At 40.7% G+C, this 143,203-nt stretch overlaps 1 protein-coding gene and 1 long non-coding RNA gene across 5 annotated transcripts in view; one reads left to right on the top strand and one right to left on the bottom strand.

The window, feature by feature from the left end:
- Nucleotides 1-53,058: 53,058 nt before the first annotated feature.
- Nucleotides 53,059-111,418, bottom strand: LOC120096602 (uncharacterized). The gene is made up of 5 exons (XR_005493253.2): nucleotides 109,495-111,418; nucleotides 66,067-66,150; nucleotides 61,995-62,050; nucleotides 58,887-61,653; nucleotides 53,059-57,285 (listed from the first exon to the last, which is right to left on the bottom strand). It is a non-coding gene; the product is annotated as an uncharacterized LOC120096602 (long non-coding RNA).
- Nucleotides 111,419-138,300: 26,882 nt separating this feature from the next.
- The window catches only part of Atp8a1 (ATPase phospholipid transporting 8A1), a 242,534-nt gene continuing 237,631 nt past the window's right edge, over nucleotides 138,301-143,203 (top strand). Inside the window, exon 1 of one of the 4 annotated variants that reach the window (XM_039092730.2) lies at nucleotides 138,301-138,591. In XM_039092730.2, coding sequence (XP_038948658.1) covers nucleotides 138,543-138,591 — 49 coding nt within the window. In that variant the 5' untranslated portion in view covers nucleotides 138,301-138,542. 4 annotated transcript variants of the gene reach the window in all.

Genomic DNA, 143,203 nt, shown 5'->3' on the forward strand with positions numbered 1-143,203 from the left:
TGCATCCCAGGATAGCTGGGAATGAAGCCCAACAATGTCATGTTTTGATGCCAAAACGTTTGGTACCCTCATTGTGCATCCACATGCACACTTACTGAGGCTTTTTAACCTGCCTGAAATGTGGAAATACTCGTTTACCAAAAAGCCTATTATAATTGATAACCCATTAAAGCCTTTTTTTATTTTTCAAAAGACAATTTCTTTATTGAATATTTTCTTTATTTATATTTCAAATGTTATCCCCTTTCCCGGTTTCCCCCTGGAAACCCCCCACTCCATTCCCACAACCCCTGCCTCCATGAGGGGCTCCCCCACCCACCCACTCACTCACTCCCACCTCTCCACCCTGACATTCCCCTCTTCTGGGGCATCGAACCTTCACAAGACCAAGGGTCTCTCCTCCTATTGATGCCTGACAAGTCCATCCTCTGCTACATATGCAACTGGAGCCATGGGTCACTCCATGTGTACTCTCTGGTGGTTTAGTCCCTGGAAGCTCTGGGGTGTCTGGTTGGCTGATTTTGCTGTTCTTCCTAAGGGGTTGCAAACCTTCTCAGTTACATCAGTCCTTTCTGTAACTACTCCATTGAGGACCTCATTCTCAGTTCGATGGTTGGCTGCAACCATCTGCCTCTTATTTGTCAGGCTCTGGCAGAGCATTTCAAGAGACAGCTATATCAGGCTCCTGTCGGCATGCACTTTTTGGCATCAACAATAGTGACTGGGTTTGGTCATTGCATGTGGATGGATCCCCATGTATGGTAGTCTCCGGATGGCCTTTTATTCAGTCTCTGCTGAACTCTTTGTCTCCATGTTTCCCCTATATTTTGTTCCCCCTTCTAATAAGTACTGAAGCATCCACACTTGGTGAACAAAGCTGCCTTCCATTAGAGCCTTTAAAAAGAAATGTCGGTTGAACGCAATTCAGACCTGTGAGTCTGGAAGCTTGTTAGCAACTCATTCAATGATGCCTCCAAGATACAAAAGAATTATTGGACAAGTAAACTTCATCCAAGCTCTTATATCAGAAGCAACGTAACTGTGTTTTGATGCCATGCTGACCAACAGTGCACTGGTTTCTCTTAAATCATTGAAAACCTGTTACCATCAGTCACTTAACAGAGCCCAGTGATAAACTTGGCTCTGTCTCCTGTTACTGGCCCTAACATGTGCTCTGTGGATAAGTCAGGAGCTTACCATGGGAGGACCATGCCTGCTGCATGGGCAGAGTGCTTATTTCATTACTCCTAGCATCAGAAACCATTTTTGCAAGTCAGGGATGAATGCTTGAGACATCTTTATAAGTATCCACCATCTCCTTTTCTAAGGCATCAGGGTTAAATGCACACATGAGAAACATTTTCTCCTGGGGTGCCAACTCATCACACCCTTGTCATCAGCGTGCTAGTGTGTTGAGCTGCTGCCATGTTCCTGAGCTGCTGTGACAGTGGACAAGGGGACAAGATAAGCCTCTTATCTGGGCTGTAAAATAGAAAAGCAGAGCACACTGTTCTGGTCATTTCATAAAAATATAGCTGTGGTGTCCAAGAGGTAGGTGTGTCTGTGTATATAGTATGTTGTGTTATGCATATATGTTTATGCTTGGAAGCCAGCAAGTACGAGTCATCTCGTCAGTTCACCCACCAGACAGGCTTCAAACATACTTCTCATTTTACCAGAATTTTCATCTCCTAGAGTTGCCTTCAAGGAACTCAAGACAAATAACATGATTACAGTTTTCCCATTTATGGTATTGGAGCTACTGAAAGGCTAGGTTTTTTTGAAAGAATTAATTTAAAAGGATGTTAGTGGTTCACACACTGTTGTGTGCCGAGCAATCAGGCCACACATTTTGATGTCCGCTCTAGTGAAGACACACTTCTTATTCCTTCTGTCTCTCCTTTTTTCTCAGTTGTGTCGTTACTTTACTGTCTGTCTTTTCTTCTTCCTCTTGTTCTGTTAGCATAAGAAGAAAACATCTCTGTGTGGAGATGAAGTGAAAAACACAGCTCTGATTCTCTGCACTCACTCTGAGCTCCTCCCTGACCCCTTCTCACTCACTATGACAAGAAAACTTATTCTTGCCAAAGGGGGCAGCCAAGGGAGATGGAAGGAAAATCTAAGTGTGTGTGATCACTCCGAAAACTAAAGAAAGGAATCAAATTATTTCAGGTACACTGTGAGGTGAAAAAACAGTACAATAAATCTACCTAACAAGACCAAACAAAACTTCCAATATTCATTTATTTCTCCCTTACTTTCTCATCAGAAAATGCTCAGTGTCACCTCCCACCTATTCAGACACAGCTGTCAGGCGTTCATAGATACAACAGCCCTGCCGTATCTAAGAGACATAACATTTTGCAGCACCCCTCCATGTCCTTTGGCTCTTACAATCTTCTCATCCTCTCTTCCAGGACATTCCTCTTTGAGAGAGAAACAGAGGTAGAGGGAGAGTGCTAACAAAATGATTAAAAGTAGAACAAACATCTCAATGGATCAGGTTATGTTCACTGCGATGGTCAGAAATTGCCTGCTGGGTCAAACAGAACCATCAAAATCTTTGTTTGTTTGTTTGTTTGTTTGTTTGTTTTCTTTCCTCTGCCAACCAACAGACTTTCTCAGGACTCCACCTTCAGCTCCTGGAAACTCTAACAATAGCTGGTTGGGAAAGCAGGACCATAGCTGGCATCAGATAATGCATTTCCTTTGGATCCAGAAAACAGCACTCAAGAAGGGAATCCAGTTAAAATGTGGGTATCTGTAGTAGCTCAATCCAATGCAGAGGCCAGCCAACCCCAGTGATAATCAGACCAACTGCCTATCCATAATATTTCTCCAAAATTATAAACAAAAATCAATAAAAGAATGAAAGATAAAGGGAAAGCAGTCATCATTTCAGGATAGGCAAGTACATGGGACCATGGAATGTTCCACTGCCTGAGGCCATGTCCACTCCAACCAAGCCAAACCTGGGCCTTTAACACAACAGCCAGGAATTCTGGGTTTTAACAGTTCTTTGAGGTCCTCATCTAACAATTCCCTTTCCTATTTATGTACTCCATTTTGGAGCTGTGTAAAGTTGCTCAGTGGGAACTCTGATCTGAGACTTGTTGCTCAAAGCTCTCCCATTTGAATTTGTCCAGTCCTCTTTTCTCTTATCTCAACTGGGAATAATGAGAGGAGATTAATTAGAGGTTGGACTATTATTCAAGTGCAGCGAGAGAATCAATGAAAGGTGTTGTGGTGATGGATGGTTGGGACCTAGTGGGGAAGTTAAATGGGAGAAGCAATCTGAGAGGCTTGGCACACATCAACTTCAACAAATGCCAGCTGCCATCACTGCCATCACCAATAACATTAGTCTCTGTTGCAGAAAGGAAAATATCTTTCTCCCAAGTAAAAGCCAAAGTGCTACACACAGTGGAGATCTTAGATGAATGTATTATTCCATCCTCTTTATCTTCAAACCTCTTCATTCAGTGTTTCATTTTCTAGCAGCATTTAATAATACCTTCCTATGTGCCTTCTCTTACAATAGTCCCTCTGATTTCAAATCTTCTAGTTAATTGCCTTTCCCCTCCTTAGTTGATTAAAAAATTCTTCCCATAATTTTCTACATGGCTGATCTTCCAATTTCCATTCCCATTTTAATCCACACCAGGATGACTTTAGACCCTGCTGCTCCTACTGAAAGTTCTCTGCCTCCAGCCAAGCATGAGTTTCTTCAGTCACTGAAGCTACTGAATGCTTTTCTGTGTTCTCTCTTGTATAGCAGAAACTCTAGGCATATTTAATTTTACTTGGAACTCTCTTCTTGAAACATGCCATGCCCACCCCACCCCTCCCTACTTCTAACCACATGTTCCCCTTGCTTTGAAAAGATTAAACTTCGCTGTGCACCATCCCAGGCCTCCTCCATTCTCATTACCATTCTTTAAACCCATGATCAAATCCAAACATTGGACTGATTCTTTCATTTATTTCTTCAAATTGGAAAATGGCTAACATCCCCTGCCCTGTCCCAGCAACCACAACTGTCGTGAGTTCATGGATACACCAACCCTGAAAGGTCCAGAGGACGTTATTTTATAGCATGTCTTCCTATCCTCCAGCTCTTATAATCTTTCCTTCCTCTTTTCGAGGATGATTTTCTTGGGAAGACAGACAGAGACAGAGAGAACAAAATGATTACCTGTCTTTCTCTTAGATCAGTGCCAGCCTGGTTCTGGTATTCTCGTGCTTTAAAACAGAATACTGACAAAAACTTGTCTCCTAAACTTACATTCCTTTTACAAAAGCCAGCTCCGAGGATGTCTATATGGAACTAGTGTCTCTTTCTCAATGTGCATCTTTTCCTCTACTCCCTTCTGTCAAGGTCGACATTGTTTTTCATCTTACCCAAAGACAGGAGACATTTTTGGGTCTTCTTTTATACAACCCAGAAGCATTTGCACAGCCAGCTACTGACTTCTTAAAATGCCTTCCACCTTTAGTTCCAAGTCAGCATTTCTCTGATGTGTCTCCTTTCCTGAGTTTTCTTTCTGTTTCTTCTCTTTGCATTCTTTTAGATCCCTCACCTCCATCCTCCCACTTCTTAGGGTTCCAACTTACTAGATTTCTATAATTTCTCTGCTGTAACCCCTTAGATTATGTAATTTATTCACATTGATTTAAATTGTGAGTATGTGTGTGTGTTCAACTTAATGAGTCTATATTTATGTACCAATAACTTGCCTGACACCCTCATTTAGATATTTATTATACATCACCTATCAAACTGAAGTTTCTTCACTTGCTCCGTCTTTCTTGCCTCAATCTGGTTCCATCATTCTTCTATTCATTCTACAACCTACAAGCCACTATCCCTTCTATCCACTGCAGTAGCAGTTGTAGGGTCTACCTGCTCAGAATGCACCCCAATTGTGTCCCTTTGTTAGCACCATGACTGCCAACACAGCCCCACTCATGTGCTACTTTGGCCATAACATGATCTCCTACATGAGACCTCAATGTCTCCACTTACCTGTCTATAATCTAGTCTATACACAGCTGTCTATGTGGGGTTTTTTTTTTTTTGATCTTGTCATTTTCCTGGTTCAAGAAATGCTAGGAATGCAGGGCCATCAGAAAGAAACAATGATTTTTTTGATATGGGTCTTCTGGGAGTGAAAGTGTTGCTGTTACTGTGGGGACCATAAAGGTGTCAGGAAACTTTGAAAGGGTAGATGATAAGACTGCTACCTGGATGGATATGTTTCTTGGAGCCCTTTTGCCAACCTCCTTGTCTGTGTCCACAGTGCTGAAAGAGCGGGCTCCTGCTACTTCCTGTATCATCGTGCATGCTGTCTTCCTTCCCATCATCTTGTTCAGTACACAATGGCCATATTTCTCTTCTCAAAGATGAGAACTTTAGACTCTTTCTTCCATCTGCCTGGAATACTCTGCTTTTAGCTGGTATTCTGGTATCACCTTAAATGTCACTCTAACACCATGGAATCTCTTAATAATTTAAGGCACAGTCCCTCCCAGTCACTTCTCCACCACTCCACCCTATTTTATTATCCCATTATCCTTCAAGTTTTATTACAACTTCACATTTTACTCATTTGAGCCTATACTTTAATAATGAGATAACTTTATCTTCTTTATTATAGTACCCCCTTAAGTCTATAAAAGTGCCCAACACACGTCAAATTCTCTATAAGCCTTGGTGCATTATTAAAAGAGTACAATTAAGAGAATATTTTAATGTCGCCTCTGTTAGAGAGACATATGAGCTATTCTTTCATCATCTGCTGAGGGTTTTTACTGATGACCATAGCCAGGCTACCCATTGTTATACACATTTGTCATTGAGACTTTGCAAAAACCACTCTGAACCGCCTCAGTTTCATAAGTGTGTGAATGGACACACCCTCTTACAACCGTAAGCCCTCTAAACATGGAGTGAAGTTTGCAACCTTTGAAGGTTGGTAGTGGCATGAAAGGGAAGACTCCAATATTTGCAACAGAGAGTGATTAGGTCAGGTGAAGCAAACAGATTGCATACATCATTTAACCCTTTTATACACACCTCAATATCTACTATCCTCTAAAACAACACACTGAATTTATTTGTCAACAGCTAGTGGTCATTCTGGCCACTATTTTATACTCTTCATGCCTAAATGAAACAAAACAGAATAGGCAAGCTTCAGACAGATATCTTCACATAATTTAATGGCTGATTACTGTGACATCCACTTACTGATATTATAATGTATGGTAGTTTACTGGATATATTTGAGTAAGGCCAAAGAATTAATGGGTTCACCTCCTAAAATTTGCAAAGACATTGAAGTGTCAGCTTTTATTTCATCAAAATGTTCTAAGTGCCGTGAACAACACAACACATTGTACCCTCTCTCAAGTAAAAGGAAAAACATACCACTTCCTAATGCAGTAGGAAAATATTGTTTTCCTTTAAGATTTTATTTGACATGAGTGCACTACAAATTCCATCAGAACTGTGATTATAGTTGGGAATGTGTCAAATGAGGAAGCCCTTGCCTGAGTTTAACAGTCCCAGAGCATAGCCAAGTCATCATATTCCAAAACAGAAAGCACAGTCATGGTCTCTCAACTCCAGAACAGATGGCAAAATAGGACAGGCTTCAGCATTCCTTGACCGAATCTTAGAAGAATACAGAATCAAGAGTATGAAGGTATGGACTACAAGACTAAACACACAACCACAGAATCATGAAAAACCATTTGGTCTATAACTGGGCTTGGAGGTGGGTGACTGATTACTGCCAGAGAGTAGGCAAATCTAAGTGACTCTTCTTGCCTTGTTTTAAGATAATCATAGCCTGATCAAACACTCTTGAAATTTGCACATCTAGTCAAATCTCCCTGAAAATATATGTGCCATTTTTCCAAACTGGAAAACCGATTCCAATTTCTTTCCTTGCTGTCTCCAAACTGGTGGTTTACAATATTGCTTTCTTGATATCTCTTTCTCTCTACTACCTTAAAGTGTAACTCTGGGTTGCCTGGTGCCAGGAAGGCAAATAAACAATAGCAGTAACTGGAGATGAGATCTTGCCTTCTCATTAGTCACCAAGATGGTCATGAATTTAGCCAGTCTTTGGTCCCTGCATTATACTACATACAGAACAATGTCATTCAAAAAATCTTTCCAAAAATTTAAATGTATCTTGGGAAGAGCAGGTATTTGGTGACTAACCAAATAAATGCAGAGATAATGAATATAGGCTACCATCACCAGAAAAGTGGCCTCAGAAAAATCCATCACAGCTGGCCAAGTCATAAACCTACAAACGCCTTTCCCACTCTGTTACTACCATAATGAAATAGAACCATCAAACTGGAAAAAGTTCCCTTGCCTAGGAGGATGCATTTCTACATGCCCCTTCCTTCAAGCAGAGACAAAGTCAAGCCTGTGCCATAAAGGGACATCTTGGATGTGTCGTCACATCCTTATTCTTTGTGGGCTAGAATGGAAAAGGCTATCAAGACCAATGGGAGAGTCCAGCATGGCCTACGAGAAGCTATATATGGGAATTTGTTCTCTCCTTAGGGCTCACTGCATTTTAAAATACAGAACAAATGAAACAAAGGCTAATGAATGGTAATTTTCTTTTGGCCACCCCTCCCATCATCCCACCTGAAACTATCACTGAGTCCTTTAACAGGAGTTAAGGTTTAAGGATACAGCTCAGGAATAGAGAAGCCAACAAGTGTCTCTAAGGCTCAGAGTTTATTCTCCTGTTAAAAAAAAAAAGCAAAAGCAAAGAAGCAAAAAAGGTATTTTTAGAGGCTACGACAGGAGAATTGGAAGTTGTAGTCAAGTTTGTCCCATGTCCCATATAGTGAATTCCAGGCCATCCAAGGCTACCTAGTGAGTTCTTAGCCCAAACGAAAGCAAGGGCTAGAGCGCTTGCTAAGCGTAAGTAAATCCTCGGGTTCAATCTTTACATACGTATGTATGTATGCATGTATGTATGTATGTGAGTGTGTGTATGTATGTATGTGAGTGTGTGTGCATGTATGTATGTATGTACGTATGTATGTATGTATGTATGTATGTATAATCACATATGGTATAATCACAGCAGTTATAGAAAAAGAAAGGGAAACCTTTTAATTAGACAGTATATGCATCTGCCTCCGGTCACACCTGGTTCACAGATGTCTCTAAAGGTCTATGGGGAAGAAGAGAACAACCAGTAACATTGTAAGTCCCGGAATATCTGCTACTTGGTGATCTGGGAATGAGACTATGATTGCACTCCAGAGCATGACATTAAAACCAATGGTTTAAAGATTAACAGAGAGAGAAAGAGAGAAACAGAGACAGAGAGAGACTGAGACACACACACACACACACACACACACACACACACACACACACACACATCAAGAAAATGAATTGAAACCCACAAGGAAAAAAAACCATAAAATGTTCATTTCTTTCACCTGCTTCTGTGGGCTCAAAGATTAAATCAGTTATGACCAAAGGTCATATTTCTAAAGTAATATTATTTCTTATTTCTAAAGAATTACCTTAATTGTTTGTGAAACCCATAAGTTACTACATCCAACTTTCAAAAAAAAAGTATCATGCCTGAACTTCCACAAAACGGAGTATAATTTCAGTTCTAACATGCTCTTTATTTTTAGACACCCACTCATGAGCTAATTGCAATTGTTTGGTCTATTACCCTTCTGATCCTGCTTCTGATGTTCATGTTTTCACTGCCCTTTGGAGTTAGTGATTAATGTAGTTATTATTACTAAGAATAATCAAAATTCAAAAACTTTTAAATATTAACAACATTATAAAGTAAGACAAAAATATACAAAGATATAAACAAAGTAAGGAAGCAAAAGAGATGCGTTCCTGACATGAACAGATCATTAGCCCCTGACACTGTTGCTCCTTCATGAACAATTAAGACAGATGATGTAACAAAAAATACCCATTATTTTACCCCTTTGCTTTCCTTAGGGAAAATTCAGTCATAGCCAAAACTCCTTAAAAGAAAGGCAGAATATGAAACTCTGCTTCACTCCTTAGCTTCATTCAGTCAGTTTCCATTTTATTTATTACTTTGATTCACAATTTTATATTGGGAAAAAAAAGGACATTGAAGAAATTAGTAAGTTTAAAGCAAAAGTTATCTCATACTTAATGTTTTTAATATCTAAGTATAAATAAAAATGTCTGTCAAAGCATCCTTCCAGATTTTGCTAAGACTATAATTACACACGTATTTTTAAACCCCATTAGGCAGAATGCACTTTAGAAAGCATTGAAGACTTAGATCATTGTGATTAGCATAATAATTAGGTCATTTGTCAAGAAGTATTATGAATAATTCGTTCTAATTAAGTAACTGATAGAAGAGTGAATCAATCATCAGTGCCAGAACTCAGCAAGTTATAGGCTGCAATCAATTCTGGAAAATTTCACCTCCGGTAATAACAGGATAAATCAAAATGTGACCAAATGCTTGTCTCGGGACTAGACACTCTAGACCCGTCCTGTGTTGATGATCCACCCTGCTGCTGCGTCGCTGGAGGAATAAGAGAAGAGAGTTGACAAATTAGAGACATGAGAAGGAAATGTGTACCTCCTTGACAGACTATCTACACATCTGATACTTCTCTGAGTTAGTTGAGTAACCTTGGCGAATATGTGTTGGATATTATGCATTATATATTGGAGCATATTATTGGGGAAAAACAGATACAGAAACAAAGGCCCCAAATTCTGATTATGCCAGAGAAAATTACTATCACAGTGAAATATCTTGTCCCACAGCTCCCTGTCCATGTGTCTTATGGGGAAGCAGAGAGCCTCTTTGTAAGGCTTATTGGAATGCTGGGCTTCAGAACAGCCCGTTATTAACTACCCTGCTGCTGTTTCTGGCTTAGCCTAAAAGAAAACAGCTCAAAGGCTATATTTATTTCCCCAGAGAGTGATAAAAGATTATTCTAAGATTTTAATAAAAGACTGATGCTAAGAGAGAGGAGACTAGCACACCAAGTCCTACTAAGCTGAGAAAATGATTTATTTGAATCAAATGGATTCTCTTGTTATTCTCGGTAAGTGGGCTCTAGACTTTGGAAAGACCAAATGAAACCTTGTTTCAATGGGAGAGTAACTAACGTCAAAATATGAAAAGCTGTGAATAATTTAACTGAGCCTAGGACATGATTCTTGCACGAACAGGAAGATATAAGAGATCAATAAACATTTGTTTCCAGGGCAGCCTGCCCACTCCCCGGTTAATGCTCTCAGCAAAGGCCTAGATCCATAGTGCTTCTGTTCAGATACTCAGTACTGTTTGGGGTACCGCTGGTCTCTGACTCTTACACCTACCCACGAAGCATTGAAGTAGGAAGTCTACACGACCCTGCTCCATTCCAGCCAAGCCGCATGGATGATTTAACTCCTTCCCCTCACCTTTCCATCCTGTCCTCCAAAAAAATCAGTGGGTATAATCTGCAAGCATCTTCCATGTGCTCCCCGTCATGGTCCTCACCATCTCTAGCTTGTTTTGGCGTAACATTGACCTTTGGCACTGTTGCCCTCTGACATGTTTCACTTCAGCACAAATCTGATCAAAGTTACCTATACACAAAATATTTCAATGCTTCCTAATCGCTTTGTTTACAATAGAGGTCCTATTACCTTCCCCATCTTCTGTTTAATCCAATAGCATGGTTGGATTTGGTGGGGGGGGAGTCTCAGAACATGTTAAACTCTCAAATCTTCTACTCTTTGCACATTTTCTTAGTTCAGGCAAATGAGATATTCAAAGTCTACAAGAGTCATTTCATCACACACAATTAGCTTACACATTTATACTTAACTAGAAAGTCAAGATATTACCTTACCAGGTCATCTGGCAATGTTACCACCCTCTTTCCTTATTTCATTGGGAAAAAAATTTCATTATCTATAAACTATATATGTTCAGTTTAGAGCAATGAATATGCAAGTAAACAAAATGAGATGCACTTACAACCTACAACCCTGGAAATTTGATGTATATTTTCTCTTAGTTATAATTTGGCTATCAACATTACTGAATTTTGTTCCTGGGCCTAATAGGAAAAGAGCCTCATTCTCCCAAGCCAGATCAGAGCTGCAACCTGAGAATAAAGACATCCTTAACACTGAGAGTAGAGCATAGATAGACCGCATGGAGTTGGTAGTTCTCATGGACTAAATGAAGATGCTCTGAGACTCCATGTTTCTTTATTTACTAATAAAAATTAAGCACCATGGTAATTTCTGTTCCTTGCACTTTGAGCCTTCTTGGAGCACTGGAGACAGATTTATCATTTATCCACTAATAAATACCCATATAAGAAGGAAGTGACCCCATAATCAAGAAGGAAGAGAAGGGGGATGAGGAGGATTCAGAAGAAGAGAAAGAGGAGACAGTGATGGGAAAAAAGACATAGAAGTTAGAGAATATGGAGAACACAGAGAAAAATACAGAAAGAGGAGAGGAAGATGTAGAGGAGGAGGACAATAAAGAGGAAGAGGAGGAGGACTACAAGGATGAGGAAAAGGACAAGGACACAGAGGACAAGGATGAGGAAAGACTTTGAGTCAAAGTCCTTAGAAACTAAAGCTTAATTCTCTCAACCTTAGCACGAGCTAAGTTATCCCAGGCCATCTAGTGCCCAGAGGAACCCAGCATACTACAGCAGTCACTTCAAAAACTCGTTAATTTACATCTGTGGGATAAAGACCCACATATGTGATTATAAGTCATTCTCTCAGTATTGAATATATCATTAATGTATCTACAAATACAAGTTATGGGAGTTGGCCTAGAAACATCCATGCAGGTGGAACTGAACAGACTCAGCAGGTCTCATTTATATGTCAATTTGCTTACATGTCTATCTGTGTAATAATGACTGAAGAGGAGGAGGTGGTACATCGAGGGGAGGGGCTGAAGATGGGAACAATTGAAGGGGAGAAATTATTTAATTATATTTTAATTAAATTTATAAGACATGACGCTAGAGAAAGGGCTCATCCGTTTCGAGTACTCACTGCTCCTGCAGAAGGTCTGGGGCTCCTCTAACACTATGGCTCACATCTGCCTGAAATGCCAGGTCACAGGGCCCTACATGCTTTCCAATCTCTGCAGGCTCCTACACATACATCGTGCACATAAATATTCTCAGAATCAAGCGCATGCACATAAATTTGAAAATAAAATCGTCATATTCAGGAGTAGTTATCTAATACATCATCAGACTCCACATTCTGGTGTGTGCGTGTGTGTGTGTGTGTGTGTGTGTGTGTGTGTGTGTGTGTATGTGTGTGTGTGTGTGTGTGTGTCTGTAAGTACATGCCTTTTGTTTTTTGTTTTGTTTTGTGTTTTTTTTCTTTTTCTTTTTTTCGGAGCTGGGGACCGAACCCAGGGCCTTGCACTTGCTAGGCAAGCGCTCCTACCACTGAGCTAAATCCCCAACCCCTTTTGTTTTGTTTTTAAGGGAGAGAAAGAACATGAAATTGAGGAAGGGAAGATCAGCTGTAGAAGAAATATATTTTAAAATGCAAAAACTTTATGAAGTTTTAAAATATTTTTAAAGATCTTTTTAAAAATTATCTATGCCTATAACTTACTTTGATAAAATAGAGAGGTGGTGAGCAAGTGAAGAGAGACTGGCCACACACTGATTCTCTGAAGCTCGGTACAGGAATGTTTGTTAAACTATTCTTTCCACTTCTTTTGTTTCTTTCCTTCTATTATTTGAAAAAGAAAAACTTTAAAACAGAAGGAATATTTCCATTCTATGAATACCATTTCATCCCACAAAAGGGGAAACTACTGAAAGTTATACCCAGGGTGTTTGAGACTTCCTATGGAAGACTTTTCTGGGAGCTTCCATTAGCATGCATTGAGCTTAGACTTAAGATCAATTCCCCCCTCACCTGACATTCTCCTGATACACAAGTCCTGTGACATCTCCAAGGGTTGCTTGGTTTATTCAAACCCCTTCTTGGAAATGCCTATCCTAGTGTCTTCTTCCTACTCCAGGAAGGCCAGTGTCTCTATTAAGCACTTCCATAGAATTCCACACTTACCCTGGCCATGATTATCTCTCCGTCTCTTCCATTAAAATCTATAATAAAATCGAAAACATTTCAAGTAGAATAGATATCTCATTTGTGCTGAGAAAACACCATAGAACATTGCTTTGCATTTTCCTTTAAACCACGCTGTCTGTCTCTACTTTGGATTTGATTTCTGTTCTATAACTTTTGTAATTTCCATGGCCTTCTGTCAGGTAAAGTCGCTTGGAATAAAAAGCCTTCTATGAAATATCATCCTGAGTGAGGTAACCCAATCACAGAAAAACACACATGGTATGCACTCATTGATAAGTGGCTATTAGCCCAAATGTTTGAATTACCCTAGATGCACAGAACACATGAAACTCAAGAAGGATAACCAAAATGCGAATGCTTCACTCCTTCTTTAAAAGGGGAACAAGAATACCCTTGGGAGGGAATAGGGAGGCAAAGTTTAGAACAGAGGCAGAAGGAACACCCATTCAGAGCCTGCCCCACATGTGGCCCATACATATACAGCCACCCAATTAGACAAGATGGATGAAGCAAAGAAGTGCAGGCAGACAGGAGCCGGATGTAGATCTCTCCTGAGAGACACAGCCAGAATACAGCAAACACAGAGGCGAATGCCAGCAGCAAACCACTGAACTGAGAACTGGACCCCCGTTGAAGGAATCTTAGAAAGGACTGAAAGAGCTTGAAGGGGCTTGAGACCCCACATGAACAACAATGCCAACCAACCAGAGCTTCCAGGGACTAAGCCACTACCTAAAGACTATACATGGACTGACCCTGGGCTCCAACCTCATAGGTAGCAATGAGTAGCCTAGTAAGGGCACCAGTGGCAGGGGAAGCCCTTGGTCCTGCCAAGACTGAACCCCCAGTGAACTAGATTGTTGGGGGGAGGGTTAGTAATGGGAGGAGGATGGGGAGGGGAACACCCATATAGAAGGGGAGGGGCTAAGAGGATGATGGCCTGGAAACCGGGAAGGGGAATAACAATCGAAATGTAAATAAGAAATACTCAAGTTAATAAAGATGAAGAAAAAAAAAACCTTCTATGGAATCCAGAAAAGTCTTAATCCTGTGTGTTTCTTCTAAATTATGCTCAAAACTAGAAGTGTCTCTTTTCATCCACTTGTTTTTTGATGCGAGGCAATAAGCCGAAGATTGCATGCATCTTCTATTGTCCATATTGCAATAAGAAACAATGCTGCTAAAGTATCTTTTAAGATGTAGTAAGAATATTTTCCCCTGGGGACTTGAAGTGCCGGGGTGGGGAGATGCCTACGGGGTCTCCGCCCACTCAGAGGAGAAGGGGAGAGGGATGAGGGAAGGATTGTGGGAGGGGCTGACCGGGAGGAGGGCAGTGATTGGTATGTAAAGTGAATAAGTAAAAACACAAAAGGATTGAAAAATAATCTTTTCTTCCAGTGTCCAGTCACTTTTTCCTTAATCTCCCTTACTCCTTCACAATATCCTACTTTAGACTCTTCACTTCTGCTAACCTGATCTTCAAGAACTTTTAAATTTATATTAAATGGGGGCTAGAGACATGACCCAGTGGGTAGGAACTCTTTGCTGCACAAGCATATTACCTGAGTTCAAACACTAGCACCTACATAAAAAGTTAAGCAGGGCTTCATTATGCCAGTAACCCCAGCAGTGTGGGGATGAAAGACAGGAGGGTGGTTGGGCTTGTGGCTGCAAGCTTGTTCCAGGTTCACTGATTTATGTCTCAATGGAATAAGGCAGAGAGCTATGCTCATCTCCTCTGGCCTCTGAGAGCATGTGTGCATAGGTGTGTGTATACATATATGTGCACACATGCCAACAGCACTCAAACGTTAATTCACTAATTGAATGATTAGCTAAGCTTCCATTAGTAGTCTCCTCAGGTCTCCATATCATCTGGTCCTGGGTTGTATAGCTTTTATATGATAGCAGTTCAAGTCTACAGACCAAATTATATGTTTCTCCTTCTCTGTTACTTCATAGCAATGTATTCTAAAGCCAGTTTCTCAAAGTGCAATAACTGAGTGCTAATACTGGTGCTGGATGAGGTACTGTGGGCAAACAATATAAAAAGTACACACTCCCAGAATACACACTAATACCGTGAAGTTATGACACTGCCCTTCCTAGAGTGGAAGAACCTAATGTAATCAGTCAGATATCATCTCTTTGGCCCCTGTGCTGGCTAGTCTTATGTCAACTTGACATACAAACTGGTGTTATCTGAAAGGAGGGAACCTCAGCTTAGAAAATGTCTCCATAAGTCTTGTCCATAAGCCATTTTCTTAATTAGTGATTGATGAGTCAGGGCCCAGCCCATTGTGGGAAGTGGGCAGGTTGAGCTAAGGCATGGGAAGCAAGCCAGTAAGCAGCTGGCTTCTGCATCAGCTCCTGCCTCCAGGTTTCTGTCCTGTTTAAGTTCCTGCCCATGTACTTCAATGATCTAAAGCAATCTAGAAGTGTAGGCCAAATAAACTCTTTCCTCCCCAACTTGCTCTTTGGCTATGGTGTTTCATCATAGTGATAGAAACCATAAGAGAGCCACCTCGAATGAACCCGTACCTAGAGGCTCAACAATAATGACAGTTTGAACTCTGATCAAAAAATGAGGTCTGTGCAGCTTGACTCATGCTCATACCCTATGTCTACGGCTATAGCTGCCTGTCTCATATCTCCATTGTTCAGGCCCAAGAAGAGTTAAGGACAGCGGCCAGTTAACATCTGCTTGCCAAACTGTCTGTCCCTTTGGTGACTCAGAGGCTCTCCTGCAGCTAATGCTCTCTGGTGACCATTAGCACTGAACATGAAGATCCTCTCTCATTTAGAGCTCATTAACATGGGGTTATTCCTGTGTCTCTACCCATACTCCCTTGTTCCTTCCCTTTAATGACTCTCTTTTCATTGATGTATAAAAACAACTATTTGCCAACTTATTTGCATCCCCCTCGCTCTCTCAGTGACTTCTGCTCTAAATGAGGTCACCATGGCACCTGGAGTTTCTAGGTTTCAACACCATCCATCATAGACCCTTTACCAAACAGTTGCCAGATGTAACATCTAAATTGGTCCCTAAAAGATGTGTTATTCTTCCTTCTCCGATTCACCAGGGACCTAGTTCAACAATGGTAACTCTTGCTAAGAAAAAACTGGAGGAATTATTGGCATATATACCTGCTATGATATTGGAAATCTTTTCCTAGCAATAATTTTGTTTCTTCTCCATCCATTGATAATTATAGATATGCAAATGAACACAAACTAGGTCCAGGCTTATCAACTCTTGATAAGAAATGTGTCTGGCTAAAAGTCAAAACTGCTTCAGGCAAAGATAACAGAACCATAATGGAGATTTGTTTATTAATCCTTTCATAGTGTTCTTAGGTTCTTGAAGTAATATGTAAGTTGGTTTTCAGCAAATAGTGACATATATTTGTATTTAGTCTTTACTTCATGTTTATATAAGTATTCTGTTTCACATTGCTTCCTTTCATCCTGTTTTTATTTCTTCTCCCTCTCCCTCCCTCTCCCCCTCCCTCTCCCTCCCTCCATCCCCCCCCTCTCTCTCTCACACACACACACACACACATACACTGTTCTGTGAGTCTCTCTGTCTCTCTGTCTCTCTCTCTCTCTCTCTCTCTCACACACACACACACACACACACACTGTTCTGTGAGTATTGTCTCTGCTTTGAAATTGAGTCCTATTCCATTTAATCCCTGTCCCTCCTAATGATGGATAAGCAGTTTGCCTTGCTTCCTCATTATCTGAAACAATAGTGCAATTAATATTTTTTAGATGGGAGAATTTCAGTGGACTGTGTACTCAATAGCATTTTTCTTGGACAACATAGAAGAAATCTCTTTAGTTTTATTAAATACTGTCATCTCCAAAATCAATACACTCCAGCTACACCCCACCAGAGCCTGAGAATCTTTAATCCCCCACATTCCTATCAACTATCACCATTATCCTGAGCCTAGAGTAACAATTGCAACAGAGAAGCCTCATTTCTCTTTGAGCCTCTAATTATCAGTTGTTTGAGTATTCTGACATATGACTAGGTATGTTTTAGAAATCTTGGCTCTTTAAATTATACCTTTTAAACCTTATTTTAAAAAGCTTTTAAAATGTTTTCCCAAATTTTAGTAAAAATGGCATATCCCCAATACAACTTTCCCTTAGTTGGATTCTGAATTTGTTCACGGTTACTCCACTATCAGAAGAAAAGCAGCCATAGGGGGAGTCAGAATCATCAGAGCTAATAGTCTTAGCTGACTGTATCAAATATAGCAAAATATACTCAGCCTGGGAGAGACATTCACAAAACAGCTGAAGAGCCCGAGTTCCCTTTACTCCACGGTAAATTCACTGCTGGTTCGCATGCACATGAATCTAGGCTCGCTGTTTCGTTCATCCGGCCTATTGCTTTGCTCTTGTACATCAGTAGAGCCATCTCAGGTTTGCTACCATGCTATGATGCTGGAACTTAGCAATGAGCTTGTATTCACCTATTTTTATGTAATTTCCAAAACACCACTGAGAATCATTTTTGAATCTTCAATAACATTTTTTATTCTATTTTCAATTTAGATGTTAAGCACTGTCCCTTTGACTTTCCTACCAGAGAATGAGTTCTCCTAACCAATTAAAGGTTGCCCACCAACGCTGGTTGACTAAGACCCTACAATCCATAAATACTGAACAAAACCCACCACAACTGAAAAGATTTCTTGAACACTAACATTGAGTTTAAACAATCATAAATACAGCAGAATGAACTCTGTAGTTAATGACAGAGCCTGCTGACCAAGAAGAAGAGAAAGGTACTCTCACAAATTCCTACTCTGAAAGTAAGTCCTATCCTTTAATTAAAAATTGGAAATTGGTTAAGTCTGATGACCAGAGTTTGATATCTGGAATACACATAGAGGAAGAAGAAAGCTGACTCCTTCAGATTGTCTTCTGACTTCCACATTCACACTATAGAATGTGGTGCACTGTGTGTGTGTGTGTGTGTGTGTGTGTGTGTGTGTGTGTGCGTGTGCGTGCGTGCGCACGAGTTCCTGCAGTTTGAGAGTTTCTGTTCCAATTCCCATGAGTACTAGGATGTGATTAAGAGTGAATGAAGTAGATGATGTGGCGATGGTGAGGTGTGAGGACCTGACTTTGTGCCTTATTAATTATAATGCTCATCGCGATAATCATAAAGAACCTAGACTCAATGTGTAGTGACCCACTTCTTCCTCATTAGCAATCACTTACTTCAGTTTTCTGAGCTGAACAAGTAGATACTGAAACTGTCAACTTTATACATCTCTACTGGTAGACAGCCTCCACAGTTTAAGAGTCACAGATTGTGAGGGGACAAACAGGAAGAAGGGACAGTGAAGAATGTTCCCTAAATGGTAATTACATATCTCACATTAATTTTTTATGCTATATTGCCTCCACTACTATTTAACTATACCATATACAAAAGAGTATAGCATCACATTACACATTAGACATTACCCAGCATTACACATGCATACATCATGCCTAGTGAGATGGAGTATGTTTTAAAACACATAGACCATCCATTCATTGAGTTGTGTAGAGTAGATCCTGAGTCCATTCTGTTCCATTCCCGGAAGACTCCTTGCTGATGTCAGTGTGTTGGTCAAATAATTCACTCTGAGAAACACTAAAGGATACAAACAAAGAAAATCCAATTCCCAGCATCCCTCTAGTTCACAGTCTCAAAGGACACACAGTCTTAGATGCTAAAACTTCATATTCAAGGCAACAAAAGGTGAACACAGAAGAGGTTGAATATATAGGCAGGCCTACGGTCTCACCAGATGATTGACAATGGGACCCATTGTCAACATCTCACTTCAGATACTTAAAGAAGGAACATAAAAATTAGAAGGCTGGGCAAGACACCAGTCAACAGGTCCCCAAACAATTCAATGTGTACTCTCAACTGTCTGGCTCTTTTCTTGCCTGCTTTGGGCACACAGTTGGAGAATGATACTTGCAACAATCAGACATCTGCTTCCTGGTATCAGGGAGAGCAGTAAAGAACCATGTGCTTCATCGATAAGCAGTGAGACAATGCTAGCTTCCTTCTGGTTTCTGCAAACATAGTTTTATACTAGGTGGCTGTTCGGCATGGCTGGGGTGTATCCTTGCAAAACTTAGTAAAGTTATCAAAGCTGAAAATCTTGCTTCGTATGAAGAAGCACGGCTCACCCTTATCTGTGGGTGTCTGGGTGTCAGACAAATGCAGACCTGCCCACACACTCAATAGCAAATTGCTTTGGAAAATTCTAAAGAGTGTGCCAGGTTACCTTCCTGTACTCTCCACAGGTTAGCAATGCCAATGACATGCTTTCAAAATGTCAGAAATTTGGAAATCATCACAATAAAACATGAGGTCACAGAACTGGATTGCAAGGCCAGTAGCATCCTGCATGTACTTCAGGACACAGGACATTCGCAGTTACAAATGTTTCCAACGTTGTTGATGAAGTTTTCTTTGAATTTTACTTAGACCTATCTTCTGATTGGAAAGAAGATTCTGTCCCATCTCTTGTCAGCTTCTCAAAACCATCACACTGACAGACTTCTCTACAGAGAGAACAGAAGTGGGAGAATCGAAAGGATCTGTGTATAAAAGACCTTTGGAAACTGCGAAATGCTGATGATTATCAATACTGATTAGATAATCTTACATGCCTGGAGTTTTCCAGTGCCCTTATTCAGCACTTAAAATAAGCCAACAAAATAAGATTATCAAATTATAATTAAAAAAAAAACCTGAGCTAGGGAGGTTGAATACCTTGCCATTGGTTGATTACCATACTAGTATTAACAAGCCAAGCTAAACTAATAAAACGTATCTATTTTTGTGTGTGGGGTGTGTGTATGTGTGTCCGTGCTGGTGTGTACATGCCATGGCATGTGTGTTAAGTCAGAGGACACCTATTTGGAACGTTGGGTCTTTCCTGCCATCTTGGGGGATCCAGAAGTCACTCAGGCATATCTGTTAGTTTATCTTCTGAGCCATCTCTACAGCCAATTGTTAATTTTTGCGCTTCAATAACCACTATCAATTTCTTCTTTAAAAGTGTGTCTTGGGGTTGGGGATTTAGCTCAGTGGTAGAGCGCTTGCCTAGCAAGCGCAAGGCCCTGGGTTCGGTCCTCAGCTCCGAAAAAAAAAAGTGTGTCTTTATTACAGAGTGATTGTGATATAAAAAATAACTGCATGGTATTGGTACAGACACAGGCAGGTAGATCAGTGGAATAGAATTGAAGACCCAGAATTGAACCCACACACCTATGGTCACTTGATCTTTGACAAAGAAGCTAAAACTATCCAGTGGAAAAAAAGACAGCATTTTCAATTAATGGTGCTGGTTGAACTGTTGGTCAGCATGTAGAAGAATGCAAATTGACCCATTCTTATCTCCTTGTACAAAGCTCAAGTCCAAGTGGATCGAAGACCTCCACATAAAACTAGATACAATGCAACTAGTAGAGCCTCCAACCCATAGGCACAGGGGAAAAGTTCCTGAACAGAACACCAATGGCTTATGCTCTAAGATCAAGAATTGATAAATGGGGCCTCATAAAATTACAAACTTTCTGTAATGCAAAGGACACTGTTAATAGGACAAAACGGCAACCAACAGATTGGGAAAAGGTCTTTACCAATCCTACATCCCATAGAGGATTAATATCTAATATATATAAAGAACTCAAGAAGTTAGACTCCAGAGAATCAAATAATCCTATTAAAAATGGGCTACAGAGTTAAAGAACTCTCAACAGAGGAATACCAAATGGCTGAGAAGCACCTAAAAAAATGTTCAACATCCTTAGTCATCAGGGAAATGCAAATCCAAACAACCCTGAGATACCATCTCATACCAGTCAGAATCGCTAAGATCGAAAACTCATGTGACAGTAGATGCTGTCAAGGATGTGGAGAAAGAGGAGCACTCCTCCACTGTTGGTGGGATTCAAGCTGGTTGTACAGTCAATGGTTCCTCAAAAAATTGGAAATAGTCCTACCTGAACACCTAGCTATACCACTCTTGGGCATATGCCCAAAAGATGCTCCAACATACAACAAAGACACGTGTTCTACTATGTTCATAGCAGCCTTATTTATAATAGCCAGAAGCTGGAAAGAACCCAGATGTCCTTCAATAGAGGAATGGATACAGAATATGTGGTATATTTACACAATGGAGTACAACTCAGATATTAAAAACAATGACTACATGAAATTTTAGATGAAACTAGAAAATATCATCCTAAGTGAGATAACACATTCACAAAAGAACACAAATGGTATGCACTCACTGATAAGTGCATATTAGCCCAAAAACTTAGAATAACTAAGAAAAAATTCACAGATCATATGAAGCCCAAAAATAAAGGAAGACCAAAATGTGGAGTCTTCATTCCTTCTTAGAAGGGAGAACAAAATATTCATGGAAGGAAATATAGGCACAAGAAGTGAAGCAGGGACTGAAGGAAAAGTCATCCAGAGTCTACCCCACCTGGGGATCTATCCCATATGCTCCACCAAACTCAGTCACTATTGCTGATGCTAAGAAATGCTTGCTTAAGGGGTTGGGGATTTGGCTCAGTGGTAGAGCACTTGCCTAGGAAGCGCAAGGTCCTGGGTTCGATCCCCAGCCCCGAAAAGAAAAAAAAAAGAAAAAAAGAAATGCTTGCTTACAGGAGTCAGATATGGGTGTACCCTAAGAGGCCAGAACCCTACTAATACAGGTGACCATTGTACTGAACAAGGGGACTCCAATGGAAGAGTTAGAGAAAAGACTGAAGGAGCTGAAGGGGTTTGCAACACCATAGGAAGAACAACAATATCAACAACCAGACCCCACCAAAGCTCCCAGGGATTAAACCACCAGCCAATGAGTGCACACGGAGAGACCCACAACTCCAGCCACATATGTAGCACAGGATGGCATTGCCCAGCATCAATAGGAAGAAAATACATTGGTCCTGTGAAGGTTCGTTTCCCCAATGTAGGTTAATGCCAGGGTGTTGGAGTGGGTGGGTGGGAATGGGAGCTTCCTCATAGAAGCAGGGAAGGGTGGATGGGGTATGGGAGAGGGGGGAAAGGGGATAGATAAGATTTGAAATGTAAATACATAAAATATCCAAGAGAAATAAAATTTAAAAAATAAAAGTCTGTCTTTAAAATGAAATTCATTTTAACTGATAGATAAAAAATTTAAAACTGTACGTTTTAGTGGTACATCTTATGATTATAGGCTAGAGTTAAGGTTAAAGTTTCACTTAGTACATTTATATGATACTTTTACACAATTATATATCTAGGTTACACATACTTGTCTCCTAAATTACTTATCACTTTTATATAGAATAATCACTCTCATTCCTTTCTTTCAGCTCTCTAAAACATAAATAATGCAATCAGTATCTGTAGAGACTCTATTGAAAGCACTCTAGAACTTTTGACTCTAACGACAACTTAAGATCTATTCCTGTGTGCCCCACCACCACCAAGTCTTCCCAGGCTCTAGTAATCATTCTCCTATTCTCAGTTTCTAGTAATAAACCTCCCTAGCAGCCACATGTGAGTAAGAGTTGATACTGTGCTCATCCTTCTGTGTCTGACTTATATCATTTAGTATAATGATCTCCAGTATCATCCTTGCTGTCACAGAAGGCAGGGTTTCCTTCTTTGTATCTGATATATATATATATATATATATATATATATATATATATATATATATATAAAACACATATATATATAATCGCATTTTCTTTAACAATTTATCAAGTGATGGACATTTAAATATTTAAATGGTTTCCATTTCTTTACACACACACACACATACACACACACACACATATTCTTTTTTTCCCTTTTGCCAACTGACCATTATTCATACAAAACAATATATATTCTTTATCTTACATCCCAACCATAGTTTCTCCTCCCTCCTCTCCTCCAAGCCCCTCCCCCTTCTTCCCCTCTGCTCTACTCCCATCCACTCCTCTGTTTCTCTTCAGAAAAGGACAGGCCTCCCATGGGTATCAACCTAACATGACTTATAAAGTTACAGTAAGGCTAGGCACCTCCCCTTGTATTGCGGCTAGATGAGGCAACCCAAAATCAGGCAACAGAGTCAGAGACAGCCCCTGCTCCCACTGTTGAAGAGTCCCCCAAGAAGACCAAGCTACATAACTATAACATGTGCAGAGAGCCTAGGCCAGTCCCATGCAGGCTTCCTGGTTATAGGTTCAGTCTCTATGATCCCATGTGACTCCAGGTTGATTGATTCTGTGGGTTTTCTTGTGGTGTTCTTGACCTCTCTGGCTTTCTGAAGCTTCCCTCCCCTCTTCCACAGAATTCCCTGAACTCCACCTATTGTTTAGCTTTGGATTTCTTCATCCGTTTCCTTCAGTTGCTGGTCTTTACCCAGCAACTGACAATTGGGCTAAGTACTAATCTATGAGTACAGCAGAATATCATTAGGAATTATTTTCTATCCTACTTCTCTGGGCTTTCCAGCCTCTGGTTCCTGGCTCTGTAGGCAGTGTTAGGGGTGGGCTCCCTATCATGTCATGGGTCTCAAGTTGAAGCAATCACTGGTTGGCCACTCCTACACCTTTACCCTAGTACATCTTGTAGGCAGAACAAATTGTAGGTCAAAGGTTTTGTCAGTGGGTTGATGTCCCAATTACTCCACTGGAAGTCTTATAGGACATGGCAGGTCCAGACTATCCCCCATTGTTAGGGGCAAGGATTCCTGGGAAATTCCATTGCACTAGGTTCTAGCTCATCCCAGAGATGCTCCAGCTGTCTCTCCCACTACTCTCTGCAGTGGGTTGGCCTAATGCTGCTTGTATTCTACTGCTATTTTGGGGCCCCCAAGACTGGTTTCCCCAGAGAGGAGAGAGTAAGAGACTGAGTTACCCCGCCCCCAAGTTATTTCTGATGAGTAAATAAAGATGCCAACAGCCAATAGCTGGGCAGGAGAGACATTGGTGGACTTTAGGTTTTCTGGACTTGGGGTCAGAGGAAATAAAAAAGAAGAACGTGCAGGAGAGAGAAGGAAAAGCAGCCATTGGCTAGCTGAGCCATAAAAGCCCTGCGGGATAGCCAATTGGAGTGAAGAGCAGCCCAGATGAAACACAGTAAACAGTAAGTAATAACTCAGGGTTATGGATAGGAAAGTAGATTCTAACAGCATGGAGGGTAGGCAGCTGCCCAGCTCTTGTGCTGCTTAAGGCTTATTGTAAATATAAAGGCTGTGAGTGTGTTTTTCAATCCAGGAACTCAATGATCTAAAGCAGCGTAGAAGCCCCAGGCTGGAATTTAAATACTTTTGACAACAACTCTCTCCCTCCATTCTCCCTACACCTGATCCCTCCTGTCTCCAGACCCACCTCCACAGAACACCCCCCAGCCACCCACCATGTTTAATCTACTTCCCCTTGACAGAGATAATCATGTGCCTGCCCCTTCCAGCAGCCCTCCTTGTTACTTAGTTTCCTTAGGAGTATGAGTTATAGCACGGTTATCCTTCAGTTCACAGCTGATATCCACATATGACTGAGTATATTCTATGTGCGTCTTTCTGGGTCTGGGTTACCTTACCCAGGAGGATTTTTTCTAGTTCCATTTTTTGTTGACAGTGCCACACTGAACACGTTCATAGAGACATCGCTCAGCGGTCCTATTTCATTTCCTCCTGGTTCTACTTCCTCAAGAGTGGGCTGTCGTATGATGGCTCCATTTTTTAAGGAAATCCCACAATGTTTTCTATAATCACAATGTTAAAGGGTTTCTGTGTCTCCATGTCCTTTTCTGGGTTTGTCTCCTTCATGTTTGGTGCACTTTTGTACTTTCAGTAAAGTGCGGTGAGGTTGTATTGTGGTTTTGATTTACTTTTCTCAAATTAGTGGCACTGATAATTATTTTCCTATCTCCCTAGACCACCTGAGTGTCTTTTTTGAGAAATACATACTCTGAAATGTCCCTCATTGTTCAATGTATCTGTATGTATTCATTGTTTATTCTATAGTTATGTTTGGAGTTCAATATCACTTCATATTCGAACCATTAGCCTCTTGCTAGATCTATAATTTGAAAATATTTCCCTCATTCTTTCAGTTCCTCTTCACTTTGTCAATTTTTTCCTTTCTGCAAAGAAACTTTCTTGTTTAATGTAATCTTTTAGTCCATTTTGCCCATTCTAAGGTATGGAGCATTTGCTCTGCATTTTCTTCTAATAGGTTTATAATTCCAGGTCTTACCTGAATCCTTTTCTAATTGAACTGGTGAGAAGTAATGATCTACCTCCAATATCTTCGTGTGGACACTCAGTTTTGCAACATCATACATTGAAAAGGCAATCCCTAAAGCCTCACAATTTCCTCTTGAGGAGTCACATCTCATTTTGAATAGTCATATTAAAGTGGCAAATGGACTATGTGTATAATCCAATGATAAATAGTTGCAGATCATGGCCAAGGCCCTGCATTGAAAAATAAATGGATTAATAGATGATAGATAGATAGATAGATAGATAGATAGATAGATAGATAGATGATAGATAGATGGATGGATAGATAGACAGACAGACAGACAGACAGATAGGACACAGAGCATTTAGAAGAGTTCAAAGACTGATTTTTTTCATTCCACTAGGTTAACTTTGGAAGGGAGAGGATCATAATCACTAGAATTGGGAAAAGGACTGTAGTTCTTTAAGGAGAAGCTCCTCCCCATTCATCTGATGATTCTTACCTTGAGATATTGATTTTTTCCTTGTCTCATGTGTCTCTTCCTATTTCAAGATGTGGTTTCTAACCTTCAAATTTGTTAAATCTTCACAAGTTGCTGATAAATTTATTTTCTGCTTGTTATCATAAATATATCTCTGTGATTAAAGAAACACTCCTAGTGAGTTTTGGCTCATGCACTAAACCAGTAAACCACACTGGCGCCATATATATTAAGATGCACATCGCTTCTCTTCACCAACCGCAATTATATTAATCCATGTTGCCTATAAATTGAATTCCTATGACTTCTGCCTTCTGAAAATAAATATGAAAATTATTTCTGAAGTGACAATTTAAAATCTACACAAAACCACTTAAAATATTCACTCGGGAAATTAAATTGCAGAACTTTTTGGCATCTACAAGTCACTCTCATCTAACCCAAAGTCACAAAGAAGAATGTCATAAATATTTAAAGAAATTTTCATCTACAAGACTTAAACACTCTTTTTCTGGCTAAGGGTTTTACTGTTATTCTATTGATGTTTCTTTTTTTTTAAATAGTTGTATATTTGCATACAGCTTTAGGAAACTAAAATAGAGAAGTGCTGGCTACTTTCACCTAATACTTTTGCCTTTGTTAGGGTTTACTGCTGTGAGCAGACAACGTGACCAAGGCAACTCTTATAAATGACAACATTGAATTGGGGCTGGTACAGGTTCAGAGGTTCAGTCCAATTATCATCAAGGTGAGAACATTGCAGCATCCAGACAGGCATGGTGCAGGAGAAGCTGAGAGTTCTACGTCTTCATCTGCGGGACACTAGAAGAAGACTGATTTCCAGGCAGCAAGGATGAGGCTTTTAAAGCCCATGCCCACAGTGGCATACTTTCTCTAATAAGGCAACACCTATTGCAGCAAAGCCAAACCTCCATATATTGCTGCTCCCTGGGCAAAACACTCAGACCACCACAACCTCTTTCTCCACTCCAATGATGGTAGCATCTTGCATAATTGTAGTGTGGGGTTTTTCTTGGGTTGGTTCTTTGTTTATTTTACTTATTCACATTGCATATGCTTACTGACCCTCTCCTGGTCACTCCCTACCTCAATCCTCCCCTTCTCCTTTGAACAGGTGAGGGCCTCCCTGGGTATCCCCCAGTTCTTGCTACATCAAGTCTCTTCAAAGCTGTGTGTATCCTCTCCTACTGAGACTAGACGAGGCAGCCCAGCTAGAAAAACATATCCCACACACAGGCAACAGCAGAACCCACCTACAGGACTTTCGGCTCCAAATTTATCCTGACTAAAAGAAATGCAGGCACAGAGGATGGAGCAGAGACTGGGGGAATGGTCAACCAATAACCAGTCCAACTTGCCACCCATCCCATTGGCTAGCACCAATCCCTGACACTATTAATGCTACTCTATTATACTTGCAGAGAGCTAGCATAGCTATCCTCTGAGAGGCTCTACCCAGCAACTGAGCCAGATATATTCAGAGACCGACAGCCAGTGGATGGGGCTTGAGAACTCTTATGGAAGAATAGGAGGAAGGATTGCAGACGCTGAAGGGGATAGGAACTCCACAGGAAGCTCCAACAAAATCAACTAACCTGGATCTCTGGGACTCTCAGAGACTAAACCACCAACCAAAGAACATACAGGGCTGGAACTAAACTTCCCCACATGTATGTAACAGAAGTGCAACTTGGTCTTGATGTGGATCCTAAACAACTGGAGCAGGGGCTATCCCAAAAGCTGTTGACATAAACGTTCTTCTTCCTTTGATATGTGAAAGAACGCTACAAAGATACAGAATACAATGGTTAATTCCCACCAACTGCAAACTGCAAGTAAGACACCGGAACTCTGCTTGCTTCAAACCCATACATTCTCTGCTAGGGAGGCATGGTGGTCCAGGAGCTCATGAACTTGTCCGTTCTCGTCATGGACTTCAAGGAGGGAGAAGCACTCCAGAAGAAAATGGCTCCAGAACAGTTTTCCTTCCTTCTCATTTCCAAAAGGGAATATATACTCATCTGCTGCCTGAGAACGTGACTTTCTCACCCTCCTGACACCTTTCTGTTTATGCAAATGAAAAGGAGAAGGAACAAACTGCTCTGAGTAGTGATCACGCTTTCAGAAAAAGAGGTTGCAAAAATAAGCCCATAATACATATGGGAGGATGGGAGGGAAGCCGGAGTGGGCTAGGCTTTTGTTAAAACTGCTGTCATTCACCCTAGGCATGGCAAGACAAAAGAGACAAGATATAATACAATACATCACACAGGGGAAAATTACTTAGGGCTAATGACATTTTTTAAATTCTCTGTCATTAGCATATAAATAAAAATTATCCAGAGAGGTAGCTCAGCCCTCAAGCTCTTAGTCTCAGCTCCAAGACCAAATGTATAACGGGCACTTGTTAGGGTTGAAGTCTCTCATTCCACAGGTTTAAAGTTTGGGGTTTGGAGTATTGTGGGTTAATTGGTTTTATTTCAGGGGTTTTTTACTTGGTTGTTTGATTGCTTGGTTTTGCTTTGTTTTGTTTTGTTTGTATTTGTTTTTTTGTCTGAGGGTTTATTGTTGCTGTTGTTAATTTATTACTCTGTCTTTTTAAACATTTTGGCAGAGTCCATTAAGCACATACTGAGTTTAAATCTGTATCTTGCGCTAAAGTTCCAAGCTGGAAGACCACCTTATGAAACACACAGCATCCTTTGAGTAGTATTAGTAACTAACCTTGTCGAACATGCTCAAACGAAACCATAAAATTTTATTAAAATTTATTTTACCAAATTTTAATCCCAGATAAGATACTATCACAAGGTGCTCCTTATATGCCAAATCCTGTTAAGTACATAAAGACAATTGGTCAAATAATTTGAGGATTAATTGATGAACTACACATTTTCATCTAATTAGAAGTTTTAAACCATCACATTCTAAACTTGGAGAATGAAAGAGAAGGCATGAAATGCCCTCTGTACTCTCCGTTCTTGGAAGTATTCAGAGATATGTCTAAAGACTGTATATTTGCCACAGTGAAGTGCTTCTGAAGTGCGTGTGTGTGTGTGTGTGTGTGTGTGTGTGTGTGTGTGTGTGTGTGTGAGAGAGAGAGACAGACAGACAGACAGACACAGAGACAGAGAGACAGACACAGACACAGACACAGAGAGACTGAGACAGAGAGGCAGAGAGAATATGAAACTTAGGCGCCCTAATTCCACTTGAGAAGTTAGTCTGAGTTCACTGTAATTTATGAGAGTAAAAAATAAGTGCATTTTCTAATGGCTTCTTCTAGGCTCTGCTGTTCTAATCAAATGCAATTTTGACTTTATTTCTGATGCTCAGATTGTCGTAGCTGGGCCAGAGGGAGCTCTTTTTAAGTTGGATCCTGAGTCCTGTCAACACCACATCAGAACGTTTCAAACTGTACTTGTTATTTGGCAGCAAAAGTTTCTATCCAGATCGTGAGGTATCTTTTCCCCAAGACAGAGAATCAACTCCTCCTAACAGCCCTGGCATTTTAAGTTGGATTTTCCTGTTTCCTTATGATCTTCCTACTGGAAGTTATAGTCTTTCACAAAATGATAATTAGACCTCTTTATTTATATGCTCATTTGATTTCATACATTAAAATGAGTATGAAAGAGGATATTCTGAGTGATTTGTTATATTTTTACTCTGTTTAATTTTATGCACATTTTCCCAACCCTAAGATCCTATTTTAGATCAAGGTTTCTAACTATTCCCCAAGAAACCTCAGAACTAGCCTAGTTTTAGAAATCTGTATTCCTAGGAGTTGTTCTTATCTTTCAGTTTTATAATTACTTTTTATTTAAAGTAAAATAAAAAATGTTTACAGACAGCTACTTGGCAAATTCTAGGAAATATGCTCTAACCCCCCCCCCATGTGTCTAGACATGTCAGTCTTCTGTAGTTCATTTTAAAAATAATTAATAATTAAATCTGTAAATAATAAAAAACAATTAAAACTGTAAGGCAGCTAGATGAGGTGGTGTGTACCCATATAATGCTAGAACTCAAAAGGTTGAAGCAGGAAACCCATGTGTTTGAAGCTATCCTGGACTACATAATGGGACTGTCCAAAAATAGGTGGTAAATAGGTGAGAAAATACATCTGAAGTATTTTAAGTCTTCTGTTCCGATAAACCAAGACTTGGATGTATGCAGAAAGCCCCATCATTTAAGCTTACAAAAGAAGCATTGCTTGATCTCTTTAACAATATGGCCAATGGGACCCAGTGGAGCTAGATCAATGGAATGACTATTCTCAAAAAAGAGAAAGGACCCCTAAGATGCAGTAGTAATACTCAAATTAGCAGTACCTGAGTGTTAGAGAAAATGATACTGACTATCTTGCCAAAGAACCCCAAGTTATAAAGGGGTTCTCTACCATTATGACTGTATTATGTGATTTTTCAGAACTCAATACCCAAGCATTGACATGGGACTTTTCAAGAGTAATTGAGGAGTCAGTTTCTTTCTCTGACTGGGGCCCATTGAAGAGATTTGTGAGCAATCAGTAGAAGCACAGACACATGAATGGTTATAGCCTGTATTTAGTTTTGCCAAAACCAAGCTCCACTTAGAATTTAAAAAAACTTCTTCACCATTCCATTTAGTTTTCTATAGTTGAAAATCCAAAATAATTTTTACTAAACCGAAAATAGTCATGTGTCCCAACTATTGCTTCTGGGCCCTCTGTTCATGTTCCTGGGAAAAACACTGAAGAAATGAGATGGACATTAAAAAGTAGTCAGAATCTAATCCAGAGCAATAAGACAAGAGAAGGAGATAAAGTGGAAATGAATAAGATAGGAAGGGGTAAATTCATTCTGATTTGCAACATGTGAGTCTACACTTTAAAAATCCTAAAGACTTCACCAGAAAAAAAAATTATGGCTAATAAACACTTTCAAAAATGATTATATAAAAATTAGCATGCAATAAAACTCAGTAGCCTTCTTACATACGAACACTAGACTGAGAGCCAAACCAGAGATAGATATAATCACATTCACTATAACTTCAAAAATTATATCTTGGCGTAAACCTAAACTTAAGCAGGGAGGTGAAAGAACTGTAAAATCCTTAAAATTCTGAAGAAAGAAATTAAGGAATATATCAGTAGAAAAAAAGACCTCCTAGGTTCATGGATTGGTAGAATTAATGTTGTAAAAATGACCATTCTACCAATAGCAGTCTATATATTTAGTGAATCCCCATCACAATTCCAACATAATTCTTCACAAAATTGTTTACTTTTATTTAGTGAAAAAATGATATAAATTGTATTTTTAACTTTCTTTTGCTATATAAGCATTTTCACTAATGTTCATCAATCTGGGCAATTATTTTGGCATCACTGAGAAAAATGACAATCTGCCAGGAGATGGAAATATTTTTGGTAATCCATACATAAATATTAAATGCCTCACCTATTGAAATATATTATAATCATTTTGTGTTCTCTATCACAGAGGGCAACTATTCTTTTCTCATTTTATCTTAATATATCTTTTATTTTTACTTGTGGTTTTGTGTGTTTATCTGCTGCGTGTATCTATCTGCGTGTGTGGCACATATACAGAGATATCTGAGGAACAGAAGAGGACACTAGATCGTCTGGAGATGGAGCTGTAACAGATTGTGAGCCCCCTGACCTGAATACAGGAACAGCCAGGTTTAACTGCTGAGCCGTCTCTCCAGGCCCTGAAGAGACGGATTTACATACTGAAATCCACCTTGAACTTGAAGGACAAAGTCACTATCTTTGAAATTTTGGAACCTAGACTTAGAAGAGCGTCTAGAACGACTACCCAACTGTGTGGAAAGAATGACCTCAGGAGCACAACCACTTACTACATTGCTTCTCTTCAAACCTTCTCCTGAAAGACCCGGATATGGCATCTGTAATCTGAGCGAGCAGACACAGACCTACACAATGAAACCTCTGTCTCAAAGAAGCTTGCTCCTTGATTCTCTTCCTCAAGACTCCGGGGGCTACGTATGCCTCCAGATCCATCTTTTCTACCATCAAATATTTTTTAAACGTAGTCTCCTGTGACCCTAATCAACTCAGCTTTGTCTCAAACTGGGACCACGTCTTACAGGCATGAACTGTAAAGACAAGACACTAGGAGAAGCTTAACAAAGGGGAAGGATCTTGTACTTTTAGGAAAACCTTAGACAAGCTGACATCTGCGTACCACCGAGAAGAACATGGCTAACAGCCCCTCAGCTCTTACTCTGTTCTTTGGTTTTGGTGAGACCACACTTCACCTGGCAACAGAAGACACATTTAGTTTTTAGGGTTGGTGATTCGAGTAAGATAAGCTTTGTCTGTACTGTTTGTCTGCATATTTCTTTGGAGGTAATAATGGAACACGTAGTGAAGTTTCTGAATGAATGAAGTAATGGCAAGTCCAAGTCCACGAAATCACTGAGTTCAGGAAGAAGTGTCCACTACATTCCACAAATACACTCCTGTGTCTATTCATCTGTTTTTAATTATATTGCACTCATATAAATATCTTACTCAACCTTTTAAACTATACTAGAAAACTATATACGTATCCACATGAGTGCGTATGTGAATATTAATGTGTGTGTATGAATGTGTGAGTGTGGGTATGAGTGTGTATGAGAGTATGTGGTGTAGTGTGTGAATATGGATGTGTGAGTGTGTGAATGAATGTGAGTGTGTGAATGAATGTGAGTGTGAATATGTGTATGTATGAGATTATGTGTCAATGTGTGTTAAGTGTGGGGGTATGAATGTGTGTATATAAGTATGCGTGTGAGTGTATATGAGAGTGTATGTTAGTATGAGTATGAGTTTGTTTGTGAGTGTGTATGTAAGAATGTGTGAATGTGAATGTGAGTGTGTGTAAATTTGTGTGTGTGTTCATGTGTGTATGAGTATGTGAGAGTCTGCATGTGTGAGTGTATATGTATGACTGTGTGTGATTTGTGTGTGTGTGTCTAAGTGTGTATGAGTGTGAATGCATTCAGTGTCTGTAGTAAACGTAGTCTTTTTTACCAGGTCAGAAACATGAAGAAATACTTTGGTTATGAGAGGAAAGAAGCATCAAAGACTGTTGATAGAAGAGAGGAGAAAAACGCACACCAAGCAGTTCAAGGAGAACAGAGTTCCTACTAAAAGTTTTTTTTTTAAGATTTATTTATTTATTTTATGTACAGCATTCTGCCTGCATATGTGACTGCAGGCCAGAAGATGACACCAGATCCCATTACAGATGGTTGTGAGCCACCATGTGGTTGCTGGGAATTGAACTCATGACCTCTGGAAGAGCAGTCAGTGCTCTTAACCACTGAGCCATCTCTCCAGCCTGGTATTTTAAGTATCCATTGCTTCAGACACTCAGTCTTGTTTTTCTGATATTGTCCTAAGAGATTAACATGAAAGTTTGTGTGACACTAAGTTAAATTGATATTTTTTGTTGGAAAATCAGAGGGACGTTGGAAAGTTGTAAGCTAAACGCTTCCCATACGTTAAAGGCTTCACTGTATGCATTTCAGAAGAGCACTGCATAATCCTTACTCTGCCATTTATGGATTTAGGTATAAGTAAGAAAATATGATTAATGAATATGACTGATTTCTTTGTATTAGGAAGTTTTTTTCAGCTCCAGTGTCCCCTCCATGTAGATCTTCATTTCTGCACCCCTGTCATGTCATGATTCCTAGATACCTTCTCAATTTGCAGTGCACAATGGATGGAACTTAAGGAAGGAGAGGTACATGTGAAGGGACATCCAGCCAGACCTGTCTTTCCATATCAGGAAATCTAGGGATTTCTGGGAAGTCATAATCAGCAATCTCATACTTATATCCTATTGGCCAACACCACCAATACGTAGCAAAAAAGGGACCATCCATGACATTGAGTGGGAAAGCTGTGAGGGGATGGGATAAAGCAGTGATGGAGTAAGAAAATGGAGAAGAAAAAAGGGAAGCATAAGAGAGAAATCAGTATGAAGGATGCAGGAAAAAGTCATATTGAAACCCACCACTTTGTAAACCAGGAGTTAGGCGTGTAATAGCTGAGTGGCTGAATATTGCCAGTGTCAGGTGTAGGATGATTTGGTATAAGCAGACTAATTAGAGAGGTCCAAAGACCTAAGTCCCTAAGAAACAGAGCATCTGGTGTTTCCTCTTAGATATCCACAAGAACTAGTCTTTTGAAGTTCTTGACTTCACCAGAAATCATGCTTTCATGAGGAAGACGAAATTGTTTTTCCCTTGGCAATCATATTCTTATATGGTTAATGAGCAAAAGAGAAATCTTCCTATAAAAACAAACTTAGAACTGTCCTCCTTCATTCAAGGTTACGTTCTAATTTATGTGAGGTGCACATCATAAAACTTGAGAATCCCAAACGTAAGTGCAGTACATGGAGAATGGCCCACTTTTAAAATTGGTTTGAAATTTAAGAAACCAAATTGCTAGCACTAAGCAATCTCGATTCCTCGTGAATCCGTTATTTGAGTCTCACAACAGAGATACAACAGAAGGGTTTTCCTGGGTGTGTATTCAGCGGCTGGGAGTGAACATGAAGATTCCTTTGATATTATGAAGACGCAGAGAAACACAGATGATTTGTTAAGCAAATTATGGATTCTCGTCCCAGAATCTTTCAACAATAAAGTGTGAGTCAATTTAGGATTCTTGGTAATTAGTTTTATTTATAATATCTATAAATTGTCATAGAGAAGGGCATATAGGAGACAAAGTACTAATGAGGCTATATACATATGTTATATGTGTTTACAGAATACTTGTCTAAAGGGATATGTACCTTAATATAAATGATTTCTAGATAGTAAAATAATAATATGTAAGTGTAGCTGGTCTGGCCAGTTACATACACTGGATATTTTGGTTAGATTCTAATTTTCTCAAAATCATCACATTTTATTGCAAATGTTTTCTTGTGTCTCTGGCATCAACAGTATGTCATAAAAGAGTTCAAGTGTCTTGGTTTTAACTTCTGTACCCCAAGATAGACTAGTGCTTGGAAATAACTGGGTACATATAACTGGTTACATGTTGTTGGCAAAATGGATTAGTGAAAAAATACGATTGGGCTTCATCACTCTGATCAGTACCCAGCTATTCCTTCAGATACTCTAACCATGCAGTGACAGTCTATTTATGCTTCCATATCTGTAGATATGTAGCAAATGTGATAGTGTATTTGTGAATAAATAAAATGAATAAATTACTCAGTAAGCCTTGGAGACACGTGGTTGTAGAATGACTTTGCATCTCTCACATCCCCTAATGAAGATTTATGAAGAAGAAAATGTCAACACTGGATGCTGACTTATCCCTGTTGTGGAATTCCACCAAAGTGAACTTCAAAGTAATGCTTCCAGACACCATTATTTTAATTTCCTGTCCAGGAGAAAGTGGTATTTTATCAACATTTCTTACAGTTATTTGGAAGCATAAAAAGTACTTTAGAAACAGAACACTGTAAGGTCTTCATTTAAGTTACAAGCTAATAAATTCCCCTGTTGTCTGCCCCTGGAAGTGAGTCAAAGAAAAAACTCCTGAGCCAGAAACAATAGGTTTATGACTCAAGGAACAGGAAGCTTCAAGAAGCAGCAGAAAATTTAGAGCAGATCCTCTGTAGGGGAGACATGGATGGGTTCAGATAGGTGCTACATGAGTTGAAGATTTCCATCCCAGCACAGGCACACACAGAGAGGACAATCTTCTTTTATATAGAAGAGAAAGAAAACTTGTTATTTATTTTCTAGGCTAAGAAGAGATATTCCAACATCTTTCAAGGACATCAATTGCATAAACAATCCTGAAAGTTGGTCCCAAGGACTGGGGAGATGACTTAGTCAATAACGTGCTCTGTGTGTCCACTTAAGGACCTAAGCTCTATCTCCAGTGTGCATAGTGCCAGGACTCAGGGAGCAGACACAGGCTCACTAGCAAGCCAATTTAGCCTAGTCAATCAGCCCCAAGTCATGGTGTAAAACTGCCCAACAAAACAAAGAAATGTCATGGGAAGTCATCCTTTGCCATCTACACCCATACTCGCATTCTCATATACATATATGTGCACACACTTAAGCACACATAAACAAAGTGACCCAGTCAGTGAAAAGCAGTCAAATTCTTGCATTCTTGAAGTGGCCAGCAAGACATGCAGGCCACTAAGTAGCCTGCAAAGGACCCTCTCACCCCATAAAAATTACTACCATATAAGTTCAAATTATGTCATTTTAAATAGTTTTTACCTCTTCTTCCTGTTCGGTGGATAGTCTTGCACTAAGCAGGGAACGTGTTGCAAGTCTATTTCTATGACTAACAGAGTTTGGATCTAACATCCTTTCTATCCTCACTTTCTGTCACAGCAGTAAATACTGAATTAATTAGCAAGAAATGCAGCTAGAGCTGAAGGCAAGGTTGGTAGATAAAGAGATTTCATCTATAATGCTATGGATTCTGGACTTGTACAAAGAAACTCAGAGGGACTAATAAGTTTAAGTGAAGATAACGACTTTTCATTTGAGGAAAGTGGGTGGGTCAGATAAAGTAAAGGCAAGGGGGCTAAGGAGGAGGCAACTTGACTGTGGTACAACTCAAAAAGTAGGAGTTAGGATACAGACCAGAATTGGTGTGAGGAAGATTTCAATTAGAATTGCCAAAGTTATAGTTCAAACCAATTAAGAGGTGAGGCACAATGCAAGAAAAACAGGCTCTGGCTTGAGCTACTGAGTAACAGTGATGCTCACTAACCTGGAAAGAGAAGAAAATTCACAGTGTTAAAGAGCCTGGTTCTTCCATGGCTACCTGGGGTCCAAAATGTGGAAGAGCATCAAAGACATTCAACAGTGGTTGGTTATACATCTCCGGTGCTTTGGAGGTTGGACTGGGTTTGTTCCACAGAACTAAGCAGTAACTGAAGTCACACAAGAGAACACAATCATACACAGAGTATGTGAGGAATAACAAAGGGGAAGGACTCAGAAGAGAATCATGTTCAGCCTAGCATTTTTTCTTTTTGTTTTTCTTTTTATTGTATTTTTTAAATTTACATTTTAAATGTTATTCCCTTTCCAGGTTTCCCCTCCAGAAATCTGCTATCGCAACCCCCTCCCCTTCCTTCAATGAGGGTGGTCCCTCACCCAACCGCCCACTCCCTCCCACCTCCCTGCCCTGACATTCCCCTACACTGGAGCATCAAACCTTGACAGAACCAAGGGCCTCTCCTTCCACTGATGCTGACAAAGCCATCCTTTGCTACATATGCGGATGGAGCCATAGGTCCATCCCTGTGTTCTCTTGGGATGGTGGTTTAGTCCAACATTTTAAAAACAGCCAAGAAATGTATACTCACGGAAGAAAGCCAAGAATATAGTGAAAATGTACAGTCACGGGAAGAACATCAAGAATTCAGGATACCATGAAAACTAAAAGATAAAGAGCACTGTGTGTCATGGGAGCTCACAGAGATCAGGGAGCCTATAGAGGTCTGATCTAGGTCCTCTACGTGTGTGTGTGTGTGTGTGTGTGTGTGTGTGTGTGTGTGTGTGTGTGTAGCTTGGTGGTCTTGTGGGAATCCCGACGGTGGGAGCAGGGCCTGTCCCTCATTCCTTTGTTTGCTCGTGGGTCTCTTTTCTTCTTACTGGGCTGCCCTGTCCAGCCTTGATATGAGAATATGCCTAGTCTTATTCTAGCTTGTTATGCTGTGTTCGGTTGAGGTCCCTGCTTTTTTCTGCAGGGAGGGGGAGGGGTGGGGAGACACTTGAGAAAGGGGAGGGAGAAAACTGCAATCTGAATGCAATATATGAGAGAAGAATTGAAAGAAAAAATGAAAAGAATCAGCAGAGGCAAATGCTGAGGCTAAGCAAAATGGTTTCAGGACTTAAGGTTTTTATTAAACTGAATATGGGAGACCTTATTCATTTGACATAAGGAGGAAAGAAAGATGTCAGTAGGAAAAGTACACAGTGTGTCTACACATAGGCTACTCTTCCTGAATGTTCAAAGTATAAATAAAAACAAAAGTTTTATTGCAGTTTGTTTTTTAATGATATGAGATATTTATGCCCAACTATGAAAAGATACCAGTAGATAATGAGGCATCAAAGCCATGTCAATGGATCCAGGAAGCTAATCTTTTAAAATGTTAAGCAGAATTTTCAAAGTGGCAAAATCGTAGTTCTCAGGCAAATATTAAGTGGACATACATCCAAAGGTATTATTTAATTAATTAATGAGACAGAAAAGGGAATTTTCACAATAGTTGATTTTATTACAGTAAATTAATAAGTGAATATGAAAATTGATGTTAATATATAATTAATAGCTGCAAAGCAAAAATCAAACTTCTGGATTTATTTTTCTGTGGAAAAATTCTTGACAGAAACTTTTTATCACTGAAGTGCAAAAAAAAATGCTTACATTACCACACAACTTCACTAAGCCTTGGACTTCAATAATTAACTGTGGACTGAGCAAAGTACATTTTCTCTCACAGCCCTTGTGTAAGCAAGTAATACAATAGCCCATATAACAATGAACATTTCATTTACTTTCTGGCCTTCTTTCCAAGTTCTGAACATTTTTTGACAGAGTAGTTGCAAAAAGTAAATTTGAAAAAAAAATGAATCAGCACGGTCTGTTGAAATATGAGCATAACTGATATTAGACAATGAACAATCTGTTTACAAAATTATGGGCAAAGTTAAGGAAAAGAAAATGGATATTATGACTCACATGTGTGACCTCAGCCCTCAGGAGGAAACTGGTCATGAGTCTGAAGTCAGTTCAGGCTATATGATAAAATACTCTCAGGAATCAAAAATAAAATAGCTAAGAAAACAAGACCAAACATGAGAAAATTCTCTTGAGATCAGCAACCAGTGGTCTGCTGAGGAAGGAAATAGCTACCAGGACTCAACTTCTCAATGTAACTTTTATGTCCTTTCATGCAGGAACATGGCTTCTCGCTATGTGACTGAGAAACAAGGATGATGGAGGAATAAATACCAGGGTCTCCTTCTTCCCCTGTTCTCTAACCCAAGCATGGTGATGGTCATTGCCTAGATACAACCTGATTTCAGAAATGGAAGACCCATTCAAGCATAGCAGAATAATGGATAATATAAGTGGATACCAGGAGGAGAGGTGACAGTCACATAGAAGATACAGAGAACAGAGGACACAGAGGAGAGACTTGCTATTGTAACTGAAGGAGACAGAGTGGGTGAGTTGGTTACAGGATCGTTTATATGTTAGAAAACTTCCGGAACTCCCTAGTAAATAGATTAACTTTTCTCTATTGTCTTTCAAGTACTCATTGAATGAGATTTGGTAGAAATGACGAGTGGGTAAAAAATTAAGTTGATAAAATTTAAATTTGGTTAGGAGTCAACATGAGAGGTTTGGGTGGTAGGAATGAATGAAACTGAAGTGAAAAGTCCACAGCTCTACAGGGAAGTCATCATCATGGTTGTTTAGACTCATTCCCAGCATCTCTCGATAAACAATGCATGTTGCTTCCTTGTCATATCCATGTCACTTCCTGTGAGCGATTGTATACTTAACTGGACTATTTATATAAGTCAGGAAATCACAAGTCATTCTGGAGGGGAAGTGACTTCCTGAACCATGACCTCCAAATTCCTCTTGTGTGCTGTATAAAACATCCCAGTAACAAAAACATACAACCAACGTACAACAGCATGCCAAATTAGGCTTCTCCAGCAGCCCCATGTCCTCAGCCTGTTTCTCTGACAGGGATCTCATCCTCCTTCTCTTAGCTGAGCCTGAGTTTCATCAAGGCTCTGCCATCATCTTACTTCTTTTGCTCCTCCTTAATTGCTCCGGGACCAGTGGCAAGCATCAACAGCAGTTAATTGATGCTATTCAAAACAGATAATTTTATCGGAGTTCAGTTTACATGGACATGGTGTCCCAAGGTATTCCGGTGCAATGAATACAAGGCAATCAGTGCTTCTTAAGAAAGCTTTGATTGGAATAGACTCAGGTCTACAGGCTGTGAGGTCCAAGATGCTTCATTCAATCTGTGATTAAGATATTTCCTCTTTGATGATACTGTATCTATGTTATTATTCACAAAATTTTTAAAACTACCACAACTTTGGCACTCTGCTCAGTTGACTCTTAGAAAAAGCCCACATTCCATGACAGGAACTGTCTGGGAAAGCTTAAAATATCTGGATTGTAACCCCTAATAAACTCGAAATGGATGTGTGTGTGGGGGGGGGTGACATTTTACCATTTTAAATGTTGCACCCTTTGCAATTCTTGTTTAGCTGAACTCCAGAACATTTTGGAAGGAAGATGGGAAAGGAAAGATAAAATCTCGAAGGAGCTGGTGACACACATAGTACATTGAAGCACACTGGACAGCTCCTTAAGAAGTTTGTGCTGTGCTGAGTGTGATCCCATAGCCCACCAGAACCCACAAGTGACAAGTCTGAAGCTTCTGTAACTAGCTACTGCCAACACTCTGGATCTTCTAAACAATTTTTATATACTGTCTTATAGTTTTACTGCTGTGAACAGACACTATGACCAAGGCAACTCTTACAAAGAATAATGTTTAATTGCAGCTGGCTTACAGGCTCAAAGGTTCAGTCCGGTATCATCAAAGCAGGAACGCGTCAGCATCCAGGTAGGCATGGTGCAGGAGGAGCTGAGAGTTCTACATCTTCATCTGAAGGCTGCTAGTAGAAGACTGATTTCCAGGAAGTTAGGATAGGGTCTTAAAGCCCACACTTGCAGTGACATAGCTACTCCAACAAGGCCACACCATGGCATGGTAGTGGTACTACAATCCAGATAAAATATCCATACACACTACAACATGTAAAAGCCTAAAAAACAATTGTAGTAGGTGAAAAAAGCAACAATTAAAAAAATATTTAAAGAACAGATTCATCTATAAAGAACTGTACAGAATAGATAAATGTCTAGAAAGTTTGTTCCTATTTCAGTGGCTGAAGAAATTGGGAATGGGATTCCTGTTAGAGGGGTGAGACACATAAAATTATATGGTGGTAGTTTTTATACTGTTCATTTAATATGCCACAGTTGTAATTATATTGTAAATATTTTAATGTTGTGAGGAGTGAATGATGTTACAAGCTATTTTTAACGGTAAAGTGACTTTTTTTTCTACATTACTCAAGTAGTTGGCGAAGCCAGAACTGGGCTCCATAATTTCCCAGCTGGCACAGTCACTATCTTGTGTGTTGCTGTTGGCTTATCAATCCCTCTATTTTATGATCATGTCTGATCCTGCTTTTGCACTTCAGCATCTGTGTTTGGTTCTCTTTTCTTCTTCTATCATTTCCCAGCCTCCTCTAGAGCCCACAGGGTCCATGTCCAGCTGTTAAATGGCCTACATTGTCATGGTCACAACTCAGCTGTTTCACATTTCACTGTGCCGCAGTGACTGATATTGACCTACCCTGTCCATCAAATGGTCATAAGACACTACAGGAAGCGTGGTCAGCAAGACCTTGGGGCAAAGACTTTAGCAGTGTGTGAGCAGTGGGTGGGAAACTATGAAACAATAGCTAGATTTTATCACAGACCTCTTCTTAAAGTCACAGAAACAAGAACTCAGCAAGGGCTGCTGAGTCCGATACTCACACCTGAGAGGTTGACTTACAGCCAGGGTGTGAGAGAGGCTGTTCCAGATGATTTCCTCTCCTGTTACAGAGTCTGGCTCTGGCTCCCTGCAAAGTGTTGGAGCTTCTCCATCTTCACTGTTTGAGACATTCGTCTTTCCCCTCTGATAGATTTTCCCACCTCTCTCTCTCTCTCTCTCTCTCTCTCTCTCTCTCTCTCTCTCTCTCTCTCTCTCCCCCCTATTGTAAAAAGACAAATCTCTTGGAGCTCTATGCTTTTGAAAAATTATGTGTAGACATTGAGATGTTTCCAACTGAAATAGATGGCATAAGGTGAGTGGCAGTTGCTATTATTAAAGGAAGTCTGAAGGCAACACACGTTCTCTCTTAACACAGTCTGATCATGCTATCTTGCTCCTATTTTTTCTAAATAGGAACGTGAGGGTTCCCTTGAGGTCAGCCTCTAAGAACAGGATGAAATGTTACATGGAGGTGGATCTTCCTTTTTTCTGGATGGAGGTGGAGTGTTCTTTGCATCACTTGAATTTATAAATTGGAGATACTTTTACAACACAATTAAAAATCATGTTCCTGTGACTTTAAATAGATTTACTTACTTACTAGCTAGAGATATTAATTTTCCACAAACTCCAAGTTACTTGGGCAAACTGTGAAGCTTTTGTAAGACAACTTTAAATATTGCTAAGTTCTTGTCATTAGCCTGACATGAAGTGGCAGCTATTTTCGTGGCGGCAGAGCCTCCCCAGATCCACTGGGTGGTGATGGAGAGATGGCATAAGGTTAATTGTGAAGAGCAAAGAAGAAAGGGGATTGCAGGAGGGTCCCCAGGGCACAGACACCATAGGTGGAGCACCATTTGATTTCACACACGAGTTAAGAGGGAAGGAACTCCTGTAGTACACATTAGAACCAGTCCCTCCCCCTTTATTTGCCTTCATTCTTGTTAACAAAAGGACATTTTTATTTTTGTACCCAATCCCAATGCCTCACCAGTCACAATTTAGTTTTGCCTTTTTTACATTTCTTTGAATTTTTAAGATTATAATATTCCCTACTAACACATTTCTCAAAATATATCCTTGCTCTTATGCAATGTGTGCCTGCACATGTAATTTTTTATTATTATTATTATTATTATTATTATTATTATTATGCATAAAAGACATTCTTATGTTGATATCCATGGGAGGTCTCCCCTTCTCTGAGGAAAAAAGGAAAGTACTTAGGGGAAGAGAGGAGAGAGAGGGGGGGGGAGAGAGAGAGAGAGAGAGAGAGAGAGAGAGAGAGAGATTCATTCTTATGTTCCTAAAAGGATTGGGCATCTTTCACATTTCAAAGACAAATCCTACTCAAAGGATCTGTAGCCACATTAAATAGCAGAAATCTTATTCTCTCCACCCAGCCTTTCCTCTACGTTTTTCTTCGGTGAAAATAAGTACTATAAGGTGTTCCAGGACACAAAATACTATTTTCATACTTATTTGAATTTCCTACATAAACAGAATTTTTATGCAATTTCTATGGCCTATCATTTATTATTAGCTATTTGATATGCTTTGTAATTTGGAACAGAAGTGGAAGCTAAAAGATTGTCTAACATAATAATATTAAGCTAATAATCATTTAGGCAGGTAGAATCTAACTGTATCAGGGATTGTATTAAGAACTGAATATGGAGGTGGAGGAGGAAATCTAGCTAGATACATAGGAAATTGCCTCACAGAAAAATCGAGTGTCACAACAATGGCATGGGGGACAAAGTACTTCCAAAACTCAAGCAAGTCTGCTTAGGTTTTGGAAGGAGAAAGAGTTTTTATTTTATATAAAACCCATAAGTTTATTTCTTTTTTAGGAATTAATTCAATTCATCATCATCATCATCATCATCATCATCATCATCATCATTTGCTTATTCACTTTACATCCTGCTCACTGCCCCCTCCTGGTCAACTCCTCCCTCAATCCCTCTCTTATGCCTCATACCGTTCTACTCTGAGCTGGTGGTGGTTCCCTGATGTCCTTCCACTCTGGCACATCAAGTCTCCATGAAGTTGGGTGCATCCTCTTCCCACTAAGTCCAGATAAGGCACCCCAGCTAGAAGAACATATTCCATGTCCAGGCAACAGCTTTTGAAATAGACCCTGCTCCAGTTGTGTAGGACCCACATAAAGACCAAGCTGCACATCTGCTACATATATACAGGGAGGCCTGGGTTCAGCCCATGTATGTTCTTTGATTGGTGGTTCAGAGCCTGAGAGCCCCAAGGGTCCAGGTTAGTTGATTCTGTTGTTCTTCCTGTGGAGCTCCTATCCCCTGAGGGGATGCGATCCTTCCTCCTATTCTTCCATGAGAGTCCCAAAGCTCCACCTACTGTTTGGCTATGGTTGTCTGTACCTGTCTCAGTCAGCTGCTGGGCGGAGCCTCTCAGAGGACAGTCATGCTAGACTCCTGTCTGCAAGCATAACAGAGTATCACTAATAGTGTCAGAGATTAGTGCTTGCCCATGGGATGGGTCTCAATTTGGGCTGGTTATTGGTTGGCCATTCCCTCAGTCTCCGCTCCATGCCCAGTCCCTGCATTTCTTGTAGACAGGATAAGTTTGGAGTGGAAAGTTTTGTGGGTGAGTTGGTGTCCCTGAGGAATTAATCAGGCTTTTGTAAATGAAGAGCATAGAACGTCTGCACAGCAGACGATGGTACTGGTGCAGAGTCTACGATGTAGAGATGCAGATAATTGATTATGGTGAGTGGGAGGGACCCAGGTGAGGAAAGGCATCATATGGGAGGGGAGGGACATGGGGGCTGCGTTGAGAAGTTTGACATCCAAAAGAAGCAGGAAAGATAATAAAAGCAAAGAAATAGAAGATTCTTGGAGCAGTTTGTAATTAAGCCAGCTGAGGGGGTGAGATCTTGACAATAAACAAAAATTGTCTCCAATTAAATTACACACACAAATACACATATATACATCATATACATACTATTTACATGGATAAAAATACATATATATCATATGCATAACAGTCACACACATATAAATACATATACATGCATTGTATATATAATACGGACAGACAGACAGATAGATTTTACACTGGCAATAATAGAAATACAAAGGGTAGCACTGGCAAAGTGTAGTCATCTGTTGAACACGAAGCCAGTGGTGCCCAGGGAGCCTTGAACATGACTCAGCTGTGATGGACAGTTACATCTTCTTAGGATAGAGTGGAAAGCAGTCAAGTTTTGTGTGTACTGGAGAAGCAGACGCTTTTCCCAGTATCCAGTGCAGGTGCTCATGGTTTACTCAAGCAAAGCTGCCCAAATTATCCAAGATTCCCAACCTACCAGGCTCCACATGTCAACGAAATTTCCAGTCAAATTCAAGGAATCAATACTGAAAACTTTTCATTTGGCTAAGTCAGTTTATGTATTTATAATCCATCTATTACTAAAAACATGTATTTTCACATGAAGGTATTTCAACACCAAAACTTAAAGGATGCTCTTAATATAAAAGGTGACTTGTTACGTTGGTTAGTTTTGGCTTTTTCTTTTGACTTAGAAGCAAGTGGTTCAATCTCCTTCATTGCCTCTGTCGCCCGAGCATTAATTGCTTCACAGAATGAAAACAGAAAAACTACAAATTGGCAGTTTTGGAAAGTGCTGAAATGAACTTTGTCTCTTGTAGAGATGTGGAGGGAACTGGAAAGGATTTGCTGAGTACACAGACTTGTAGTCAGATATTTGAAGGTGAGAAAATGAAAGGCCATAGGTAGTGTGCACTTAGAACATTCCACTATGATAAAGATTTGTATAATATTTCATCTCGACATCTGAGTCATCCAGGGCATTTAGAAGGACACCACATTTTATTCTACAAGTGTAAGAAATACATTGTTATGGTCCATTGTTAAAATGAGATGAGCTGAAGGTTTTAGGAATTACAAATAAGCTGGGGGTGATGGGAAATTCTTTGTCCCTGTTTGTCTCAGAACTCTGAGAGTTAGAAAGTTATAGGGCTGCCATGTGATTAAGCCCAGGATATGAAATGGGCAAAAGAGAACAGGGATTTCTCAAGATGAGGTGATTAAAAAAAAACAAAAACAAAAAACAGTGCCTTGCACCAAGTCAGTAAGTCGGCCAGTTTTGCCTTTTCTCTAGGCTGGCTTCCCATTGTGCAGAATTATGCCTGTAAAACTGCTTTGTTCCCATTAGTCTTTTGACTTCGTTCTATCTTTATCTTTAATACAGATAAGACTATCTAAACTAAAGACATTAAAGTGCCCCGCACCATCAAGAAGAACTGAAAGAATATTCCGTATTTCATGCACTTGGAGTTCTGTGCTTTTTTGGTACCTGATTATCCTGCCATCCTGAAAGAATATATTAAATGAGAAAAAGAGGCACAAATGGAACTCTGAGGAATACTGACACTTAAGAAGGGGCTCTAAGAGAAAAGAGTCCAGAAGGAGAAAATGAACAAGGTTATACAAGACAAAGAAGAAAACAACATCAGAAAGATTGTCTTGGCGGCTGAGGCAAGAGGATTTTCAGTTCAAGACCAGGTTGAAACAATAGTAAGTTCCTGCCTCAGAGGGAATGGAGGGAAGGGAAATATGTTGGGTAGAGTTTGTTTTGCTTTTCAGTTTAAGATGGGCACGGTCTACAATGACGGTAGAGCACATCAGTCAGACCCTGAGTGGCTGGTCACGAAACGTCTGTAGTCAGGATGCAGAGAGAAGCATGCTGGGACTTCTCCAGCTTTCCTGCCCAGGTCTCTCCATCTCTCTGTATGGTTACCAGGCCATGTTTATGGTGGGCCTTCTTTCCATCCATCTGCTTAAAACTCTCTGAAAATCATCTCCTGGAAACAACTAGAAGTGTGTCTCCTAGGTAATCTCAATCCAGGGAAGTGGAAAATAAAGGTTAACCATCACAATAATGTTGTGTTTGGATGTTTTGCCAACACGTATGTCTGTACCCCATGAATGCAGTGCCCACAGAGGCCAGAAGAGTGCATCCAAACCCCTACAATTGGAGTTGCAATTGTGAGTCACCCTAGAGGTACTAGGAACCAAGCCCAAGTCCTCAGGAGCAGGCAGGGCTCTAAACCACTGAACCATTTGAGTGGTCGCACAGTTGATATCTTAAACTATCTTTACTAATTACTTTTTTTCTTCCTCCTGATTTGGCCCAGACTAATAAACTGTATTTACATTTGCCTTCATCAAAACAATTAAACAAATAAGTCAATTTTAAATAACAGGGGCTGTCTACAAAATACAAAGACAAGCATTACAACTTTAAAAGACATAAACAATACCACCCGGTCTCCAGGGCTACCTTTCCTGAGCTCCTATCCCATGGTAGGTAGTATGCGTCTCCTTTTAGCTCAGTTCTCAAAAGAACCACAGAGAAAAATGTCATCGTTCCAAATGTATCAGTGGAACATCTGAATCTTGGATAGGTTAATAACTCATCAAAGCTCACATCCCTGGTAGCTGGTAAAAAGACAGGGTTCAAAGCCGGGTGGCCTGAAGTCACACTCTGTGTACTTCCCACAGCCTGCTTCCCAGTGTGGCTCTCAATTGATGTTTTTGTCCTCTTGGCTCTCAGCTGCTTCTTTTCTCAGCTTGCCTGGGAGGATGAAGAAAGCAAGAAACAGCTACCTAGTACTCAACTCCCACTGAGAATGCACAAAGGAAAAGCTTTCATGTGTATTTCTCCTCTACCAAAAGAAATGTTTTCTGTCATAAAAGGAGTAAAATTGAACCTTGTCTTTTTTTCCCTTTGCAAACTAAACTGATTTGTTAGGCTACAATCATGCAATTAATCTTCAGTCCTGGGAAGTTGATTTTTCTTAGTATATTCAGGACTGTATTCAGATTTATGTTATATGAAATTTCCTAAATTGCCCAACTGATAAATGAAAAAAGAAAAACAAAGCAAACACTGTCAATCTAAAATTCCATGTGTGGCAAAAATATCTTTCAATTGTGAAGTTTAATAAAGATATCTGCAATGCCTAAAAGAGGTAGGTCTATTATTGTAAGTCTATAATTGCAGGGAAGCAGGTCAACTGAGGCAGAAGGACCATGAGTGATAGGCCAGAATAGACAACGTGGTGAAACGATATCATCAATTAAAAACTTTAGAAGATATTTCAGTGGTAGATGACTCACCTAGCACACAGAAGGCTCTAGTTTCAAGGCCTACTACTACAAGCACAGTAAAACAAGAGCCTAGAGGAAAGTTCCTAAGGAAAAACAAATGAAGGAAAGAAGCGATCCAGTCAATAAAAAGAGAACTTTGTAGTCTATCCTCCTCACAGGTGATAGCTGATAAGCCTAAATTGTAATACCACCTCAATGTGTGTAGAGGAATAAATCTCTAAAGGTGGAGAGAATTGGGGGACCTAATTTTCAAGGTATGATTTCAACAGTTATGAGAAGCATCACTAATTATAGTCATTCCCAGTGCTCAGTAATCGTGCTTGTATGCGTTCACTTTAATGCCTAAGAAATCACCAAGAGAATGAGACATCTAAAAGCTATTCAAGTTCTGGCCTTTGTGTCACATATCTCTACCACGGGGAGACTTTACTTCCAAACGATGGGACATTCAACATCCACATGAATAGTATGACTCAGTCACCTAACCTCTGTTACCAGTATCTCTGGTGCTCAGAGAAGAGCTGTGAATGAATGACAGGGTTTTGGTGGTAGAACAGATTGTAAGTGTGGGTCCATCTGAGCAGGCTTTGTGTCACCAATGCAAGCTATTGCCACTGCCAAGCATCTAGCCAGCAATAAAGACTAACACTGTCACAAATGCATTCTAGCCTTTAGGGGTGTGGGGTCCACAGACTGCTTTGGGAAAGAACACAGTCCATCTGACTGGACAGACTCTAGGGACAATTTCAGCATTACTATCCCTACACTCCCCAGCCAGCACTATAGCCAAGAGATGACAGAGTATCATCAACCTCACATAAAATCACCATGAGGCCAGCTATCCTTAGACAGAGCAAAGAAGCAGCAGCAGTGGCCATGTGACCACACCACCCACTGCTCCTACCACACACTGTGCCATCAAAGCTCCTGGCCCACAGAACACTCAAATGACTCTTGAACAAAACCTACCTCTTAGCATGTGGTATCGAGCCCATTCCAGCGCACTAGTCCTGAGTCCATAACAGAGAGAGTAAACAAGGCACCAGACAGAGGAGAAGGGTAAAAGTCAGACCTGTCTCCATCTCACCTAAAGATAAAATGGAGAAGCTAGACTGCCCCCCCCCAATAATTTTAGGTAATGCTGCTGCCTATTTACTTTGGGATCCTTACACATGTAGGTGTCACTCAAACAAAAGGGCTACGAGAGATAATGAGGTACAATTCTTATGAGAAACTATGATGCTGGGATAGACAGGGTGAGCATTCAGGCGCCAGTCTATCCAGAAATAAAGCAATCTGGCCCTGATGACAACTCAGAAGTGCTGGCCTGGTAGAAGTGCTACCCAATGGGGACAGGAAGTTAGAACAGACAGTGAGACAGGGAATGATGAGTATAGATACGGTCCTGGGATAACTAAAATGAAATCATCCCAGTAACCCTGTTGTGCTCACTCAGAATCCTGGACAAGCTGGACTAAGATCTATGTGTGTCTAAGCTCAAAGGGTACACCATGGAGAACGCTGCTGCTGCCCCACCCACATTGTGTAAACATTGCAGGGAGGAAACCCTTTTCCTTCTACTGTATCAGCTGATAACGACTCCTGGATACTTCTGTCTCTGGAGAACCATGCTCATAAAAGCAGCAAACAGAAGCAATGTCACCTGGGAGGCTGTGACCACTGTTACAAAACCTTCCTGGGAGAAGACACTGCTGATGACTCATTCATTCTTTTACTCCTTGGACTGGGAGGCTTGCTGTCAAGCTGTTCGCCACAGCTTCCCCCTGAGCTCAAACTGGGGCAAAGCCTCTTTTATTTTTCCATTTTTATTAAATTGGATATTTCTTATTTACATTTCAAATGCTATTCCCTTTCCCGGTTTCCTGTCCATCAGCCCCCCAACCCCTCTCTCTCCCCTTCTATGTGGGTATTCCCTCCCCATCCTCCCCCATTACCATCCCCCCTTCAACAATCCCCTGCACTGGAGGTCCAACCTTGTCAGGACCAAGGGCTTTCCCTTTCCACTAGTGCCCCAACAAGGCTATTCACTGCTACCTATGCAGTTGGAGCCCAGGGTCCATCCATGTATAGTCTTTGGGTAGTGGCTTAGTCCCTGGAAGCTCTGGTTGGTTGGCATTGTTTTTCTTATGGGGTCATGAGCCCCTTCAGCTCTTTCAATCCTTCCTCTAATCCCTCCAACAGGGATCCCGTTCTCAGTTCAGTATTGGCTGTTTCCTTGTTTAAATACTCTGTCTCTGTCTCTGTCTCTGTTGCTCTCCCCGCCCCCATCTCTGTACATCTGTATGACTCTCTCTTTCCATCCCTCCCTCCTTCTCTCCATCTCCCTTTCCCTTCATTTTTCTCCCTTCTTCTCTCCCATGCCCCTTCCATGCCTTCCAAATCTTCCCTTACATCCTCTTCCATTTTTCTTCCTTTCTTTCTCCTTTCTCCTTTCTCCTTCTCCTGTTTTCCTTTCTTTTTTTCTTTTCATTCACTCTCTGTTTCTTTCTCTGTCACACACACACACACACACACACACACACACACACACACCCCTTCACATCTTCCCCTTCCATTTTTCCCTCTCTGTCTCCCCCTCCTCTCCTTCCCCCTCTTCCTCTCTCCTCTTCTCCCTCTCTCACCCCTCCTCTTTCACTGCTCTATTTTCTTCAGTTCCTTTCCCCTGAAGTGCATGGCTAACCAATTAAATTAAGAACTTCAATCACACCCTTTCAGGAACTTGATCAAAGACATGTGACCTTCAAATGATACGTATCTCCACATGACAAGAGGGTAGGAACTTAAAAATGCTAAACCAAGATTAACAAGAAAGAAGCCATTTTGCAGAGGCTAAGCAAGAGCCAGTGAAGAGAGCAAACACTAAACAAAACCCAGGAAATACTAACAGGAAGGAAACTAAAAAGAGGGCTTGGCAGAGTGCATTTTTGGGGTCCTTCCTCCACCCAGTAGCCCACATCTATTCTTGGCAGAGCCTTTTCATTTCCTTCCCAGATAATCTCTTTCTGTGCTATGCCTGCCTTAGAAGTCATGACTTTGTCTCCATCTCTCCTGGTGGCTGCTGGGTTTTTCCCCCAATCTGTACTACATTTTTCCTTAAATGTTAATAAAAATGTCCATGAGCTTCCTTTTGAATCCATTTCTAAATTATTTTATTAATGAGACTAAGATTCCCAAAGGGGTACTTTAATTTCCCTGGCAACATGCGTGACTTGTAAAACTCGATGGATTTCTAGCAAATCTCAAATCTAAAGAGATGAGTGGATTCTATCCCACTCCATTGTGTACATATATGGGACTGTCGTCAAAAATCACTTATTGTGGACTGCTAAGATATGCTGATACAACTTTAAAATCTAAGGCTTGAAGGAAAATTGTCAAATGCAAGTTTACAATCAGTGCAAATTGTGTGTCTATTTCCATTTAGTGCGACTCAAGTTCCTGGTGTCACAGGGCACTGCTTGTCATGTGAGGTCATCAGCTCTCTGTTACATTGTCATGTCTTTACTAAGTCATTACTCCAATGGCAGGACCATAGGAGCAATCATATAGAAAACTTACCCAAGCACATAGAAACCCTTCAGATTAGTTGTTTTATATGCCTCCCCCAACCCCACCCCTGTGTTACAACAGGACCCACCTGCAAATGAAAGAACTGACTTTGGAAATAATTTTTCCTGTGCTATGAAATTTATTCTGATTCTTACTAATCATTGTTCAGGCAGTTCTTTTCACACACCTAACCCACTGCAAAACAGATCACAGCCCAGCACTGTACTAGATAAAATTTTCCTAGAAATGATATATAATGTCATAGATTTTAATACCCTAAAATGTGGGGAGGGACTTCAAGGATACTTTACATCTTAATTTATAATCAGTGATAGGAAGGAAACTGAGGGCCTCAAAACTTCCAGGCAGATCATAGAACACATGTATTTTCCTTCAATTCTGATTCCCTGAGGCTATGAGACTAGAAGTTTATCTATGTGACCCAAACAAGGGGGAGGGTGTGGCTTGGGGATGTGTCACTTGAGTGGTAGAATACTTGTTTAGGACACACAGAAGTTTGAGTCTAGTCCCCCCCCCAAAAAAAAACATAAAAACATAAAGTAAACGTCTAAAAACCATGAGAAAATGCAATAATAATTAAAAAGATAATGTCATTAAAATGAGCTAGTCATCCTCCACAGATCTAACAGTTTCAAAAGTCATCATTTTCCATCAAAGGGAGTTTCAAATAGTTTGACAAATCATCATAATTAGGCACAAGATTAGCTCTGGATTTTATCAGAGGGTTTTGAAACAGAACATCCAAGTGCAGAACTGTTCAAATTGGTTAGGCTGTTCTCCCAGGCCCTTCCAGCTTTGGCCTTAGCCTACTTTCCTGGTTTTCATGTATAATTTTTTAATATTCTTTAAGAACTACATATACATATAAAATTAAATATAACAGCATTCATCCCACTCCTCTCCCAACACATCCCTGGGTCCCCTAAACACTCCCCTCCCAACTTCATGTCCTCTGTTTTGTTTTTATGTAACCCACTAAGTCCAATTGCTTTCGTCTGATCAAACCTTTCTAAGCTCCTCATAACCCATTGAACTAGACAGCATGTGCTTCCCTGTCTGTTTGCTTCTTCATTCCAACTGAGTAATTTAAACACCACTCTCTGAAAGAAACCGCTTGCCTTCAACACTGCTTTGTACAAAACCTCAGACATCCATACCAATTTGTCATTTTTTACATAAGTGTTTCATTGTCTATCTTTAAGTCTAATCTTACTTTCTTCTGACACAGACATATTCATTCACAAATGCAGAATATTAACAATGAGTATTGAAGGTTATTACACAGTGAGGTTCAAATGACAGTGGTTATCTAAATGTCACTTGGCATGTTTAATTTGATTCCAAACAAGAATTACACCATGTGTTTGATTTTGTTTCTAGGGTCCTAAATGTTTCCTATAACTAAAATCTTCCTTTGCAGTTTGCTTAAAAGCATTCAGATGGTTTGTCCAGCAGAGCACGGTCTTTAAATGACTGCTTCCTATTCGCCTTTAATATGTTCTTCTACTCTCTGCATTTCCTGTATGCTAGTAACGGAATCTAGGACCAGAGCTGATTCAAGATTAAACTATGGGAAAGAACACTTTAAAAGTATACAGATGGACATGATGTCCAGAGCTTTTCTTTTATCATGGTAATAAATAAATTCGTGATTTCTTAATTATATCATTAAGGGAGAATAAAGTGATGATATCCACATTTCATTATCCCTACCTTGTTTATAATCTGTAATGTTTTCATGTAGAGAAATTTCTTAATGAAAATTAAGTACTCTATGATCTTTATATATGACTCAAGCAGGAAAAGGGGACTTATTGTGTTCTTGTTTCTCTCAATGGGAATAAAAGTTTGCATAATTCTGCTAATGAGTGTTCAGTAACTGTGGAAAACTAGTTGGGGTCCATGACATTCTTTGGAGAACTAAACATGTGAACCTAGGAAGTGAAAGATTTCTGGAGACTAAAATTGGACTCTTTGCTGACAATATCAAGAACTAGAGAAAGGGTGGCCAGCTGTCAATGAGAAAGTCAAAGGGTTTTGTCAGGCCAGAGTATATGTTAGGGGTTCAAGTGAGTCATGCATGAAACAGAGATGAGAGGGTTACATCATGCCCTATCCAATAGACCACTAGGATAAGCGATAGGATCTGCATATATGGCAAACTACATTTCTAGTACCTGAGGGAAGGACTCATAAAACTAAAGGAGGCTGTATCTCTTATATCAAGAGACCCACGAATAAAGAGACCCTCAATACTATACTTGCAGTGGTGGGACTGGGACACCAACCCAGTCACAAAATCTTTGACCCACACCTGTCCTGCCTACAAGATGTCCTGGGGCAATGGTGGCTCAGAGCTTATGGGAGTGGCTGACGAATGACTGCTCTAACATGTCCTTGCCAAGAGAGACCCACGTCTGACACTGCCTGGATGGCCAGGAGCCAAAAGCTGTATGACTCAGAGACCTAAGGTAGAAACCAAATACGACTGACCAAAAGTCAATGAAATAATTCTTAGAGATATCCTGCTGTACTTGCTATACTCACAGATTAGTGCCTGCCCCACTCGTCATTAGAGAGGCTTCCTCCCGCAGCTATGAGGAGCAAATGCAGAGACCCACACACAGAGACATCAGGCAGAACTTGGAGAACCCTGTGAGTGTGGAGGAAGGATTATAGGAGCTAGCAAGGACACCAGGAGAACAGCCCACAGACTCAACTAAGCAGAGTTCATAAGAGCTCATAGGGGCTCACAGAGACTGAAGTGGTGAGCTTGGAGCCTTCATGGGTCTGTGTTAGGTCCTCTACACACATGCTGTGGGGGGTTGGAACTCTTAGCAGTGGGAGTTGGGTGTCTCTAACTCACCTGTTTGGGGATTTTTCCTCGGCCTGGGTTGTCTCACCCAGCCCTAATACGAGGCTCTGTGCCTAGTGTTACTGTTTCTTGTTATTCCATGTTTGCTTGACATCCCTGGGAGCCCGCTCTTTTCTCAAAGGTAACAGAGGAGCGGTGGATTTGGGTAAGAGAGAGGATGGGAGAAGAACTGAAGGAGTGTGGAGAGGGAAAACTGCAGTTGGACTGTATTATATGAGAGAAGAATCAAAAAGAAAAGAAGAAAGAGCCCCTTAATATGGAATGGTGTGTCTGAAAACTCCATTTGAGAAGATATGGCTTTAATCATCTGCTGGACCTGAGAGTACAAAGCCCTATTAAGTCACTTTAAAAGTTTCCCTTATCAAATATTTAAGAACAAAAGGTGTTTATTGGAATATTTAATGTTCAGTACATTTCAAAGAAACATTGAGAAACTAGTAGCAATAGATGAATACAGCTGGTCTTTAATTGTGAATGGAGTGTGTGTGTGTGTGTGTGTGTGTGTGTGTGTGTGTGTGTGTATGTAACAGTTTCTCTAAACAAGGGATAATGCTAATCCCAGAAACTACAGGTTGCCAAATAAAAAGCCTAATCCCAGGCATAGAATAACTCCTTCTGAGTTGTTGGTATTCCAAGGACTGGAAAAAAGTACATGTCATAGTTATTGCTCCTGGTTGCCTATCAGAATTTGATGGTGAAACTCTATTGCTGAAGACACACACTGATCATAGGACACGAGTAAGTCAAGTCAGTACTGCCTAGGAAACTTCTTGACTGCTAGCTAGCTTTCACAGTACTGGAAGCGCTCTCCAGGGGAGCAGGAGAGAGTCATCGTGTTCTTACTCAGTCTGTGAACCGCAATAAAGACTGGTGTGTCAAGATATACACTGGTGTGTCACTAATGTGACACCGGCGTATCAATAGTGGCATGAATGTTATGAGAGTTACCAAGTTTCTGCCTGGATCTTAGGCCTGTTCCACAGTAGGAAACACATGTTTTGTAGTATAAATCCAGCTGAATTCCCATGGTTGAGGACCTCATGGGTCCTAGGGATGAAGCTCGTTTTATAATTTTGATAAATTGACAGGGTAACAAACTGTCCTGCAATACATGTCTCTATGCTCATAGATTGGTGCACCTTTTAGTCTTTATCAGAGTAGCTTTTTGTGCAGCCAACAACTGTTAGTCAGCAACTCACAATTGATCACAGTGCAGAGAATAGTTGTCAGCAGAGTGCTTAGCCACAAAGAGGACATCTGTACTCTACCCCTCTCCAACCCAGCTCAGGGACAGCTCAGGGACCAATGCAGAAGACAAGGAAGAAATACATAAGAGCCAGAGGTCAGAGAGAGACCAGAGCTGGACATGACAGAGCTACCGTACCCATGAGCTACAGCAGCTGTGCGATTGCCTATACACGACATGAACAAAATCAAGCCAGTAACATTTTAATGTGGCGTGGGGAAGACTTCTCAAGTCTTCTATCCTATTTTGAAAAGCTATTGACAGTTGATGGTGCTGGAGAGGAAGAATCAGTTTTCATTCATTATGTGGCTTATGGACACGCTGCAGTGGCCCCATATCTATTTATATTGACAGCACTAATTAGAATTGATCAGTTATTAAATATTTTAAAAGAGGACAAGTTGGAGGGTTTGGGAGGTTGGGTGGGTCTGGATGAGTAAACAGGTAAGCTGTGATGATTATCATCAAAATACTTTATTTGAAATTCTCAAACAATATATCATTTAATTGTCAAAATTCAGTTGGTTAAGAAGTGAAATTTCAGACAACTAAAAGTCAAGGGCTTAGCCTACAAACGCCTTAATATTGATCTCTGTGGGTCTCATCCCACTGTGCCTTAGGCTGTAATCCATCTTCTCCTTGGCCATTTCCTGCCCAGTCATTTGATATTTCAGCAGAATTCTGTCTTATTTAATGTATTTCTCCTTAATGGATGGAAAAATAACTTTAATTTAAAAATATAGTGAATTAAATGAAGAGACAAAAACCATTAAAAGAATTCTAAGCTTGTCTTAGGCGCCTTCGAATGTACAACATTAGCAAGGTTTGAACATACACATTAGAACTTGTTCATTCATCGATGGACTCTGTTTAAATTTATTGATTATTTATATTGAATGTATCAATAGAAAATATGTTTTTCTATTAATAAAGTGAGCTCTATTGATAAACTTTCTTACATTAAAACTTTACTGCACTCATGCAGAAATTTAACCTAAAATGAGATATTCTTTAGTAACCAAGTGTTTAATTAGCTAGTACCTCACTTAATATTAGCACGTGTGTTTGCAATTAAATTTGTGTAAGTTTCTTTCATTGCCTTTATCGAACATTATGATCAATATTTCATTCAACTCATCAAATAAAGTTGTAAGTATTCTCCTTTTCTGAGAAATAAAATTATGTTTATTTTTCCTGGAAAATGTAGCAGAAAATTTCTATGAAAGACTAGATGCTGCAAAAGTCTGATGGCAAATGAGGTCTACGTGGAAATGAAAAATAAGTTCTTCAGTTTGAGAACTTATGTATTTCTAAACACTTCATGGCTTCATAAAGGTTCACAAATGTACGCATGTGTATGCCTACATGCACATGCATATATGTGTATATATAGGCTAGTATGCATATGTTTATGTTTACGCATATACATGAGTAGATAGATAGATACATGTGCAGACAGAAGGATACATAGATAGATACATAGATGGTAGCTTATTTACAATCTACTCTTCCACAGTTTTCTTTTTCACACTGTGATATTTCTCATCCAACTTTTTCTCTTTTGCTTGTCATAGTTTGTTAGAAACATATAGTTTCTTGTTTTCACTTCCATATTCTATTGATTTCTCTTTCATTATTATTAATGTCTTCGTTCTCATGGGACTTATGTTTGCTTGGTGCATCTTCGGCATCTTGAACTGAATGTGTATTTTTTTTCAAATTCCATTTCCATCCAAAGCCTTTTTCAGCTCTAAAATGCCATGTGAAGATTTGTAAATCCTAAAATTCAACAATTCCCATATTAATCACATATTTGAACGTAGACTATTTGCATAAAATCCAACTGTTAGAATATCATAAGCTATACTTTTCCTTTTAAAAATGTCTAGTGTGGGGGTTGGGGATTTAGCTCAGTGGTAGAGTGCTTGCCTAGGAAGCGCAAGGCCCTGGGTTCGGTCCCCAGCTCCGAAACAAAGAACCAAAAAAAAATGTCTAGTGTGGATGGATTATAGTCACAGAACACAATTCATGTGTCATTAGTTCCTTGGGATTTATTGGGGTTTCCTTTATGGTCTAAATAAATTTCCAACATGAGACAATAAACAAGGTATGTGAGGATGTGAAAACACTGTTGTTTTGGTACTGTGTTTACGAGCATATCTCTGTTGCTGTATGTTTGTGAAAATCTTTTAGGGAATGCAATATAACCACACATACATGAGGAAAGGGACTGCATAGGTATGAGTAATTTAGGGATCACAACATGGGGATGGTATCTTATATCATCCAAGGTCCCAATGATATTACCAGGGTCTTATTAGAGGAAGGATTATGTCAGAATGGAGAGATCATAGACCACTGGCTTTGAAGGGAGAAATGAGTGACATGTAAGTATCTGTCTGTAGTCACCAGATACTAGCAAAGTCAAGGAGACTTCTCTCGAGAGTCCTGAAGAAATTTGCTACCAATGCATTGATTTTTGTGACCAGAATGTTCACAGCTTACTTCTGGATTCCAACATTATAAGAAGATAAGTACCTACAATAGCAGTCAGAAACACATAGAATCCTTATCGACCACTTCAGGGATCTCTGTAATGCTTCTTTTAAATCCTTGACCCATGTGTTTCCACAGTTCAAACTGCGATGTATACAGTTCACTACTGCCTATTTTGTATGAATTCTTTCTCAGTCTAATTGGTTTGGCTTGTGAGTTTGTGTTTCCCTGAGGCTGTTAACTAACATGTCAAGCAATATACACTGAAGCATAAAGGAAGCATAGTCCCACATCTGTGTAACACCAGGTTGGGTTTTTTAAAAGGCAAGAGCTCTCACTTACAGCTGAAGAGTCAGGACCACAGACATACTACAGAGCTCTCCCTCAGGAATTTCTCCTGGGCTGCAATACTGGTAAGAGAGTCTTATGACTGTGATCTGAGACTTTATGTCCCATGTATTAAAAAGAAGAATGCAGGGAAGTAAAAGCACAAGGCCCACTGGGTTACATGTGCTTAAATCAATTCTCCTAGAGTTTGCTGATGGAAAACAGTCATTCCAGGAGGTCCAAGTTGCTACTACAAAGATCTGTGTCAAATAATGCTGTCCAAAGGTCATTCCTCCACATACTGTTCCTACTGTCTGATTCCCAACAGCCAAGTTCTTGGTATTTCCTTAGAAATTTCATTAGACAAAACTTCCCTTTTTCTTCTTTTGATTTTTTGTAAGTTGTTTTAATGAAAATAATACTTGCTCATACAATATATTCTAAACATGGTTTTCCTTCCATCATCTACTCCTGAACTCTCCCCATCTTGCCAATCATCTAACTACATGCCCTTTTTCTCTTCCTCTTTAAGAAACAACAGGCAAATAAAAACCTACCTGCATGATGTGCTGGTGCAATGGTGGTACAAGCATTGTGGAAGTAACCAACCACGAGCTTCTATAGATTCTTCAAAAGAAAATAGATAGAAGGACTCAATAATCCTTGTGAGGTATCCATGGCGTCAACTTTCTTTTCTACTGTTTTCCATAAACCTAGTCTGAAATCTAAAGCTATTTGGAAACATGAGGGTGGTGGCCAATGTGGTTGTACAGGGCACTGGAAAAAAACAGGGTTGTGTGTCAAAGGGCAAACAGTGGCATGGCTGGAGACTTAGATATGATCAAATGGCCAGAGCCAGTGAGCTTAAAATTAGTTGCATTTAAAATAAGTTCTTTGAGATCATTTGGTTTTCAGTAAGTTAATGCCTTTAAGCTGTCACTGAGCTGATGCTTTTGGTTATTATAACTTTAGTTCATATGAGTAGAAATATTTTGGACCAACTTCTTCTAAAGCAGGTTCTCAAACTTCCTAATGTTGTGACCCTTTAATACACTTACTATATTGTAGTGGCCCCAACCAAAAGAATTACTTCGCTTCTACTTCATAAGTGTAATTTTACTACTATTATTATGCATAATATAAATATCTGATATGCAGGATATCTCATATGCAACCCCCAAAGGAGCCATGACTACAGGTTAAGAACTACTGTTCTGAGGTATAAACAAACACACCAGGATACTTGTTGCTACACAGATGAGTATTATTTGTTCTTTCAGCTCTCTTGTCTTTAGTCTGTGAATAATACTATATTCAAGCCACTTATAAACTGTCAGACTACCCATAATTTTAGTTGCTAAATTTACTAGTACAAAAACCCGGGGGGGGCAATAAAAAAGAGTTCAATCTCGAGAGACAATTCAACATTACTCATTAAAAAGGAGTTCTGAAAAGGAAATGAATTGCTAATTACAAAGGTTTTCTCTAAACAGTGTGCCCTACTGAAAAAGATCTATACAGTGAAAAGAAATACTAGAAATTTTTGCCTTATAAATTATGCATTCTTTAATGGTACATTATCCCAATAAAGTTAATTTTCATAGCTGCACATACTTGCAAAGGACAAAAATCATGAGACTCCAAGAGCTAATAAAGGGTGCTGAACAAAGCAATACAAGGCCTCTAGCTCTCTTTAGCACTTTTCAGTGAAAGAACGCTCATGTTAAATTATACCACAAAGAAGCATTTAGAAAAGTGAAAAAAAAAGCTCAGGAAACCCTACAAGACAGATGGCATGGTTTCCTCAACAAATGCATTGCAAACAGAAAAGGAGGTACAGAAAACCTGTCTATTAGAAGAAACAAGCACCATGTCAAAAACCATGGTCTAGAAAAAACTTGCTTATAAAATCAATTCAAATGAGTCAATCAAATGAATCAATCCAATGCAGAAACTAAGGCACATGATGAATATTAATTGGTATCAATGAACTTCTGGCAGGTTTTAAAGTTTTTTTATAGTGAGGATAAGGGCTGCATGCTCAAGAAATTTGTTATCATTTAGATACACAAGCTGAATTAGTTGCAGATGAAATTCTCCAATGTCTAGGATTTCATTCAAAATAATCAGGAGGTTGTGTAAGGCACGTCCATGTATCGGTACATAGGAACAACCATGAATTCAAACAAGAACGATGGTGGATTAGAATGTTAAGTAATAGGCAAGGTGGAGAATGGCAGGGCTGAGGTTGTGGGTTACCCTTCCCTCCATTTGTTTATATTTGAAAATTACTATATTAAAAATGTTAAGTGATAAATACTCATTTAAATGACTATAACCACATAACATTATTATTTTTCCTGTTGATAAGGTCTCACTTTGCAAAGTGTTTTCCCCTAACACAAACAAAAAAAAAACAAACTGTGGGTATGTGTGTGTGCACAGGTGTGCCCACATGTACAAGCACACATGTGTGTATTGCATTCTCACATACCTTCACAGCTATATTTCCGACCTGTGCTGTTTACTTCACTAGGGTGAAGAGGATTGGGCTATGGAGCTGACAGCATCATCCAGGTAGCAGTAACCATATTGACAACACAGGCAGATAATGAGATGGCTCAGGAAGTAAAGGTCCTGCTGCCAACCTAAAGGACTTGAGTTCAATCCTCAGACCCACATGATACACTGAGAGAACCGACTCCTACAAATTGTCCTCTGATCCCCGCATATGACCCAAGGTAGGTGTGCTCCCATATGAGAACACAAATACAAATAAATTAATAATGATAATGATAATATTAATATTACAGAGACAAAAGAAGAGGGGTGTTGTAATGCATTCATGTGTTAAAAATAAGAATTGTCTCAGCAACTTAAATGTTTTCAGTCATAATAATCTTATTACACTAGGATTTACTTTGATATATAGTGTATAGCCAAATCAATTATCCATACACCGTTAGTTTAATACATGAGCAAACTCCAAAAGCAAGGAGGGTCCTTTAAAAATCATGCCATAGTACAAAAAATAGTCCATGGTCTTACAATGAGTAAATTCATAGTAAAAGCAGTCCTTTACCAAGAAAAGGCAAGGAAAACTTCACGTATGTTAAACGTTGTTACATGTGTTTGTAGGCTCTTTCTTCTCTAGGCATTTGACACAGTCACACTGTACAACTCTCCACTTAAAGCAGGCTTTCTGGAGATGGCAATGTCCTTATCCAGAAGACAGGTGCCATGCTTTAACCCAAAACAGTGCTTTAAAAGCTACTAACTGATCTTCAATCCTCTTTCTGGTTTCATGAAATATTTCGGGTTCACCTGTTGACAAATGCATTTAAGGAATTGTGTTAGACAAGCAGTTACCCCCAGTTAACAACCCAAAGAGAAAACCCAAAAGGCAAACACAATTTAAGAAATGGCCATGGGGTGTATACAGTTCCCAACCCTGATGACCCCCAGATGTCCTTCCCGCTCACCGCTGAATGGCTTAGTGAGACACAGCTGTTTAGAAAACTGATCAAGTTAGTGCCGTCACCATCTAATCACAATCGCAACCAAGCCTTTGACACACAGCGGAGGGCAGCTCAAATTCAAATCACAACTTGGATCTTTCTGTATATGCCCATTTGAGATTCCCAGTAAATTCTCTGAGAACCTACCACATCCTCTATTGTGTTCTGCGTCTCCCTAGCACATCTTACGATGAAGGTTGCACCTTGAAGAGAAGCAAATATTCAATGAATGTATATACTTAAATCGCAGGATGATGGGGGAATAGCAAGGTGACAGGCAAAGACAACCACTTTCAAATCCTGATTAAATATGTAAATACCCAGCATCTCAAAATGTTAAGGCATTTATATGCAGCATTAAATGTTCTCTCTTCTCGGCTGTTAAAAGCAATGACTTCATGAAATTCGCTAGCAAATGGATGGAACTAGAAAATATCACCCTGAGTGACGTAACCCAGTCACAAAAGAACATACATGTCATGTACTCACTAATAAGTGGATATTAGCCCCAAAGCTCAGAATACCCATGATACAACTCAGAGACCTTATGAAGTTTAACGAGAAGGAAGATCAAAGTGTAGATGTTTCCGTTCTACTTAGAAGGGACAACAAAATAATCATGGGAGTAGAGGGAGGGAGGGACCTAGGGGGGAAAGAGGAAGGGGAGGGAAGAACGGGGAGGAGCAGGATCCGGTATAGGAAGAGACAGGAGAGAAGTACTGAGAGTAAGGAAAATGAATAGAAATATGTAGCAGAACTGGGGTAACAACTAGAAGGTCCCAGACCCCAGGGAAGCAAGAGGTTCCCAGGACCCAACAGGGATGACATTAGCTGAAATACCCAACAAAAGGGAGAGAGAACCTGTAGAGACCTCCTCCAGAAGATAGGCAGCCCCTAGTTGAGGGATGGGGCCACCCACCCACCCATCTCAAAATGTTTAACCCAGAATTGTTCCTGTCTAAAGGAAATGCAGGGACCAAAAAAATGGAGCAGAGACTGAAGAAAAGGCCATCCAGAGACTGCCCTACCTAGAGATCGATCCTATCTGCAGACACCAAACCCAGACACTATTGCTGATGCCAAGAAGTGCTTGTTGATAGGAGTCTGATCTAGCTGTCTCCTGAGAGGATCTGCCAGCACCTGACTAATACAGATGAAATTACTCACAGCCAATCATCAGACTGAGCCAGGGGACTCCAGTGGAACAGTTAAGGGAAGGACTGAAAGAGCTAAAGGGATTTACAACCCTATTGGAAGAACAATATCAACTAACCGGACTCCTCAGAGCTCCCAGGGACTAAACCACCAACTAAAGAGTACATGTGGAGGGACCCATGGCTCCAACTACATATGTAGCAGAAGATGGCTTTATCTGGCATCAATGTGAGAGGAGGCCCTTGGTCCTGTGGAGGCTCAAAGTCCCAACATAGAGAGATGGTGAAGGGGTGAGGCAGAAGTGGGTGTGTGGGTGGAGGAGCACCCTCATAGAGGCAAAGGGAGGAGGGATAGGATGGGGGGTTTTCAGGGGGAAAACTGGGAAGAGGGACAACATTTGAAATGTAAATTAATAAAATAACCAATCTTTTAAAAAAGTTCTCTCATGGTAAATGTATCCAGATGATAAAGACTTAAAAATTATATATATATATATGTGTGTGTGTGTGTGTGTGTGTGTGTGTGTGTGTGTGTGTGTGTGTGTGTGAGAGAGAGAGAGAACACCTGCTATTTGTAAAATCTTAAGTGTTTTGTTCTCCTTGTTAGGTCAACTAGCATATGTATAATTAATACTATCATAGACTCTAACAAGAACTCAGCACTGAAAACTCACAAATGGAAATGTTTTTTTAATTTTAGTATTGGTCTCTGAGATTTTAAACATGCATCAGTCATAAAGTATGATCTATTTTCATTGCAGACAAAACATTGTCAGAAATATCAGTCTTCTAATTTGCATAGTTTTCCATATATTTTACAAAGTATAACTGGAAAGATGAACTTTATCTTTTCCACAATTAAAATCTTAGCAACTCTTGAGAGCTTTGTGTAATAGCCACAACCCCTTAGAAACCAAGTGTTTTCAGAACACTTTTAAAAGAGTGGTTTGTGGTATTTTGTTTGATCTTCAAGCACCAGAGACCTGTGACCATGCATACCACAAATATATCTCAAGTATACTCTTAAACTTTGGAGTCTACAGAAACATTCATGCAAATAAAAAAGAAAAGAAAGAAAAACGAATTGGAAGACTAAATTTCCAGGAAGAAAGGTAAGCACGTGTTACCAGCCAACACTTCTTTCCCAGAATAAATAATCATAAAGAAAATACTAGACTTTCAAAGAACTAGACTTTATACACATTTTCTAAGGGGGAAAAAGTAATCCTAGATTTTTTTATTTTATTTTACATAGAATTCAAAATGGATCTTTAAACACTTAACCTTAAGAGTGGTTAGTACATAGCACCCATTTCTTCTTGGGATATAGGGTATATTTTGATTTTAATCTCCTAAAACGCCCAGCAGTTTGAAAAGGGCTCTTTAATCAAATGTCCCAGATGAAGCAAAGATAAACTATGGAGACCTGTATTTTGTTTTATTCTTCTCTCATATAATAAATCCCAACTGAAGTTTCCTCCCTCTCCATTCCTCCCAGTTCCCCCACCCACCACTCCTCTCCCCCAGATCCATTCGTCCTCCATTTTCCTTCAGAAAAGGCCAGCCCTCCCAGGAGAACAAACACAGCATAACAAGTTACAATAAGGCTGGACACAAACTCTCATATCAGGGCTGGACGAGACAACCCAGTAGAAGGAAAAGGGTCCCAGAAGCAGGTGAACAAGTCAAAAATACCTTCACTCTCACTGTTAGGAGTGGAAGGACCAAAAGCTAACAACCATAACATATTTGCAGGGGACCTAGCATAGACCCATGCTACTTCAGTCTCTGTGAACCCCTATTAGCCCTGCTTAGTTGATTTTGTGGTCTATGTTTGTCTGGTGTCTTTCATTCCCTCCGGCTCCTCTGGCTGTGGTGGTGCTTGCAAGGAAGATTTACTAAAAGAGGCAGAAGCAGTTTGAGACCAATCTACACATTTGGGAGCTGGAGAGATGACTCAGAGGTTTCGAACCAAGCTATCCTGTCTCCCTTGAATTAAGTAATAGTAATTGTATTAGCTAGATAAGCTGTCATAGCACTGTCCTTAAGTCAAGTGAATAAACAACAGCAATATTACCTCAAGGTTCTCAAAACTGGGGACCTGAAGGTACAAGGGGGCTGGTGCTCTGACCTCTGGTGGTTTGCAGGTTATATGCAGCCCTCGTTGGCAATTGGTGTTTTCTTTGTTCATGTGATTCTTTCTAAATTTTCAGTTATGTAAGAATACTACTCATACTGAATTAGAGACCCACCAATTCCAACATGACCTCATCTTAATTACATCCACAATGGTTCCACCTCCAGATAAGGTCGTATCTCACTATACCATAGGTTAGGGCTTCCAAGTAGCAATTTTGGAGATAAATAACAAAATGTATAATAGGAATTAAAAGAATTGGCTCCAGTAATGTGTATAACAAATCATCTATAAATACACAGACAAGCAAACAACTATGAAATGTAAAAAAGGAATTTTACATATTGAAGTTTATAGATCTCTGTAATCTCAATAATGCATTTACACAAGCATCTTAGATACATAATAATAATACCAACACTGTAAAGACACAGCCAGCGATCCAAGAGTGCATTAAATCACAATTTATTCACATCTTATGGGGAAAGATTAAGGGACACTAAGAGGACCCTTTGAAAATGTTGTGTGGTAGTCCAGTTTAGTCAAAGGTAGACAACAAGAATAGTATCATTTTTCTAATGGTACAAGGAATTATTTATTAAATTACGACTTAGTAAATACTGTCTGAGATTTAATCACCTTATTAAGTTGCTTCCTAGGAATCTCCTCGACTTAATCTAAACCACCTTTGAATGTTAATAAGGAAAATGACCTCATGTGTCATGGGATCTAAATAGTGGACTAAGTCAATGGCTCACTTTCAGTATTTTAACCCATACCATGGGGCATGTCAGGACCTCCCAGAATTAGGCATATAGAGTTACTTTGGTACAGCAAAGAACCCTAGCAGGCTAGTCTGGAAGAGGGCAAGAGGGCCTGTAGGACTATCAGGAGTCTCTCCTAACACTCAATGAAGTGAGCACCTTACCTGCTGTTGGTATCCAAGAGGAATTCAGACCACAGGCAATCTTCAAACTCTGAGAGGAATCAAAGATAGTTTTCCCCACAAGACCTGTTGGAGAAGGAAAATGGTCAATCTGGTTTATAAAAATAAACATGGCATTTCTCATGACAGAAGATAATGAAGCATATCCAGCAACCTTGCCTTAATCAATGTCTTGTTTTTTAAAAAGTTATACTACTGCCTTGAGTATAAAATGGTCCCCACTGCTGTCATATGGTCTGTGATATGTGGGCGATAATGGTATGGCCATAAACCCAAGCTAAGGCAACACCATTGGGTGCTATATTATGCTGAAAATGCTTTGTTCCACTGAAAGCAAGGAAGGTTAGTGGCAGGAATGAAGTTGATACAAACGTGTAATTCCTTACTGTATCCGCTCATCACATATATCGCATGTATATGTGCATGCATATGCATGCACATGTGCATATATACTCCAGTTGTCGAATGTTTTCCCCTTCCAAATATCACATAAAATTTCATTTGTCATGGTAACAGTATTGTACTGTAAGAGTGAGAATTTCACAAGTCATGAGGGATCCTTTGGGAATTGACTAATGTCCCTCTTGTGGAGTGGATTCTTCATGAAAAGATCAGTTCTATCCCATTTCCATCTCCTTGTCCCTCTGTCATCTCTCTGCTCTTCCCCCATGAGATGACACAGCAGAAAGTCTACACTAAAAGATAAAACTTTGATCTTGGATTTTTCCATCCTATAAAGCTGGGAAAGAAAGACTTCTATTTTCCATAAATTACCCAGTCTCAGCTAACCTGTTAAGCAGTGCAGAGTGAATAAAGACATCTTTCTGATTTGTTTCTTGGCTCTCCTGAACCAGTTTTACTGGATGCCAATTGTCAGTTCTTTGACATGAGATTTGAACAGGCAGTGGTATACAGGAGGCACAGGCTACTGTAAAGTTGCAAGAGGGCTATAAAGATCCCAAATGGTCACATGTTTTCTGTAGACCCGTGGATACTGCCATTGTCTGCTCCCTGGCACACTGACCAGGCCTTTTGTGGAAGCTTCCCTCTGTACCGAATATAATGACCTTCTGAAAGCAAATTATGCCAGGATTGCAGCTGGCTGAGGTGGCAGAATCCTTCATAGATTGGAGTGATACAAAATGACTACTGATCTAGAATCTTGCCCCTGCTAGACATTGGTTGCATGGCTGGTTTAGTATAAAAGTAGTGGGGCTGAAGCAAATATATAACCAGCGAAGTATGTGGAAGGTCACTTATTCACCAAGAAAAAGAAACAAAAAATTTGAAAATATTCTGAAGATCTCATTAGTGTCCTTTCTATAATGACAATCAAAACTCTGAGTAACTGTACCAGTTGTTACTAATTCTTCTTTGGACACTTCAGAATGATGAAACTTGTCCTACAGTCCAGATTAGAGTTTATTTATCATGCACACAGATATCACCTTGCCCTGAAGTATTCTTTAAGCAAATAGTAAACAAAATATTATGGTACCAGTGGCTCTGTGTGCTATCAGTTACTTTTAACTCATATGGAACAGGTACTGTTAATGCTTGAATGAATAATTAGACGCCCACCTTAAAGGTAAGAAAATCAAAGTGCAAAGATGGGTGTGTGACTTGGCCATTCAGCCATTGATCTTTCATGGTCACTGTGATAAACACCCATGACAGTAGATCTAATATCCTTTGCTCAGTGCCAGGCATTCAATCAATATGAATTCAATCAATTATAATTCTAACATTTAAATAAAATATAGATGAATTAAACACTTTTAAGGCTTTAATTTAATATCTGATAACACTGCCTCTAAGTTGTGATCTTCTTTCTTCAAGATACTGAGTCTTCAATGCAATGAAGACAGCAGTGACAGGTCCAAAACCGAGGTGCCTTCCCACTCATAGTCGGCAACTCAATTTACAGAGAATCTATGGAGTAATCACAATAAATACCAGTGTGAATTTCAGAGTTTGCTGAGTCACTTCTGGTTTTTCCACAATTCCTGGCATCCCAATGCATTAAAAGATTAAATCATCAATGACTTTTATTATTTTCCATTTCTAAAACTCAACATCTAAACACTTTCCTCTTAAAATTGTTGAATGTGACTTGGTGTTTGGAGCTCTAATTCAGCATCTCGAATAACATCTACATGTATAGTAATCCTTTAGGTGGCCAGGTACGTTGCTCATAACCAGTTAGTCCTTAGATGCATTCAACTGAATGTACCTTTGGCTCACAATGCCCAGGTGCTGCCAGAAAGACAATCCTAAAACCACAGTGTCCGAACCTGTGGAAGTTGGAGATTAATTAGCAATCATGCCTATACAACAACTCTTTACCATTTCCCATAATTCAGTTAGTATCTTCCTGTGTGGCTGAACTGGACAGCTTCTAGAATGATGTATGTGCATGTCTCACACATGCTCTAATGCCATGAGATGATCCTCCACTATGTGAGCTTGGGCCTCTCCCACACGCTTGTCTCAGGTTCCAGAAAGCAGCATTTTTCATGCTTCTGATGGATGTGTTTTCTGGTGTCCCTGAAACAAGCATGTAGTTTTCTGAGTAAGCTGTCGACCCCTAATACCAAATGCTCTTCCGGAACCCTCAGAATATGACCTCATTTCAAAACAGGGTTTATCTATACGGAATTAAGTTAAAGTGAGATCATGCTGGAATTCCAACCTTACTAGTATCCTCACTGAAGTGAGACACACAGGAATACACAGGGAAGAGGCCCTGTGACTATAAGGCAGTGGTTGGAAGGAGGCATCTCTAAGCCAAGGATTACGAGGGATTGATGGCAATCCCAGAAGCTATGGGAAAGGCATAGAACAAAGTCTCTATCAGTGGCTTCAAAGACAGTATGGCCTTTCTGACGCTTTGACTTCGGAATTCTAGCTATGTGACTATACAGGAATAGGTGTGCCCTGTGATAAGCTACTTAACTTGTGCTAAGTCATTAATGTGCACAGCCAAATGATGATCCAAGGGATGTGTCAGCACTAAATAGGAGGAAGTAAAATGCCACATTGAACAGTAAAGTGTAAATAGGGGTGAGGATTGTGGCCAGGCTTCCAATTATTAGAGAGATTTTCTATATTATTATGGCAATTACCCTTTATCATACTGTCCAAGAGAACTCCTGGTTTCTGTACACAAGGTGGTTTGTTTGTTTGTTTGTTTGTTTGATCGATCGATTGATTGATTGTTGCATTTTGGGTACGTTGTAATGTCAGTAATTCAGCTTTGTGTTAAGTTGGCTGCATTTGGCTTCAACTAATAGAAACATAGGTATCAAGGCAGAAGGTTGAGACATTTAATGTTTCTGTCAACATGAAACTTGTTGGATTTGATTTGACAACTGTATAGAAGTGTGGTATTAAAACCTCTAAGATTCTCTTAGCCTTTTCTGCATGGTTACAAGATATCTATCCCAGCTCTGCAGATTGTGTCTGCATGACGCAATCACAGTGAGGAAAGGGAACATAGAAAAGTTGAGACATTTTTATAACTTGTCTTGGTCTTATCATCAGAAAGGAGCTAGTCTTTGGGGGAATCTTCCCATCTCTGGACAGAAGTGAGCCCAAGTGTGATTCCTAAATGTGTGGAAGCTTGAAAGTAAGTTTCTTTTTAGCAGTCTTATGGTCACCAACAAGGGAGAAAATGAACAGAGAGATTTGGAGCATGACTCACAGACAGGCAGTCAAGAGTGTCAGATGTACACACCTCCAAACAAGATGTTTTAAAGCACAATTTAAAGCAATGTTTCTCAACCTGGGAGTCTTGAACCCTTTGGTGATCTAATGACCATTTCACAGGGGTCACCTAAGACCATCTGCATATCACATCTTTACAATTCATAACAGTAGCAAAAGCACAGTTATATGAAGTAGCAACAAAAATAATTTTATTGGTGGGGGTCACCACAACATGAGGAACTGTATTAAAGGGTCACAGCATTGGGAAAATTGAGAACCACTGCTTTAAAGGGACTTTTAGAGATGGCAAAGCAATTATAAACATCTCTGTAAGCTCATATGTTCTGTTGGGGTGAACATGGAGTGGTTGAACATGAACTCCAATGTCAGCCTGGGTTCAGATTCCACCACCATTTAGATGTGTGACTGTGGGTAAATCACTTCATTTATAGATCTTGGACAGTGTCTTACAAGGAAAGATAATATTGTTAAAAATAAATGAATACCGCATAGTACATGACTACATGGATAATATTTCACAGATATGTATTAGTCCACTTTTGTTACTACAATGAAACAACTGAAGCTGCAGAACTTATAAAGTAAGGAATGAGTTGTCAGGTCTGTTCCAAAGTCAAGGAACCAAATGTAAATGACAACGTTTCTTTTTGTCATCAGTGCCCCAAGCCGGTGTAGGGCATCACATGGTAAGAGTCAGAGAGGACATATGGATGAATCTCTTGTGCCCTCTCTTCTTCCTCTTACGTAGGCCCAAGTACTCAGTCATGGAAGCTGCACGCTGATGTGAGTCTTATATAATTCTGATCAGTACCCAAAAAGTTTCACTTCTAAACATGCACTGAGTTTCCACCCAGTTATGATGTCACAATAAGGATTATGAACATGTGACCCCTCGAGCACTCACACACTGAAACCCTAGCTACGATTATAGTGAATATCTGCCTTACCACTCTCCCTGTGCACACCACTGCCGTAGTGTCCTGATTTCATTTCTATTGCTGAGATAACGTCCTGACCAAAAGCAGCTTGTGAGAAGGGAGTTTATTTGGCTTGCATGTCCTGACTATACTCCTTCACTGAGGGAAGCCAAGGAATCTGGAAGCAGAAACTGAGACCCCATTGTGTGAAACTGTGAAAGTGAAGCCTGGATTGCTCTGGGGACCCCAGAATGTTGGAGGTGCCAGAGGCAGGGGTTATCTGCCAGGGAGAGCTACATGCAGGAGTGGAACCAACCCAAGGTGGAGATGTGAATTGCAGACAGCCAATTGGGAAGGACGGAGCCACTAAGCACTCCAACGTCAGGCAAAGAATACAAGATTTGAAACTTGCCCTGCTGGCTTCCAGTCTTGCTTGGTCCAGTATTTCCTCACTATGTCCTTAGTCCTCTCTTTTAAAATGGAAATACATATTCTGTGCCATTATACAAGTATGCAGTTTGCCTTTTTATTTTTCATAGGGTTACAATTAAGAGATCGTCTTTCGTCTCAGAAAAGACTTTGGACTTTAAAACTGTGTTGAGACTATAAAAGATTATAGAGACATTTGAAGCTAGAGTATGTGATATGGACACAGGCTATGAGGGCCAAGGAGTGGAAAGTGGTGGTTTGAATAATATGGGTCCTGAATAATATTTGAGTGTGTGGTCCCCAGTTAGCAGGACTATTTGGGAAGGATTAGGAGTCATGCCTTGTAGAAGGTGGGTTGCTGGAGGCAGGCTTTGAGGTTTCAAAAAGCTCATGCCATTCCATAGTTAGTCCTCTCTGATGCTTGGTTGTGAATCAAGATGTAAGCTCTCAGCTACTGTTTCAGCACCATGCCTGTCTTCCTGCTGACTTGTTCTCTACCACAATCAACAGTCATGGACTCCAGCCTTCTAGAGCTATAATTTCCATAGGAAAGCCTAAATTCCCTTGGTCACAGTGCTCTGTCACTACATCCTAAAAGTAACTAAGACAGCAACCAAGCAACCTGCAGAGTGCAGAAGGCGAGCTTGTCCCCCACACTCTTGATGTTGATTTTTTCCCCATGTTATTCTCACCTACTACTCTACAGAGAGCAATCCATTCCATCCTCACCTAATATTAAGCAGAAATGCACTCTTTACGAGAAGTAAGAACAACGCCAAGCGGAAGGCATATGTAAGAAAGTGTTGGGCCAATACAACTGTCGTCTGAACAGCAGAAATGTTGTGAGACACTGGACAGAAATCCATTTCTAACGTGATGTATCTAGTTTTCCTGAGAACAGAAAATTGCCTGTTACAAATGCATTGTACTGCTAGCAGTTGGGGAAAGAATGATATATATTGCAGAGTGTTCTTTTTGTATATTTGAAACTTGGACTAAGAAGGAAAAATCTTCCTATGCTGTACCTTGACATTTTTAAATAAAAATAAAAGCAGTTGAGTCTTTAAAGAGCTCTAAGGTAAGTAATCTTATCAAGAAAGTGTCTAACAAGCTTTCTCTGGAATGGCCTATTTCCCTGATTACAAAGGGAATGTTACTTCAATATAACAAAAAAGTTACAAAATATGAAAAATTAAGGGAAAAAATAATATTTATGTTAAAAGAAAGCTATTGCAAAGGTCTCATTTATTTGATTCCACATTATAGGCCTCTTACATAGTAAAGCTAGAATAATAGGTAGCATGCCAATTATTATCTGGATTCTGTTAGTGTTAAAACTGAATTTCACGCAAATGTAAAATTATACAGGCATAATTTATGTTGTCTACTTTTTCTGATTTGCATCTATTGTATGCATGTACAAAAATATATTCACACTTTTCCCAGTGTTAAATAATTCACTGGCTTCAACCTATTCATTATTTATAAACAAGTCTGCAGCAAGCAGCTTTACACATAATGAGTTTTCTACATTAAGGATTATTTATTTGGAATCAATGCTTACAAGTGGACTGCTTGTGTTAAAATTAGTAAAAATTTTTAAGAAACTCATTATACATGGTCATACGTCTTCCTAATCCTGTGACTCTGCTCAAGCAATACTTGGGGTTTTCCACAGCCGTCCCTCTCTGCCCGTAGAGGATTGATTCCAAGAATCACAATGATAGACTTTGCTAGCATTCAACTCTCATGAAATGGCCCATCATCCTCGACACCTCACACATCTTGCCCTTCTCCCAGTCATCTCTAGAGTAATTACAATACTGAATGCAATGTAAAAATCTATGCTAAAAGGTCTTGTGTATGGGTGTTATTTAGGCAGCAGTGGTAACGAGAACTCTGTGCATATCCAATAAGGATACAAATGTTTTCAAATCCTACCTGACTGAATCTGCATAGGCGGAACTGAGGACGGCGGAAAGATAAATGTTAACAGTATTAACAGTCCCTGGAAACACTGTTATTTCAAAATCATGATAACCAGAAAGTAATAGTTACCAACTTTACAGAATCTTGAATCACCTACAAGACAACTCCCTGGTCATATCAGAGGACCTTTCTAGATGAGGTTAACTGAGATGGGAAGACACCTCTTATCTATGGCTGGTACCATCCCATAAACTGATTCCTCGACTGAATGGGAAGGTGAGAAAGAGTTGCATGTCGATGTTCCTCTCTGTCTCTGTCTCTATCTCTCTCTCTCTATCTCTCTCTGTCTCTCTCTGCTTCTCTCTCCCTTCCTCTCTCTCTCTCTCTCTCTCTCTCTCTCTCTCTCTCTCTCTCTCTCTCTCTCTCTCTCCTTCCCAATGAAGACCCACTGGGCCCAGCTGCCCCATGCTTCTGCTGTCATGACCTCCTTGTCACGATGGAATGTACACTCAATGTACATGCTGAAATAAGTTCTAATTTTCTTAAGTCATTTTTCCCAAGTGTTTTGTCACAGCAGTGAGGAAAATAATAAAATTAGCAAGCATTGAATGCCCAAAAAAGTAGATTAAGCAATAAGAATATTGTCTTCTCAGTTTAAAAAAAAAAGGGTAGGTAGGTTCTTTCATGATAATGGGCCTAGTAGATGAGTTTGTCTGGATTCCTTTTGCAACTCTGTGACTTCTAGAGCTGGTCTGTCTGTCTTTGTCTATAGTGCTGAATGACATCCCACCACTTTGCACATGCTGGGCAAGTGTTCAACCACTAAACTGCTTCCCCATCGCATAATTTAATTGACCCATTATCTTATAATGTAGCTTAGGGTGGTTTCCAAACTACCTTTCTTGGGTGCTGAAATTACATTTTGAAATTACAATAGCAATCTAGAAGTGGATTTTCAGGTAGCTTCCATAGCTCCAAATTTCACATCTTTTATTATTGATATGTATATGTTTTACCTGTGTGTGTGTGTGTGTGTGTGTGTGTGTGTGTGTGTGTGTGCGTGTGTACTGAATGCATGCAGTGCCCAAGGGAGTCCAGGCAGGGTGTCAGATCCCCAGAACTGGAATTACAAATAGTTGTGAGTCACCATGAGGGTGTTGGGAATTGAACCAGGCTCCCCTGTGAGAGCAGCCATTGCTCTTAGACACTGAGTTGTACGGGCTTGTTGTCTTGGGCCTTTGGGAGCACAATGCCTCATAGGAGAAGCACATGGAGGAGGAGGTCTAGTCACCTTGTGGCACCCAGAAAACAAAAGCAGAGGGGGAAAAAAAAGAACAGGAACGAACATGGTCCTAGCATTCCTTTCAAAAGATACATCCAGTAACCAAACTTCCCTCTGCTATGCTTCACCTCCAACGTTTTCCACCAGGAATTTGGGCATGCAGGATTTGGGGGACAGCTATCAAAAAATAAAAACAAAACAAAAACAAAAAACCCTTCACTATGAATATAAGAGAAACACACGTGTTCTGTTGGACGAGAAAGAGCAGAGGGTCTTTGCTGTCACCAACTCTCAGAAACAGTTGTGTCTGCCCCATGACACTGTCTACTTATTATTCTCCAGAATCATGCAGAGTGCTCTTTACACAGTCGACACAAGGCAAATATGCATAGGCTAGTTATTAAACAAAAGGAAATATTTGGAATGCTTTTGTGAGATGCCAGAATATCCCTTCTGCAAAGATTATCAAGAATGATGAAATTCTAACTTATTTTGTCAAATAAAAGCAATTCGGCAAAATAAGCATTAAATGGTTTCCTTGACTATACAGCTATAGTATATACGGGTATACTGAATTTGACAGTATCTGAATTCTTTGAAATTAAAAGCAAATGATTAAGTGGGTTTCACTGGCTTGGAAATTGGGATGAATTTGGAGGAAGCATTTCTCAGAAAAATATTCAGAATTTTATTATATAATATAATGCAATTATTTTGATAAGATACTTGACAATTATATTGATAATACATTTATTAATCCCCTTTAAAGTGACATAAGGATTGATTGATGAGATTTTCTTTTAAATCTGGAATAACTGAACAACAAAATAGTAACTAATTAACAAGGAGCAGGATGTTCAAGTTTACTGCCTGTGAGCTTGACACCTCTCTCTACATCCGTGTAAGACCAACGGAATTCTGGGATGAGCTGTTTATTCTGTGAGGCTGATCTTCTTCCATTTTTTCTGAGAGCAAAGAAAGGTCATAGTTCAAGGAGTTTGACCCTCCAGATGTGGGAAGAGATGCTGTCCTGAAAAACTGAGGTTTTCCTCTAAGCTTGTTCTGCATGTCACGATATTGATGCCCCAGTCAGTAAGGGACAAACCCATACACCATACACCATTCACCATACAGCAGCAGTACGCTCTTGTAGCTGCATCTTGAATCCACCTAACAGGTGTTTTTTAGCCCTTGAAAAAATAGATTCAGGGACCTCAGCATCAGCCAGGCCAGTGGTCCTTCCCCAGATCTTTACTCGCTCTGCATACTGCAATGAACTGCATGGCCTAAGCAACAGAGACTGACTGAAAACTGAGTCCTCCAAGATCACTCTAGTGGATTTAATGTCTGGTTCAGAAACACATCTGGCTCATGGGCAGTAATCCTATCACACATGGGAAGGAGTGAGGGAGCTTGCTCTAGTCTACTTTACAAAGACTCTGTCTGAACCTACATATTAGATATCAGCTTTTAACATAGGAACTGGAGGCAAGGGACAAGTATCCAGTCTGCAACAGGTGCCCTCCTCTAAACAGATTCTAGAACCACCTAAGCAGACCCCTTCCTCAGAAGTCCAGACCTGCAGGTGAACTTTCCAAAACATAAAGTTTTAGTAAGTCCAGCCCCTTCCTTCTTTCTGCCAGACCTAGCTGTTTTCTGTAATTGTTAAATCCAAGATACCTTAGAACTCGCTCTCTCTGGGCCCTTTCTATTACCTAGTTAACAAAGCCATAACAATTTTTATATTAAAGCCTTTCTGTACAAATGACTTGTTCCCTTATTGTACAGTATATGATTTCCCCCATCTTTGTACTAATCCGTGACACTAAAGTTTATGTGCCAAATGATCTATAAGTTATTGGTACCCCATATAATCCAAATATTATTTTATGCTATGGGGGAAGGAAACACTGGATTTTGGAAGTGTTTATAGGAGAGATAGAAAGACCAATGGTGGTTCTTGCTCTTTCTACCATTGGCCCAACATGGTCTAAATTTGCATCAGTAAAGCAAAATCCCTGTGGTTCCCTACATCTTTTCCAGAGATAATTTAACATTACCACAACATTACTTAGACATGTTCTCCTGGAACATCTCAGCTCCCTAGCACAAGTGAGTTGTGAAAACTCCCTCCATTGAAATCTAGTGCTCCCCTAAAGAAACACACCAATCACATCTTCCCCTCTTGGTATGGCCCAATGAGTTTCCACTGTTGAACAGACATCAGCTCCCAGGAAGCTGTAACATTAACATTACTTTGAATCATGATCTCATGTCAGGCCACGAAGATTTTAGTCTCCCTGCTATAAGACAAATTCTCACGCCAGACCTTGAAAGCAAATGGTGCCCATCTGTTGGCCTTGCAATTTTCTAGAGAGCAAACATAACCAAAGTTTCTATTTCCTTAATATTTTCCTCAAAATATCCAGAAATGGCTTGTGAGCCCTGAATAACCCTGAAAGTGAAACATGCTGGAGAAAATCTTTTTGAGCAAAAACGTGGTGACTGATTTTCACGTAAGTTCATTTGATGTGACTTTAAACTAAACTTAAGGCACTATATTGGTATTTAAGGGCAATGAAATCATTGGACGGAATAAGTAATAGCACAAAGTAGTAACAGAAAGAAGATAGTTGTGACGGATTGAGTGACAGAACCCTCGAGGGGAGCCAGAGGTGGAACCTGTCCAGGAGAGTCAGTGCTGATCACCTTGTACTAAATTGAGCTCTGAGTCTACATGTTATCTCGATCTGTCTCTCAAAGGACATCAGAACATAGGGAACAGAGGCAAGAATATGGCGCAGTTGGGGAGCAGTCTAAACATGTATTTCCCAGAAGGATTACAGAAGGTGCTGCCTGAATATTCAGTATGGGCCAAGATGCATAGAGATGCAAATTGATTTTCAAATCTCTTCCACTTGCTTCCACAGGGATTGTATCTCAGCAATGCTCAGAATAGGCCACGTGGAAAGGTGTATAGATCTACATAGTTCAAATGACCTAGAAGCAAAATAGCAAAGAAAGGGTGTGTATGTGTGTATGCGCACGCGTGTGTGTGTGTGTGTGTGTGTGTGTGTGTGTGTCCTTGTTTGCTTACAAATCTATTTGTCCTTTGTCCACTCTGCTTTACATAGCAGTAGGGCTAACTCCTAAAACCCCTCTCCCAGATTTCCCTGTAACCACCTGCCTGCGGCAATCAGACCCTGTTGGGCTGTTTCTGTTCTCTGCCCTGACCAGTGTGTCTGTAGCTGTAGTTCTTGTTGGGCAGATGTCAGGGACTCAGCATTTGCTGAGTGGCCACAGGCACCAAAGGTGACCTAACACCTTTTGACTCTTCGCTGAGGGCAGTCTTCCACTGGTATCACACTTCCACAGACCTCATCATCTTTGACTGAATTCAGCAACTTAGTGTCCTGAGCAAGCAAATTAAATGCTTTGTCATAAAATTGCTTCACCACTTCCTTCTTTGACTTCTTGGGAGGAGAAAATAGAATAGATTGTATGGGTGGACTGGGGGTGAATGGGGACAAGTGGGGAATCGGGTGGTGGGGGACATGGGGTTAAGAGACAGAGTAGAGTGTGAGGGAGAGACAGCTGAAATTGGGGGTCACTTGGGGGTGGTACAATGTAAACTTCCTAGAATCTATGAAGGTGATCCTAATGAGGACTCCTAGTAATGAGGGGTACAAAGTCTCAACTGGCCAATCTTGTTGCCAGGTGAGGCTTCAGTGTCAGAACTTGGCTGTATTCAGTTGAGTTGTTCACCATGGAGGTTCCATGGAAGTCTCCAAAGAACCCAGGCTGTTGCTAAGACAAAGGGTTGCTTTCCACAAGCTGACAGTGGGGATCCCACAACTTATTGAACATAGAGACATCAACTGGTGCCTACCTGGAGCCATCACTCATATGTTCTAGGCTGTTTGGTACAGGAAGGAAAGAGAAACATGGACACCAATCCAGCCACAAAACCTTTGACCTACAATCTATCCTGTCTGCAAAATATGCTAGGGCAATGGTGGCACACAACTTGTGAGTAGCCAACTAGTGCCTAGTGCCTAGGACCATTCCATGAGAAGGAGGCCATGTCATACACTGTTTGGATGACTCAGAATCAGAGACCAGATAGACCAGAGACCTTGGGTAAAACCAAGCACTACTAGTCAGCAAAAGTATCAAGAAATGACTCATAATGATACTGTAATATTCGGGTATACTTATAGATCCGTGCCATATCCAGTCATCATCAAAGAGGTTTCCTTAGGTAGCAGACAGGAACAGATGCAGAGACCCTCAGCCAGACATTACATGGAAAGAAAGTCTAAATGGGAGATTCCCATCAAATCCCTCATCTCAGAGCTCAGGGCATCCCTTGGAAGAGGAGGCAGAAAGATTTTAAGAGCCAAAGTGGATGGAGGACACCAGGAGTATGAGGCTCTATGAGTCAATGAAGCAGGAGCATAGGAGCTCACAGCGATTGAAGAAACAAGGACAGGGCCTACTCAGGTCTGCATCGTGTGTGTGTGTGTGTGTGTGTGTGTGTGTGTGTGTGTATGCGTGCGCATGTGTTTGTTCATATATATACATGAATTTCAACACAGTAAGTTTTACTTTACTATATTTTATTTTGTCATGTTGGTTGCTATTTCTTAAAAGCCTGTTCTTTCTAATGAGGGATAGAAAGGGAGTATATACAGAGGGGTTGAGGGTTGGGGGTGGAGAGGAACTCTGAGGTACATGAAGGGACCAACCTATAATCAGGATTTGTTGTATGACAAAAGAATCTGTTTTCAATAAAAGGGGGGAAATGGGACACAAACAAAGCCTTGCCTTTTGTTTACTGTTTTCTACCTCAGAGAAGGAGTTGCTTTGAAAGGAACTCTGGATTCTCTGTCCTGGCATACCCACTTACAAACAATAAATGGGTTTTATTGGCAAATAAAAGGAGAAATGTAGTTGAGGAGTCCCTGCCTTTTCCTTTCCACTGGCTCTTGAGGTCAACCCTCATTCAACTGGCAGGGTTTAGACCTAAAGAGACTGTGTCAGGTTTCCAGGGATACCTACAGAAGAATGGGTCTATCTAACCTGAAGTTTCTGGACTAGGCCAATTGTCCAGAGTTGAACACAATGTGTGGTGCTTCATTTGTTGCCCCTTCGGGCAATACTCAGCTTTCTCCATCTGTTTCATTGTTCTTTCTTATTTATCAGTTGGTCTAGAGCTCAGAAAAGAAAATGGTCCTTCACCAGGAGAACACCACCCACAGAATCAACTAAGCAGGGTGCATAGGAGCTCACAAAGACTGGTGTGGCAGTCACAGAGCCTGCATGATCTGTGCTGTATCCCCTGCAAACATGTTATAGTTGTTCAACTTGGGAGTTTTGCTGGGGCCCTAACAGAGGGATTGGGGTATCTCTGACTCTTTTGTCTGCTCTTGGACTCCTTATCCTCCTATTGGGTTGCCTTGCCCAACCTTAATATTGGAGTTTATGCTTAGCCTTATTTCATTTTGGTTGATATCACTGGGAGGCATACTCTTTTCTAAAGGGAAATGGAGGAGCAGTAGATCTGGGGGAGAGGGGAGGTTGGGGGAACTGGGAGGAGGGAACAGAGGAAAGGCTTTATTATATAAAAGTAGACTACATCCTGTGGTCAGGATGTACTGTATGAGAGAAAAAAAAAGAAGATAGTCCTTATGGGAGACATTTGAACATTGGGCATATATATTACTCATATGTTCTATATTCTAATAAATTGTATTCTTAGGTAATTAGATTGCTTAAAAATGACAGTAACTTTAGAGTTTATGGTCTTCCAGTAGTCATTCTAAATGTTTTACCTAAATAGATTTAATCTTCAGAACAATGTAATATGTATATCAATCATCTGGGCTTCTGATAGAGATTCATGTGATAAATCCATCTTAAGTTGAAAATATAATGTCAAAAATGCATATAATATGCTGGCTAAGGTTTGGATATCATTTGTTCCCCCAAAATTCATTTGTTGGAAGCACAGTCCCCATTGTAATAACATGATAGGCAAAGGAATCTTTAAGAGGCAAGGTCTGCTGAGAAATAACTAGGTCACTAGAAGAGCTGACCTTGGGAGGGATTAATGCTGGTGCCAGGGAGTGAGTTACTTCTACAAGAGGAGGTTGTTATAAAAAGAAATAAATCAAGCCTAGTCCCTAAATGTCTTTCTGGCTTCTAGCTTACCATGTAGTCTCTTCTGAATGTGCTTCTTCCAACTTTTTATGTTATCTACCATGAGGCCCTCTCTGGAGCCAGGCAGAAGACAGTGCCAGCTCTTTAACCTCTAGAATAATAAACAAATGGGTTGTTTTTTTGTTTACAAATTACCCAGCCTCTTGTATTTTGTTACAGTAACGGAAAACAAGCTAATGTAGTACATAACCCACCAAACACAATAGTTTAGCATTATATAGAGGATTTTTTTTCCACGTGATTATTTCCCTAACTAGGTTCTGACCTTCAATGTCATCACCATTTTTGGTAATGACAAAGTCATGTCATAGTGCCTAACTCCAGCTCAGAAAAGGATCAAAATCCAATATCAAAGGATAAGTCTTGCTGATCATGTGTCAGTTTTGCACCACCACGAAGTCAAAAAATCCCAAGCTCAACTACTGTAAGTTAGGGACCATCTGTGCTAAAAGACTTGTTCTTCAGCCAAGAAAACTAAGTACAGGACATTATGTAAGCAGCCCAAATTCACACAGACAATAAGTGGTAGAGTTTGTAGCAAAACTTTAAGAACTGGTCCCCAGAACTCTGAAGCAGTCAGCTGTGCTGCCTAAATTCAGAGTTTTACCAAATGAATTTGTACTCTGTCCAACGGGACTTCATATTAAATCTTAGGTATTGTCTTACTTACTGTTCTATTGCTGTGAGGTGACACAATGGCCAAGTCAGCTTATAAAATAAAAGCACTCAAATAGGCTTGCTTAAAGTTTAAAGGGATTAGTCCATGATCATCGTGTTAGGAAGTGTGGTGCCAGGCAGGCAGATAGGACCTGAAGCAGCAGCTGAGAGCTTACATCTGACCCACAAGCAGAGCAGAGAGAGAGAGAGAGAGAGAGAGAGAGAGAGAGAGAGAGAGAGAGAGAGAGAGAGGGAGAGAGAGAGAGAGAGAGAGAGAGCAAGACTAGGTCTGTCATAGACTTTTGAAACCTCAAAGTCCACCTTCAGTGACACACCTAATCCTTCACAACAAGGCCACACGTCCTAATCCTTCACAAATCTTTCCACTAACTGGGGACCAATCTTTCAAACACATGAATCTATAAGTTGCTTCAAACCCCTACAAGGGTATTGTTTTCAGCTGCCTCCTATGCCCCACATATGGTCTCAGTTTTTATCTCCCCTCATCTTTGATATTGAGTTTCACATTGGTTCCCTGTCTAGACAGAAGGCTCTCACTAAAGATGTCATGGTACAACATAGATTTTACCAATATTTTCAGATAAAAGATAAAGCCAGATTCTCATTAAGCACCTGATTTCTACCATGCTTTTACGGAGTAAGTACTTTCTGGAAAACTCATTACTCTACTATGATAATATCCCGTCATAATAATTGTAAGTTTGTAATAAAATATTTACTTTAGGGACTGGTGTGATGGCTCAGAGGGTAAACATGTTTGCTAGGCAAACATGGAGACACGAGTTTGATCTCCAAGACCCATGTAAAGATGAAAGGAGAAATGGCTCCACAATAATAATATTGATGTTAAATATGTATTTATGTTATAGATATGGTTTATGTTTACTGTGTTCTACCATTTCAACCTTGAATAGTTCAACTTTACAGGAAATAAAAACATGTTTTCTCTCTGCTTTTTATAGTGGAGGTAGGGAACAGTTCTTTCTAATCTTTCTACAACAGAGCAAGCTAAATTCTATCTCTTGCACTCTGCGTGCAATGACATTTCTTGATTTTCAAAAGACTGAACTCATACTCAACCTCACAGCCAAGTTAATGGCACATCTTTAGATCATTGAAGAATAAAAATTTAACTTGCTGTCTGATTGTGTACTCTGCCAGTTGAAGTCTAACCTGTCTTTAAGAGGGCAACGTAACAACCAAACTTTCTTGTCTCAGATTTCCCATGCAATCAGCTTTGACAGCTTAAAATACTACATAGCTTTACCCTCAAATTATGTGCTCTGACATGCCACTGACCCAGAAAAACGTGTGTGTGTGTGTGTGTGGGGTGTGTGTGTGTGTGTGTGTGTGTGTGTGTGTGTGTGTGTGTGTGTTGTGGCAATCATTTGCTGAGGTAACCAACGAGGATGGAAGAAACTATGAAACAAATATCTAACATCAATGCTGGAAGTGCTGTCTGTTTTCAGTCATGTTTGCTAGTTTCGGGTCTGCTGGACTCAATAAAGCATCTTCCCTTGGAAAAATTCTGCTACCAATTTCTGTACAGAATCCCTCAACCCTTCCCCATGCCATGTTTTCTGTGTTGTTCAATAAATACAGAGCAAAGCCTCTATTAGGGATAAACACAGAGGTGAATAGGGACACTCAAACATCAGAAAGCATTTAGGCAGGCACAGACACAGACAACAGACAGACTATGAATCTGGTAGTAACCACAGACTACCAACAGATACAAGCAACAGGGAAAGAAGTGAGGACTCAAATTTTAACAGCACTGTGAGATTGGGTCTCCTACCAATGGCAGGAAAGCTTTACCCATGGCATTGCAAAAATGTGGCTGGCTCAGCAAGACCTGAACAAGCACAACACCAACAGGCATGCTAACGAGGAAGGGAGAAATCTCACAAGGCCCCACACATAGACAAAGAACTGCAGGCAACGAAGAGTGCTGAGTGTTGAAGTCTTCCCCAGGGATGGACTTCCTAATTGGTTAGCAAGTAGTCAGTCCTGACATCATGTGCATACAAATAACACTAAATAGATCAAGCAGGTGGTGTTTACATATTTAGGCATCTATATTTATTTATTTGTATGTATGTATATATGTGTGTATATGCAACGTCTAAAGGAAAAAGCCATGATTTAAAGTAGGGCACAAAGGGGATGTGCACACGTGGGAGGACTTTGAGGAAGGAAAGGAAAGAGGGAAATAATGTAATTAAATTTTAATTTTTAAAGGTTAAAAAATAAATTTTTAGAAAAGGTTATAAATATTCAATACATAATTATTATTGTTTGTCTTTTATAATTATCCATGTTCTTTAATTATTTACCTTAATTGTATCTGTGTGTTCAATAACATTACACTGTAGCCTGAAATGATCCATGGTGGGAGAATTTAATGCTGAAGGAAACTGAACCTTTAAGCACTACAGGGTTCTTTTGTACTGTGAAAACTTTTAATAGCGTACCAGTACATAGTTAGTAGATGCTGGGTATACACCCATAGTTACTTGCACACATACAAACATATACTTCATATATCAGACAAATACACAAATGTTGACATCTCAACATAACCACATATATTTGAAGTTTTGCCCTTACAAATAATATCATAAAATTCAGTAAAATCCTTGTATGGTGCATACAATTCCCATTGGATTTACAGAAGATGGCTTCATATAGGGCATGAAAGACAAAACATAAACAATTCACTGGACCCTCTTTTATGTGAGCTGATAATAGAGAAAGAGGGAGAACAATAGGAACTGTGTAGAACGGACACAAAGGCTCTTTGAAGGGCTGGGAGGAAAACGCTGCACCAGCACACATCCCAAAGTGCACGTTTCTGTACTAAATCACAGCAGCCAGTGTAAACATGCTCCAATAACGGGCACACTTAGAAACCTTGTCTCTGAACAAGAAAAATGGCATTTTAAATGGTAGAGACAGCTTCTGTATCAGAAGGCCAGGCTACGAACATTTGGAAACCTGTGAATCAGAGAATTCAGGGTTGATTTTGTGGGGACATTTCATCCAGGGATAACATGTATAGATGAACAATCTATTAAAGAAACGTCATGACCCGGTTTAAGAGATTTTAAACTTTCAAACTAATGAAAACACAGAGCAGTAACTGTGGTGTAAGATCCCAAAGAGTGGGATATATTGCTTCTGGTATATTGCAGTCTCCCCCATGCCCTCTGTGAGCAACTTTGCAGATGTAAAATGCATTAATACAAAACCTTAAAATGTCACATCATGACTGTAGTTACAAACATTATAATCAACATGCGGTGCGGGCAATTCAATTCAAATCCGTGTTCGCAGCACTGGGGAATACACAGCTCATTCTCCAAAGCACTCACAATGCAGATGTGCATGTTTGCAGTGTCACTAGGAAGGCACAATTTTGGTATACTAGGAAACCTTCACACCAGGCTCGAAGGCAAACATCACACTCTTAATAACCCAATGTCCCCATCCCAGAACCATCTTCAGTCCCCAGGAGGAGTCTCAGGAAGGAGCGGCTGAGCTCACTCTCTCTGTTTCAGAAAGACCATTTGTACAAGTGATCCTAGCAATATCCAAGACCTACGAGCACACACTCGGGGCACTGTGAACTTTTTAAAATTTTTCCTGCTTTCTTTGCTCCTGCTGGCAGGTTTCACTATTGAAAGCAGACCCTGCTTTTAGCTGCTGAGTCACCCATGCTGAGTTGGCTCTCCCAGGCTGCAGAAACACAATTTTCCAAAGGCATCTTTTAATTGGCACTCGCAAGCCAACAATGCCAAGACCTCATGCCCAGGAGGTGTCCAGACCTCAGTTGAGCTCTGTCATAAACAAGTGACTCTCACAAATAGGGAGGGTAGTAAGGAGTCTATGCCATGCACCATATCCACCTCTTTTGGTTCTGTATATGTTTTGTGGTAGAGACCAATGACTTTATGACGATCTCAATCCTTCAGAAAAGACACACCATGAAACCTCAGAAAGAAAGAAGGTAGCATTTCAACCTCTCTTGTGAGGCTCTTCCTGCCTCTCTGCAAACATGGACAATACTCCATGGTGGCCAGCAGTAATTGTGAAGGTCAGGCAGTGTCCATTCTGCAAGTGTAAGTTCACCTTACACTTGTATACTGACAAGATGATTACTTAAGTTATCATCTAGAATCTGCTATGCAGTGATAGTCTGTGTGTACAAAGACAATGGATACTTTGCTACTTTTAGAATGTATCGTCTCAACAGACACCCTGCATACGAAGTAATTTAGAAGGAAATTGGGCTGTACATATCCAGTAACAGCATGATGCACGAGGCAGATAAATTTGAATGAGTCAGGAAAATCTTCTAGAGTAAAAGAATATTGGATCTGTCTATGAATATGGTAATCATGGTAACTGGAAGAGAAATAGATTTATGGAACAATTAGCAAAAATGAAATGATTTGGAATTAATGAACATGATCATGGGTGACAAAATGGTTTTTAGAGCTAGGGAAGGGATGAATGAGTTTGGATTCTGTTCTGAAGACAATGGACAGCCACAGAATTAGTAAGAGCAGCAGGAGGAGTGTGTCTGGAACCATAATTTAGAGATAACTGATACCAGTGGACAGGTGATGGAGGGGAACTGGAAGCAAGAACTCCACAATGGTGTCACAGGCGTGACATAATCCTGAGAGTAGGAGCAGTGGCAACCAGGGAAGAAAAGTGAATCTAGCAACCTGGGTTAGCAAACGTCCTGGAACAGTTGTATGCAGGGGAAAGTTAGAAGCGGTGCTAAGGTTTGTAGCTAGGGGCCTGATGGAACTGTGATAGGATAATGGCTAATGGTTTCTCCCGGAAGCATTGAGTTTGGAGTAGGCCATCTCCACAGAGAAGCACTTTCTAAATTCATTTTTAAGAGGAAGAGAAAATTGTGCTCATTTATCTGGAGGCTCAAGACTATAACAGTACTACAAGGAACTTCCACAAAAGCACTTTGGGAACTGGAAAGACAAAGAATAGATTGTAAATATTTATTGTGTAGGATTTCTGTTCTTATGTAATGAAAAAACCAACAAATCAATACAAAAGAAACGGCTTATTTAATAAATAGGAAGTCACAGTTGGCTATCTGGGGAGTATGTATACTAACCCCCTGGATCCCATTAAGAGAAATACATTGCATATTTGTATTAATGGGGAAATATATTTGTGGTTAAGAGTTGTCTTAGGACTTTTACTGCTGTGATGAAACACCATAACCAAAACCAAGTTAAGGAAAAGGTTTATTTGGCTCATGTTTCTAAGCCATAGTCCATCACCGAAGGAAGCCAAGACAGGAACCAAAACAGGGTAGGAAATTGAAGGCATGAGGCGATCAGACGCCATGGAAAGGTGTGGCTTACTGGCTTGCTCAACCTGCTTTCTTATAGAAGCCAGGCCCACCAGCCCAGAGGCAGCACTGCCCACGGTGAGCTGACTCTCTCACATCAATCACTAATTAAGAAAACATCCTGCAGCCAGATCTTATGAGGTATGTTTTCCAACTCAGGGTCCTTTCTTCCAGATAACTCTAGCTATTCCAGGATGACATAAAGCCAGCCAGTGCCATACGTTTAGCTGAATAATCATTTCAATCTCTCGTCTTCAACAAATAACTGAATTAAAACGAGATTTAAAGACATAGATGATTGATAGATGCTGTATGTATGGATAGATAGATAGACAGAAAATAGGTGAGAGAGTAATTATGCTACTGTTTGTATTCATGAAAAATAACAGCTAATAAACCATAACTGCAAACGACATTTCTATTTAAAATGATCCCTATGCAACTCCTAGATGTATCTACAGAGAAAAGACTACATCTCGTATCCTCCCCTTCCTATTGGCTGGAAATGACGTGTGATGGCAGAAGACAGAAGCTCCATGTTGGGATCTGGGGAGATGAACTTACCTTACATGTATGAGGACCAGAGTCCAGATGCCCAGAACCCACCTAAATAGCCAGCATTGACGCTAGGAGGACATGGCAGTCAACTTGTAATCCCAGTGCCTAGGATTAGAGACAAGCGATCCCTCAAGCAAGCAGCAAGCTAGCTTAGACAACAAAAGGAACTCTGGGTTCAGTGAGAGAGAGTAAAGTGGAGACTGATTGAGGAAAGACATCTAAAGTTACTCTCTGGATTCCACACATACATACATATACAAAAATATAAACATATTCATGTGTCCCAAGTGTACAAACATACATGCACTCACCACACACATATGCATGAAAAAGCCCCAAATTAATAAAAGAAGATGGATAAAATAAAGCTGAGAGACATCCGCCCCCACGCCTTACCTCCTAACAGTGTCAGTTTGCTCTAGGCACCGCCCCCAGCTCAGTGTTCTAAAGGATGGAATTGTATAGACGTATGCAAAATTTTCTGCCAAGTTTTCTCTCACCCACTGATAAATGACAATATACCTGTGAAGATTGTGGTATCTCTGTGTGCTAGGGCACTTGGATCAGCATACACACACACGCGTGTGTGTGTGTGTGTGTGTGTGTGTGTGTGTGTGTGTGTGTGTGTGTTCTCTTCCTTTTTTATTTTTTATTTTATTTTTTTTATTAACTTGAGTATTTCTTATATACATTTTGAGTGTTATTCCCTTTCCCGGTTTCCGGGCAAACATCCCCCTCCCCCCTCCCCTTCTTTATGGGTGTTCCCCTCCCCATCCTCCCCCCATTGCTGCCCTCCCCACAACAGTCTAGATCACTGGGGGTTCAGTCTTAGCAGGACCCAGGGCTTCCCCTTCCACTGGTGCTCTTACTAGGATATTCATTGCTACCTATGAGGTCAGAGTCCAGGGTCAGTCCATGTATAGTCTTTAGGTAGTGGCTTAGTCCCTGGAAGCTCTGGTTGCTTGGCATTGTTGTACATATGGGGTCTTGAGCCCCTTCAAGCTCTTCCAGTTCTTTCTCTGATTCCTTCAACGGGGGTCCTATTCTCAGTTCAGTGGTTTGCTGCTGGCATTCGCCTCTGTATTTGCTGTATTCTGGCTGTGTCTCTCAGGAGCGATCTACATCCGGCTCCTGTCGGCCTGCACTTCTTTGCTTCATCCATCTTGTCTAATTGGGTGGCTGTATATGTATGGGCCACATGTGGGGCAGGCTCTGAATGGGTGTTCCTTCAGTCTCTGTTTTAATCTTTGCCTCTCTATTCCCTGCCACAGGTATTCTTATTCCCCTTTTAAAGAAGGAGTGAAGCATTCACATTTTGATCATCCGTCTCGAGTTTCATTTGTTCTAGGCATCTAGGGTAATTCAAGCATTTGGGCTAATAGCCACTTATCAATGAGTGCATACCATGTGTGTTTTTCTGTGATTGGGTTACCTCACTCAGGACGATATTTTCCAGTTCCAACCATTTGCCTACGAATTTCATAAAGTCATTGTTTTTGATAGCTGAGTAATATTCCATTGTGTAGATGTACAACATTTTCTGTATCCATTCCTCTGTTGAAGGGCATCTGGGTTCTTTCCAGCTTCTGGCTATTATAAATAAGGCTGCGATGAACATAGTGGAGCACGTGTCTTTTTTATATGTTGGGGCATCTTGTGGGTATATGCCCAAGAGAGGTATAGGTGGATCCTCAGGCAGTTCAATGTCCCATTTTCTGAGGAACCTCCAGACTGATTTCCAGAATGGTTGTACCAGTCTGCAATCCCACCAACAATGGAGGAGTGTTCCTCTTTCTCCACATCCCCGCCAGCATCTGCTGTCACCTGAGTATTTGATCTTAGCCATTCTCACTGGTGTGAGGTGAAATCTCAGGATTGTTTTGATTTGCATTTCCCTTATGACTAAAGATGTTGAACATTTCTTTAGGTGTTTCTCAACCATTCGGCATTCCTCAGCTGTGAATTCTTTGTTTAGCTCTGAACCCCATTTTTTAATAGGGTTATTTGTCTCCCTGCGGTCTAACTTCTTGAGTACTTTGTATATTTTGGATATAAGGCCTCTATCTGTTGTAGGATTGGTAAAGATCTTTTCCCAATCTGTTGGTTGCCGTTTTGTCCTAACCACAGTGTCCTTTGCCTTACAGAAGCTTTGCAGTTTTATGAGATCCCATTTGTCGATTCTTGATCTTAGAGCGTAAGCCATTGGTGTTTTGTTCAGGAAATTTTTTCCAGTGCCCATGCGTTCCAGATGCTTCCCTAGTTTTTCTTCTATTAGAGTGTATCTGGTTTGATGTGGAGGTCCTTGATCCACTTGGACTTAAGCTTTGTACAGGGTGATAAGCATGGATCGATCTACATTCTTCTACATGTTGACCTCCAGTTGAACCAGCACCATTTGCTGAAAATGCTATCTTTTTTCCATTAGATGGTTGTGGCCCTTTGTCAAAAATCAAGTGACCATAGGTGTATGGGTTCATTTCTGGGTCTTCAATTCTATTCTATTGGTCTATCTGTCTGTCTCTGTACCAATACCATGCAGTTTTTATCACTATTGCTCTGTAATACTGCTTGAGTTCAGGGATAGTGATTCCCCCTGAAGTCCTTTTATTGTTGAGGATAGTTTTAGCTATCCTGGGTTTTTTGTTATTCCAGATGAATTTGCAAATTGTTCTGTCTAACTCTTTGAAGAATTGGATTGGTATTTTGATGGGGATTGCATTGAATCTGTAGATTGCTTTTGGTAAAATGGCCATTTTTACTATATTAATCCTGCCAATCCATGAGCATGGGAGATCTTTCCATCTTCTGAGGTCTTCTTCAATTTCTTTCTTCAGAGTCTTGAAGTTCTTATCATACAGATCTTTCACGTACTTGGTTAAAGTCACACCGAGGTACTTTATTTTATTTGGGTCTATTATGAAAGGTGTCGTTTCCCTAATTTCTTTCTCGGCTTGTTTCTCTTTTGTGTAGAGGAAGGCTACTGATTTATTTGAGTTAATTTTATACCCAGCCACTTTGCTGAAGTTGTTTATCAGCTTTAGTAGTTCTCTGGTGGAACTTTTGGGATCATTTAAATATACTATCATATCATCTGCAAATAGTGATATTTTGACTTCTTCTTTTCCGATCTGTATCCCCTTGACTTCCTTTTGTTGTCTGATTGCTCTGGCTAGAACTTCAAGAACTATATTGAATAAGTAGGGAGAGAGTGGGCAGCCTTGTCTAGTCCCTGATTAGTGGGATTGCTTCAAGTTTCTCTCCATTTAGTTTAATGTTAGCAACTGGTTTGCTGTATATGGCTTTTACTATGTTTAGGTATGGGCCTTGAATTCCTATTCTTTCCAGGACTTTTATCATGAAGGGGTGTTGAATTTTGTCAAATGCTTTCTCAGCATCTAATGAAATGATCATGCGATTTTGTTCTTTCATTTTGTTTATATAATGGATCACGGTGATGGTTTTCCGTATATTAAACCATCCCTGCATGCCTGGGATGAAGCCTACTTGATCATGGTGGATGATTGTTTTGATGTGCTCTTGGATTCGGTTTGTCAGAATTTTATTGAGTATTTTTGCGTCGATATTCATAAGGGAAATTGGTCTGAAGTTCTCTTTCTTTGTTGGGTCTTTGTGTGGTTTAGGTATAAGAGTAATTGTGGCTTCGTAGAAGGAATTCGGTAGTGCTCCATCTGTTTCAATTTTGTGGAATAGTTTGGATAATATTGGTATGAGGTCTTCTATGAAGGTCTGATAGAATTCTGCACTAAACCCGTCTGGACCTGGGCTCTTTTTGGTTGGGAGACCTTTAATGACTGCTTCTATTTCCTTAAGAGTTATGGGGTTGTTTAACTGGTCTATCTGTTCCTGATTTAACTTCGGTACCTGGTATCTGTCTAGGAAATTGTCCATTTCCTGCAGATTTTCAAGTTTTGTTGAATATAGGCTTTTATAGTAAGATCTGATTATTTTTTGAATTTCCTCTGAATCTGTAGTTATGTCTCCCTTTTCATTTCTGATTTTGTTAATTTGGACACACTCTCTGTGTCCTCTCGTTAGTCTGGCTATCTTGTTGATTTTCTCAAAGAACCAACTTTTGGTTCTGTTGATTCTTTCTATGGTCCTTTTTGTTTCTACTTGGTTGATTTCAGCTCTGAGTTTGATTATTTCCTGCCTTCTACTGCTCCTGGGTGTATTTGCTTCTTTTTGTTCTAGAGCTTTTAGGTGTGCTCTCAAGCTGCTGACATATGCTCTTTCCTGTTTCTTTCTGCAGGCACTCAGCACTATGAGTTTTCCTCTTAGCACAGCTTTCATTGTGTCCCATAAGTTTGGGTATGTTGTACCTTCATTTTCATTAAATTCTAAAAAGTCTTTAATTTCTTTCTTTATTTCTTCCTTGACCAGGTTATCATTGAGTCGAGCATTGTTCAATTTCCACGTATATGTGGGCATTCTTCCCTTATTGTTATTGCAGACCAGCTTTAGGCCATGGTGGTCTGATAGCAGGCATGGGATTATTTCTATCTTTCTGTACCTGTTGAGGCCCGTTTTTGACCAATTATATGGTCGATTTTGGAGAAAGTACCATGAGGAGCTGAGAAGAAGGTATATCCTTTTGCTTTAGGATAGAATGTTCTACAAATATCTTTTAAGTCCATTTGGCTCATGACTTCTCTTAGTCTGTCTATGTCTCTGTTTAATTTCTGTTTCCATGATCTGTCCATTGATGAGAGTGGGGTGTTGAAATCTCCTACTATTACTGTATGAGGTGCAATGTGTGCTTTGAGCTTTAGTAAGGTTTCTTTTATGTATGTAGGTGCCCTTGTATTTGGGGCATAGATATTTAGGATTGAGAGTTCATCTTGGTGGATTTTTCCTTTGATGAATATGAAGTGTCCTTCCTTATCTTTTTTGATGAATTTTAGTTGAAAATTGATTTTATTTGATATTAGAATGGCTACTGCAGCTTGCTTCTTCTGACCATTTGCTTGGAAAGTTGTTTTCCAGCCTTTCACTCTGAGGTAGTGTCTGTCTTTGTCTCTGAGGTATGTTTCCTGCAGGCAGCAGAATGCAGGGTCCTCGTTGCGTATCCAGTTTGTTAATCTATGTCTTTTTATTGGGGAGTTGAGGCCATTAATATTGAGAGATATTAAGGAATAGTGATTATTGCTTCCTGTTATATCCATATTTGGATATGAGGTTATGTTCGTGTGCTTTTCTTCTCTTTGTTTTGTTGCCAAGACGATTAGTTTCTTCTAGGGTATAGCTTGCCTCCTTATTTTGGGCTTTACCATTTATTATCCTTTGTAGTGCTGGATTTGTAGAAAGATATTGTGTAAATTTGGTTTTGTCATGGAATATCTTGGTTTCTCCATCTATGTTAATTGAGAGTTTTGCAGGATACAGTAACCTGGGCTGGCATTTGTGTTCTCTTAGGGTCTGTATGACATCTGTCCAGGATCTTCTGGCTTTCATAGTCTCTGGCGAAAAGTCTGGTGTGATTCTGATAGGTCTGCCTTTATATGTTACTTGACCTTTTTCCCTTACTGCTTTTAATATTCTTTCTTTATTTTGTGCGTTTGGTGGTTTGACTATTATGTGACGGGAGGTGTTTCTTTTCTGGTCCAATCTATTTGGAGTTCTGTAGGCTTCTTGTATGCCTATGGGTATCTCTTTTTTTAGGTTAGGGAAGTTTTCTTCTATGATTTTGTTGAAGATATTTACTGGTCCTTTGAGCTGGGACTCTTCACTCTCTTCTATACCTATTATCCTTAGGTTTGATCTTCTCATTAAGTCCTGGATTTCCTGTATGTTTTGGACCAGTAGCTTTTTCTGCTTTACATTATCTTTGACAGTTGAGTCAATGATTTCTATGGAATCTTCTGCTCCTGAGATTCTCTCTTCCATCTCTTGTATTCTGTTGGTGAAGCTCGTATCTACAGCTCCTTGTCTCTTCTTTTGGTTTTCTATATCCAGGGTTGTTTCCATGTGTTCTTTCTTGATTGCTTCTATTTCCATTTTTAATTCCTTCAACTGTTTGATTGTGTTTCCTGGAATTCTTTTAGGGATTTTTGTGACTCCTGTCTATGGGCTTCTACTTGTTTATTTATGATTTTCTGGAATTCTTTCAGGGATTTTTGTGACTCCTCTCTATGGGCTTCTACTTGTTTATTTATGATTTCCTGGAATTCTTTCAGGGATTTTTGCGATTCCTCTCTGTAGGCTTCTACTTGTTCTCTAAGGGAGTTCTTCACGTCTTTCTTGAAGTCCTCCAGCATCCTTATCAAATATGATTTTGAAACTAGATCTTGCTTTTCTGGTGTGTTTGGATATTCCGTGTTTGTTTTGGTGGGAGAATTGGGCTCCGATGACGCCATGTAGTCTTGGTTTCTGTTGCTTGGGTTCCTGCGCTTGCCTCTCGCCATCAGATTATCTCTAGTGTTACTTTGTTCTGCTATTTCTGACAGTGGCTAGACTGTCCTACAAGCCTGTGTGTCAGGAGTGCTGTAGACCTGTTTTCCTGTTTTCTTTCAGCCAGTTATGGGGACAGAGTGTTCTGCTTTCGGGCGTGTAGTTTTTCCTCTCTACAGGTCTTCAGCTGTTCCTGTGGGCCTGTGTCTGGTGTTCACCAGGCAGGTCACTTGCAGCAGAAAAGTTGGTCTTACCTGTGGTCCCGAGGCTTAAGTTTGCTCGTGGGGTGCTGCCTACGAGCTCTCCGTGGCGGCAGCAACCAGAAAGATCTGCCGTGTTCTCTTCTTATATACCAAGAAAGATATCTCACCTTCTTGTGTTTTAAATTAGTGTCACTAACAAACTCATTGTGCCAATCCAGAAAATAGATTGAGTTCATAAAGAGAATTTTGTCAACTATTAAAAAAAAGATAATCAATATTAATTGCCAATACTGGTAAATATTGCCGATGCTGATAAGCAATTCTCCTAGGGCAAACTATTTCAAAATTATGACCAAGTTGGCTAATTGTACCCCACGTTCATATTTCCCTACTGCGATAATAAAACCACTATTTATTAACTAGGAACACAGTTCCTCATACTGAAACTTACAAATCAGTCCCCTTTACAGCTACATTTTGCTGCATGGATAAATCGTGACCAATGGGCATAAGCACAAATGGCATAGCCAAGCTTCAAGAAGAGTTCGTGCTGGCTGAGGGCAGATATGAGATCTGGATCCAGAACAGCCATCTTAGACCGTGAATTAGACCATAATGAGGCTGGCACTCAGACCTAACTCAAGAAACCCGAGCTGCTCACACTCTCCATGTCTCCTTATTAGTTAAGGTCTGTACGCTTTGTTTCTTGATCATTGATAAGAGAAAAATGTCTGACCTTTTTCTTTTATCTTTCTGTTACTTACACTCTAATCCTATCACTGTTCTCTGCTCCCACAAGACTTAGAAAGCAATTTGGCCAACAGGTAATGTGACAGCAGTACGGCTGAAGGATGTTCGTAATTAAAGGGTGTCAGTATGGAGATCAGTACCCCACGCAGCAGTGTCCACAGTTCCTCTGGAGCAGCAGCCAGTGGCTTCTCCGCGCTCTCAGTCTTGATGGCTCCGTAGTCACAGCTCTGCTGACTCAATAAAAAGGGCACTGAAATCACTTTTTGCTGCTCTGTAGCACACTTTAGAGAATTACGGTAGCCTCCGATGTTATAAAGGAACAGATTTCCAATATAGCAATGTCCAAAAAAATCACTTATAAGGCTTTATAGTGGCTTAAATCTGATAACAACATTCAGGTTGAAATGAAGTGAATGTTTCCTCGTAACCAGAAAAAAAGCATCCCCGATGGCAATGTGATGAGCAAAGCAAGTTGTCTTTATGTCCAAGGTCTAGAAGACAATGACATAATGAAACCCCTAGTGACTTAGTTATTCCCAGACCTGCCTCGGTGTGCACTCACACTGAAGACAGTAAACAATAGTAAAATAAAGTGTTTGGGTTTTTTTTCAAGCTGACAAGTCAGGAGTCACATGAGTCTAGGTCCACTGACACTGTCACCTGGTGTGGTGACAGGGGAGAGGCAGGGCTGAGAGAAAGATCATGAAACAAGTGCAACTGTGGTTTGGTTTGGTTTTTCATTTTGTTTGTTGAGGTTTTGTCGTCATCGTCATTGTCGTCGCTGTCGTCGTCGTCGTCGTTATCCTTTGGGTTTTTTTTTTTTTTTTATTTTCTGCTGTCAGATTTTGTTTGCATCATATACTTTTGCCTCAAAAAAAAAAAAAATGAACAATAGATCCTTAGCCTGAGACATTAAGTAAAAAGATAATTTAATCAAGGTAAATGGTTATCATTATCATACATGCATGCACTCATACATACATGCTTTATTTCATTATTGTTTACTGTCTTCAGTGTGAGTCCACCCAGAGGCAAGTGTGAGAAGAACTAGAAGTCATTAGGGGTTTCGTTACGTAATTGTTTTCTAGGCTTGGGACATAAAGACAACTTGCTTTTCTCATCACACATACATAAACACATACATTTGGTCAAAAATAAAGAGAAAAGGAGGAGACTGTTGGGATCTGTTTTAATTAATGTTCTACTGCTGTGAAGAGACACCATGACTGTGACAGCTCTTATGAATGGGGAAACATTTAACTGAGGCTGGCTCACAGTTTTGGAGATTTGGTCCATTATCGTCATGGAGGGAATCAGGACAGCATGCAGTCAGATATGGGAGCTAAGAGTTCTACATCTGGACCAGCAGGCAGGAGGAAGGAAGAATTGCCATACTGGGCTTGGCTTGAGCATATGAGACCTCTAAGTTCACCTCCAATGACACACTTTCTCCACAAAGCCACAACTAGTCCAACAATGTCACACCTCCTAAACGTTCCGGGCCCTATAGGCCAAGCACTCTTAACATGTCACTCTATAGAGGCCATTCCTACTCAAACCACCACAGGGTCTTTGTTCACAAAACAATTCTAATTAAAAAAAATATATAGTTGTAGTTGAGCCAGAAAAATCATTTTGGAGCTCATTTAGTTATAATTAGTATTGATAAGAGTTTTATATCAATACCGAGGCCATATAATGAAGAGCTGTTGAGAAGCAGGCTAATTCTACCCGAATAGCATCCCACAAATTACTCTTTCTTTGCAAGAGGAAGGCTTCTCCCTTTTCTCACAGGAATCTGGGAGACACTTCTCTTGGTCACAAAGTTGTTTACAATGGATGACACGGACAGATGTATGGCTCCCAGCTGAAACACACAACTGGGCAGTGGGATGTTCTATAAGACAGCTTACTATCTTGAAGTGTCAAGGGCAGAAAAGCTAACAAAGTTCCATTATGTATGAAGGAGATTTAAAAGATTAAAAGAGAGTAAAATAAAGTTTTTCATGATTTTTGTTGATCATGATTTTCTTAAAGAGTTGTGACTTTTTATGGGATAATGTGAGCAATTTCGATATAGATTTGTGCTCACATGATGAACCAATGGTATGGGTGTTGGGCACACTAATGCAATTGGGTATGGAAGACAAAGGTTTCATTTTGAAGATATATGCTGTTCTCCTTAGAGATGAGTGGCTACAATTCCAGACCCCTTGGTAGTTTAAGAAGTGAATCTGATACACAAAGAAATGCACAGAGAGTGAGAACAATAACAAGACAGGACAAAATGTTAACAAGCTGCTCAGGGAAAGAACGTGTGTTGGCTTTCAGCTTTTGCATCTTCAACACTTTACAATAAGCTGGGGGAGCATAACTGAGAAGGAAAGAGGATAGGCTCTCCCTCCGTCAGGCAGTATGATCAAGCAGGTAGGTGGGCAGAAGATACTATAGTGTATGTGGTGGAGCAATGGAAGAGAAAGAGATGTGGAAGGGCCTGTGAGCATTGTGAAGAGAGGTGGAACTGGAGATGTAAGGACGGAGAGGAAAAACTTGAGTGAGCAGCCTGCACTGCCACCTGAGGCCATGGTAAAGTCCCAGCCTGTACTGTTTCTGAGCACCATGTCTGGGCCCGTGGTCATCCAGCAGTAGGGGTCTATGTCTTTGTCTGTGACTCATATTACCACCAAAGGCCATATGGATGACCCTGGTCAGGGCTGCTACTGGGGACCATGTTGATGTACAAGGGCTGTGAAGAGCTGGCCTTGCTGCTCCCTGGCTGCAGCATTCAGACTAGCTGGCCCCGCCGCTCATCTGCTTTGTGGCAGTGTGGATGACAGAGAGATAGCCTTCCCCCTCCTCACCCCTTGTCATCTGTGGCAAGCCAGAGAGCTGGCCCTGTGGTAATGAGAGCTGGAGAGCTGGCCCTGTGGTAATGAGAGCTGGAGAGCTGGACCACCCCCAGCCAGCTGCTGCATTAAGTAAGCTGTTAGGGGCAGTGCTGGAGAGCTCACTCTGGTGGTGTGGGAGAGAGAGAGAGAGAGAGAGAGAGAGAGAGAGAGAGAGAGAGAGAGAGAGAGAGAGCTGCTGGGCTGACCAACTCGCTACCATGCAAGCTCGGATCCAGGGCTTTGAGTTGGCCCAACCCAACATATATCCCACCTGTGATCTGCTAGGCAAGTCCTGAAGATCGAAAGTTACAGGATCTCCATGACACAGGACAGCAACAGGATATCTGAGAGGAGTCCCAGTGAAGATCCAGTATTGATAGTGCAGTAGTGTAGTAGAAACAGGTCATGGCAATGAACATTTGCAAGTAAAGATGTGTGGACAAAGGCATATACTGTGTGACCCACTACAGCTTCCACAACGAGATTCTTTTGTTTGTTTTCTTTTTGTTTTGACTGGAGCTGGGATGTTGCAAGAATGAAGGGTGTAAATACAAAGGGAGGGGGAGATGAGTAGTATTGAGGTGCATGATGTGAAACTCACAAAATATCAATAAGAGAAAGAAAGGTAGGGAGGGAAGGAGAGAGGGAGGGAGAGAGATGATGAAGAGAGAGGGGGGGGGGAATCAGTATGGTCTGGTAGCTCTCACAGGTGACTCCATACAGAAGGCACCTATTGAAGGAGTAAAGCACTGCTGTGCGAGCTGACGACTTTGAATTGATTGTTTTGGATGAGCAGCAGGTGCAAGAAGATCACTCTGCCAATTCCGTGTGATAACAGTGGAAATGAAAATCTCATTGAAAGAGGTTCTCCCTGTATCACAAGGAGAAATGTCATTCTTACCACGAAGGAAGGCCAACTAAAGCCAAGAGGACCCTCTACAAACGACGCTTCTAGACTAGCCTCTGGCTGCCCTGTGCCATCAACTAACCTGCCCCAAACACATGGCCTTATCTTCCCTCCCGACTTACTCTTCTTTACACCTATTATTACCCTACTATTTACCGAGTCACTAGTATAAAACTATTCAAAGACTTTTTAAACCATGGAGTGTTCAGGTTTTCACGTAACCTGAACCTGTCTGCCCTCTGCAGAGTTAACGACTCTTCTAAAACTGCTTTGTTCTTTCCACAAATGTTGTTGTGCCTTTGCCACATATATAGAATCTTTTAAAACTCAGCATTATGTATACTTAAAAAATATCTTTACTCATATATAAAAGAACATAGTAAACCTTTCATAGTAATGGGATAAACCATGGCTTGTAAGTATATTATTTCCCTTAAACTCTTTGTATGCAAATGTCCCAGCTTTCCTAGGGAAGAGAAAGGTAAGTGTGGCATAGCATTGAACTTCTTCAGGTTCACAAGATATTCTCTTACTCTCCAAATTATTCAAAGCAATGTACACTGTGATTAATATGTATGTGTAAGGTTCTATAGTCTCGATAGCTTCACTAATATTGGATATCATCAAAGACTTGGAATTTATCCAGTTTATTCCTGATATATATTTTCTCCTCTGCCTGAATTACTTGCTAATTAGATCACTTTATAGGATTCTGATAATATCACTTTATATAAAAATCATTCTGAATACCAGAATAGCAGATGTGCACATGAGTCTAATAATTCAGTGATACATGAAAACTACTTATTTTCATAGCTAGAAACACAATACCCAGGAATGAATAGAGATGGATCTGAAAGCATAAATAAATATGAATACGAATAAAATTCATGGTCCAAGGCAAACAATATGGCCCAAAGTCTAAAGACGCTGACTGCCAAGCCTAATGACCTGAATTCAATCCCAAGGACACAGACGGTGAGACAGAAGAACAGAATACCTCAAGGTATCCTCTGATCTCTACACACTCACCATGGGACACTTGTGCTTATGCAATACACATGTGCGCAAGCACTATCATGCCAAAAATAAATACAATGACAAAATGTGAAATCAACCATGTCCAATGTGCTCCATTTTCCAGCCCACAACTCTGCCTGCTTTCTTGGTGGCCTGTCAGCAGCAGGGACAGGCAGGTAAGACTTGCCTTTCAAGTCTTCTTAAAACACATCCAATAGTCTTAAACTGTACTGGACCCCCTGGACTCCCATTTTCCAGCTGACAAATCTGCCTCAAATTATTCCACAAAAATAGAAACAGAAGAAACACTGCCAAATTCATTTTATGAGGCCACAGTCACCCTGATACCTAAACTACACAAAGACTCAAGAAAGAAAGAGAATTTCAGACCAATCTCCCTTATGAACACTGATGCAAAAAATACTCCATAAAATAATAACAAACTGAATCCAAGAACATATCAAAAGCATATTCTACTGCGATCAAGTAGGCTTCATCCCAGGGATGCAGTGATGGATGGTTCAATATACAAAACCCCATCAATGTAGTCCACCATAAGAACAAACTGAAAGAAAAAAAACACCTCATCTCATTAGATGCTGAAAGAGTCTAACAAAATCCAACACCCCTTCATGTTAAAAGTCTTTGGAGATCAGGGACACAAGGCATAGCTAAATACAATAAAGGCCATATACAGCAAGCCAATAGCCAACATCGAATTAAATGAAGAGCAATGTAAAGCAATTCCACTGAAATCAAGGCTGTCCACTCTCTATATCTATTCCATATAGTACTTAAAGTTCTAGCTAAAGCAATGAGACAACTAAAGGAGATCAAGGGGATACCAATTGGAAAGGAAAAAGTCAAATATTGCTATTCACAGATGATCTGATAGTATACATGAGTGAACCCAAAAATTCTACCAGGGAACCCCTACATCTGATAAACACCTTCAGCAAAGTCAGTGGATACAAACTAACAACAACAACAACCCCCCCCCCCAGCAAAAGCCAAAAAATAGTAACCCTCCTACTTACAAACAATAAATTGACAGAGAAATTAGGAAAACAAGAACATTCACACTAGCCACAAATAATGGAAAACTCCTGGTGTAACTCTAACCAAGCAAGTGAAAGACCCGTATGATAAGAATTTCAAGTCTCTGAAGAAAGAGATTCAAGAAGATGTAAGAAGATGGAAAGATCTCCTATGCTCATGGATCTGTAGGATTAACATAGTAAAAATGGTCATCCTATAGAAAGTAATCTATAGATTGAACACAATTTTCTTTCAAATACCAACACAATTCTTTACAGACCTTGAAAGAAGAATACTCAACTTCATCTGGAAAAGCAAAAAACCCAAGATAGCTAAAATAATCCTATACAATAAAAGAACTTCTGGGGGTATCACCATTGTTGCACTACAGAGCAATAGTTAGAAAAACTGCATGGCATTGGCATAAAACAGACAAGTTGATCAATGGAATTGAATTGAAGACCCAGAAGTAAATCCACATACCTATGGATGCTTGAATTTTTACAAAGAAGCCAAAACTATACAATGGGAAAAAGAAAGCATCTTCAACAAAGGGTGCTGGTCTAACTGGGTGTGTATGTAGAAGACTATAAGTAGATTTATGTCTATCATACTGCAAAAATGTCAAGTCCAAGTGGATCAAACACCTCAACATAAAACTGGTTACACTAAATCCAATAGAAAAGAAGGTAGGGGATAGCCTTGAATGCACTGGCACAGAAGCCAACTCCTTGAACAGAACACCAACTATTCAGGCACTAAAATCAACAGTTAATAAGTGGGACCTCGTGAAACTGAAAAACTTCTACATGGTGAAGGACACCATTGAAAGGAAAAAGATTGGAAGTCTACAGAATAGGAAAAGATTTTCATTAACTCCACATCTGACAGAGGGCTGAGATCCATCGGGATGTAAAGTAAATAAATAATTAATAAAAATTCAAAGAAAAATTGTCAAATCATCATTTCATATGCAAACCATCACTAAATTACTTAAAATTCAAGTATTGATCTAAAGTTTAGGGTGAATTGGATTGCATTTGTCCTCTGATAGATCAGAAATAATTTATCTATTTACCTTTCTCTGAGACAGCAAAGAGATATAAAAGGCTTCACACTAGTCAATAAATATTGGCTGCTGATGTATTTCATATTCTCGTTTCAAATAAGATTAGCTTAATAATTTATACATTGGTTGAGGGTGAATTAATGAGCCTCACCTAAGCAGATGTTGCCATGTAAAGGGAAAGCAATCCATATCTCATGCTACACATGAGCCCAACACTAATGTGTCATAAAAATAAAAATCATAGTGGGCTTGAGCGTAGCTGCCAATATTTCATAGAGAGAAAGATGTACTAAATACAGTGATAGATCTTTTCAGTCTTATGCAACCAAACCGTGCCAGTTTCTAATCAATTACGGATAACTTATTTTTCATCAACTAAATGTAACTTTAGAAGTTTAAATTTTTTTATTGTCTCATTGTTGAGATTTTATTCTTGGTTGTCCTTCCTGTCACTGAGAGTTGGTAATACTCAATTGTATATTGTATACTTTGTCTAGTCTAAATCATTGATGTAGTCTAAAGTATGTGGAATACTGACTATGTTGAAAAATAATAAAATAAAATTGCCTGTTCAATCACTTGAGAGGGGTAAAGGAAGAAGGATGACTGTAAGCCCAAACCCAAGCTGTCTTCATAGAAAGTTCTAGGCCAGACATGGCTGTATTGCAAGATTCTTTAAAAACAAACAACAAAAAGAAAAAACAGAATAAAAAGTATAAACCTGATACTTATTCTGTGGCAGTCATGATGCTGATCTTGAACTCAATAAGACTCTGTAAGAGAGCAAAATAATTTCCTAGAGACCTATTACTTTCACATTGGATAAGTATACTTAATATCCTTTCATTTTCCTGTTTCAAAGGAAGAGTCAGAGATGATTAAAGGGCTCTTTGAAATGGTCAGCGCTTGATGACTTCACATTCTGCAGTCAGGGACTCAACCATAGTTACTTTTGTAAATGTATTAAGAAGTGAAAACCTGATTAGGAAATCTAAAGTAGCTGTATTATACATAAAGCAGTGCACTGGGCTGGGGTATTGGTTTTTAAATATGTAGTCATATTTCTTTTCATGAAAAATCATACACAAATTGTTACAAGTTTAAGATAAAATTGTGCAGTCGATAAAAGAAGATAGGATCAACACTGTATTCTTCTGAGGGCGTGAAGAAGTCTGTACACAATTGGGCATATTCCATGTTTAAAGGCAGAAAGTAAACAAATGCAAACAACTCCATAGCTGTATGTTTTACTTTGGAATTATTTTTTGCAAAAATCTTTACACACACACACCACACCACCACCACCACCACCAGCGTTGTCATCGTCGTCGTCGTCGTCGTCATCATCATCATCATCATCATCATTGATGGCTTCTGATTACTACAGTAATCAGATTTTATTGAAATAAAATCTACTTGGTTATAGAATACAATTCATATGCTTAGGAATTCTACTTATTATGTTTACTTATTTTGTTTAAGTTTTTTTTTATTTGTATCAATGAGGAATATGGGCCCATAGTTTAATTTTTTTTTCTGCTTTGTCTTCTTTTGTATCAGAATAGCAATGCTGACATAGAATGGGTGGAAAATGTCCCCTAGTCCTTCTATTGTAGAAGTGTTATTATGAAAAGTCAGGAGAATTCTCTAATGAAACTCTCAGGGCCTGGGGAATTGTTCTTGAGAAGTTTTAAGACTATACATTTTGATTTATTTAATAGTCGTGGAGATTTGAAGTTATTTATTTTCTATTGAGTGAGCTGTGGTTAGTCAGTGGATTTAAAGGAATTGGTGTATTTGATCTGAGCTCTCAGATACGTGCATACAGAGTCATTTGAAATGGTCTCCAGTGGCACCTTCAGTTTCAGCCCTGCTGGGGAATTTGGGCATCGCCAATGGCTTTCCTAGAGGGTTGTGGTCTTATTGATCATCTTGAAGATACAGTTTCTGTTTCATTGATTTTCTTCACTGTCTTTCCACTTCTGTTCTGCAAATCTCTCCATTTATCCTCATTATTTCCATTCTTCTCTTTACATTTTTTTCTAGGCTTTTAAACAGGGAATAATTTGGATTCTTAGTTTGAGACCTTTCCGTCTATTTGATGGTATAAGTTTGTTCATTCATGTGTTAGCTTCATTTCACAAATTTTGATACGTGTTGTTTTCCCTCTCAGTGAGATTCATATCTCAACTGTCCTTAAGACACCCACCCTGATGTTTCTAATTGTGTTGTTTAGAGTGAGAGACTGAAGGAACGGCCATTCAGAGCCTGCCCCACATGTGCCCTATATATATACAGCCACCAAGACTAGATAAGATTCATGAAACTAAGAAGAGCATGCTGACAGGAACTGGATATAGATGTCTCCTGAGAGACACAGCCAGAGCATGTCGAATACAGAGGTGAATGCTAGCAGCAAACCACTGAACTGAGAACTGGGATCCCAGTTGGAGGAATTAGAGAAAGGATTGAAAGAGCTGAAGGGGCTTGCAACCCCATAAGAACAACAATGCCAAACAACCAGAGCTCCTGGTGACTAAATCACTACCAAAGACTTTACCTGGACTGACACAGGGCTCCAACTGCATATGTAGCAGAAGGCCTTGTTGTGCACCAATGGAAGGAGAAACCCTTGGTCCTGCCAAGGTTGGACCCCCCAGTGTAGAGGAATGTCGGGGAGGGGGAGGTGGGAAGGGGGGTGGATGGGGAGGGGAACACCCTTATAGAAGAAGGGGAGGGGGATGGGATAGGGGGCTTATGTCCGGGAAACCAGGGAAAGGAATAACATTTGACATGTAAATAAAAAAATATCCAATAAAAAAAATCCAAATATTTGAAAGCTTTCTAACCATAGTTCCATCTTCACAAATGAATACAAGTCACATGATATTCCTGTCACGTTGAGGGGCCACACCAATCTACTATAATCTTGGTGTTGCCTGATTATATCTGCAAGGACTGAATTTGTAAGTGAAACCCCAATTACAAATTTTCGGGATTAGGACTGGGATACTTAGGGGACTATTGCTCTGCCTTACTTCAGAGACTTCATTATGTAAGACAAACAATGAAATCCTAAGCCAGGAGTGACTTCAGCAATGCTTCTTCCTTCTTGGCCCCTATCCAAATCCCCTGCTCTGATTATCTCATTGTCTAGGTCTGGATCCCACTGACTCACCACGCTCCAGCTGTTTCTGATATAAAGGCTGTGATATGAGCATGATACTTTAGATATTTCTATGTAAAACACCACAGAACTTTAGTCCTACAAATGAGAAACATGTTATCAATGATGAAGTCATAATTTTATTTTTAGCTACCTATACATTTTCATGAGTGTTTTTTGAAACAGAGCCTCAGTTTTTAGCTTTGTCTGCCTTAGAATGTGCTATGTAGACCAGTCTAATTTCTAATTCATAGAGAGTGCTATGAATTCTCCCTCTGCCTCCTAAATGATGGGATTAAAAGCACATTCTGGTCTTAATTTCAAGAAATTTTTTAAACAAGAAAAAGCAAAAAAAAATATATAATAACTGTAGGCCAGTGACATAGTCCAGTTGCTAAGGACACTGGCTTGCAAGCATGATGATCTGAGTTCGATCCCCAGAGCTCACTCGTTGGAAGGAAAGAACGGGAGTTTCACACATTGTCTTCTGACCTCCAGATGGAAGATGGACACAGTACAGTGGCAAGTGTTTGTGCACATGCATCTATGTACACTAAATATATATATATATATATATATATATATATAGAGAGAGAGAGAGAGAGAGAGAGAGAGAGAGAGAGAGAGAGAGGCGACACTCTACATAATTCATGCATTTGGAACTCGGCAGGCACACTTCTTCCTCTATTCACAGTTGTTTCAGGACTGAAAAATAAATAAATAAATGCATGACTCTAGCAACAACCACAGTCCCCAGACTCCACATTGCTCTTCTTTCTCCAGACTCTTCTCCTGACTATTCGAAGTCTGAGCTGAATGCTTTCAGTGCTTCTTAAAGACACATTGATGTCTAGCTCTTCTGCTCACCTTTGTTTGAGTAGAATTTCTGTTTTAAAGACAGCCAGATATGACCAAAGGTTGGTGCTACTTTTCTGTTGCTCTATAATGTTACATAATAAAAGTTTCTGCTTTTGTTGCTATTTCTTCTCAAACTCTCTTTTCTGCTTCATTAACCTTTTACTTTGTCTCTGGCCAACACCACACTGAGTAAATTAGTATGGTTTAAAATAACTAATGTTGCCTAGGAAGGCAATTACTCAAGACTTGTTATTTGTCTTAATTACTCTGGGAAACTTATTCTTCCATATCAGTTCTTAGATTGGCTCAACAAATGCAACAGGTTTTGCTTTGAACTGAATTCATTTATAATTTAAGGGATTTCTATATCTCTATGATATGGGATTCTTTAAATCTATGAATCTCTCCATTTTAGGCAATATAGTTCACATAAAATATTTAACATATGAGTGGGAATTTCTGGTTTTGTTAGAGACTCGATTGTGACATGTTCTATTTTCTGGAAGCTGTCTTATGAGGGAATTTTGCTGAAGCAATTGTATGAGAGGATGTTTTATGAGAACAGGCATGTGGTGTTTCTCTGGAAGCTGTGTGGTAAAAGGGCATGTTATGTTTTGCTGGAGTGGACCCTTGAGAAGACTCCCGATGTTTGGAAAGAGCATAAGTATAGCCCAACAGACAGTGGATGTCACTCTGTCTGAAGCATTGGTTTACCATGCTCGTCTTTGTTGGGCTTTGCTGACGCTGGTCTATGCTGATGATACTGTTGTATTGGTTCACCTTGCTTTCTTGACTGATTTTCTCTTGTGATTTCCTAGACAGAAGCAGACCAAGGAACTTCTGGTGGTGTTCCGTCGGCTGCCTATCACTTCGACCGACTCCGGTTGATCAGCAGAGTCTTGTGGTTTCTTCTTGACCAAGCTGTTGTTGCTGATTTGTGTTTGATGGTTTACAAAATGGACTGGACTGGACCATGAAGCTAGAATCATCCTAAGAAACTACTTCTAAACAAGTCCATGCCCCCCTTGTCCTATTAGCCATTTTTCTCCCTTGCCTTTAATCAATTGACTATATAGGAGGTTGAAGCATTTAAGAACCCTTATTAAATTAAGTTTTGGAAAGTATAAACCTATAAACATGGAATTAAAAATATTTTATAGCTTTCTCCATAAAGACTTTTAACAGACACTGACTAATCAGTATCCTTTAAGAATTTTACTTGTGTTTACTAACTTAATCATCGTAATAGTCTAAGAAGTAAATAATATTATAATTAAATATGTCTCACTTTGTGGTTGAAGAAACTAAGACACAAATACTGCATTTTGCTTGAAGTCATACATTCAAGGGCCAAAGCTTAGATCTGAGTATATATCCTACACACACACACACACACACACACACACACACACACGCACGCATGCACACTCACACCCACTCACACACACACTCACACACACACACTCACACACACACACCCACCCACACACACACACTCACACACACACACACACACACACGCACACGCACACATCTACATTTATCCTAGATATAGCTATAGATAATATAGATATGTAGGAGATTATCGTGTCTTGGACAACATATGGGATAAACAAGACAAATCTTTTTATACAAATTATTTGGCTCAGTAAAGTTAGTTTTGCTTTGTTCTTGGTGAGAAATAGAAGTACTTGGGGCTGGAGAGATGGCTCAGCAGTTAAGAGCATTGACTGCTCTTCCAGAGGTCCTGAGTTCAATTCCCAGCAACCACATGGTGGCTCACAATCATTTGTAATTGGATCTGATGCCCTCTTCTGGTGTGTCTGAAGCAGTGTACTCACATACATTAAATAAATAAATAAATAAATAAATAAATAAATCTTTAAAAAAATAGAAGTACTTTAAAATTTTATGTACCAATATTATAAAATTTATAAATATATAAGAAACTACTTGAGTAGTCTTGATCTAAAATATTCATTTATTCTACAGCATTCTAGCCAGCTGACAAGAACCAAAAGATAAAACAGTGATTTTGAAATGGACAAAACACTCCTAGATTTGATAGGTGTCTTCCAGTGGAAAAGAACATATCTCATAAGGAAATATGTTAATGCCGATATTTAAGAACATTAAACAGACTACTTCCATGTATTAACATTGTGGTCAAGTAATGTCTTTATGAAGCAAGGTCTAACTGTTGTTAATTTTACCCTGAATAACAATTACACCCAACATATCCACATTTTCAAGTGTATGTTTCCATGATGAACAGTATCTTGCCCTGCCTTATAATGTTGCTCCGATAAGCCCTGCCTGCTTACTGTGGCCACTACTTTCCATCCACTTGCAAACGGTTCTACAAATCTCTTCTACTTGTAAAAGTCTAGGGTCCTCCTTAGTGTTCCTTTGAGCCCAACTCCGGAGATCTCAGCATAATAGACTCTTAATCATTCTTACATTCCAGCCAAGGTTGGTGCTGGAGTGGTGGGGATATATCTGAAGACTTAGATGTAATTTCTCAGTGAGGCTCTGCAGAAATCAACCTAAGAACTACCTCAAACCTTTACACCGAAGTAAACAATGGCTAGGAAGACGTGTCATCTCATTTTTCTTTTCATTGCTCCCGCTCAGCCTCTTTTTTTTTAAAGATTTATTCATTTATTATATATAAGTACACTGTAGCTGTCTTCAGATACACCAGAAGAGGGCATCGGATCTCATTACAGATGGTTGTGAGTCACCATGTGGTTGCTGGGAATTGAACTCAGGACCTCTGGAAGAGCAGTCAGTGCTCTTAACCACTGAGCCATCTCTCCAGCCCAGCCTCTCATTTTTTAAATAGGCTCACTAATGTAATATTTGGAATCACTCTTTTAAAACCCTAAGGTGATTTAACAGTAGCTTTGAATCTCAAGCTGAAATTCTAACCCTGAAACTCTCTATGATGCTATATAATAACATTAACTTTTCCATTTAATTAACTTATCCAAATAAAAATACTTTTTCTGCTGCCATGTGTGAGATCACCAGAGCATCCATGATCAGTGTGAGGATGACTGTCTCTTAAGTGGTTCAGGAATCCACCCAGAAAGTCTTACTTAGTACTTGGATGGCAGGCAGACTCTGTCCTTGGTTGTCTTTGCAGCTATCACCCGTTCCCAGGTTCCGACTCTCCACTCCCCATGGAACCTCGGTTTTATTAGCTATCCTCAAAGTAGCAATTCTGTTCAGGGAAAAATAAGAACTGCCTTGATCCAAGCAAGTGACTCCTGATTGGAAAAAAAAATCAGTATACATTATTTATTTTTCTCCCTCTGAACAAATGTTTGACTTTGTATGGTCATGTGACCCAGTCCTATGTGATAAGACATGCAAGCTGGCTGAAATGCTTGAGGCAATGCTTTCCTTCTCTCAGAAGAGGATCCAAAACAGAAATATTTGATTTTTCCTTCTGTCCTGACCAATAAGAATGAATCCAATGCTTGAATCTGCTGAAGCAACCATGGAGTAAATAGCTGGTGGGATTCCTGATAACCTCATTGATCCTGGAGAAGATCAATAACTAAGTGAAAGCAAATCTTCTGCATGGACTCTTCTGAATCATCTTTGCTAATGATTATTTATGAAATGCCATTTCTACCTCTCCTCTGTCTATCTCTCTGTCTCTGTCTCTGTCTCTCTCTCTCTCTGCCTCTCTCTCTCTCTCTCTCTCTCTCTCTCTCTCTCTGGAATTTATCAGGTTACTACAGTCTATGTGTGATATGTCCCACTCAGAGAAGCCTGCCTGATTTATTTGTGCTATCGTTTTCTTAGTTTTATCTATCGTGCATAGATTTGAAGTTGTTCTGCTGTAATCACAAAACTCCAAGGTCATTCTTTGTGTTCTCCCAAGCCAGACTCTCCTGACTCTGAGACGACCAGACATTTTAATCATCCTTATAAATGACTAGAGCTGGCAGAATATTCTTACCTTCTGAATTCTGGTTATATGAAGAGATGTGTGAAGACGTGGACTTAGTTAGAAACAATAGAAAATCCAACTTGCAGGAGCATAAACAATTTTTTTTCTAACCCTGAAAGACCATGAAAAGATAAATAAACATCAGACCAGGACTATGGCTGCCACTATCATAGATATCATGTTAAGATATTAATCTGTATAGAAATAAAATGTAGATTTAGAATAGAAACTAAATATTAAGGGTTACAAACAAGACGGATTACAAATTATGTATAGTTTTATTGAACATCAAAACTACACATGAGAAGAAAACAAGATAGTTAGCTCAGTTCCACACTCCACCCCAGTTTTCTACAGAAGCACATCCCTTAGCTGTCTATGGTTTGATAGAGTAAGCAACCTCTTCCATGGCCTGATGCCAGAACTATGGTCCTCCTGCCTTGGATACTATTGAACTGAGGGATGGGGCAGCTCAGTAATCAAGAATCCATTCTGTAATCACAAGAGAAAAAGAATTTACTACAGCCTGATAGACTCCGTCTTGTGAATTTTCATGCCCTATACATGAATTTAGCACAACACTGATAAGATCACTAGACTTGAAATTGACATAAATAAGAAGGTACAATACAAAATAACATTGGTGCTAAACTGATGAATTGAGGATATCAAACTACAAGTCAACATGGTCTGTTGGGTTCTCTGCTGTGCTATTGAATAGGTTCTGTCGTGGATAGAGCTCTCCACATTGCAAAGGAAAGAAAAATGGCATAGGATGTCTTCAAGTAGCAAAAATAAAATAAAATAAAAAAGACAAAAGAAATCATATTTAAGATAGTGTAGAGCCCCTTAGGTTGTGACAGAGGTTCTCACAGTGTGAGTCTGGACCAGCAACAGCACCTAGAATTTACAAGGTAAACCCTCAGCCTCAGCCTCAGAACTACACAATGCAAACCTCTAAGGCACAGCCCAGAAAAAAATCTAAATCTTCAAAAAATCTAAACTCCAAAATCTTTTCTGATACCCAAGGCCCTCTTAACTATAAGCACTTGTAAAAGTAGAAATCAACTACACGCCTCCAATACAAAAGCACGAAGTTGAAATATTCCTATCACAAAGAGAGGGGGTGGGGGTATAGCAAGTAAAGAACAGAACAAAGCCAGAACGTATCAGAGCAAGCACCACACCTAAAGCTCGGTGTCTGACATTTGGCGCTCACGATGGCATTATCTGGACTCCAGTGTGTCTGAGTGGCTCCGCCCTTCTGCCGGTGTCCTGTGCCGTAACCGTGCTCTCTGTATTGAACTGGTCCACTTCACACTCACAGCTCTCCCTGGGAAACAGTCTGTAAAATTTTTCATATCCTGTGGTCTGTGGTAAAACCTCACAGTTCACACACCTCACGAGCACTGTGCAGAGAATTGGACACCGCTACAGTCTGGCTGGCCCGCGTGGCTCTAACCACTTCCCTGCCTGCCATACTACCCATCACGCATGCCTGCATAACAAAGACTACACAGGCAATAATACCGAGTTCTCCTCCCGCCACTCTTGAGCTGCAGCTGAACCATCCTCCGAATGCATACCTGGCTGAACTTAGGAATTAAATTTCCCTAGGTGGTCCACCTACAGCAGAATGCCATGAATGTTCTTCCAGCTCAAACGGGCCTGGATTGTTACACTCGGGATCTTTGGATGGGTGGTGTCTTGCCCTCAAGATACTTGTCTTATTGTCCTAATCTGAAATGCTTGTGTCTTCTTAAAGATACTAATTTCCTTATCAATTATAGTTGGGCTCAACTAAATTTTCTCTCCCAGTCTGCAATTTTATCCACGTGTCTGTCCATCACCTTGCCAACCTGCATATGTTTTAGAATCTCTCTCTCTCTCTTTCTCTTCTCTCTCTCTCTCTCTCTCTCTCTCTCTCTCTCTCTCTCTCTCTCTCTCTCTCTCCCCCCTCCCTCCCTCCTTCCCTCCCTCCCTCCTCCCCTCCCTCTCTTTTTCTCTCCCTCTGTGCAAATCAAAGAGCATTTTGGCTAAGGTCACCCCATTGAGTTCTGAGAGTTTCTCACCTCCCAGGTCTCTGACAAATTCTAGAGAGTCTCCCCATCTTCCCACCCACCCACACCCCCATATCCTCACAACCCCCTTCGACACCGCCCCCGCCCACCTCCAAGGCTGTATATTTCCATTCATTCTGGTCCTCTAGGCGTCTTTCCTGCCCCCCCCCCATAAGTGATCTTGCTTTACCATTCCCCTTTCCCTCCCCTCTCCCATCCAGGTCCCTCACTCCCTCTGCCTCCTGTGGTTATTTTTTCCCCTTCTAAGTGGGATTGAAGCATCCTCACTTGGGCCTTTCTGCTTGTTAAACTTCTTACCTTCTGTGGGTGAGTGTCCTAGGTAGTCTATATTTTTTGGCTAATATCCAATTATCAATGAGAATGTACCATGCATGTTCTTTTGAGTCTGAGTTACCTCACTCAGGATGATAGTGTCTAGTTCCACTCATTTGCCTCAAAATAGAGGTTTATTTTTTTAAGTACATTTTAACTGATTTCTTGCATTTCTGCTTATAATGAACTCGATGGTCTTTGCTTTTACAAGCAGTTATAAAACTGCTCAGCACGGAATAACACTAGATTGTGTATAAGGGAAGAAATAATGTGTAAATCTCCAGATGGTGTGATATACATAGGAACAGATGAAAATACTTAGATATCTGCCTTTTAAACAAACCTGCAAGAAACCCAGATATTGGTCAAATTGGTCAATTCTTACTTATTTGAGCATAAACAAGATTAATACAGAGAAGATATGATAAAATATCTGATAGGAAGGAATTACTTGGAAGAGGGTCTTATCTCCACTGCTTGAGGGTACAGCCCCTCATGGCAGAAAACCCATTACAACAAGACGATTCAAGGTGGTGACAGCATAAGTTTAAGTTTAAGGTTTTCCCTCATCTCCACAGACCACAGACCAGAAAGCACAGGGGAACAGGCATCGGGGCCAGGACATAAAGTTAAAGGCCTTTCCCCCAAAGAACCACTTCTTCATCTGGGCCCCACCCCCTAAAGTTCTACAACTGCTCACCTTCAGCTGGATATCCAGGATTCAATTACATGAGCCTGTAAGAGGCGTTTCTCTCCATCTGTAACACTGAGCACTCAACAGAGGAGCCAATGTTCAATATATGCTTGAAAGGCTTACACTATTATTAGTAATATTTGTGTGTGAGTGGTTGAATTAGTAACAGCAATAATAATCCCTCTTCTGTGATACAGTGGATTTTAAATTACACATACACACATACACACACACACACACACACACACACACACACAAAACAAGTGAGAAAACTGCAACAAGAGAGGTTAAGTTATATACCCAGTTACAAAAGCCAGAAATAGGTAGTATTTAAAGACAGAAATCTATCTCGAAGTCTCGGTGCCTAAGAACTATCCTATATCACTTCTCGAAATCAAAAACAAAGTTTGCAGCTCAAGGTATAGCTTTCAACTGTCTAGAAAAAAACACACTTACATGGGATAGATTTGTTGTGGTTAGTGTTGACTGACTACTTGACCAGATTGATACCAAATTAGGAGACCAGATTGATTTCAATTACCCAAACACAAATCTGTGTGAGTCAGTGAGATAGTTCAAAGAAGACTGACATGTGTAAGAGAGAGAGAGAGAGAGAGAGAGAGAGACAGAGAGAGAGAGAGAGAGAGACAGAGAGAGAGAGAGAGAGAGAGAGAGAGAGAGCACAGAACTTTTCTGAATGTGGGCAGCACCATCTAACAAGCAATGGACCCAGTAGAATAATAAATAGAAGAGAAGTCCAGTTAGCACATATAAGCTTCATTCTACTTAAGCTAGGGTTTGTCTACTGTCATCCCTCTGGATATCAGACTCCAGTTCTTCAGTCTTTCAACTTGAAATTCACCCCAGTGACCCTCCAAGAATTTTCCAAGGCTTGTTTACCTTGGAGGGGGGTTGTTGTTGTTGTTGTTTGCTTATTTGTTTGTTGCTTGGTCACTGACTCTTTGGTTTTGACATAGAAGAAACATTGTTCCTGAAGAAGAGCATAAATTCCATTACTAGCAGGATCTAGTTCTCTTCAGTACCATAGCAGACAGAGTCAAGTTGATCCTGAAGGATGTCATGCCAATGCAAAATTTCTTTAAGGTTTTCTGAGAGCTGATGAGGCAGAGACCACTTGACACAAAGCCCACAGTCCAGCTCTTTCAGTTCTGAGTCCTGAAATAATGTTCAGAGTGGTAAGAGGGATGAGTTTAATGTTCCATTAGCTAGGAAAAAGTTATCAGTGTCAAGGAAAAACAGATACGTGGTTTTAGGAGCTGAAGGGTGGCAGAAGAGCTAGACAGGGAGGGGCCGTTAAGTATCTGCCTAGTGTGTTAGGTTGCCCAGAAACATTGAGAACCAGAAGAACTGGAAAGATTGAAAGGGGAAAGACCAGAGAGGCAGACAGAGCCAGAAGGGCGCTAAGTAGTCTTGTGGAGCCAAGGTGATATGATGGCAAGGTTGTGTTGGTAGCACGGGAGGGAACCAATGAGGATGGACACAGGGATGTGGTGGCTAGGAACACATAAGGTTTTGAATGAAGAGTTAATGACTTACAACAAGGAACATCAGGTAAGCTGAGGTTCCCGATAAGGAAGCCACCATACGGATAAGAACATCTCCTGGCATTTACTGTCCTAAAACCAAAGGAAACAGATTTACAAATAGGAATGTCCAAAATTCCTATTCCTGCCCTTTAAAACTCTCAAGCCCACTTTGGTTGGGGTATGGCCTCATTCCCTCAGAGACTGCTGCCCTTAATGGTCGTAAGCAAGGAAATCATGAATAGTCTCCTCCTAGGAGGTCAGCCTCCTCTTTCTTTCATTTTCTTGTCACCTCAGCCAACCCCAACCTAACAAAACATAGGATGAGAACATTTATTGAATTCTGAAGCTTGTAATCTTCTCGGTGCAAGGCCATTCCAGGAAAACAGAACAAAATCTCACCCTCGGGCAGTCACAGTGTCTCTGCTATGTCAGCGGCTCAGACAGTTGAATGGACTGTGAAAACAGAGCTAGAGGGGTGAGCAGTCTGCTTGCTTTTAGCGGCATTCTGTGTGCCTGAGCATACCGCATAGCTGCCCGTGTCTACATGGAAGGAAGAAGGCTCCTTGACCTCGCCTGATGAATTTGATTGAGTATTTGTCAGGACTTTGAACACTTCTCAATGTCAAAACAAGTGCGTTCAGGCTTCAAGGCTGCAACAAAAGGAGGCAGTCTTTTGAACCAAAAGCTGCAAGGCAGATCGATTTTCCCCTTAACTCACTCAGTCTCCAGTGTTTGAATGCCTGCCAAATACCTCAGGTTTCTTCAAGGTGACCAGTGCAGCTAATTCACTCATATCCCAACTCCTACTTGCCAGTATTGTCAAAGCACATTGTCCTGAGATAATGGTGTATATGAGAGAATGACTATATGGTTTAATAATATATACATATATATCCTCTTTGTTTGCTAAAGCCAGAAAACAACCAAAGTGGAGAGAATGCAAGCTTGTCCTTTTCTCTTATTATTTAGGATGAAATCATTCATTGTAAAAAAATTTTTGGCAGAATGGGGATTTATGTAAATATGCTTCTCCTCTTCTTAGCTACTACTGAAAATTGCATCTTATGTCTCACACCCATTTTCTGGCCACATTATCTAACACATTATAGAAATGGACATTCAAAAGGAAGGATGAGGATTTAACTCCAGAGATTCTTGTCTACGGTCTAATCTACAGGGTAATAATAGGAGTGCTCTTGTATGTCACAACGAAACATTTCCTCTCACCGACTTATGTCACCAGCCAGGCAAGGTGGCACTTGTCTGTAATCTCAGCACTTGGAATGCAGGAGTGAGAAGAGTGTCATTAGTTCGTGGGCAGCCTGGAGCCACAAAGTGAGACCCTGTTTCCAAAGCAATTTTTTTCCTCACTATTTTATATTCATCTGGCTTACAGAGAGTTTCTGGAGCTAGATATACAATAATGTTTTTTAATATTAATTTTGCTAAATGTAATGGTTTAAATCTCATGCATCAACATGCTTTCCACATTGTAGTCAAAGAGTGTATGAAGTCTAGAGCAGTCATATCCATGTCTTCAGAAAATAAATGCTCTCTGTAAAAGGAAAATTTTTTAACAATATGTACATATATATACCCTCTCTGTTTGCTAAAGCCAGAAAACAACCAAAGTTGTTTTCTTACTTTTTTTCATCCTATATAGTTCCTTTCAGTAACCTCCCGAACACACAGTAAATTGAATTCCATGTATTTTTTTTATAGTCATGCTTTGGGAATTGAGGGAATAGGAAGTAACAGGAATGGGGGCTTCCTTCCTCCCCCTCCTTTCCACACAAAATTACAAAACTGAGACACTAGATGGCCAAAGGGGCTCCATAGAAACCCCAAACAACTCAACCTATTGCCAAAGCCATTGGTTGCTCTCCACAATTGTACGGTAAGACTCTATTACTGATGGCAATACTCAGATAGCTCATTGAACATGGAGAAGTCAAACTGGTGGCTAACTCGAGCCTTCACCCCTAGCTGGCTAGTGTTCATGGTCCTGGAAGGTTCCGGAGGAGAAAGGAAAGCATCTACCCAGTTACAAACCCTGTGATCTATAACAGTGATCTACGTGCATGATATGCCTGTGTGATAGTGGCATGAATGTTATGGAAGTAACCAACCAGTATCTCATTAGACAGAAGGCCTCCTCCATAGCATAGAAGCCATGCCTGGCACTGCTCGGCTGGCCAAGAACCCGAGACTAGATCACTATGGGCCTAGAGAGAAACCAAATACTATCATTATACTAAAGGGATAGAATAACAAAATTACTCCTAAAGACATTTGGCTATACAGTGGTTCACTCTGCCATTACCAGAGATGCTACCTCTTGAAGTAAATGGGAGCTAATACGGAGACTCAACGCTAGACAATGTGCAGAATGAGAAACTCAGGAACACTCAGGCCTAAGTGATATGTATTTATTCATCAGACCCTTCCCCTCAGGGAGCTCTCAGGAAGTGAAGGCAGAAGGATTGTAAGAGGCAGAGAGGATGGAAGACACCAAGGAAACGATGTCTTCCAAACACCGCGGGAATAATTCACATATGAGCCAAAGGGACTGTGGTAGAAGCACAGAACATACAGATTCCAGCCAGATGGGGTTCCCACACCGAGGGGGGCGGGTAGTAGCCATGAGCTCCCAACCCTTAACAAGAAGCTGTCTTCAACTGACAATAACTTGCAAAGGGGAAAGCAGGTTCACCAATGGAGTCTCACTGGGTAAACTAACCATGGTTAGAAGCAGGGCCTCAGGCCAGTGTTGATAAACAACACAAAACAAACTCAATAGTATTTTTGTAGATTTTTTTGTCTCTCATTCGTTTGGTTTTTTTTTTTTTTTCCCTTATCTTACTGGTCATTCACCTGTACGTTGTGATTTCTGATTTTGTGTTTGTAGGGGTTTTGTTTGCGGGGCGATGTGTATGCTCCCCATCCCCCCATCCTGGTTTGTTTCATTTGTCTTTATTCAACTGTTTTCTAAAAAGAGAGAGAAAGGTGGCATAGAGTCAGATGGTTAGGGAGGTGGGAGAGAGGGAAGCGTAATAAAAACACAGTACATAGATTTTTTTCAATAACGAGAATATTAAAAATAATTTTAAGAGAAATTTGAAAAATTGAGTAAACAGAAATGTGAAGGTAGGCACCAACAGCAGAGCTGAAAATATCAGCCAGGCTTACATGAGTGAATTTGGAAAACAAAAAGGAGGGACAGATGAAAGGTGGGCAGAGGCAAAGGGGGGAAGAAGCAACAGCCTCTGTCTAAGAATGCAGAATAAAATTGCTACATATGGTGGTTTGAATAGGAGTGACCTCCATGGGCTCATATATTTGAATGCTTGGTCATTAGGGACTGGCACTATTGTGTTCTCATTGGAGTAGGTGCGGTCTTGTTGGAGGATGTTTGTCACTGGGGGTGACTTTTGAAGCTTTAAATGCTCAAGTTGCACCAAATGTGTGGGGAGCAGGTGTGGCGGCAATGCCAAGATGGTGCTCGGGACTGCTGTCAAGTCTTATGACTAGCACCTGACTTCCTCATACACCCAAAAGTAAGCCACGCCCATCGTGAGAGCTGCGCAGGCGCACCATGACACAAGATCAGGCCATTTGGTGTGGACCTATGAACTGAGACTACATAGACTGGACTGATGGGGCGTGGTTACAGGTTTTTTAGTAGGGAGTGTGCTTGGGGGTAGGAGATTGCTGCTTGCATGCAGAAAGAAAGGTTCCTGAGTAAACTGCTTTGAGAAGAACGTCGTGGTGTCGCTCCTTATGGAGACGGAGACGACACAAATGTCTCTCTTCCTGATGCCTGAAATCTGTTACCTCTCCAGCACAACTATGCTTCCCTCCATGATGATAATGGATCACACCTCTGAACTGTAAGCCAGTTCCAATTAAATACTTCCTTTCTAAAACTTGCTGTGGTCATGGTTGTCTGTTCGCAGCAATGGAACAGTGACCAAGATACTAGGTAATATTGATTAAAGCCAGTTTTTCCTGTTAGCTGCTACCTGTTACACGAGAATATCTACGTTTCCTGCAGTGACAAAATCTGGCAGTATGTCCCTTAACTCAAGTGATCCAAGTTGACTCAACATCAGTGGGTTACCCACAACCAGCATCTCCTGGGAGGATGCATCATTACTTCTGTACCATCCCTGTCACAGCCAAGAAGAGAGAGCAGACAGTCCCATACATGGATATTCTGTATGAGATGTGGCCTTTCTTCTTCAAAAATGGCATTGTAATGAATTCCAAAGGAAGTCGGAGAAACTGCTCCAGATGGGGAGCAGTCAGGACACAGGGAATGGTAGTAATGCACGCTCTGGAGAACGTGATCTGGACAAGTGATAAAAATAGGAAGGAGGGCTAGATGGGTGAGTGCACTGCTTAGTCATAAATTCCTGATTTTAATAATGTATAGTGCTGATTCCCAGCCCAGCTGCAGCGACACTTGACTCTAAAACTGAAGGAAGCCAGTTAGGAAAAACATTACCAGATGAGTTTAAAGGGATCCAATCAAATGGCATTAAAATGACTGCAGTTGTCCCATTAGCATCTGTGAGAGAAGGGTTGAAGGCCCACCCTATCCCTAGCAGATACAAAACCCCTCAGGGGCTCAAGTTTCTCACATAATATGGTGTAGTATTTGCCTTTTCCACACACACATCCACACACACTCATACCTGTATACTTTAAATCATCTCTAGGTGATTTGTAGTGTCTGTTACAATTAAATTCTATGTAAACAGTTGTTACACTGTTTAGGGAACAACATTGGCATATGTTTGGTACAGATGATTGTTTAAAATGTCTTCTGTGACTGTTCGAGTACAGAATACAAATATGGAAGAGCAACCATAAACATGTTACTTATGAGAGGGAAAGTATGAAAATAACTAAAAATAATGGCCTAGTGGTGGGCTATTGGAAACCAGTGAAATGGATTAGACGTGGACTTTTGTGTAGTCAAAAGAAAGGGTATTAGGGAATGCCTAACCTGAATCTGAGGCCCATTAATAGGCAAACATGTAAAATATTCTCAAAGATTTCTATAGTTCTCAAGCTCAGATCTTTATTAACATTCATCTCTAGTATAACCCTTCAAATATATACCTGAGTGTAGCCTTCAAAAGAGCTTAGAATGCTACCCCTAATATCAGGATGATGTTAAACTGGTCAAAATACAATAGAATTAGTGACTGTGGGTTACTCAGTATCAATTAGTACTTCTACAACACAATCACTTACACCTATGGCTCAGGGGCCAATACAGAAGAGGAATGGAAAGATTTAAGAGCCAGAGGACCAGGACACCAGATGCAAGGCAATGTCTTCTACATGACAGAGAAATTATAAGCAGAAAATCTCAACAATACAGTCACCTAAACAAGATCTGCACTCTGACCACAGCAGTTGACGTGCCAGAATGAGTATGAAATTTTCACAAGGCTCTACTCATATATGAAGAGCTACAGGCCATCAGTGGCTGCTGAGAGAGGGAGAAAAACTGTCTCTCAGGGATGAAATAACCCTGATGATAAACTGACTAATCCAAATTGATCAGGCCTAGACACATGTATGTGGGGCAACACTAAATGCACTTAGTAGACATGGGAAAACACACACACACACAGAGAGAGAGAGAGAGAGAGAGAGAGAGAGACAGAGAGACAGAGAGACAGAGAGAGAGACAGAGAGACAGAGAGAGAAAGAGAGGCAGAGAGAGAGACAGTCAGAGAGAGAGAGAGAGAGAGAGAGAGAGAGAGAATAATTAAAGAAAATGTTTGAATTTGAAAGATAGTTGGACAGCATGTGGGACAGCATGAGAGAAACTGGAGTGAGGAAATGGAAGAGTAGAAATGATATAAATACCTATGAGTGAAATTGCCAAAGCAGTAATTGTTTTAATTAGGAAGCCAAAGTTGTTCCCAAGAGAATAGGTAACCCTAAACCTTATGAACAGTATATTTCTTTTCTCTTTTTTTTTGTATTCCAGTATTTATTGAGCATTTACATGTCACTATAGAGGACTTTATTTTTAATGTACACACGAATACAGAGGACAGCTTTTAGGAGTTGATTTTCACAGTCACCTTCTTGAGGCAAAATCTGTGTTTTTCCCAGTGTGCTCTAGGTCCTCAGGCCTGCAGGCTTCTGGGTGAACAGCGGTAAACAGTGGTGAACAGTGGTGGACAACAGTAATGAACAGTGGTGGACAGCAGTGAACAGTGGTGGACAGTGGTGGACAGTGCTAACTGCTGGTTGCGAATCCATTCCCCCCTCTGAACCCCAGATTGTATACAGGAAAGTGGTGGATGAATAAGAAACTACATTTCCTATCCCACCCCTTTCAGCTACATGAGTCATGTAATAAGCCAATAAAAATGAACAAAACTTATATAAGAGACTTGAAGAGCAAACACTTCAATGAATATCTCTCAGTATGCTGGGACTCATTTTTTATCCTTATGTATTTGTTCTTTTTTCTATTTTATACAGCAGACATGATGGCTGGTTCACCAGACAGCAGTAAGAACCATGAGGCAGATGCAGGCTATCATGGCAGAGCTAAAACAAAAGACCTTGGGCGTGGAGTTAATCCTCAGACTTCTTTAATGTGAATGCAGAACAAACATATCTCTTAATTAAAATGTTGTTATTTGGGGTACAGGATTTGTGCATTTGAACCTTTTCCTAGAAGATAGAATATTTGTTTTTAATATTTTAATTTTTATTTACTAAATGATATTCTTGCAAGCAATTCTTGTAAAACCACTAAGTAAGAGTCCTTCTTTAAGGGTACAGTGGTGTGAGGAGGTAAATAGAAAAATGGAGTGCGAGGCGGTGGTCTTGTGTGAGGAGGGAGGGGGAGGTCAGTATAGAAGAAGAGAGGAGAAAAATAGCACTGAAGAGTTTTTAAGCTGTAAAAAATCATACTATTTTGTGTTTATTTAAAATTACATATAATTGTATGTGTACAAAGACAGACCACACACACACACACACACACACACACACACACACACACACACACTTTTCACACTTCTCAATGAAGTTTTTCCAGTTGGGGAGCTACCCAACCAATACAGAATAGCCAACACATTTGGTTGCCTCCAAGATGTTAAAGGTAGGCTCCTATTGCTAACAAGACCAGATGCTTTAAATATAGAGCATCAAGGATTTGAGCTGGCTCTGACCTGGAAGCCTCCTCCCCCAGAAGTAGCTTTCATAGTCCTGGAAGGAGCTTTGCAATCAGTAGTCAGTCCTATCCAGCTGTGATGATGCTGATGAACCACAACAATGACCAGCACAGCGAAACCTACTGAGGGGTACAATAGGGGCACTTGTACCAATGTTGTCCCAAGTACGAAACAAGTCAAAAGTGCTGGAACTGAGACCCCAGCGTTCTGGTCCAGGTTTTCTTACTCTCATAAGTCAGGTCGGATATTAACCAGAAAAGTGATCTCCCTTCCTTCCATGGAAGAATTTTGGATTCAGTGGGAATTATTCCAACGTCAAACAGTTCAAACATAACTCTATACTCTATCATGGGGAAGATTGCCTGTTCTTTCTACAGACAGACCTTTGTCCTTCCTGCTCCAGAGTCACAGAGTTACTACAATAAAAGGAACCTCATAGCTCACTCAAGCTTAATTTTTTATTACCATTTCTGCTGATGGGTAAACACTCCCTACCACCTCTCTCCTGGTCTTTTCCCTCTAACCCATGTTCTATATTCTGTTACCACCACAAGCAATGAATGAACTAAGACATCGAGTTGATTTTATGAGAGAGGGTTTCATACTGTGGCCCAGGTCGGCCTCAGTTTTGTGCTGCTCCTCCCACTTCAGCCTCCAGAAGTACTGGGATTATAAGTGTGAGCTACCTGGCAAGTAATTGTTTAAAGTAAAATTCCGTTCTACATTGTAGAGTTGGCAGCAAGTCCCTTACATTTTGTGTATTTAATCCTACCACTTCTGCTGGTTTGTGTGGCCGGTCCTCTATAGTTTGGATTCTGTATATTTGTCTGAAAAATGGGTTGTGAAAAATGGCAGTGCTACTGCACTATCTGTAGGGAGCCATGGGTCCAATTTTCAATACCAGAACAACAATTCTCTCTCTCTCTCTCTCTCTCTCTCTCTCTCTCTCTCTCTCTCTCCCTCCCTCCCTCCCTCCTTCCCTGCCTCCCTCCCTCTCTCTCTCTTCACTTCCTTCCTTCCTTCCTTCCTTCCTTCCTTCCTTCCTTCCTTTTCCCTCTTCCTTTGTTTCTTCTTTCCTTCCAACACTGAACTCAAATCCAGTGTCTTATGCACATGCTCAGTAAGCGCTCTGCCACTGAGTTCTATCTCCAGTGTTCTTCAATCTATAGGCCTCTTTTATCCTCTGGCAGTCACTTCAGATCAGTAACAAACCAGAAGAAGCCAGGAGGGTTCTGACTAACTATAAAATTAACCTGGATAATTGAGGGGTTTTTGTTTTGTTTCATTTTGTTGTTGTCTTGGACTTTGGGTTTGTTTTTTTTCCTGCCAGTGTCCTCTATCAAAAGCGGTGTGCTTTGCAGCCAAACCACAGGGAATCTGTGGACTCAAAAACAGAAGGAGAATGTTCCAATGTTACTAAGCAAGGTCGGTCTTCTAAAGTTTAAAGGTAACATAGTTCACACAGAACAAAGACAGGGAAAGGCTGCCTCTGGCGATGGGCACACACATGGGGCACGTCTGCACAGAGGGATGGGCTCTCTTCCCACCTGTAGTGCTTCAACCACGAGTACCTCTAACTTCCACTGTCTTCACGTACCCTCTTTACGCCATCTCTTTAAGCTGTTGCCCATCCCTCTAGCTTCTTTTCTTTGGAGCAAACACCTACATTTAATTCTGGATCAAGTACTAACCCATCTCAATTTGGTGAATTTCCCCAGAGTTCAGAGTTAGCAGCAATCTCCATTGATAAATGATCCCTGTTTCTAGCTAGTGTTCTTCTTGTGGATTTTTAAGGTTAGAGGAAAATAACATTATGATTTTCCAATAAATCTATTAAGCACTGCAATAAATTATGAACCTCCAAGCAAAGGGATGTGTCATCCAAGAGGCCCAAACACAATTGGCAAAGATTTCAGATTTGAAAGCTATGGTTCATGTCATTTTGTCAGAGCACTGTCTTTAGATCTGGTTTTCTTTCTGAAGTGACAGGTGTGGAGTTACAAAATTAAGTCAGATAATCATGCTTACCTCATTTTCAGTGTTGCTTAATTAACCTTTTTATTATTATTATTTTTTTTATTAACTTGAGTATTTCTTATATACATTTCAAGTGTTATTCCCTTTCCCGGTTTCCGGGCAAACATCCCCCTCCCCCCTCCCCTTCCTTATGGGTGTCCCCCTCCCAACCCTCCCCCCATTGCCGCCCTCCCCCCATAGTCTAGTTCACTGGGGGTTCAGTCTTAGCAGGACCCAGGGCTTCCCCTTCCACTGGTGCTCTTACTAGGATATTCATTGCTACCTATGGGGTCAGAGTCTTAATTAACCTTTAATGGAAATCCTGAGGCTCCCCTGCCTGGCCCCTAATGTTTTTTAACATTGTCACTGAAGGTTTTTCTCCAAGAAATAGCACTTAGTGTGATGTAGCAAGAGAGAAAGGCTTTCTTAAGAGTTCCTTTTTGCTTTCAATATTATTTTTTTTTCTGGCCAACACCAAGGAAATAAATTATGATCATAGTTCTCTTCATACTTGGTTTCTCCTTTTGCATATCAAATATTTTTCTGTTTCTAAAATAAAAACCACAACAGGTAATATAAATTAAGTGTGTTCTATACCTTCACACATACAAAAGCCCATTGTATTAGAAACAGGTGTGTGTGTGTGTGTGTGTGTGTGTGTGTGTGTAGTATGTATGTATGTATGTATGTATGTATGTATGTATGTATGTATGTTAGACTGACCTTCACTATCAAAAGCTAGACAGCCCCACAGTGGGCACCGGCACTGGGCAACTCAGTAGCTTCTCAGTGTAGGTTGCTGGAAGCCTCAGTACCAGGACCAATGACACAATACCTCTCTGAACACAAAGGCCCAGAACCTTCCTAGAGTTGCTGGCCTGGGTCCATTTTGGAAGGCGGAACAAGCTGGAGTCTGTTGCCAAGGACTATGCCAGGGGCAGAAGATGACCTGATCACAAAGAACCATGTTGACAGGCTGCCTCTTTGTCTGAGCCCCAGCCTATTGGACATTGTCACCTACATCCAAGACAGGTCTTTCCCCATCAGTTGTCCCAGATGTCAATAGTCTCCAGAAATGCCTAACAGACACATCTTGAATTATGCTATTGTGATCCCCTGGGAGCCTCTCAGTCTAATCAAGTGAGTGATGAAGCTTGACCATCAAGCTCACAGAAGCTACTCTGAGGTGCTCTAGAGAGAAGTAAAGCAGCCCAGAAATATTATACAATTATATTAGAAACCGACAACCTTTGCTACCAAGCATGGTACATAATATTTCGTATTCATGAGATTATTTGATATTTGTTTAGTATCATGATGTGACATAAGTTCTGTAAAAACACATATGCTGTCAGTTTTACCTGGCTATTTGCTCTCTAAAGCCCAGCTCAGTCAGTATAGTGAACACCTTAGGCATGTCATATGTTGTACGGAATCTACAAGGTCAAAGCTTATCTAGGGACATATAACCATGTCATGAGGCAAGAAATAAATTTAAAATTGATAGATTGTTGATTATGTTGAATGTAGTAATGGATTTCAGAAATACACATATATCAGAACCTAAGAAAATCTACACTTCACACACATAAGATTTCTTGTATGTCAATTAGTCCTCAATAGAGCAATTAGTTAAATGTCAAAAATCCATGCTAATATTATGCTAGTTAGCTCACACAGAAGTCCATGAAATATTTGACAATATTATTTTAGGAGAAAGTCAGCATTAAAAACAACTTGGGGGAAAAAGCATCAGTTTGAAATTGTTGATTTTTCAATTCATGGGTTCTGGGGCACAGGAAATTTATAACATTAAAAATACACCATTTGAACTGATCACTAATTTGAAGCAATGCTATCAAATTTAAGTGTTCAACATTTAATATATAATAGGGTAATTCTTTTTCTTGAATGTGTATTTACTTTTTAAATAAAATATTAAATATTCAACAAAAATTTTACCCAAAAGATGTGCAAACTGAATCCTATTTGGAACACACTGGTGTCCCCTATTCTTTCTTTATAATGCAAATCGGCATTTTTAAAACTACTCTCATTTAAGCTGGAAAAGAGTGTTTTCAATTCCAGTGAAGAAAAAAGTTGTCCTTTGCCCCATTGTATCACTTGCTCAACATTGCCCCATTGTATCACTTACCCAACATTGCCCCATTGTATCACTTGCTCAACTATGTTGGAAGCAGCTTTACTCATAGCCAGAAACTGGAAACAACCTAAATGTCATTCAATCAAAGGATATAAAGAAAATGCTACCTTTACACAATGGAGTATTATTCAGCCGTTAAAAACAATGACGTCATGAAATTTGCAGGCAAATAGAAATGGATAGAACTAGAAAAAAAATCATTCTGAGTAAGGTATCTCAGACACAGAAACACAAACCTTGTGTGTATTCATGTATAAGTGGGCATTAGCTATTAAAAAGAGAATCATAATACAATCCACAAACCCAGATAAGCTAAGTAACATGGAGAGCTCAAAGAGAGATACATGTGAACCTCCCAGGGAAGGAGAAATAGAACAGATTTTGTGAGTAGACTTGGGGAGGGTAGAGATGGGAACAAGAGGGTTCAGGTGGGTGGGATGAGGGGAGAGAGTACTGGGAGACACAACAGGAATTGGTAGTGAGAGATAATCTGAGTTGGATGGTGATGTAGAAATCTAGTACAGTGGAGACCCCTGGAATCTAAGACAGTGACCCTAGTGAGGTCTTCTAGTAATGGGGGTACGGAGCCTGAATGGGTCATCTTTTTAATCAGGCATGACTCCCAGCAGTGAAACAAGAAATCAACCCAGCCGCAAAACCATCAACCTACAGAATGTCCTGTCTGCAAGATGTGCTGGGGTAATGGTGACACAGAACTTGTGGGGGTGGCCAACCCATGACTATTCCAACTTGGGGCCTATATCAAGAGAGGGAGCCCAAGCCTAACACTGCATAGATTGCCAGGAACCAGAGACCAAGGATAGAACCAAATATGACTGGAAATAAAATAAAATAAAATAAAATGTCAATTAAATGATTACTAACAATATTCTGCTATAGTCATGGATTAGTGTCTAGCCAATCAGAAGAAGGAAAGGAAGGTTTCTAGGAGGCAGAGGGATCAAGGACAACATGAGATCATGACCTACAGAATCAACTAAGCAAAGTTCATAGTGGGTCACAGAGACAGAAGTGATAACCACAGAGCCTGTATGGATCTGAGCTAGGGCCTCTGCCTATGCATTATGGTTGCATAGTCGGTGTTCCTATGAGACCCTTAACAGTAGGAGTGGGGGATACCTTTGACTTTTTTGCCTGTGCTTGGGACCTTTCTTCTTCCAATGAACCCATTTCTAGCTTTAATATATGGGTTTGTGCCTAGTCTCATTGTAGTTTGTTGTGACATGTTTGGTTTGGTTAACATCCCTGGAAGGCCTGTTCTTTTTTTTTCTTTTTTCCATTAATTAATTAATTAATCAATTAATTCACTTTTCATCCTGATCGAAGCTCCCCTCCCTCCTCTCCTTCCAATCCCATCCTTACAAGGCCCTCCCCCATTACTCCCTTTACCTCTCAAAGAAGGATGAATACCAACCTCCCATGGCACATCGAGCCTTGGCAGGACTAAGAGCATCCTCTCCCACTGAAGCCAGAAGAAGCAGCCCAGCTACAGGAGGGGGATCGAAAGGCAGGGAACAGAGTCAGAGACAGTCCTTGCTCCAGTTGTTAGGGTACCCACATAAAAACCAAGCTGTGCCTCTGCTTCAGGTAGGTAGGGGCCCTAGCTATTGAATGCTCTTTGGTTGGCAGTCTAGTCTCTGTGAGCCCCACAGGCTCAGGTTAGTTGACCCTGTTAGTCTTTCCGTGGTATCCTTGTCCCCTCCAGCTCCCTCAATCCTTTCCCCTACTCTTCCACAGAACTCCCTGAGCTCTGCCTATTGTTTGGCTGGGAGTCTCTGCATCTGTTTCTGTCAGGTGCTGGAAGACATAGCTGTCTATTAGAAGACAGCTATGCGGTTGCTGCCGCTGCAGAGAGCCCCTGGGCAGCACCCCACGAGCGAACCTGAGCCTCGGGACCACAGGTAAGACCAAATTTTCTGCTGCAAGAAAGCTGCCTGGTGAACTCAAGACACAGGCCCACAGGAACAGCTGAAGACCTGTAGAGAGGAAAAACTACACGCCCGAAAGCAGAACACTCTGTCCCCATAACTGACTGAAAGAGAGGAAAACAGGTCTACAGCACTCCTGACACACAGGCTTATAGGACAGTCTAGCCACTGTCAGAAATAGCAGAACAAAGTAACACTACAGATAATCTGATGGCGAGAGGCAAGCGCAGGAACCCAAGCAACAGAAACCAAGACTACATGCCATCATCGGAGCCCAATTCTCCCACCAAAACAAACATGGAATATCCAAACACACCAGAAAAGCAAGATCTAGTTTCAAAATCATATTTGATCATGATGCTGGAGGACTTCAAGAAAGACATGAACACACTTAGGGAAGCACAGGAAAACATTAATAAACAAGTAAAAGCCTACAGAGAGGAATCGCAAAAATCCCTGAAAGAATTCCAGGAAAACACAATCAAACAGTTGAAGGAATTAAAAATGGAAATAGAAGCAATCAAGAAAGAACACATGGAAACAACCCTGGATATAGAAAACCAAAAGAAGAGACAAGGAGCTGTAGATACAAGCTTCACCAACAGAATACAAGAGATGGAAGAGAGAATCTCAGGAGCAGAAGATTCCATAGAAATCATTGACTCAACTGTCAAAGATAATGTAAAGCGGAAAAAGCTACTGGTCCAAAACATACAGGAAATCCAGGACTCAATGAGAAGATCAAACCTAAGGATAATAGGTATAGAAGAGAGTGAAGACTCCCAGCTCAAAGGACCAGTAAATATCTTCAACAAAATCATAGAAGAAAACTTCCCTAACCTAAAAAAAGAGATACCCATAGACATACAAGAAGCCTACAGAACTCCAAATAGATTGGACCAGAAAAGAAACACCTCCCGTCACATAATTGTCAAAACACCAAACGCACAAAATAAAGAAAGAATATTAAAAGCAGTAAGGGAAAAAGGTCAAGTAACTTATAAAGGCAGACCTATCAGAATCACACCAGACTTCTCGCCAGAAACTATGAAGGCCAGAAGATCCTGGACTGATGTCATACAGACCCTAAGAGAACACAAATGCCAGCCCAGGTTACTGTATCCAGCAAAACTCTCAATTAACATTGATGGAGAAACCAAGATATTCCATGACAAAACCAAATTTACACAATATCTTTCTACAAATCCAGCACTACAAAGAATAATAAATGGTAAAGCCCAACATAAGGAGGCAAGCTATACCCTAGAAGAAGCAAGAAACTAATCGTCTTGGCAACAAAACAAAGAGAATGAAAGCACACAAACATAACCTCACATCCAAATATGAATATAACGGGAAGCAATAATCACTATTCCTTAATATCTCTCAATATCAATGGCCTCAACTCCCCAATAAAAAGACATAGATTAACAAACTGGATACGCAACGAGGACCCTGCATTCTGCTGCCTACAGGAAACACACCTCAGAGACAAAGACAGACACTACCTCAGAGTGAAAGGCTGGAAAACAACTTTCCAAGCAAATGGTCAGAAGAAGCAAGCTGGAGTAGCCATTCTAATATCAAATAAAATCAATTTCCAACTAAAAGTCATCAAAAAAGATAAGGAAGGACACTTCATATTCATCAAAGGAAAAATCAACCAAGATGAACTCTCAATCCTAAATATCTATGCCCCAAATACAAGGGCACCTACATACGTAAAAGAAACCTTACTAAAGCTCAAAACACACATTGCACCTCACACAATAATAGTGGGAGATTTCAACACCCCACTCTCATCAATGGACAGATCATGGAAACAGAAATTAAACAGTGATGTCGACAGACTAAGAGAAGTCATGAGCCAAATGGACTTAACGGATATTTATAGAACATTCTATCCTAAAGCAAAAGGATATACCTTCTTCTCAGCTCCTCATGGTACTTTCTCCAAAATTGACCATATAATTGGTCAAAAAACGGGCCTCAACAGGTACAGAAAGATAGAAATAATCCCATGCGTGCTATCGGACCACCACGGCCTAAAACTGGTCTTCAATAACAATAAGGGAAGAATGCCCACATATACGTGGAAATTGAACAATGCTCTACTCAATGATAACCTGGTCAAGGAAGAAATAAAGAAAGAAATTAAAAACTTTTTAGAATTTAATGAAAATGAAGATACAACATACTCAAACTTATGGGACACAATGAAAGCTGTGCTAAGAGGAAAACTCATAGCGCTGAGTGCCTGCAGAAAGAAACAGGAAAGAGCATATGTCAGCAGCTTGACAGCACACCTAAAAGCTCTAGAACAAAAAGAAGCAAATACACCCAGGAGGAGTAGAAGGCAGGAAATAATCAAACTCAGAGCTGAAATCAACCAAGTAGAAACAAAAAGGACCATAGAAAGAATCAACAGAACCAAAAGTTGGTTCTTTGAGAAAATCAACAAGATAGATAAACCCTTAGCCAGACTAACGAGAGGACACAGAGAGTGTGTCCAAACTAACAAAATCAGAAATGAAAAGGGAGACATAACTACAGATTCGGAGGAAATTCAAAAAATCATCAGATCTTACTATAAAAACCTATATTCAACAAAATTTGAAAATCTTCAGGAAATGGACAATTTCCTAGACAGATACCAGGTATCGAAGTTAAATCAGGAACAGATAAACCAGTTAAACAACCCCATAACTCCTAAGGAAATAGAAGCAGTCATTAAAGGTCTCCCAACCAAAAAGAGCCCAGGTCCAGACGGGTTTAGTGCAGAATTCTATCAAACCTTCATAGAAGACCTCATACCAATATTATCCAAACTATTCCACAAAATTGAAACAGATGGAGCCCTACCGAATTCCTTCTACGAAGCCACAATTACTCTTATACCTAAACCACACAAAGACACAACAAAGAAAGAGAACTTCAGACCAATTTCCCTTATGAATATCGACGCAAAAATACTCAATAAAATTCTGGCAAACCGAATTCAAGAGCACATCAAAACAATCATCCACCATGATCAAGTAGGCTTCATCCCAGGCATGCAGGGATGGTTTAATATACGGAAAACCATCAACGTGATCCATTATATAAACAAACTGAAAGAACAGAACCACATGATCATTTCATTAGATGCTGAGAAAGCATTTGACAAAATTCAACACCCCTTCATGATAAAAGTCCTGGAAAGAATAGGAATTCAAGGCCCATACCTAAACATAGTAAAAGCCATATACAGCAAACCAGTTGCTAACATTAAACTAAATGGAGAGAAACTTGAAGCAATCCCACTAAAATCAGGGACTAGACAAGGCTGCCCACTCTCTCCCTACTTATTCAATATAGTTCTTGAAGTTCTAGCCAGAGCAATCAGACAACAAAAGGAGATCAAGGGGATACAGATCGGAAAAGAAGAGGTCAAAATATCACTATTTGCAGACGACATGATAGTATATTTAAGTGATCCCAAAAGTTCCACCAGAGAACTGCTAAAGCTGATAAACAACTTCAGCAAAGTGGCTGGGTATAAAATTAACTCAAATAAATCAGTTGCCTTCCTCTATACAAAAGAGAAACAAGCCGAGAAAGAAATTAGGGAAACGACACCCTTCATAATAGACCCAAATAATATAAAGTACCTCGGTGTGACTTTAACCAAGCAAGTAAAAGATCTGTACAATAAGAACTTCAAGACACTGAGGAAAGAAATTGAAGAAGACCTCAGAAGATGGAAAGATCTCCCGTGCTCATGGATTGGCAGGATTAATATAGTAAAAATGGCCATTTTACCAAAAGCAATCTACAGATTCAATGCAATCCCCATCAAAATACCAATCCAATTCTTCAAAGAGTTAGACAGAACAATTTGCAAGTTCATCTGGAATAACAAAAAACCCAGGATAGCTAAAGCTATCCTCAACAATAAAAGGACTTCAGGGGGAATCACTATCCCTGAACTCAAGCAGTATTACAGAGCAATAGTGATAAAAACTGCATGGTATTGGTACAGAGACAGACAGATAGACCAATGGAATAGAATTGAAGACCCAGAAATGAACCCACACACCTATGGTCACTTGATTTTTGACAAAGGAGCCAAAACCATCCAATGGAAAAAAGATAGCATTTTCAGCAAATGGTGCTGGTTCAACTGGAGGGCAACATGTAGAAGAATGCAGATCGATCCATGCTTATCACCCTGTACAAAGCTTAAGTCCAAGTGGATCAAGGACCTCCACATCAAACCAGACACACTCAAACTAATAGAAGAAAAACTAGGGAAGCATCTGGAACACATGGGCACTGGAAAAAATTTCCTGAACAAAACACCAATGGCTTATGCTCTAAGATCAAGAATCGACAAATGGGATCTCATAAAACTGCAAAGCTTCTGTAAGGCAAAGGACACTGTGGTTAGGACAAAACGGCAACCAACAGATTGGGAAAAGATCTTTACCAATCCTACAACAGATAGAGGCCTTATATCCAAAATATACAAAGAACTCAAGAAGTTAGACCGCAGGGAAACAAATAACCCTATTAAAAAATGGGGTTCAGAGCTAAACAAAGAATTCACAGCTGAGGAATGCCGAATGGCTGAGAAACACCTAAAGAAATGTTCAACATCTTTAGTCATAAGGGAAATGCAAATCAAAACAACCCTGAGATTTCACCTCACACCAGTGCGATTGGCTAAGATCAAAAACTCAGGTGACAGCAGATGCTGGCGAGGATGTGGAGAAAGAGGAACACTCCTCCATTGTTGGTGGGATTGCAGACTGGTAAAACCATTCTGGAAATCAGTCTGGAGGTTCCTCAGAAAATTGGACATTGAACTGCCTGAGGATCCAGCTATACCTCTCTTGGGCATATACCCAAAAGATGCCTCAACATATAAAAGAGACACGTGCTCCACTATGTTCATCGCAGCCTTATTTATAATAGCCAGAAACTGGAAAGAACCCAGATGCCCTTCAACAGAGGAATGGATACAGAAAATGTGGTACATCTACACAATGGAATATTACTCAGCTATCAAAAACAACGAGTTTATGAAATTCGTAGGCAAATGGTTGGAACTGGAAAATATCATCCTGAGTGAGCTAACCCAATCACAGAAAGACATACATGGTATGCACTCATTGATAAGTGGCTATTAGCCCAAATGCTTGAATTACCCTAGATCCCTAGAACAAACGAAACTCAAGACGGATGATCAAAATGTGAATGCTTCACTCCTTCTTTAAATGAGGAAAAAGAATACCCTTGGCAGGGAAGGGAGAGGCAAAGATTAAAACAGAGACTGAAGGAACACCCATTCAGAGCCTGCCCCACATGTGGCCCATACATATACAGCCACCCAATTAGACAAGATGGATGAAGCAAAGAAGTGCAGACCGACAGGAGCCGGATGTAGATCGCTCCTGAGAGACACAGCCAGAATACAGCAAATATAGAGGCGAATGCCAGCAGCAAACCACTGAACTGAGAATAGGTCCCCTATTGAAGGAATCAGAGAAAGAACTGGAAGAGCTTGAAGGGGCTCGAGACCCCAAAAGTACAACAATGCCAAGCAACCAGAGCTTCCAGGGACTAAGCCACTACCTAAAGACTATACATGGACTGACCCTGGACTCTGACCCCATAGGTAGCAATGAATATCCTAGTAAGAGCACCAGTGGAAGGGGAAGCCCTGGGTCCTGCTAAGACTGAACCCCCAGTGAACTAGTCTATGGGGGGAGGGCGGCAATGGGGGGAGGGTTGGGAGGGGAACACCCATAAGGAAGGGGAGGGGGGAGGGGGATGTTTGCCCGGAAACCGGGAAAGGGAATAACACTCGAAATGTATATAAGAAATACTCAAGTTAATAAAAAAAATAAAAAATAAAAAATAAAAAAAAAAGAAGACAGCTATGCTAGGCTCCTGTCTACGAGCATAGCCGACTGTCATTCATAGTGTCAAGGGATGGCTCTCTCCCATGAGATGGTCTCGAGTTGGGCAGTCATTGGCTGGCCATTCTCTCAATCTCAGCTCCATCTTTGTCCCTGCACATCGTAGGCGTGACACATTCTAGTGACTGTGAAATTCTCTGGCTTTCGCTAGCATTTTCCCAGTGGACTAATGACACTGAACATCTTTTTGGGAGCCTGTTACCATTTGGATACATTCTTTAGCAAAATTACTGTTTGATAACTTCAAGTTTAGGTTACTCCTTTTTTTAATTCAGTTGTAATGGTTCTTTATGTGTTTGAGGCATATTTCACTTACGGGTATATGATTTATCAAAAGCACTATCTGGGTTATTTTTTCTACTTTCTTTAAGTTGTCCTTTGAAGCAGAAGAAGGCTTTTCATGTTGCCTGGTGAGTAATTTTTCTTTTGTTGTTCATGCTTTTGTTATCACACCAAAGAACTTAATTTACAGAAACAAGCTCACAAGGAGTACTTCTGTTTTAGTGTTTCTTTGGCTGCAGTGAAACTCTAGGACCAAAAAAGCAAATTGGGGAGGAAAGGGTTCATTTGGCTTATACTTCTGTAGTTTCACTGTTCATCATTAAAGGAAGTCAGGACAGGAACAAAGGGCAGAAACCTGAAGGGTAATGCAGAAGCCATGGAGGGTGCTGTTTACTGGCTTGCTCAGACTGCCTTCTTACAGAACCCAGGACCACCATCCCAGGATGGCACCACCCACAATGGGCTGGGCCCTCCCCCATCAATCACTAATTGAGAACATTGCTTTATAGGCCTGCCTACAACTTGACCTTATGGGACTGTTTTCTTAATTGAGATTCCCTCCTCCCAGATGGCTTTAGCTTGTGTCAGGTTGACATAAAACTACCCAGCACGTTCCCGTTTTTTCTAAGAGTTTTATAGTTGTTTTAACTTTTACACTTGGACTTGAATCCATTTAGAATAAGTTTGGGCATATGGTATGAAGGAATGGTTCAGTTTTATTACATCATCTGCTATAAAGATTGTTCTTTGTGTGTAATTGTCTAGGCATGGCAAATTCTTAGACCCAGTAACGACATTCCCCTGTACTTGTTTTTCTTCTTTTGTGATGTTTACTGTTCTGTGAGTCCATTATCCATTGCTGTAACAGAAGACCCTAGACTGGATGATTAATAAGGGCAGAGACTAGTGTCTTACATCATTAGTGGTTGGGAAATCTAGCACCGAGGCAGTGACATCTGATGAAAGCTCTCTGTTCTGTCACCACACAGCAGAAGGCAGAGAGCAGATGAGAGCACACAGGGGTCAGCTCACTTTTCCCACTCCCACCACAACACCGCGTTATTAATCCACTTAGGAGGGTGTAGGGAGTGGCGCGGTAAAACAAAGATGGCGCCGACAAGCGGGGCGCGACAGGAGGGCCCAGCTCTCATTCCTGATTTCATCTTATTAAGCTCTAACTCCCAAATATAATTACACTGGGTACCCTATTTCCAACCCCTAACCTTTGGGGACCACTGGCAAACCCCAGCAACATTCTGTTTCCTTGACAGTCACTCCTTATTTATCTGAAGTTTAAATGAAGCTGATTCCTTGTGCCAATCAAGTTCTGTGGGGTCCATGCGGTGCCTGCTCAGTCTGCTTTCTTATAGAATCCAGGCCCACCAACCCAGGGCTTTCACTAACTGAGAAAATGCCTTATAGGCCTGCTTAATCTTATGGGGGGGGGCTATTTTCTTAATTGAGATTCCCTCCTCTCAGAGGGCTTTAGCTTGCGTCAAGTTGATGTAAAGCCACCCAGCCCATTCCCATTTTTTTTTTTTTTTGAGTAGTAGAACAGAGTGGGTTTGCATCACTTCGGTTTTCTGCAGTTACTCAATAACACAAACCGTCCTAATTAAAAGAAAAACTAAGGGAAGAGTTTTTCCCTTGGCTCCTCTGTGGGAGCTCCTGAGAAAGGGATGAGTATTCATTATCTTGGAGCACAATGTTGTTGGTAATGTGAAATCCCAGGGACACTATGCAAAGATGACTAGGAGTGGTCCCAGCTGGAGTTCCTAACCTACTAATTTAGAAGGCTCTCGGTGTCCTTAGATTGACAATTACAACTCTCTAATCAATTACCAGGGGTTCTCAATAAAAGCTTTGTTATAGGCAAATCTGTTTGTTATCTAAATCCTTTGTTTTATCACTCTAACCATCTTGTTCTCTAGATAATCTTTTTGTTTGACTGTTGTAAAGTTAGTGTCCTGCTGGGCAACAGGTCTCTCATTCATTTCTATAGACTTGAGCACTACTCAAGCCCTAGTTCAAAAATGTTGGCCATCCTGTATCCTAGAATCTTCCTTTCTCTCAAAGTCTATAGTTGTTACTTCTTATCTAGCTGGAATGGGGTGTCAGCCATCTTGTATTGATAACTAGCTTCCCCCAAGTGCCTTCTAAATCTAGCACTCTGGCCCAGGTCCTAACACGAACTTAATAATTTATATTTTCTGCATAATGATAAAAAGTAATCCTTAAGGCAGCAGTCTTTGAATAGCCTGCTTCCTTCTAAGTCCCATCAGCAGGCAAGTAGTCACAGGACCTGAAAGTTTTTAAATGACTTGCTGACATCTGCATTCAACTGCAGATTCTGTAACAAGGTCATGTTGCTGGAACCAGAGTTTCCTGCCAGAGGCTGGCAGGCTGTGTGTCTCCCACAATGGAAGGTGAGATCCCTGAGCTCTGAAACCCAGCTGATGCAGATTAGTGCAATTCTCAACCTCGATTACAGTGCTGAACCATAAAAATGAATGACTTTCTAACAACCCTGGAGGAGCAGATTTTCAGAAATGAGGGAGCTGCAATACTCCTGCCAATATGGATTCTGTGATAGGAATGTGTGGAAAGAGCTGGAGGGAAGCCGCAAGCTGCATCTTGCAGTCTTGCCTGTGAGAAACTGTTTTCATTTCCTATCTGAATGACCTAGGTTGTCAACTTGGCACACGTATCAGCTGGCACTATAGACAACAGGTAACACTGGAACTGCCTTTTGATGGTTATTATAGTAGGCAGAAGTAACCCTCACCAAAAGACTCATAGGAATTACAAAAGAGATTGCTCATAAATCAAACAGATCATTTTGCTAAGCACTGGGTTCATAAAACTGTCGTGTAAAATGTTAATCAGAAAACCACTACTAACCCTACATTTGTTTGCTTTCTTTGAAGTTGATTCCTCTCCCCTCTGTTCTTAGTCATTTACTTTGTTTCAGACTCATTTATATCAATCAAGAGAAAGCCTTTCCCCCTAGGAGACTGTGGAGCCTAGGAGGAGTAAAAACGGCCAGCGATGACAGTTTTGATAAGGCTTTTTTTTTTTCTCTTCAACAGACTACAGTTTTAAATTATGGCCGTCACTGGCACAGACACATTTACGTTTGAGTCTGCTCTAACCTGAAAGATTCCAAGCACACTGGAAATAATACATGTCCTTTGTTCTGATTCCCAACCTCTGAATAAGAGACAAGTGGAGTGACTTCCTCATAAATATGTATTGACCGCCAGGGTATTAATGTGAGGTAGAACTCTGATTAGTGAGTGCGACCTTCAGGGAGGTAGAGGAAATATCACGAATGGAGAGAAGACGCTATTAGCACATTTTGTCTTTTTTCCTTATGCCCGAGTTGCAATCCTCTCTCTCTCTCTCTCTCTCTCTCTCTCTCTCTCTCTCTCTCGTTCAACCTCTTCCTTCTGGATGTCAAAGGAACACAAATAAAAAGCCTTGGCATAACCCTTTCTACTAGGGGCCTAGAAGAACAATGCAGGAAGCTGGTAGCTTTTACCTGGTTATTCCCTTCTTCCCTGCTCAGAAGCTTGCTTAGACACAAAGCCTCCCTCATCCTATCTCGAGACTGAAATCGATAACAAATTAAAAATACTGCAATTGTTTTGACTTGTTAGATTGGATTTTTTTCTTTTTTCTTTTCTTTTCTTTTCTTTTTTTTTTTTTTTTTTTTTTTCCGGAGCTGGGGACCGAACCCAGGTCAAGCGCTCTACCGCTGAGCTAAATCCCCAACCTCGTTAGATTGTATTTTACTACGCAAAATAAAAGGCATTGAGGTCGTGCTGGTCTCTAGGATATGAGGACTTGTAACTAGCATCTTTATGGATTTTATATCGACGACCCACTAGGTTTTGAGGATAAACTACTGCATCGAACTTTCTGAAGCAGAAACAACAAACAACAGAATTTTGCTTGGTTAACCATGTGGTCAACAGTTGGTTTGGTTACAATTTCAGAGCCTTAACAGGTTGCAGAGAACGAAGTGGTGGGAAATATGGGCTCACACCCACGCAGGTAGTGTGGCTCTAAGCCTTAGAATGACAAGAAGAAGGAAAGCTCCCGTGGTCTCGGGTCTCACGACCTGCTACTAGAGAGGGTTCAAGTGCAGCTCAGGCCAGGAGTCAGGCTGGGTTGAGATCGGCTAGGATTCCACTCTGGCGGCGAACGCAGTGTCCCCCACAGCATCAGAGGCGTCAACCACAAAGTCTCAGAGCCTTAGACTCAGGCTGCCTACACCGAACCCTGAGGACGGGCGGTTCTATCGCATTGTAGAGCCAGAGGGTGGCTGGAGGGGATGCCAGAGCTTCCAGAAACTAGAGCAGCTCTTCCACTTTTATTAAGGTTTGGGACACTTGTACTAGCCTTAAGGAGGGCTGAGGTGAGCCAAGAGGCCGAGAAAGCTAGAATCGATGTCCCTCTCCCCGCGGATGGTACGGTCCAAACTGGGCGGGACCCGGAGGCCGGCGGCCCTGTCCCCGCCCCACTCCAGGAGGCCAGCGAGTGAGCGCTCGCCCCGCAGACCACGCCCCCGGCGCCGTCCCTGGCTCCGCCCCTCGAGCCCGTTCCTCTGCCACTGCGGGGAGACCTAGGCGGCTCTGCGGACGCAGCTCCTTCGCCGCCTTCCCCCTCCCGCCCGGTGCCCAGGCGGCTCCTGGTGGCGACGCTGTCCTGGGTGGGAGGCGCGGCCGGGCGGCAGCTGAGCTCTCTGCGCGGTGCAGCCAGCTCTCCCGCCCGCGCGGCGCCGTGACAGGTGCAGAGTCCCCGCCCGAGACCTACCTGCAGGGGCTGTCGAGATGCCCACCATGCGGAGGACAGTGTCGGAGATCCGCTCTCGTGCGGAAGGTGAGTGAGCGCCGCAGCCGGAGGCTGTGAGCCCAGCGTGCTTGGGGGCAGGTGCGAGCAGCACGGGATCCTATGTGTGTGTGTGTGTGTGTGTGTGTGTGTGTGTGTGTGTGTGTGTGTGTGTGTGTGTCCGTCCGGGAAGATACACCCCCTCCTCCTTTTCCCAGTAGTCTGGCTGTCGCCCTTGATCACCAGTGGACCCTTCCGCCAGCTCTGCCTTCAGCGCACTAGCAATCGCTTTCCAGGATCCAAAACCTCGGAATTTATGTGCTGGCGGGAGCCCCAAGGTTTCCTTTACACCGCAACGCGACTGTTCAGTCCTTGCCTTCCAGAGCCAAGAGCCCGGCTCTCCTCCTTCACCAACAGCGCGCAATCTTTGCAATCTTCCTGTTCCCAATCAGCTTGCCCATGCCCATGAATAGATCCCTCCAACCTACTATCTCCAGCGCCCACCATTGTGCTGCCCCCACATCACGGCTTCCCGAAGAGCCGGTTTGCCATTCCCAGGCGTCGCAGATTCTTTGATCCACAGTTCCCAGCATCTCTAGGCTGGAAAAGCCTTAATTGGGTTTGGGTGCTCGGTGGAGACCAGGCTGTGTTCCAGTCTCTGCACTTCTGCCCCCTGCGGCTCACCAGGCTCTAGCTTGAGGTTTCATTTTTGTTTTTCTTTTTGCTTGAAGCCTGCACATTGGCTGGCTGAACTGACTTGAGTAAGGTGCATGCTGCTTTCGTTGCTCCACCCAGGACCAGCTGTTGAGTGGTTCCACTTGTAGGAAGTGTGCAACAGATGCCCTAGGGCAAGGGCGCTTTGGCAAAGACTGAAATGCTGTGCACTCTGAGGAGGCCTCCTTCACCTCCTGTCTGGCATGTGGGAAGCTTTTTCAGTAAACATCCCCCCTGGTTTTATTAGGGCAAAAAGGAACGGTCTACTTTTATTTTCTTTCTTTCGTTTGTCTGTTTTTCCATCCCAGTAACTCTGCCCTTCAACGTTGTGGAATGGCACGATTTTGAGAAATAATCTATCTTGTTATGGTCACTGATTCTCATCCCTGCCCCCAATCCTTACTTTTGACGATGAGGATGGGGGTGGGAATAGAAACGAGGAGAATAGGACTTCTGGGGGCGGGAGCAGTAAGAGCTGTAAGGACCTCATGTGAAAAATGGGTATTCTGGGCTCTAATATGTAGGCAAGAGACAAGGCGACACAGAATCAAAACTGACCTGTATCTTAAGAATTTAGTATATGAATAATTTAATTTTTTTCAATTTTGAGTGAAATGAATGAATGCACTAACCACAGTTTGAGCAACGGAAGCAACAAAGCGAGGATAACTGGCATTAAAATATTAGTTATCACAGCAGTTGATGTTTCAAAATTACAGCAACCGAGGGAATGGAGGGAAGGGGAAGAAATCGAAAGGCAACATAAAGCTCGAATTGCTTTGAGAGAATTTACATTAGCATTGAGGTGGTGGTAGGTAGGCACCTCCTGTGTTGTTCAGAGCACTTTCACCACAGTTGCCTTATGGGATCTTGCAACATTCCTGGAGGCTGTTGAAAGTGGAGGATGATGGCTGAGGAAACCTGGCTCAGGGTGGCTCAGTGAGTTAATCAAAGGGAAAGAGCTAGTTCAGTGGTACACTTGTATCAGGGGTTCAGAAAAAGACAAGTGCTGCTGCCATTGAGTCTGGGTATCCCTGAGTATCCATCGGTGTCAGGGTCCTTGTTCTAGAATGAATGAAGCTTCTTCCCCCCACCCCACCCACCCCCACCTCACCCCTGTATTGGTTGATTTCACCTTAGTATGTGCCCGTTGCTAAATGTCTCTGGGACTGTGGGCTGGGGTTGTGGCCTGTTGATTGGCCTTCCACAGGTTCCTCTCCTAGGGAACAGTCTCCTTTGACAGTTGCTTCTTGCTAAATAGGGCCTTTTTCTAAACTGCACTGGCCTTGGCCTCATTAGAACAGGATGGGCTCCTGACTCAAAGGCAGTCAAACCCCTAAGTGATTCACAAGCTTGAACATAAGGTTACAAGTAGAGTGACAATTGAAGCCAAAGGGGGCGGAATTGAAGGGGCTTGTGGGAGAGAACACGGGTGGCTGTAGCGTGCCCTGAAAGTAATACAGAATTGGGCAGCAGGAACTGGATCAAGAGCAGAGAGCGGAAGCAATCTAGTATGGAGGCCTAACCTTTGCGCTCTTCCCCAGTTTTCTGTTCTGAATTCTATGCAGGGTTAAACCATTTCTCCTCCCTTGAAGTGACTTGTATGCATTTCTGTTCCCTGAATCCAGATTGGCCCGATACACAGCTACTGTGCTCTTGTAAGTTTGTTTACAACCAAGGTGTAAAGGAACGGCTTAAATAGAGTGGGCAGCGGATCCTCTTAGTGGGTAGGTTGTTAATTGAACATGGGACTTGCCGCGGGTGGCATACATCCTATGGAAGTGTAGGACTTCCGTCTTGGCTTATTAACGAGCAGGTGAGTAGGGAGCACTGACTGCAGAGGCCTCTTGTCGTACCAGATCTGGGTGTGGAGAATCACAAGGGGGTCATGTTAAGTGTGGATTCTGATTTAGGAGGTCCAGGTGCTAGAACAGTTACCCTTAGGACAAAGGTCATGCTTCGAGCTGCAGACAGCCACCTCTTGAAGGACATTGCCATCTGTCTCCGAACTGGAAAGTGGTGAAGGTAATAATTATGGCTTAAAACAAATGGTTAAAATGGGCATGGCTTACATGAGTCTTCAGGAATGTGGCTACAGGCTGAGGGAAACCTGGAAGGAGGAGGGTATAAGTTTGGACAGGTGGAGTTACTGCTGGATCGGAGCACTGTCAATGCCAAGTGAGTCATTCGGACACAGAGCTGAATGTTTGGACAAGGTCTTAGAGTTTGCCTAATCTAATTTCTCACTGGAGCATGATCCTAATATACAGTCACTGCCGGCCTTCCACAGCCACGGTGGAGCCAAATCCTTGTAACAAAGTGGCACCCCGAAAGAACCATGTTAGATCTGTCAAGAAGCCTGTGGAAGGGGCAGGTGTTGTGGCTGATGGGTCATGGCGTTTGAACAGCAGAGAAAATAGGGACTGAGAACCAGAGAGAGTCTGGAGTAGGTCACTTGGTCAGTCAGCACATACCTGTCCAGTTTCTTTAGGTGTTAGGGGTACCTCAGTGTGCACATCTTAATGAAGAAGGAACAAAGCAAACCCCCCATCAGATTGTGGAATTTGTTACTTGATAAAAGTTGTTGGAAAAACAGCCAAGGCCAGACGTGTAAGGTGGGTGGATGGACTTGAGGACTAGGGAGGCTGGGTGGGCTAGCCTTCCTTGAAAAGGATGCGTGATGGAGGTATAAGAGGAGCCTGCTGTAGACCTGGGGAGAGAGGGTTGCAGTTAGAGGGACAGCCAGGGCAGAAGCCTCAAGGCGTGGAGTGTCACAGGAGCACAGAGGCTGAACTCTAAAGGGAGTGAAGGGCAGGAGACAGACAGACATATACAGACACACACACCCAGATACACACACACACACACACACACGTACACAGAGATATACACATACATACACACACATACACAGAGATATACACACACACACATACACACATACACACACACATACACAGAGATATACACACACATACACACACACATACACACACACAAACAGAGATATACACACACACACATACACACACACACATACACACATACACACACACACACATACACACATACACACACACACACACACATGTTATTTTGCTTGTTTTTGAAGAGAGAGTTCTCAGTAGCTTTTGTTGTTGTTGTTGTTTATTTTCACTTTCTGAAATAGGTCCCAGTGCCCGAAAATGCAGCTTCTTGGGTGGGATGCTGAAGAGACTTCGCGGTAGACGGTGTGCCGGGGCCCACGTGCCTGCAGCTGTTCCGCTGCAGGACAAGTACATTTTGAGGAACTCTTCCTTACTGTCTTGAACCTGACAGCAGAGAGGACTCTATCAAACCAGTCAATGAGGCTCAGTACAAGAAGAGAAGAATTCAAACTGTAGAGTTATAAACACACCCAAGTTGATCATGTCTGCTGGGTGTGATTGTTCACACCTGTAATCTAAACACTGGGGAGGCTGAGGCAAGAGGACTGCTGTGTATTGAAGTCAGCCTGGGCTAAAGACTTCTAGACTAGCCTGGGCTACAATTTTTTAAAAAAAGAGAGAAAGAAGCAGAAAATTGACATTTTTTAAAAAAGATTCTTAGAAATAGTGAAGTTAGGTATGGGGAAATAAATCAAACTTGGGAAGCTTCAGTTCAGAATGCTGAAGCACATGTAGATGTATTTTCCAGAAAGCATGGACAGATAAAAACAGAAGGCTACGTACTTTAGGTTTCTCCCCTGGTATCCCAGTATCTGAAGACAGTGGTCGTGATCACAGACTGAAATGCCCATTGCTCACATAGAATGCCGTTTCTCTTTCTCAAAAGCTAGTGTAGCAGTAGCCAGTGAAGGCAGCCACGCCTGCCAATCAAGTCCTAGGCTGTTGGCTCCCTGGGCATTTGTGCTTCACCGTCCTGAATACACGCTGTTCACACGCAGCAAGGTGGCTGGGTCTCAGCTATC

The sequence above is a fragment of the Rattus norvegicus genome, chromosome 14, assembly GCF_036323735.1.
Source record: "Rattus norvegicus strain BN/NHsdMcwi chromosome 14, GRCr8, whole genome shotgun sequence".
Taxonomy (NCBI): Eukaryota; Metazoa; Chordata; class Mammalia; order Rodentia; family Muridae; genus Rattus; species Rattus norvegicus.